Source organism: Oncorhynchus masou, chromosome 5 (assembly GCF_036934945.1).
Source record: "Oncorhynchus masou masou isolate Uvic2021 chromosome 5, UVic_Omas_1.1, whole genome shotgun sequence".
Classification (NCBI taxonomy): Eukaryota; Metazoa; Chordata; class Actinopteri; order Salmoniformes; family Salmonidae; genus Oncorhynchus; species Oncorhynchus masou.
This window is the reverse complement of record NC_088216.1, coordinates 50236795-50345927: the sequence shown is the minus strand read 5'-3', so window position 1 is coordinate 50345927 and position 109133 is coordinate 50236795. Positions and strand designations below refer to the sequence as shown.

The window sequence follows — 109133 nt, the reverse complement described above, 5'->3', positions numbered from 1 at the left end:
TTTTTTTACATGAAATGCGGTAGGCATTATTTGGGTGGAATGCTGTTTTTTAAGTCCCATTATGGTAGTGACTGCCCATCACTTATTAACCAGCAGTTACTCACATTACTTTAATAAAATATTGCAGTTGTTGTGCATATTACATTTGTTTTATTTGATAACTATTTCATTCAAGTCATCATCTCATCTCTTCAGAGCTACTGCCTATGCTGTTTTACAAAATCACTATTTTAGTAGTTCTTAAAATCACTATTTTAGTAGTTCTTCAAAGTAAAGAAGGCATACTCGTCTATGAAAAGCCAACTGACATATACTCCTGAGGTACTGACCTGTTGTCCCCTCTACAACCACTGTGATTATTATTGGACCATTATTTGATCATCTATGAACGTTTGAACATCTTGAAGAACAATCTGGCCTTAATAGCCATGTACTCTTAATAGCCATGTCAGTCTGTTATAGCCTGTGTTCTCCTGTGTGAATTTAAGTATGATCTCTCTTATTCCTCTGTTTCTTTCTTTCTTTCATCTCTCTCTCTCTCTCTGAGGACCAGAGCCTTAGGACCATGCCTCAGGACTACCTGGCTTGATGACTCCTTGCTGTCCCCAGTCCACCTGGCCGTGCTGCTGCTCCAGTTTCAACTGTTCTGCTTGTGGCTATGGAACCCTGACCTGTTCACCAGACGTGCTACCTCTCCCAGGCCTGCTGTTTTCAACTCTCTAGAGACAGCAGGAGCGGTAGAGATACTCTGAATGATCGGCTATGAAAAGCCAACTGACATTTACACCTGAGATACTGACGTGTTGCACCCTCGACAACCACTGTGATTATTATTATTATTTGACCCTGCAGGTCATCTATGAACATTTGAACATCTTGGCCATGTTCTGTTATAATCTTCACCCTTCAAAGCCAGAAGAGGACTGGCCACCCCTCATAGCCTGGTTCCTCTAGGTTTCTTCCTAGAGAGGGAGTTCTTCCTAGCCACCGTGCTTCTACACCTGCATTGCTTGCTGTTTGGGGTTTTAGGCTGGGTTTCTGTACAGCACTTTGTGACATCAGCTGATGTAAGAAGGGCTTTATAAATACATTTGATTTATTGATCATACTTTTATGACTGCTTTGATGACTCCACTCTTGATCGTGCATGCTTCTGTCTCGTATGTAGCAGGCTTAAAAGAAACACGGACCGGACAAGTAGGCACGCAATGAATTATGGTCATTTTAGTTAATTATCATGTTTTTTGCGCTAAACTATGCAGAACATTAGCCTGTTGGAAACTAGACCTCCCTACTACTTCACACAGTTTGAGCATGATCTGATTTATTTATAGAGAAACTGCAACCCAATGTGAGCATTGAGAAGAACTATAAAACAAAAAAAACGAATGGAATCCAAATAATTGAACCAAAGTCGGTAATTTTTACATTTTTAGTTCTAGATAACATTTTATTTGTAGAAATTCGCAAAAAATGCAGTTCTTTAGTATTTTACAGATAGAAAGATGAAAGAAGTATTTTTCCACAATCTGCTCTGGTCCTGGAGTGTCTTAATAAAATGAAACAAAAATATTTAGGCTGACTTCATCCAGTATCCAGAAAAATGTATTTGCATGGTATGCAAATATGCCCATATATAATTAGGTATTTCCTAATTTGCATATATTCATAAAATATTTCATAAAAAGTGTAATACAATTCAGACTTCTGTGAAAGCAGCTGCAAACCCAAACAGTTCAATCAAGGACACTTCAAGACTTCTTAAAATAATACTTTATTAACATCTCAAAAAAGTATAAATGGTTGTAATGGAGAAACACAAATATTATATTTAGTTTGTTGTTGTTGCACAAGCCTGGAGTAGATTCCTGAGAAGAAGTGAGTATGGGTCAGTATAGGTCATAGGGGTCAGGGTTCAGAGTGTAATGGGACTAGTGTGTGTAAACATATTCTGACCTCTAATACCTCAACCCCACTGTCAACCCTCCTCTCCTTCTATTCTGCCGGCGGCTCGCCCACACTAGTCTTGTCTCAGATCTGTTTGTAATGTCTTGTCAAATCTTATATCACCATTGTCATGCCAAACATATAGAGGAATGGCCATATAGGAGGTGGTTATATACAACATAAACAGATCTGTCACCAGGCTACCACTAAACATACACCACAACCAGGCCACTGTCACAAGAATACACAGGAAGAGTACAAAGCAGAGGACAAACAAACATCTCCAAACATTCATAAACCCGATGGAATTCCCAAATAAAATGTGGGAAAAGGGATACAATCTCCCATCTGCATTTGATATGAAATGGCAGGGACAGATGATTCACATGAAATTGATGAGATGCTGGGGACTTTCCCATCACTATGACATGGTGACATTGAGGCTTGGCGCCACTTGCAGGGAGGGAGCAGGACTACATGTGAAACTTTGTCCGTATCAAATATCAAACCTGAACCAAGGTGGGGTTCTAGCGCTACATAGCTGTTTACGTTGGATAAGTATGGTTCCACAGGATGTAACCTACACAGAACAGGATGTAAACTACACAGAACAGGAAGTAACCGACACAGAACAGGATGTAAACTACACAGAACAGGAAGTAACCGACACAGAACAGGAAGTAACCGACACAGAACAGGATGTAACCGACACAGAACAGGATGTAAACTACACAGAACAGGAAGTAACCGACACAGAACAGGATGTTTTTTAAATTATTTTTTAAATTGAACCTTTATTTAACTAGGCAAGTCAGTTAAGAACAAATTCTTATTTACAATGACGGCCTACACCGGCCAAACTCGAACGACGATGGGCCAATTGTGCGCCGCCTACAATGCATTCAGAAAGTATTCACACCCGTTGACTTTTTCCGCATTGTGTTGTGTTACAGCCTGAATTTAAAATGGATTACATTTAGATTGTTGGTCACTAGCCTACACACAATACCTCATAATGAATTATGTTCATTGAAAAGCTGACAACACTGTAGTTACTCAACAACACTAACCTAATTGACAAAGTGAAAAGAAGGAAGACTGTAGAAAATACAAATACTCCAAAACATGCATCCTCTTTGCAACAAGGCACTAAAGTAATACTGCAAAATGTAGGAATGCAATTCACTTTTTGTCCTGAATACATCGTGTTATGTTTGGGTCAAATCCAATACAACACATTACTGAGTAACACCATATTTTCAAACACAGTGGTAGCTGCATCATGTTATGGGTACGCTTGTAATCATTAAGGACTGGGGAGTTTTCAGTATTAAAAATAAACGGAATGGAGCTAAGCACAAACAAAATCTTATAGGAAAACATGGTTCAGTCTGCTTTCCACCGGACACTGGGAGATTCAGTTAGCTTTCGCAAGACAATAACATAAAACACAAGGCCATCTCTACACTGCTGTGCCACCAGAGATTCTGGCTTGGAGCCCAGGCTCTGTCGCAGCTGGCCCATGGAGCAGCGCACAATTGGCCCAGTGTTGTCTGGGTTAGGGAGGGTTTGGCCGGCAGGGATATCCTTGTCTCATCGTGCAATAGCGACACCTGTGGCGGGCTGGGTGCAGTGCACGCTGACCAAGTCGCCAGGTGTATGGTGTTTCCTCCAACACATTGGTGCGGCTGGCTCCCGGGTTGATGTGCATTGTGTCAAGAAGCAGTGCGGCTTGGTTGGGTTGTGTTTCAAAGGATGCATGGCTCTCGACCTTCGCCTCTCCTGAGTCTGTACGGGAATTGCAGCGATGAGACAAGACAGTAACTACTACCAATTGGATACCACGAAAAAAAGGGGTAAAAAAAATAAACAATAATTTTGAAATATATATTTATACACACTACCGTTCGAAAGTTTGTGGTCACCTAGAAATGTCCTTGCTTTTGAAAGAAAAGCATTTTATTTTGTCCATTTAAAATAACATCAAATTGATCAGAAATACATTGTAGACATTGTTAATGTTGTAAAGTTATGCAAGTATCTCAAAACTCAGTTTGCAGCACACACAAAACAAATATTAGGCTTGTCTCTGCTGCTATTTCCAAGAAGTTTGATCTAGCAAGCTAACGGTAGCCACTTAGCAAGTTAGCAAAACCCAGCTGGAGATAATTTCTTTGTCACATCTTCGATAGTTAATAGTTATAACTTAACATAATAGTTATAACTTAATAGTTATAAGATATATAGATGGTAAACATTAGTAGTGAATTTCATATAAGTGTAAATTGATCACCTCACTTAAGTTGCGCTGTAGGAGTGACTCGCCTCACGGAAGCTCCCATTTAGCGCATTGTGCTTCTTTGTAAACCAACACACGTTACTGGATCAAACCGCTGTGTTGGGAAACTAGTACTGGTAAGCTTCATATTTAAAAAGCTTCATAATTAAAAACGATCTAATGGGCAAAATGATGAACGCGATATGCGCTATCTATTACCTAGTGCACAAGTTGACGCTGGTATTTATTTAAAAAGTACTACTATTCAAAGCCCAAAAAACGTCACTTATCAAAATGCTAACATAATGCTAACAAGTACTAAGGACTCCTCATGGAGAATACTAACTAAATGCTAACGAGCACATTGCGAACTTGTATAGTTTCTGATTTATCTCTACGAGTAAATAAAAAAATTCTGCTCACAGTCTGCTGCACACAGAAAACGATTATTAACCAGCAAGGCTCTTGATCCAGAAGGAGATTCTCTGCTGTTACCAAGAAAATGCTAGAATTTTTAAGAAGCTAACCACTTAGCTAGATAGTTAACTAGCTACTAAATTAGCACACCAAATGCACAACAGCAGACCATTTAGCACATCTTAGACAGTTCACTTAACAGCTATAAGATATCTACTGTAGCTGGCAAACATTTAGTTGTGAATTCCATACAGTAATTAGATCACATGGCACATGCTGCACTCACAGGGCTCCAGTCATTGTGACATGTGACTGGGGACTACCGTAAACTGCATATTCATGTGACAGAAGAAATTAAGAATGCAATGTTTTGGGGCGGCAGGTAGCCTAGTGGTTAGAGCGTTGCGCCAGTAACCGAAGGGTTGCTGGATCGAGTCCTTGAGATGACAAGGTAAAAATATGTCGTTCTGCCCCTGAACAAGGCAATTATCCCAATGTTTCCCGGTAGGCCGTCAATGTAAATAAGAATTTGTTCTTAATTTTTTAATTTCACCTTTATTTAACCAGGTAGGACAGTTGAGAACAAGTTCTCATTTACAACTGCAACCTGGCCAAGATAAAGCAAAGCAGTGTGACACAAACAACAACACAGAGTTACACATGGAATAAACAAACATACTGTAACGACCCTAGGTTTATAAGCGCGGATATCGACTCTGCCGCTCGAGCATGCTTTTGTGGCACAGTCGATAGTGCGCCGGACCTCGGGCTTGAAGGTCGAGGGTTTGAGACCTGCTCCCTGCTTTCAAAGAGCGCGTCCTTGCGCTAGCTTGCGACTCTACGTCTTACAGGAACGCGCTCGACCTTCTAGTCCGAGGTCCTACGCGCTACCGACTGTGCCACAAAAGCATGCTCGAGCGGCAATACAGTCAATAACACAATACAGTCAATAACACAATAGAAAAAAGTCCATATAAAGTGTGTGCAAATGAAGTAAGATAAGGGAGGTAAGGCAATAAATAGGCCATAGTGGCGAAATAATTACAATTTAGCAATTAAACAATGGAGTGATAGATGTGCAGAAGATCAATGTGCAAGTAGATACTGGGGTGCACAGGAGCAACAAACAAAAAAACGTATGGGGATGAGGTAGTTGGATGGGCTATTTACAGATGGGCTATGTACAGGTGCAGTGATATGTGAGCTGATCTGACAGCTGGTGCTTAAAGTTAGTGATGGAGTTATGAGTCTCCAGCTTCAGTGATTTTTGCAATTCGTTCCAGTCATTGGAAGCAGGGAACTGGAAGGAAAGGCAGTCAAAGGAGGAATTGGCTTTGGGGGTGACCAGTGAGATATACCTGCTGGGACGAATGCTACGGGTGGATGCTGCTATGGTGACCAGTGATGGTGACCAATTTTGTAATTGACCGCCGAAGTCAAGGATCGGTAGAATAGTCAGTTTTACGAGGGTATGTTTGGCAGCATGAGTGAAGGATGCTTTGTTGCGAAATAGGAAGCCGATTCTAGATTTAATTTTGGATTGGATTTGCCTAGTTGACTTGCCTAGTTAAATAAAGATTCAATTATTTTTATTTTTATTCAACAAGGTGACTGCAGGTATTTACTTAAAAAGTAGCTACAAATATTCACATTTATTAAAAAACATCAAAGTTTTAACGGTATTGAAGGTATTGAAAAAACATCCCGTGGCTTTTTCCAAATACCCCAGTATACGGTATTTACGGTACACTACCCAAGCCTAACTCCCATCACAGCTTGTTGTTCCGAGGCCAGACTTTCTATTTAAAAGCTAAAATTCCAGTCTCCAATTAGTCTTATAGTAGTGAATAACTCACACTCCCTAGTCCCGACGACTCTCAGATCTAATGGTAATATTAATGCAATGTCATAAGAAAATAATGCATCAAGAAGTTTGAAGTTTACTGCTGCCTGCCAGACCTGTTTTAATAAGATCCTTATCAATTAATTACATAAACAATTTCTAACAAGGCAGATGAGGAAGGGGAGTGGTGGTGATGGAGCTGGTGGAGGAGGAAGGGAAGTGGTGGGGGAGGAGGAGGAGGAAGAAGAGAAAAATAGGAAGAGGAGGAGCAAACAATGAGGCGAGGCCCCTGGAGCCAAACACCCCTGGGACCTGGGACAGTGTAGTAGGGAGGACATAGAGGGCAGACACTGTGAAAGGGTGAAAAATACTGCAGCTTTAGAAGGGGTAGAGAATGTGATATACAGTATAGGTACCTCTTCTCCAAACTACAATCCACAGAAGATTGAAAAGTAGTAGCTGGCTGTGTGCTACTAATAATGTTCTGAGCTTTGTCCCCAAGTGCTGGGATCTATCCTCAAATATAAAATTGACTTTCTAGAGAGAGGAATGTTGTAGATGGCAACAAAATATGACATCTTGTGGTTCTTCTGAAACAGGAAACATAGAATTCTCAATATCTTCGCTTTGCGTGAAACATCTACTGATTCTTGTGCTTTCAAAACAGGCTATCAAAACAGCTCACGAGAATGGGACCACAATTCAATAAGACACATCAGAGGTTTGGTATTGACTAAGCAATCTGTAAATACATATGCATTTTGATTCAATTAAAATATCAATAATGACACCTCCCTCACTGGCATTCACATGGTTATGTCTGCCATGTGTTGTCTAAACAAGGTTGCCAAATCGATCCCCTCCCAATCCCCCTAGGAATGTTTCATACAGAGAAAAAATACAATGTATCAGTTCATTATCATTTAAAGTGGCATGGGTATCTTGATCTGAGGATGGCTCTGTAAAAATTAATTTGCCTGAAATTAATTTAAGATATAAATGTAATCAATTTAAGATATAGGGTTATTTTTCTGCACCATGCTTTCAGAAGTGTATAATTTATTTGCAAAGCAGCGTGTCCCCGATGGAGGTATTTGAGTTGACAGTTGATTGAAAAATCAGAATCCCATGGCATGGCCATGCACCACCAGAACCTCATGACTGAGAAGTCATCGGGCGCAGCCAATCGTATTAGTGATTCCTAACCATACCTGGGCTCAAATGCTTAAAAAAAGATATATATATTTTGAGCATTTACATGAGTCTGTCTAGGGTTTATAGCAGGAACCATGTTACCGATATTTTCCTCCGAATCACACTCCCGTTCCTCGGGATACATTTCTGCAAGAAACAGGTCAATTATGATATGTGTACTGTAGCTAAAAAATTAATACTAAGTGTATATTGTGTAGTAAGCTGTTAGTAGCCCACGTGCCTCACCCTAATAATTGTCTATTTTCACCTCTTAATTTCATCTACTGTCCTGACTTGGTTGTGCACATGTATAACTGTTTATTGAGAAATGTAATCATCGATTTTTTTGTAAAAGCTTTCATTGTCTGCTTATGTGTCCCCTTTATTTATCTTACGGTTCTGACTTGGTGTACAAGGAGATCACTAAGAACGGCCCATGTTCTGAATTCTGTCGCTGTATATTTCCAAAGTGCTGAACAAATAGTTATATGGCCTAGCTTGCTCATTAATGTCTCCATCGAAATTACGCATTGCCTCTTTTCTGCCTGCCGTTCCCTTATGCTATACGTAGTTTGTACATCTCAATTGTCAGTAGAAACCACATTTGTTCAAGCAAGTCAGCCATATCGTCTATGTTTTTTTAAAGGCAGTAAATGAGGCTGAATGAAGTGTTTTGTTGCCAGACAAGGTTCAGCTGTTTGCCAGGTGTAGCAGTGGTAAGGTGTTGGGACTGCTGTTGGGACTCTATGTAGGCCCTAACAGTCTGTGGGCACCATTTGTCATCATTATAGTGAAATTAATGTATTGTTTGGTGTTGTGTAGTGGCTTTGCTGACATGCATCCCACCTTTTTTTCCCACCAAGATTTACATGATAAAATCACCATTGATATTGTTTATGCTGATACAGAAAGCTACACGTGACCTTGAAATGCAATTAGTAGGCCTACAGTAACACAACTTTTGAGCTACCAGTAGGGTAGACTTACCTAATTTTATTAATTCAAAACATGTTGGTTGTGTAGCAGAGCTTCCCTGAAAGTAATGCCACCGAGACAGAATTGAACATCTGCAAGTGCAGAATAAAATGTAGCCTTCAGGCAGTTTGACTAGTGGATTGATCCGACATGCAAGGGAAGTGCAGAGGGAGCTTTAGCAGCAAAACATCCAAGAACAGGGGTTCTTAAACTTTTTCAGCCTAGGACTCAAGCTTAGGAAAACATGCAACTATATGTAAATATTGGTACATTTCATTGCCCTTATGCCTAAAAAAATGCAATACAAACAAATAACAACGAAATACCCATATGTCTTTTCATGTTTATTTTTCCCCATTAAAAACACTCTTACATACCTGTCTAGGTTGGAACTGTTGCGGATAAATTAGAATAAATAATTTTATTCGGAACTGGAATAAACGGAGATGTAAAACAGAACACACACAGGTTTTTTGATCGTGCAAACCTAAGTAACAGTACAGATTTAAAAAAATGTCAGGCTTACTGTACATCTTACTGTATGAATTATTGTTGATAGAAAGTCTCGGTTGGAACTGCTGCTGTTAAAATGTATATTCTTTATTCTGAACTGGAATAAACTGATTGATCACGTCACACAGATGTAGACCAGAAAACATACACACAGACACACAGTTCTAATGAGAGGTGTGTGGCTGGTTGAAGTTTTCAACAAGCATCTATATTCTGGGCTCAGTTTTTGACAGTGCAACAGTGAGGTCATGCTCAGCAAATCAAATCAAAGTTTATTTGTCACGTGCGCCGAATACAACAGGTGTAAACCTTACAGTGACCTTACAGGCTCGAACCAATGGTGCCAAAAAAAGGTATGTGTGTGTGTCGGTAAGTAAAGAAATAAAACAACAGTAGAAAGACATTTGAAAAAGAGTAGCAAGGCTATATACAGACACCTGTTAGTCAGGCTTATTGAGGTAGTATGTACATGTCGGTATCGTTAAAGTGACTGTGCATATATGATGAACAGAGTAGCAGAACCGTAAAAAGAGGGGTTGGCGGGTGGTGGGACACAATGCAGATAGTAAATAGTCCAGGTAACCAATGGTTACCTGTTCAGGAGTCTTATGGCTTGGGGGTAAAAACTGTTGAGAAGCCTTTTTGTCCTAGACTTGGCACTACGGTACCGCTTGCCATGCGGTAGTAGAGAGAACAGTCTATGACTGGGGTGGCTGGGGTCTTTGACAATTTTTAGGGCCTTCCTCTGACACCGCCTGGTCTAGAGGTCCTGGATGGCAGTCAGCTTTGTCCCAGTGATGTACTGGGCCGTACACACTACCCTCTGAAGTGCCTTGCGGTCGGAGGCCGAGCAATTGCCGTACCAGGCAGTGATGCAACCTGTCAGGTTGCTCTCGATGTTGCAGCTGTAGAACCTTTTGAGGATCTCAGGACCCATGCCAAATCTTTTTATTTTCCTGAGGGGGAATAGGCTTTGTCGTGCCCTCTTCACGACTGTCTTGGTGTGTTAGGACCAATCTAGTTTGTTGTTGATGTGGACACTAAGGAATTTGAAGCTCGAAACCTGCTCCACTACAGCCCCATCGATGAGAATGGGGACATGCTCGGGGGTCCTTTTGCTGTAGTCCACAATCACCTCCTTAGACTTGGTTATATTGAGGGATAGGCCTACCACTGTTGTGTCGTCAGCAAACTTAATGGTGGTGCTGGAGTCGTGCCTGGCCATGCAGTCGTGGGTGAACAGGGAGTACAGGAGGGGACAGAGCACGCACCCCTGGGGAGCTCCAATGTGGAGGATCAGCGTGGCAGATGTGTTGCTACCTACCCTCACCACCTGGGGCGGCCTGTCAGGAAGTCCAGGATCCAGTTGCAGAGGGAGGTGTTTAGTCCCAGGATCCCAAGCTTGGTGATGAGCTTTGAGGGTACCATGGTGTTGAACGCTGAGCTGTAGTCAATGAACAGCATTCTCACATAGGTGTTCCTTTTGTCCAGGTGGGAAAGGGCATTGTGGAGTGCATTAGAGATTGCATCATCTGTGGATCTGTTTGGGCTGTATGCAAATTGGAGTGGGTCTAGGGTTTCTGGGATAATGGTGTTGATGTGAGCCATTACCAGCCTTTCAAAGCACTTCATGGCTACAGACATGAGTGCTACGGGTCTGTAGTCATTTAGGCAGGTTACCTTTGTGTTCTTGGGCACAGGGACTATGGTGGTCTGCTTGAAGCATGTTGGTATTACAGACTCAATAAGGGACATGTTGAAAATGTCAGTGAAGACACCTGCCAGCTGGGCAGCTCGCGGCTGTGCTTCTCTTTGTAGTCTGTAATAGTTTGCAAACCCTGCCACATCCGACGAGCGTCCGAGCCGGTGTAGTATGATTCAATCTTAGCCCTGTATTGACGCTTTGCCTGTTTCATGGCAGGGCATAGCGGAATTTCTTGTAAGCTTCCGGGTCCCGCACCTTGAAAGCAGCAGCTCTACCCTTAAGCTCAGTGAGAATGTTGCCTGTAATCCATGTCTTCTGGTTGGGGTATGTACATACAGTCACTGTGGGGACGACGTCCTCGATGCACTTATTGATAAGCCAGTGACTGATGTGGTGTATTACTCAATGTCATCGGAAGTGATAGCAAAGCAGTCCTGTAGTTTAGCATCTGCTTCATCTAACCATGTTTTTATAGACCGAGTCACTGGTGCTTCCTGCTTTCATTTTTGCCTGTAAGCAGGAATCAGGAGGATTGTGGTCGGATTTACCAAATGGAGGGTGAGGGAGAGCTTTGTACGCGTCTCTGTGTGTGGAGTACAGGTGATCTAGAATTTGTTTTCCTCTGGTTGCACATTTAACATGTTGATAGAGATTTGGTAGAACTGATTTAAGTTTCCCTGCATTAAAGTCTCCGGCCACTAGGAGCGCCGCTTCTGGGTGAGTGGTTTCCTGTTTGCTTATTTCCTCATACAGCTGATTAAGTGTGGTCTTTGTGCCAGCATCTGTCTGTGGTGGTAAATAAACAGCTACGAAAAGTATAGCTGAGAACTCTCTAGGCAAGTAGTGTGGCCTGCAGTTTATCACAATATACTCAACTTCAGGCGAGATTTCATGTACCTGCTGTTGTTTACAAATATGCACATACACCCCCCCCCCGTTGGCGAGTAATATTGATGGTAACGGCAGCTTTCCTAGTTGTCTTCTGCAGGTCCGGACGAGGCATCCGGCTCTTCATCCCCTGCGTCGCTTCCTTTTGCGAAAAATTGGGATGTCTGCCCTGTGGGTTGTTTGGAGAATATCGTGTGAGTCCTGCTTGCTGCTGTTGTTGTTGTTGTTGAAGAAATCTTTGTCTAATCTGAGGTGAGTGATCGCTGTCCTGATATCCAGAAGCTCTTTTCTACTGTAAGATACGGTTGCAGAAACATTATGTACAAAATAATTTACAAATATCGCGGGAAAAAAACACATAATAGCACAATTGGTTAGGAGACAGTAAAACGGCGGCCATCTCCTCCGGCGCCACCTTGAACAGCATTGACACTGTTTCTGTATTTGAGAACCCTGACTTGCATAAGTATGCTTTCTCAGTCAGGCAGGATATCGCTTCCTGCTGCAGATGAGCAACCCAGAACTGTGTGAGTGTTTGTCCCAAAAAGCATCTTGCTTCAATCAGAGGTCAATCAGTGACATTGACCTCATCCCATCAGTAGATGATGCCTGGCTATTCTTTAAAAGTGCCTTCCTCACCATCTTAAATAAGCATGCCCCATTCAAAAAATGTAGAACTAGGAATAGATATAGTCCTTGCTTCACTCCAGACCTGTCTGCCCTTTCCAACACAAAAACATCCGGTGGCGTTCTGCATTAGCATCGAATAGCCCCCGTGATATGCAACTTTTCAGGGAAGTAAGGAACAAATATACACAACCAGTTAGGAAAGCTAAGGATAGCTTTTTCAAACAGAAATGTGCATACTGTAGTACTAACTCAAAAAGTTCTGGGACACTGTCCATGGAGAATAAGAGCACCTCCTCCCAGCTGCCCACTGCTCTGAGGCTAGGAAACACTGTCACTACCAATAAATCCACTATAACTGATAATTATAATAAATTAATAATTAATTAAGTATTTCTCTACAGCTGGTCATGCTCTCCACCTGGCTATCCCTACCCCAGCAACCCACCAAAGCCCACACAATTTCTCCATTACCCAAATTCAGATAGCTGATGTTCTGAAAGAGCTGCAAAATCTGGACCCTACAAACATCCGGGCTAGACAATCTGGACCCTCTCTTTCTAAAATGATCTGCCGAAATTGTTGCAACCCCTATTACTAGCCTGTTCAACCTCTCTTTCGAATTGTCTGAGACTCCCAAAGATTAGAAAGCTGCCGCGGTCATCCCCTCTTCAAAAGACCCAAACTGCTACAAACCTATATCTATCCTACCCTGTCTTTCTAAGGTCTTCGAAAGCCAAGTTAACAAACAGATTACCGACCATTTCGAATCCCACCGTACCTTCTCCGCTATGCAATCTGGTTTCAGAGCTGGTCATGGGTGCACCTTAGCCACGCTCAAGGTCCTAAACGACATCATAACCCCCATCGATAAGAGACATTACTGTGCAGCCGTATTCATCGACCTGGCCAAGGCTTTCTACTCTGTCAATCATCACATTCTTTATTGGCAGACTTGACGGCCTTGGTTTCTCAAATGATTGCCTCACCTGGTTTACCAACTACTTCTCTGATAGAGTTCAGTGTGTCAAATCGGAGGGCCTGTTGTCCGGACCTCTGGCAGTCTCTATGGCGGTGCCACAAGGTTCAATCCTCGAGCCGACTCTCTTCTCTGTATACATCAATGACGTCGCTCTTGCTGCTGGTGATTCTCTGATCCAACTCTACGCAGACGACACCATTCTGTATACCTCTGGCCCTTCTTTGGACACTGTGTTAACTAACCTCCAGATGAGCTTCAATGCCATACAACTCTCCTTCCGTGGCCTCCAACTGCTCTTAAACGCCAGTAAAACTAAATGCATGCTCTTCAACCGATCACTGCCCGCAACTGCTCGCCCGTCCAGCATCACTACTCTGGACGGCTCTGACTTAGAATACTTGGACAACTACAAATACCTAGGTGTCTCGTTAGACTGTAAACTCTCCTTCCAGACTCACATTAAGCTTCTCCAATCCAAAATTAAATCTAGAATTGGCTTCCTATATCGCAACAAAGTATCCTTCACTCATGCTGCCAAACATACCCTCGGAAAACTGACCATCCTACAGATCCTCGACTTCGGTGACTCTACTCAACAAACTGGATGCAGTTTATCACAGTGCCATCCGTTTTGCCACCAAAGCCCCATACACTACCCACCACTGCGACATGTACGCTCTCGTTGGTTGGCCCTCGCATCATACTCGTCGCCAAACCCACTGGCTCCAGGTCATCTACAAGACCCTGCTAGGTAAAGCCCCACCTTATCTCAGCTCACTGGTCACCATAGCAGCACCCACCCGTAGCACGCGCTCCAGCAGGTATATCTCACTGGTCACCCCCAATGCCAATTCCTCCTTTGGTCGTCTTTCCTTTCAGTTCTCTGCTGCCAATGACTTTAACGAACTGCAAAAATCTCTGAAGCTGGAGACTCATATCTCCCTCAATAGCTTTAAGCACCAGCTGTCAGAGCAGCTCACAGATCACTGCACCTGTACATAGCCCATCTTTAAACAGCCCATCTATCTACTTACCTCATCCCCATACAGTATTTATTTATTTATCTTGCTCCTTTGCACCCCAGTATCTCTACTTGCACATTCATCTTCTGCACATCTACCATTCCAGTGTTTAATTGCTATATTGTAATTACTTTGCCACCATGGCCTATTTATTGCCTTAACTCCCTTATCTTACCTCATTTGCACTCACTGTATATAGACTTTTTGTTTTCTTTTGTTCTACTGTATTATTGACTATGTTTTGTTTATTCCATGTGTAACTCTGTGTTGTTGTGTGTGTCGAATTGCTATGCTTTATCTTGGCCAGGTTGCAGTTGCAAATGAGAACTTGTTCTCAACTAGCCTACCTGGTTAAATAAAGGTTAAATAAAAAAATGGACATGAAAAATGGAGCGGCGATGGTTAGAAAGCCGGTGACCTCCGAACGCCTCCCGAACAAGGAGGAGCCGATTTCAGCGGAATTCGTGACAGTGGGAATAACAAGTCAGCAGTGTTGCCAACTAATTTTCAGGGTAAGTTGCTAGGGGCAGGTTGATTTGTTGCTAAAAGTTGCTAAATGACGTTGTGATGTCATTGCGTGATAATGTTAAACTGCGTCATTACGTAGAATACACAATAACGTTACACAAATTGGCTGGCCATCTCGGCAAAAGATATGATTTGACATTTGTTCAGGTACAGACTCACACTCTTTTCTGTACTTCTGGCTGTACAATTTTGATTGAGACATGTTGATTGATGTTGTAAGTTCTGTTCAAGATCAAACATTCGTGACCAACTATATTCATTGGGTTTGGCTCGTCGAACTTGTACTACTGCCGCTGCAGTCAGCCAACAATGATGCGCAATTCACTGAAATTGCTGCTGGCCTGCTGCTGCCTGTGCACGAGCTGAGCGCCTGCTGCTGACATCACTCACAACTTACTTTTGCAGCCAGGCACGTGTGTTGTGACTGAGTGTGTGACAGAGAAAATCGTTTTTGTGTCATTTAGAGGGTAAATGTGTGCATTTTAGCATTTGATTCACTTTTCAAAAGTAGCTAAATTTGTTGCTAGGTGCTGTTTGAAAAAAAAGTTGCCAGGGTAGTCTGAAAAGTTGCTAAATCTAGCAACAAAATTGCTAAGTTGGCATCACTGCAAGTCAGTGGCTTGAACCATAGCGCTGCAGTTTGTGGGTTGTGGAAGGATCTTCGAGAAAACTGCAGAAAAAAAGATCTGGTAAACCGCGAAGCACACGGGCATCTCCCTCTACCTATGGAATGCCGTTTGGGTCTTAAAGCACGTGGTCAAAAGGAGATCTTTTTAATGCTACGTGTGTAAAGTAAACAGGTGCAGGCGCTAAATTAATGTGTGCATACGTTAAATTAATGTCTTCACGTGCTAAATTAAGCGCGTGCAAATGTGCAAAATAAACGGCTGCAAGCGGTCCTGCAAACGTCAACTTAATGCCTACAGCTGCTAAATATACACCTACACACGCTAATTTAACGTGTTCCTTAATATTCAAATTTTACTAGCCAATTTCCCTAGCTCCTCCTTTCAACCAGGTTTCAGTAATCAGTGTACTCCACCTATACTACTTCCTGTGGCTTCCCCTCCACCAATCCCTGGGGCTTATCGTCCACCTTCACCACACTCTTCTGTTGATGTTGGTGATGACAAAGAGTAAGTCATCCCTGTAAATAATTCAATGTCTTGTTATTACAGATGAATTGTGGGAAGTATCTGAGCTTTGTTATTCTGAATGTCTCTTTTAGTGTTGACCTCCAAACACTACTGAAGTTAATGAGATGCCAACCAAATTAATGTGATGAGGGAAAACGTTTCTGATTGTGCAATGAGAGGCTTTAAGAGAGCCCGCTTTAATCCGGAGGCAAAAATAGACATGGTTTTTAGGGATGCTGATGGAAAAGGGGCAGCTGATAAGGGTGGTCCCTCAAGAGAATTTCTCCGGCTGCTAATGAGTGACATCCTTCCTGTGGCCTCCCCTCCTGTAACGACGGGTGAGTGATGGGTGTGGAGTTAGACACAGAGAGCAGAAAGTGAACAGGAAAAAACACTTTAATGTCCTCTTTCAAAGTAACAGGTCCAAACTTAGGTGAAGCCCTAAACACAGGTGCAAACAAACCCAAAACCACTGTTACAAAAACCCGGACAGCGAAAACCCAAAAGACAACGATACACCACTAACGTAACAATAACAATAAGCCCGCACAAACACCAGCGAGCTAAATGAACTTAAATAACACCCATCCCAAAACCCCAACAAGGAACAGGTGAAAACAATTAGACAAAAACAAACGAAAAGGAAAAAGGGATCGGTGGCAGCTAGTAGACCGGCGACGACGACCGCCACCAGAACAGGAAGGGGAGCCACCTTCGGTGGTATTTGTGACAGTACACCCCCTCCCCCCCCGATGCGCGGCTCCCGCAGCGCGCTGACACCGGCCTCGGGGACGACCCGCAGGGCGTTCCGGATGGAGGCGATGGAACTCCCTTAGCATAGTGGGATCCAATATATCTCCCACCAGGACTCAGCACCTCTCCTCCGGACCGTACCCCTCCCAGTCCACGAGGTACTGCAGGCCCCTCACCTGGCGTCTCGAGTCCAGAATGGCCCGTATCGTGTACGCCGGGGACCCCTCGATGTCCAGAGGGGGCGGAGGGACCTCCGGAACCTCACTTTCCTGCATGGGACCAGCTACCACCGGCCTGAGGAGAGACACATGAAACGAGGGGTTAACACGATAATACGAAGGGAGTAACAATCAATAACAAACCTCGTTTATTCTCCTCAGGACATTAAATGGCACCACACACTGCGGACCCAGCTTCTGGCAGGGCAGGCGGAGGGGCAGGTTTCGGGTCGAGAGCCAGACCCTGTCCCCCGGTGCAAACACGGGAGCCTCACTGCGGTGACGGTCAGCGCTCCACTTCTGCCGTCCACTCGCCTGACGCAATGACTCCTGGACGGCTCTCCAGGTCTCCTTAGAGCGCTGCACCCACTCCTCCACCGCAGGAGCCTCGGTCTGGCTCTGATGCCATGGTGCCAGAACCGGCTGGTACCCTGTTAAGGGAATTTTTATCAATGATGACTAATTATGTATACATTTCAATCAGGATGTACTAATCAGCATACTATTATGTTACTGTATATGTACTAATCAGAATACTATTATGTTACTGTATATGTATGATTTTTCTTTCTTGATCCCAGTACTGAATATAATGTGTGTGAATTTGGTCAAGAGTTAGAACAATGACTGTCTGTTCCTTGGTACAAATGAATGAATGATATCTTCAGACTGGCTAGAATGCTTATCTACACGAGAAAACCTTGGCTCGTAAATTATATTAAATTGGTAGGGAGACGGATGTGGGAAGGCTTGAGATGCAGCCTTTGTACTGGAACGGAGATGGCACGGGTTGGTGTTGAAACTAATGACGTCAATTTTCAGTTTATAACCTGTGGTAAACTGTATCATATTCAGTACTCTCGTGAATAAACTCTGCTGTTTGACTTTAAGACTGGGCTCTGTCCATTATTATAGAATAAGGGTCTTACAAATCCTTATGAATTGACAGAGTGTTTAATTTTAATTGAGTATTAAAACATAGAGCAATTTAATTCCTTTAACATACCCCAACACACACTCAAACGATGACATGTTGGTAGAGGAGTGGCTTCGTGAGTTCTGGGCCATTTCAGCCCAGGGGATGTATCTCGCCCACTCCCCTACCTTCCACACTCGGGACGTAAACTGGGGACCCCGATCAGAAACGATATCCTCGGGCACCCCGTAGTGCTGGAAGACATGGGTGAACAATGCTTCCGCAGTCTGCAGGGCCGTAGGGAGACCGGGCAACGGGATAAGACGGCAGGACTTCGAGAACCGATCCACAACGACCAGGATCGTCGTGTTCCCCTGAGACAGGGGAAGATCTGTAAGAAAATATACCGATAGATGTGGCCTTCAACCTGTGCCAGAACTAAGAAAAAATAGCAGAATATGAGAGATCTTGAGAAAGAGAGATCTTGGAGAAAGTAAGTGACTTTATACTGTGCTGAATGTTATGTTACTGTTAATTATTTTGCACTAAGTTTGAAAAAAATTAAATTGGGTTGTAGTTCATGAGAACTTTTCCACATGGATTTGGTTTATTTTTGTTGGCAGTCAATCTTTAAAGGTAGTGATAATCAGTTTATTGTTTTGCTAATTTGTCCCAAAACACAGTTCAGTAAACAATCTAAGACCAGTAAAAACAAACTGTTGACAAGGCACAGGAAGTGGTCATGTTGGGTCCAGTGTGATACATTCGTACATTGGAAAGGGATGCCCTGGTGGAGTCAGCCACAAAGTTCTGCTTAGAAAGCAGGATACTGGATGCTCTTGAGTAGTGAGTTTCCATATATCTAAGGAATCTCAAGTTTAGTTAAATTCTTCAGGGCAAATGCATATACTTGTTTTACTTTATAGATTCAAAGAGGGTCTGGAGTGTCTAGGTCTCCTGCCTTACATGAGTAGACACTTCAGAGGTTTTCATCTACGCTGAGAAACCTCTCTTTGCCAAAGACATAGCTTCTCTCCAAAGCAGAGCGCTCCCCACCTGGTACCAATCAAAGAGCAATAGAGAGCAGAGTCATATGTTGCTGGAGGGACTGACTTCTGGACGTGGAAGGTTAGATGCAAAACCATGATCATTGAAGTAACACGGCCCACATCAGTAAAACATCACCTAATCACAAACACAACTGTGGGACAGCATTTTGTAGCCTTATTCTTCCATGGGCCCCCTAAAAATGTAATAGATACATTAAATCCCAAACTACTTTCACTTAAGAGTATTGTGTTCTCCAACAAGTGTTACTTATGGACTTTAATGCCCCCCCCCTTTCCTTTTTTCAGAGGGGAACACATAATCATGGAGGTTTTAATTTTCACTTCGAGGGCTTCAGCATTCCTAGGCTGGGATTGGCAGTGGAACCACAACTACAGTTCTCTGAAACCGGATGGCAAGCGGTACCGGAGCACCAAGTCTAGGTCCAAGAGGCTTCTAAACAGATTCTACCCACAAGCCATAAGACTACTGAACATCTAATCAAATGGCTACCCAGACTATTTTCTGCGTCTCTATCTATGCATTGTCACTTTAATACTTTAATATCTCTACCTACATGTATATAGTAACTCGACTAACCAGTGCCCCCGCACATTCCCTGTATATAGGCTTGTTATTGTTATTTTACTGATGCTCTTTAATTATTTACTTTTGTAACTGCATTGCTGGTTAGGGCTTGTAAGTAAACATTTCACTGTAAGATCTACACCTGTTGTATTTGTCATATGTGACAAATACAATTTGATTTAAATATTTCATTTAAGGAGAATTATCCAAAACATTTATTACATGACCACCTAGTAAGTTAGGAATACTGCAGTCAATGTTTATTGATGTGTCCCAAAATAATTGATATTATGAACGTTTCTGACAGGATTGTCCATCAGCAACAAAAAAAGTTGCGCAGTGAAAGTTTTCAAAAACATTACAACCAACCAGAATCAATTGGACACAGTAATACATAATGCAGCTTTAATATTTAAATAAATGTATGATGCAAAGTAGTTAAGTCATGTATGTCAAGGGAATATGTTACAATATGTGCAATGTTACCATATGTTACCATAAATCAAATCAAATCAAATTTATTTATATGGCCCTTCGTACATCAGCTGATATCTTAAAGTGCTGTACAGAAACCCAGCCTAAAACCCCAAACAGCAAGCAATGCAGGTGTAGAAGCACTGTGGTTAGGAAAAACTCTTGACAGTAAATATGGACATTTAATTTACATGTGTTATGGCAATAAGACACTGCAGTTGGTACACAGGTCATGGTACAGCAAGTTTGAGGGTAGTGAAGAACCACAAGTGGGACTTGTGTGAGTGACGTTACTGAGGGCAGAAAAGGATATCAGGGTGCTTGAAGCTGCTGATCATCTCCATGCCAATGTACAGTAGATGGGAGAATGGTCAAGTATCACCATCTACTTTGTTTGGCTTATGTTGAGACTTGTACTATCACAATTGTTAGGTCCCACAGCTCCTTCATGTACTCATGTGTACCATGGTAGTGTCGGGTCCATTCTGTGGATACACATTCTTATAATGTAAAAAATCTTATGATGGCGTTGAAAGCAGAGCTATAAAAGAAAATGCACTCTGACGTATGTAAAAATGTATAATTGACATTTGTTGGGACAATAGGCAAATAATATTGCTGCTACTATGACCGAAAAGAGCATCTGGATAAGAAAGGCACGTACTCACCAAGTACAGAGGCACGTACTCACAAGTTCTTTTCTATAAGTAGTCTGACGCAAGGGGTATACTTTTTCTCCGAGATCAGGCCCAGATTCCTGTTATTTGCGTGAAGAAAATACGGAGGTACAGGGGGAAGAGATCGGGGTGCATTGTGAGAATTAGTCGGCAAGCGGGTAACCCGACTCTACCATCCGTTCTATTGGCCAACATGCAATCCCTGGAGAATAAACTGGATGAGCTCCGTTCAAGACTATCCTACCAACAGGACATTAAAAGCTGCATTATCTTATGTTTCACAGAGTCGTGGCTGAACGACAACATGGATAATATACAATTGGCTGGGTTTCCGTGCATCAGTAAGAGAACAGCTACGTCCGGCAAGACGAGGTGGTGTGTCTATTTGTCAATAACAGCTGGTGTGCAATGTCTAATAATTATGGAAGTCTTGAGGTAGAGAACCTCATGATAGGTTGTACAGTAGACCACACTATCTATTTTTCGTAGCCATCTATTTACCAACGCAAACCGATGCTGTAAAATGCCATAAGCAAACATAAGCAAACAAGAAATTGCTCATTCAGAAGCGTCGCTCCTAGTGGCCGGGGACTTAAATGCAGGCAAACTTCAATCTGTTTTACCTCATTTCCACCAGCATGTCACATGTGCAACCAGAGGAGAAAAGAAACTCTAGACTACCTTTACTCTACACACAGAGACACAGACAAAGTTCTCCCTCGCCCTCCATTTGGCAAATCTTACCATAATTATATCCTCCCGATTCCTGCTTACAAGCAAAAACTAAAGCAGGAAGTACCAGTGACATGCTCAATACAGAAGTGGTCAGATTACGAGGATGCTACGCTATAGGACTGTTTTGCTAGCACAGACTGGAATATGTTCTGGTATTCATCCATTGGCATTGAGGAGTATAACACCTCGGCCAACGGCTTCATCAGTAAGTGCATCGACGACATCATTCCCACAGTGACCATACCTACATATCCCAACCTGAGCTAAAGGCTAGAGCTGCCGCTTTCAAGGAGCTGGACACTAATCCGGACGCTTATAAGAAATCCCACTATGCCCTCAGACGAACCATAAAAAAGGCAAAGCTTCAATACAGGACTAAGATCAATCCTACAACACCGGCTCTGACTCCCGTCGGATGTGGCAGAACTTGCAAACTATTACGGACTAGAAAGGGAAACCCAGCTGCGAGCTGCCCAGTGATGCAAGGCTACCAGACGGACTAAATGCCTTTTATGCTCACTTTGAGGAAAGCGACACTGAAGCATGGATGAGAGCACCACAGCTGTTTCGGATGACAGTGTGATCACGCTCTCCGTAGCCGATGTAACCATTTAAACAGGTCAACATTCACAAGGCCATGGGGCCAGACGGATTACCAGGATGTGTACTCAGAGTACGCACTGACCAACTGGACATTTTCAATCTCTCCCTGACCAAATCTGTAAAAACCTACTTGTTTCAAGCAGATAGTCCCTGTGCCAAAGAAAGCGAAGGTAACCTGCCTAAATGACTACTGTCTCGTAGCACTCACGTCGGTAGCCATGAAGTGTTTTGAAAGGCTGGTCATGGCTCACATCAACACCATCATCCCGGAAACCCTAGACCCAGTCCAATTCGCATGCCGCCTCAACAGATCCACAGATGACACAATCTCTATTGCATTCCACACTGCCCTTTCCCACCTGGACAAAAGGAACACCTATGTAAGAATGCTGTTAATCGACTACACCTCAGCGCTCAACACCATAGAGCCCACAAAGCTCATCACTAAGCTAAGGACCCTAGGACTAAACACCTCCCGCTGCAACTGGATCCTGGACTTCCTGATGGGCCACCCCCAGGTGGTAAGGGTAGGCAACAACACATCTGCCTTGCTGATCCTTAACAAGGGGGCCCCTCAGGACTGCATGCTTAGTCCCCTCCTGTACTCCCTGTTCAACCATGACTGCGTGGCCAAGCACGACTCCAACACCATCATTAAGCTTGCTGACGACACAATGGGGGTAGACCTGATCACGGACAATGTGGTGCCAGGACAAAAACCTCTCCCTCAATGTGAGCAAGACAAAATAGATTATTGTGGACTACAGAAAAAGGAGGGCTGAACACACAGTCACTTTACTCCTACCTACATGTACAAATTACCTCAACTAACCTGTACCCCCCGCACATTGACTCGGTACCGGTACCCCCTTAATATAACCTAATTTTTGTTATTTTGTGTTACTTTTTATCTTTTACTTTAGTATATTTACTAAATATTTTCTTTATTGTATTTCTTGAACTGCATTGTTGGTTAAGGGCTTGTAGCATTTCACGGTAAGGTCTACACTTGTTGCATGTGACAAATGCAATTTGATTTGATGTGAAAAAGGATGAGGCCACTGTTCTTGGGGACCTTCAATGCTGCAGAAATGTTCAGACATTTTTTGGTAGACTTCCCCAGATCTGTGCCTCGACACAATCCAGGCTTGGAGCTCTACGGAAAATTCCTTCGACCTCATGGCTTGGTTTTTGCTCTGACATGCACTGGTAACTGAGGGACCTTACATACATGAGGGGAACATTTTGACATTTGCCGCATGGTTGATGAGAAACTCCATATTGCAAATGTACGGTCCCTTACTAGACGTCTGCAAATGTTTCTAAAATTGGGCCAGATCTTAAAACATTCATTACCTTAGACGAGCTTTTCTGTTGGCACTCCTATATGTCCCATAAACATCACAATTGGGTCTTTTTCCCGATTAAATCCATCATTGTATACCCAAAATGTAATTTCATGAAGGCTGGTCTGATCCAGGAAAATTCCCATTTACAAGACGCAACGTCACTTTTTAAATTACAAAAGTTGCCTATAAACTTTTACAAATCACTTCAAACTACTTTTCTAAACCAACTTTAGGTATTAATAAACGTTAATAATCTATCAAATTGATCACGGGGCGATCTGCATTCGATAGCAAGTCTTAATCATCCTCCATGTTTACACTTTCATAACATCCTGCAGTGCGGCTCAAGACAGGACTTGCCTATACGTCATCTAACCAAGGATAAAGGACGAATAAAATGCCAGTACAGGCGCCATCGTGTGGAAGCTGTAGGCATTGTAATGGGATCCTCTTTTTTTCTGTCACCTTAAACAATGCATTGACTGGTGGATAAATATTTTGGTGTTTTTGGTGAACAGTTTTCCCTGGGATTTTTACTCCTAAACACGTTCTGTTATAGCCACAGACACGATTTAACCAGTTTTAGAGACGTCTGAGTGTTTTCTATACACACATACTTATCATATGCATATACTATATTCCTGGCATGAGTAGCAGGACGTTGAAATGTTGCGCAATGTTTTACAAAAAGCTGTGAAAATTCGCATCATCCTTAGGAGGTTTAAAGACACACAGAGCCTGCAATGGCATTACCATATTCTCAAGGCCATGCAGAGTTCAACGAGATGCCCTGCTAGACCGTAGCTCGCTCGGTCTAAGCGCAGCGACCATGAGAAAAAGTAGGCCCAAAATGAAGCCTGGCCCTAAATTTAAATTGCTTATGGGTACAGAGAGAGAACCATTAGGGTTAGAAGCACAATTCGACCTCAGGTACGTTCCTGAGGTCCTCCCGATCTGTGCAAGCCTAACCTTGACCGTGTAGCATTAACCTTTAACAGTTAAAAGGTGTTAACATCAAACAGTTTTCACTGACTTCTCTCCCCATAGAAATACATTGCCTGCTCCCCTATATTCAATCTGAAGCCTATGTGGGTTATGAATGTCTTATGAACCTGTCTTCGATGACAATCCATCAGGCCACTATGAGGTCTACCTGTGTTGAGTCTAAGCTTCCTGGAGCAACCGGAAGTGGTTAATTTCACCCAAAAGGAATTTTGATGTACATAACCCTCATGAACTGTAAATCAGTCATTTCTCCCAACAAACAGAAATAAGGCCCAAAATGAAGCCTGGACCTAAATTTCAAGTGCTTTTGGGAGACGGAGAGAACCGTTAAGATTAGAAGCACAATTTGACTTCAGGAACATTCCCGAGGTCCTCCCAATCTGTGCAAGCCTAACCTTGACCATGTGGCCTTAACCCTTAACAGTGAAAACAGTTTTTTTTTCATCTCACAGTTTACAATGACTTCTCTCCCCATAGGAATGCCTTCTCCCCTAAATTCAACCTGAAGCCTATGTGGGTTATGAATGTCTTATGAACCTGTCTTTGATGACAATCCATCAAGCCACTATGAGGTCTACCTGTGTCGATTCTAAGCTTCCTGAAGCAACCGGAAGTGGTTAAAATCACCCTAAAAGTGTTTTGCCATACCCAACCTGCAGTTTGATAGAAATAGTGAAACCCTTTTTAAAATCAGTCAGTTCTTAACGTATAGACTTAAAACTCAGGATTCTGTAAAAGCCTACTACAATGAGGATATGTTTACTTTTAGCTTCCTGTGCCAACCGGCAGTGCCATAATTGGGGTAAAAGGGTCTGTTTCGAAGGGTTAAAAAAGTCAGATCTTCCCAAAACGTCATGTGTGATTAAACAACCCTCATGAACTGTAAATCAGTCATTCATCCCATCAGATTTCCAAGAAAAACTCACACTTACATAGCAAGAATGGAATGACACAGTGTGGGGCTTAGAGACACAGAGCCTGCAATATTTACCTTTCTTCGAACTATCAAAGAACTGTTAGACCTAGAGCTCTGAAACTTTAGAAACCTGTATTAGAGCTCAAGTCGATAGTGCACGGTGAGTTATGTGGCTCTAGAAGGTTCTCAGACCGAGAAACAGCCTTGTACATTTGCAATAACTTAAATGCATTTTGACATCACGAAAATGACGACATTTAGAAATGTCCCAGTGTCGCAAGACTAGGTGCATTGAAACTGCCTTTGCCCATAGAGACGGACCCTAATGTTTCTGTCCGATAGCTCATTCAAGGACCCCATAGCAACGCCCGGAAATTGTGGATTTTCAACACCAATTAAGGTCGCTACTCGGGCTCCAAATGACCTATCGAGCCGAAACTTGGGATTCGGGGTCGCCTCAGCTAGGCCTACAAATAATGTCAGAACTGGACCAGCAGCTAGAACGTAACTACGTGTTTTATGTTTTTATTAGAAGGCGCTGTCGTTCTTCCCCTGAACAAGGCAACTAACCCACTGTTCCCCGGTAGGCCGTCATTGTAAATAAGAATTTGTTCTTAACTGACTTGCCTAGTTACATTTTTCTTTTAAACTTTCCGAATGCACTGTAGGCTGTGTGCCATTTTTTAAATGTATGTAGTTCTGTCCTTGAGCTTTTGTTGTCTTTTAACGTTATGTATTATGTTTTGTGTGGACCCCCAGGACCCAAATAAATACTAAATGTACTGATAGGTGGATGCACTTTGCATTCTGTCAACTTTGAGAAAAACAACTTAGTTGTGCCTGTTGTTCACACACGTATCAGCCTTCTCATTGGCTCAAATGTTTCCACCTGATCTCACCTGCCTTCCATCGTTGAAGGCATGTATTTCTATTGTATTGCAGTCAGTAGAATATTTTGTCAATACACCAGATAATCTTTGCCCACACTAAAGTGGAAGTGTTGTTTCTATCTTCACCACTAAGTGGCACAACAAACCAAATTACGAATCTGACTCTGCTGTATTGTAAAACATGTGTATTTGCAACTTTTCACCACCAAGGGTCAGTGTGGTATAATTTCAACAAAAGAGTACCAAAAGACCATTTCAGATACAGATTTCTCATTTATTTTCTTGTTCTGTTAATGCCTGTGCAAGGTTAAGAGTTACAAAATCTACTTACTATATAATGATTATATATATCCTGTGTCTATCATACCATGTTATTCATACATACAGGTAGTTTTCAACTTTATGCATATTATTTTCCATTTGAAATGTATCTATAACACTTTTAACATGTGTTTTGCTGATTAATGATCCCTCATATAATACATACAGGAACACATACCACCAAGCAAGCAAGTCCATCTATATACTGTACAAGTCCAAAGTAGGCCTACAAGAAAAACAGTGGTAAGTGTGCAATCTACTTCACCAAGTAAGAGATCCGGTCCACATGTAACAGCACAACTAACCTTGTTACATACACTGATGCTCTTTTGTCTTCATACACATAACTGTATCAATATACTCTACATACAGTATGCAGGATCAACCAGTTCAGGCTCACAGAGAATGACCAAATCAAATCAGTGCATTATTCTCTTTAGTAGACTGGGTCTGGTCATGACAAGGTGTTTGCTCTTTTCTTGAGGTACCACCGCTAATCTCAAACTGGAGAGAGAGAGACAGAACGGTGAGAGAAAAAGAAGGAGAAAGAAAGAGAGCGAGGGAGAAATGGAGAAAGAAAGATAGGAATACTTATTACAATCTCCAGAGTAATAAATGCTAGTCTCAGACTCCCAGCTCACAAACACCAAGCTTCCATTTGAGAGGGTTTGTGGCGGCAGGGTAGCCTAGTGGTTTGAGCGTTGGACGAGTAACCAAAAGGTTGCAAGTTCAAACCCCCAAGCTGACAAGGTACAAATCTGTCATTCTGCCCCTGAACAGGCAGTTAATCCACTGTTCTGAGGCTGTCATTGAAAAAAAAATTGTTATTAACTGACTTGCCTAGTAAAATAAAGGTAAAATTAAAAATAAAAAAATCTGAAAAACAATCCACAGTTATCTCTCTATGGCTAGAACAGTAAACAAAGAGTTATCCAGTGCATCCCTTTGAACAGGTTTGTTCTGTGGCAGTTATGTGCCACGTGGGGAGAGTAGAAACATCATTTTTAATGATTATCAAAGTAGGGTTCATGTTTCATAATCTCCACCGACAAGCACACAGTCAATACTGGTGGATGTTCAGCTGTCAATAAATCAATTAAAATCAGCCCTCATCCTACATGTTGAATCCAACCTCCTACTAGTTAGTGGTCGATATTGTTCCCACAGAGACAAGGCCTCAATGTGTTTCTTTTGTCACAGCCAGCGGAAATGAAGAAGACGCTGCCGGTTTGGAGAAAAGTTAAGTCTCCGACCGTACATTTATTTTTTATTTTTTACAGATATCCACACATGATACAATCAGTATGGACGAACAAGGAGTTACAGAATATAGATATGCCTTCAGTAGCAGGATTTTCAGAAACACGAACCCCCCTAAAACATTTAGCCAGTTATTTTCCAGCCTCCTCATTTTAGCCTTCATGGACAGCCATGTGTGGATGCACAGTGTCCTATATTGGGCTATGCTGCAGCCTGCTCAGTCAGTTCCATACTACAGTTCCTGGGCTCTGTCTGGGACTGCTGCAGCCTGCTCAGCCAGGCTACATGTTACCCTGTTTGTCTGAGGATGAAGAGGAAGTGGAGGGGGACGGGGATGGTGCCTTGGGGAACACCCTGTCTGTGGGGGTGATAGAGGCTGGACTACCCATGCCTGAGGAACTGGAACTACTGGACCTGTGCTGCCCCTGTCCATGGCCCGGGTGGATGGGGGCAGGCCGGAGTGGTCTGATCGGCGGTGGCCTCAGGGGGGCGATGGGCCTCCGTGCAGTCGGTTTGAAGGTGCTCATGGTCTCGGAGGACGAGGAACAGCTGCTACGGCGTAGGGCAGCGTCAGGGTCCCGGATGGCCATGGTGTTAGTGTGGAGGGGGCTGCCGGGGGGCTCAGAGGGTGGTCTGGACCCGGAGGAGGAGGGTTGCTGCTGCTTCAGGGGCTCCAAGGTGTCCAGGACCACATCGGGAGCGTGCTTGGCCACGTTCTGACGCTCCAGCTCACGTAGCTCATGCAGGGCGGTGTTCATGGTCTTTTCTATGTCCTGTAACACACACAGTTTCACTAAATACTGATATTAATCCTGTGTCTTATATCCTGCAACATCTTGGCTGTCCATCGTAGTCAATGATGACGATACTCTCCTACACAATGTATTAGACACCATTAAAAAAAAATACAAAAAAGAACGTCCCATTCAGACATCTGCTGACGTATTGTTAATTATCAAACAAAACACTGACGTAACAACTCTTCAGAATAAAAACTAAACGGTTTTCTTATTGAAAGCAGGGATAAATGGACAAATGAACACCTCACAAACGGTTCCAATATTCTCTCTCTAATGAAGCACACAAAGGGAGCCATATTTAAATGTGGAGATAGCAGCAGCTAACAGACTGAACCGTAATTAGGAAATGAGAAACACGGGTCAAAGAATGAGCCTCTCTCTCAGATATCCTTCCCGCTGCTGCCTTTGACTTTGTTCTTCTGTGTCCTCCTTAGGATCCATAGAATGTACAGGACACATTCTGAGAATACATCTCTCTCTCTGTCTGCCTGTCTCACTCTCCCTAAGAGTCTGTATGCCTCTCTGTCTCTGGACCACAGACAGGAATATCCTCATTAGCTTTCCACTGAATAACTCTAAACCTGGCTGCCTTGGCAGGAAATAGGTCATATGAAAAGAACAGCCGCTATGTATTATGAATAATAAAGGGCTGTTTGGTCTTGCCTGACTTCATCCACTGAATCAGTTGCTTTTAGCTAGCCCCCGTTATATTTGTTAAATTGTCAAGTCTTTATTGCAGTGATTAGAGTCTTACTGCTGCATACCCTGAAAAAGGCCCTTTAGCCAAAACGTTGGTTAAATAAATCCACAAGCAAGGAGCAACATTCTTTCTTCAATAGGTTAGTTTATCATCCGTCAGTCAGCACCTCACCTTTTGGCTGTTGCGAGTTCTTTATTGCTTTACTTTATAGACTCTCACCTCTGCCAGGGCCTCAGCCTCCAGTGATTTGTGGTCACCAAGGCTACCATGGCGGGTGGAGCCGGTGGATGGTCTGAGGACGGAGCCATCGGGGAAGCACTTCCTGTCTGGGTGGTTGATACTTCCAGCGCTGCCAAACGTGCTGAGATGGTGCTTCTCTGGACTGTCCATGCGGCCCCTGCTGACGGATATCTTGTGAGGGCTGCAGGGGCGAGGTATAACCCTAGGGGGCATGTCCATACCTCTGGTGGGGCTGTGGGTGTCGGCTGTGCTCCTGCGGTGAGGGATAGCAGCACCATCTGAACGAACCCTCACCCTGTTGAGCCACAACACACAGAGCAGACAGACTGCTATGATGCTGTCCTGACAACGATAGGACTAGACAGAGTTTAGGCATGGTGCAGATATAAAATATAGTTAATTCAATAAAACTACACTAAATGAACCATTATTATATAGACTCCTCATTGAGGGAAAACATTTAATCCTGCATGTGTCAAGAAAACCTCTATTAAATCTGCATTTCTTCAGATTCTGTGAACGGTGAGCATGAATCAACCAAGTCAAATTTAATGTGTAGCTACCTTCCCAAAGCAGCTCCATAGCGGTGATCAGGGGTATGCTGTGTGTGTTCGCAGGGGGAGCTGCGGTCATGGTCTTGGTTCCTGGATGAGGTCCTGTCTCTGTCCTCCTGGTGGGGTCCACTACTGGCTTCACTCTCAGGCTTCCCACTCAGACTGTCTGAGAATGCATCATCCCTGAGGTAAAGGAGAGACAGAGAGGAGGACACATGGTTTATTCAAATGATCAGGACTTTGCTGGACACCCTTACACCAAAGACTAGCCTCAACTAACATCGCAACAAACACAATAAAAAGGTCCTTCAGAATAATAATCTAACTCATAATGAAATGTCAATGTCATCTGCTGCCAGATAACTTCAAGGCATCATTAACAAGCACAACACCCATTCCCTGGTTACCCTGGGCCCCCTTGTGACGTGAATCGATAGGCCTGAGGATCAGCTGGAGATGAGTGGGCATGCATCTCAAATGGCACCCTATTCTTTTTATAGTGCACTACTTTTGACCAAGGCTTGGAACAGAAGTAGTGCACTAAAAAGGCAATAGGTTGCGATTTGGGATACATCCTGTTTCTTCTCCCTAATTAGGGTGTAATTATGCCGTCTCACAGTGATGGATGGTGATTGGCTGTCGGGCAGAGTTCTGGAAGGATAAATGACCAGTTATAGAGTGACCTTAACGTTCCATCTTTGTCATGAGTAGGTGTTGCCTCCGGAGAATGAGGAGAGGCTCTTATACTTATTATAATTACAAAAAAATGTTTTAAGTGAGAGGTAGGCATTGGTCTGAAGCCGTAAAAAAGAAAATTCACGAGCACCACAATGCCTACTCCACCCATGCTCTACCAAGGTTTTCCAGCAGATATTTTTGACATGTTACAGTATGGTCTATTCTACTTCAAACAATGTGTCTGCAGGTTGCATAGGATTCAAACCTTCTCAAACAGCCTAAATCATATTCTACGAGGAGGTGCTCGCACAATAAATGTGATTTGTACTACATGCAAGTTAACGAATTGGATTCTTCACACACCACACACTAATCCCATTCCACTAGCTTTTTAAACTTTTTAAATTATTTGAAAACAAGCTTTTCTTTTATACTTAAAAGACCATCATGCCAGATTGAGCGAGCTGTTAAGTCTTGTAGTAATGTAGTGCCTGCCTGTATTTCCTTAAAACCTTTTTATTTAGTAATACATGTCGTTGAGAAAAAAAATATTTCGTATAATCTTTTTGGGGGTCAGTAGGTGCCCAACATAACACCAGGTGGTGGTGTGTTGGACAAGGTCACTCATACCTAGAGGTCTATAGAGCCTGTCCGCCTGATTTCTGATAACCGTTATCTTATCTGTGTAATATTGATCTTGTTTTGCAAACATGGTGGTTTTCTCAATTGCTGTGCTGATCAATGGGCAGTTTATTACCTCTGTCAAATTCTCAGTCTCGCAAAGTCTCTCAAAGCACTTCATTATGACAGAGGTGAGTTCTACGGGGCGATAGTCATTTAGTTCAGTTACCTTCGCTTTTTTGGGTACAGGAACAATGGTGGCACTCTTGAAGCATGTGGGGACAGCAGACTGGGATAGGGAGAGATTGAATATGTTCGTAAACACACCAGCCATCTGATCAGCGAATGCTCTGAGGATGTGGCTAGGGATGCCGTCTGGCCCGGCAGCCTTGCGAGGGTTAACACGTTTAAATATCTTACTCAAATCAGCCACGGAGAAGGAGAGCCGCGTCAACGGCACTATGTTATCCTCAAAGCGAGCAAAGAACGTGTTAGCTTATCCAGAAGCAAAACGGTGTCTGCGACGTGGCTGGTTTTCCTTTTGTCTGTAGACCCTGCCACATACGTCTCGTGTCTGAGCCGTTGAATTGCGACTCTACTTTGTTCTCTAGACTGACGTTTTGCCTGTTTGGTTGCCTTGCAGAGGGAATGACTACTCTGTTTGTATTCTGCCATATTCCTAGTCACCTTGCCATGTTTAAATGTGGTTGTTCATGCTTGCAGTTTTGCGCAATTGCTGCCATCTATCCAAGGTTTCTGTTTAGGGTAGGTTTTGACAGTCACAGTGGGCACAACATCTCCTATACACTCCTTGATAAAATCAGTTACCGTTTTGGTGTATTTGTCAATATTATTCTCGGAAGCTACCCGGAACATATCCCAGTCTGCATGATCAAAACAATCTTGAAGCGTGGATTCCGATTGGTCGGACCAGCGTTGAATAGTTCTTAGCACGGGTACTTCCCGTTTGAGTTTCTGCTTCTAGAAAGGGAGGAGCAAAATGGAGTCGTGGTCAGATTTGCCAAAAGGAGGGCAAGGGAGTGCTTTGTATGCATCCCGGAAGTTGGAGTAACAGTGCTCTAGTGTTTTAGCAGCGTGAGCACTACAGTCGATATGCTAATAGAATTTAGGCAGCCTTTTCTTCAAATTTGCTTTGTTAAAATCAATAAAATGCAGCCTCAGGATATATGGTTTCCAGTTTGCATAAAGTCCAGTGATGTTCTTTGAGGGGCAGTCGTGGTATCGGCTTGAGGGGGGATATACAAGGCTGTGACTATAATCGAAGAGAATTCTCTTGAGAGATAATACGGTCGGCATTTGATCGTGAGGTATTCTAGGTCGGGTGAACAAAAGGACTTGAGTTCCTGTATGTTATCACAATTACACCATGAGTCATTCATCTTGAAACATACACCCCCGCCCTTCTTCTTCCCGGAGAGATGTTTATTCCTGTTGGCGCAATGAACTGAGAATCCAGATGGCTGGACCAACTCAGACAGTATATCCCGACTCCGACAGTAACAGACTAATGCCCTTTGGGCACAGTTCATCTGTTAACTGTTATTGACCAAATACAGCTGGTGGATGGGACAGTGCACATGGACTCACATAACTTGGAGGACCACAGTGTCCTGGTGCAGAGTCTGTCTCTGGTCGACTCAGAATTACAATATATGTTTTTATCCTAAACAAAAGCGTGTAGCATTTGAGTAGTTGGTAGCATTCAAGCACTTAAATAGAAATGTGACACATGAAGTGCTCATTCTGTACTTACATGTCCTGCACCACGATGTACTGATGTGGGATGAGTCCATCCACTCCGTTGTGTCGTCCCTCCCACCAGTCATCAGAGGCTCTAAGGTACAACAGCAGGGATGCCCCCTTCTTAAAGGAAAGCTCTCTGGGAGTACGCCCCACGTAGTCGAACTTAGCAATGGCCTCGATTTGCTCCAGCTCGTCATCACTGGTGGGAGGTCCTGTACCATTGTCCACTTCATCAATGGCACCTGGCTCACTATGGGGACTGTCACTGAATGGTGCGGGAGAGAGATAGAGAAAAAAATGCATACATTGATTAATAGATGTGGATAATGATAAAGAACGACACAGTGTTGTGCTTTGGGCTAAACTACAACAACAAGACGGTCAAGTCTTTTGAAATGCAGAACTGGATCCAGTGACCTTAACGTCCTTTTCTCCATTGGTTATTCTCCATCCAATCAGAACCAAGGCGCATAATAATATGACATCACTAACCAGTACTCCTCTCCTCCAGCCATGCACTTCTCATAGACTGGTCCGTCCAGCTCACGGTGACTCGGGAAGATGACCTCGTTGTGGATGATGATGGTCTTGATGACCTCATTAACGTGCGTCTGGCAGGCCACAGGATCATGGTCATCAGGTATGGGCATCAGAGTCGGGCCGAAGCAGGTAGCCAGGTTATAGGGATCCATCATGTTCTCATCACTGTATTGGGATAGACTGTAGAGAAACAATGGGGATTTAACAAATAAAACAATTATCCATAATACAGTATGGGTATATTTATTGGGTTTGTTCATAAACACGTGTTTTTATAATGACAACACTTTGACTGAACATTTTTTCTTTTTTATACGGTTTATCTTAATTTTTCTTCATTTAATGAGGAGGACTGCCCTCCTCTTTCTCCCTGAATGAGCCACCTCTGAACACCATCTTTCCTATTGGATTTCTCCATAAAACATATAACATTATTATGGTGATCAAATCACATGTTATTTGTCACATGCACCGAATACAACAGGTTACACCTTACAGTAAAATGCTTACTTACAAGCCCTTAACCAACAATGTAGTTTCAAGAAAATACCCCCCCAAAATGTAAGAGATAAAAATAGCAAATAATTAAAGAGCAGCAGTAAAATAACAATAGTGGGGCTATATACAGGGGGTACAGGTACAGAGTCAATGTGTGGGTGCACCGGTGTCGAGGTAATACATACATGTAGGTAGAGTTTTTAAAGTGACTATGCATAGATAATAGCAGCAGCGTAGAGGAGAGGGGGGGGGCAATGCAAATAGTCTGGGAAGCCATTTGAGTAGATTTTCAGGAGTCTTATGGCTTGGAGTAGAAGCTGTTTAGAAGCCTCTTGGACCTAGACTTGGCACTCCGGTACCACTTGCCGTGCGGTAAGAGGCAGGAAGCTTGACCCCGTGATGTACTGGGCCATACGCACTACCCTCCGTAGTGCCTAGCAGTTGGAGGCTGAGCTGTTGCCATACCAGGCAGTGATGCAACCTGTCCGGATGCTCTCGATGGTGCAGCTGCAAAACCATTTGAGGATCTGAGGACCAATGACAAATCTTTTCAGTCTCCTGAGAGGCCCCAGTGTTGAGGATCAGCGTGGAGGATGTGTTGTTACCTACCCTTACCACCTGGGGGGTGGCCCCGTCAGGAAGTTCAGGATCCAGTTGCGGATGGAGGTGTTTAGTCCCAGGGTCCTTAGCTTAGTGATGTGCTTTGTGGGCACTATGGTGTTGAGCGCTGAGCTGTAGTCAATGAATAGCATTCTCACATCGGTGCTCCTTTTGTCCAGGTGTGAAAGGGCAGTGTGGAGTGCAATGATTTAGATGCATATTGTAAAGTGGCATCATCTTTGTAAGTCGATTTAAATGACTTAAATGTAATGTAATGGTGCTCCTTTTGTCCAGGTGTGAAAGGGCAGTGTGGAGTGCAATAGAGATTGCATCATCTGTGGATTTATTGGGGCGGTATGCAAATTGGAGTGGGTCTAGGGTTTCTGGGACAATGGTGTTGATCTGAGCATTGACCAGCCTTTCAAGCGTTGGACTAGTAACCGGGTTTGCGAGTTCAAACCCCCGAGCTGACAAGGTACAAATCTGTCGTTCTGCCCCTGAACAGGCAGTTAACCCACTGTTCCCAGGCCGTCATTGAAAATAAGAATTTGTTCTTAACTGACTTGCCTGGTTAAATAAAGGTAAAATAAAAATAAAATAAAAAAAACTTCATGGCTACAGACGCGAGTGCTACAGGTCAGTAGTAATTTAGGCAGGTTACCTTCATGTTCTTGGGCACAGGGACTATGGTGGTCTGCTTGAAACATGTTGGTATTACAGACTTGGACAGGGAGAGGTTGAAAATGTCAGTGAAGACACTTGCCAGTTGGTCAGCGCATGCTCGGAGTACACTTCCTGGTAATCCGTCTGGCCCTGCAGCCTTGTGAATGCCACATCGACTGCGGAGAACGTGATCACACAGTCGTCTGGAACCGCTGATGCTCTCATGCATGTTTCAGTGTTACTTGTCTCGAAGCGAGCATAGAAGTAATTTCGCTCGACTGGTAGGCTTGTGTCACATCAGGCGAGCAAATCCTCGAGACTTCCTTAGATATCGTGCACCAGTTGTTATTTACAAATATACATAGGCCGCCGCCCTGTGTCTTACCAGAGGCTGCTGTTCTATCCTGCCGATAGTGTATAACCCGCCAGCTGTATGTTATTAATGTTGTCATTCAGCCACGACTCGTGAAACATAAGATATTACAGTTTTTAATGTTCCGTTGGTTGGAAATAGATGTTTTCAGTTTGTCCCATTCATTTTTCAGCAATTGAATGTTGGCTAACAGTACGGATGGCAAAGGCAGATTAGCCACTCGTCGCCTGATCCTCACAAGGCATCCCGATCTCTTTCTGCAAAATCTCTGTCTCTTTTTCCAGGATGAGGGCCTGTTCGAGTGTTTGGAGTATATCCTTCTCGTCTGACTCATTAAAGAAAAATGATGCGTCCAATTTGAGAAGCGTAATCGCTGTTCTAATGTCTAGAAGCTCTTTTCGGTCATAAGAGAAGGTAGCAGCAACATTATGTAGAAAATAAGTTACAAACAAAGTGAAAAAACGAACAAAATAGCACGGTTGGTTAAGAGCCAATAAAACGGCAGCCATCCTCTCCTGGCTCCATCACAGTTGTAACTTACTGGTTGATATATAGACTTAGCAACTGATATATGGACTTACTGGTTGAGGAATGCAAACAGGTATCTCATGACGATGATGACGGGGCGAGAAAGAGTTACAACGATCTGCTGAAGGTGATGAGCTCTCTCTGCACCAGAGTCTAGTTCTGAGAAAGACAGGGAGAGGGGCATATATACTTTACTATAGTAAACATATTTACTATATCAATCCAAACAATTATTAATAATACATTTTTTTTTTTTTATCAAAATCCCGCATCCACCCCAGTGGAGTACACTAGTCCAGTCCTTACTGATGGTTGCTACGAGGTCATTGTACATCAGCAGTAGAATGGTAATACTTACTGATGGTAGACATGAGGTCGAGGAAGCGTTCTTTGGGGAATAGTGGGGTCTCCAACCCCCTGAAGTACAGCTTCAGAACCCCTGCCACCGCCATGATGTCATGGTCACTCTGATCATCCACCAATGGGTCCTCACCTAAAGGCATCACACAAGCTGTCAGCCATCCAGTCACACCACTGTAAGCTTGCTGGATATTCAACTGTGACTTTTTTTCATCTATATAACATGTAATACAATATAACACCTCATTAACTAGTCTTAGGAAAATGTCTCGGCTTTCTCTATAGATAGATATTAGATAGTCCACGACACACATTAGCAAGCCAACAAAAAGAACAAAGATACATTTGTATATTTGTCAGTACAGTATTTTCACCCAACTAGCATTTCTGTTCAGAATGTGGTAGCTACCGCTGCTATACATCTAAACTAGCTTTTCATGTCCGTTACAGTGTCATGCATGACATATGTGCTGTCTATGTATCCATCTGCACTTTACGGTCCTAGAGGGAGGGGCTGTGGCATTCCGAGGCAGACTAAACGCAATAAAAAAACGATCAAGCAGGATATGGGGCATCGCTCGGACTGACCTCTCTCAAATGAATTTTTTATATCGTTGACTTCGACCTGTGAGCCGGGAATCCTGAATATGCCCTGCTGCTGAAGGCCTGTTGGAGCAGAGAAACCCAAGTCAGCACTTAGATGGAAACAAATCTGGCAACACAGACACATACAGAGACACAAAGACAGAGACACACACCTAAACGGAAACATTTATATTCACCAAAAAAGTGTAATATGTCCATAGCACAAACAACCATTAGTAACATAATCTCAGTCTGTCCACTACATGCTAGTTTCCATATTCAAAATTCCAATATGAGAAACTACATCACATAGATCCAAAATGGAGCATGTACTGTAGTATATTCAAATCTATGGACTACATACAGTATCTATCAATTCATTACTGTGTTCCTCTTACCATATAGATTGATGTAGCGAACACAGCTCTCAACCACCACTGGTATGGCCTGCCCTGAGTCCTAACAGAGAGGCATACAGGGGTGTAGAGAGAGGTAAGGTGACTCTCCACAGGTTACGAGTGTGAACACAGCACATTAATTATCTGACTGTGCACAGACAATGACTAATATACAATGAGCATACAAAACATTAAGAACACCTTCCTTGTATTGAGTTAGAACCCCCCCATTTTGCCGTCGGGACAGCGGTAGGGGTGTGTTGTGTCAAGTTGGCTGGATACGGGAAACTGTTGAGCATGAAAAACCCAGCAGCGATGCAGTTCTTGACACAAACCTGTGCGCCTAGCATGTACTACCATACCCTATTCAAAGGGACTTACATTTTTTGTCTTGCCCATTCACCCTCAAATATCACGCATACACAATCCATGTCTCAATTGTCTCAAGGCTTAAAAATCCTTCTTCAACCTTCCTCCTCCGCTTCATCTAGACTGATCGAAGTGGATTTAACAAGTGACATCAATAAGGGATCATAGCCGTTACCTGGATTCACCTGGTCAGTCTGTAATGGAAAGAGCAGGTGTTCTTAATGTTTTGTACACTCCGTGTGTAATCATGACAAATATAAGTACATCAACTGAATAAAAATCGATAGTCTATCATATAATATGACTATGTGTTCTATTTAATTATGTGTAAAATGAGTTCATTAACTGCATGAACAATTACCAGGGATAAGTACATTATCATATAACCATTACATAAGGTAATTTACATAATTTAAATATTAGCTGAAAGACTTTCAACTGACTGAACATTCATATATGGTCTGCAGAGGCAATAGGAGATTGTGGTGTTCTTCCCCCCGTTTCCTCACAAGGTTACCACTATAGTCATATACATACTATATATTTATTAAGTGCCTAGTGAAAGTCTACACACCCCTTACAGTCTTCAAATTTTGCTGCCTTAAATTTCAGGCAATTAAATTAGATGTTATTTTCTACAGCTCTACACAACCTACTCCACATTTTCTAAGTGAAAGAAAATTCTACAACATTTTCCTAATTAATAAAACCTCTCCTTTTTAGATTTAATTTTAAGGCAGAAAAATGTGAAGACTGTACAAGTTGTGTGTGTAGACTTTCACGAGTGACTGAAAATCATTCATTGGTTATCAGATGACAAAGGACAGAGTTACCAGGCAGGCAGAGAGATGTTGGTTAGTTAGTTTACACATTAATCCCAAACCCATTTACCCCTAGCCTGATTCTTAGATCTGTTGATGCCGTCTTGCCAACTCAAATCGGCATTGGCAGACAGCACAAACAGATCTGAGACCAGGCTACTCATGAACGTCAGAATACCTGGCTGCGGGCGCGGGCATTCCGTCTTCCCCTGGAGCAGGCAGAAAACAGTGGCAGCAGCAGGATGAACAGAACAGAGAGGAAGAGAGGCAAGAAGAACCACAACAAGGTTAGAGAAGCACAGGGGGAAAGTGCATCCAGAGAGAGGTCAGAGTTCAAGCCTGAGAGAAAAGCCTGAGTGCTGTGGAGCTGGGGCGTGGTAGAAGACGGGGGAGACCCAAGCTTGGGGAGGCCATGTGGGATGAGGGTGGGTGGCTATGGTGGAGAATAGGGGGGTTGTAGGACGCTGGGACTGTGGCTCAGTTTTTACAACAAGGTTGACTGGGGAAATTCGATTGATTATGAGGAGACGCTAGGAGGCAAGGCCATTGAACCATGACAGTCTGACACAAACAGCCCCACGGGCCTCCACTACTGTGGCGTACACACTCTTTCTGTCAGTGTGCTAGTGTTGGATCCTGGCTTACACAGAGGATATATGACCTTGTGTGTTTATTTTCATAGCCTGACATGCTTAGTGCTGGGTCAAATGGCCCGTCGCCAAAATGTGTTTAACATCTAGAGGCCAGGGTTCAAGTGCTAAAACATGGGCAAGAACGTCAAAACCAAACCTTATATGACCAGAGTGTCTACGTTCCGTACTTAAACAACCTCAAAAGCCAAGATTTGTAGAATTGAGTACTCTTCTCCAGACCAGAGAGACAAACACTACCTTTCCCAACTGTCAAGCCAATGGACTGTCCAGTCTGAGGGGTCTCGGCATTGAGTCAATTTATTTAGACAGCGGTTGTGCCCAGCACAGGGCTCTGAAGGAAGGGCAAGTCAGTGAGCTGAGCTGAAGTGAGACAGAAAAGCAGTCAAAGACAGGACAGGGAAGTAGAACCCCCAGAACTGTTAGTAAAGACAGCTTACACACAGAGACCACATGGGGGCCAAATAAGGGGCAGTCAGTACCTTGATGAAGGCCTCCATATTGCCATTAAAGAGTTTATGATTAAAAATGGAGCGAGGTCTAGGCTTCCGCATTCTCCCGGGTTTAGGGGGAAGAGTGGGGGGCCTGATGGTGAAGGAGGTTAAGGAGAGGGGGGGGGGGGCAGATACACAAACTACAATAAAACAATAAGGACTGAAACATGTAATTTACACTGTATAGTCAGTGGGACAATGTGCCATATATATAGAGCCACTATATGCACTGAGTGTACAAAACATTAGGAACATTTTCCTAATATCGAGATGGACCCCCCTTTGCCCTCAGAACAGCCTCAAATCGTCGGGGAAAGGACTCTACAATGTGTCGAAAGCATTCCACAGGGATACTGGCCCATGGTGAATCCAATGCTTCCCATTCTTGATGGAAAACTGTTGAGTGTGAAAAACCCAGCAACGTTACAGTTTTTCACACACTCAAACCGGTGCGCCTGGCACCTACTACTATACCCTGTTCAAAGACACTTAAATATTTTGTCTTGCCCTTTCACCCTCTGATTGGTACATATACAGTACATAATCCATGTCTCAATTGTCTCTTTAACCTGTCTCCTTCCCTTCATCTACACTGATTGAAGTGGATTTAACAGTTGGAATCAATAAGAGATCATAGCTTTCACCTGGTCAGTCAATGTAATGGAAAGAGCAGATGTTCCTAATGGTTTGTATACATGCATACATACATAGCTCTGGATAGCTTTGCATGTCCTATTCTTTCTCCTCTTGTTGCAGTAAAAAACATTATGTTAACACACAAGTGCAGTCACAGAGGACGTATGCTTACACTATCATCCCAACTGTTTCAGCTAAACCGTCAATAACCAGACTAATGACTCTGGGCCACTAGTCAAACAAATCAGTTCATAAAAACATGATTACAGTCAAAGCACATGATTAATGTGAGAATGACATAGAATGACATTTAAATAGTGTAATCGGCATGGGAGCTGAGAGGAGATATCAAATCTTAATGTGTCTTAACTCTGGACTGCTGCGCTACTGTTCATTCTTCTCAACTCACTGATGTAAGACTAAGTCATGTCTGCGCTTAATATACAGCAGTGCTCTGTTTACCAGATGCCTGTGCGATATTGTAGTGTTTAACAAGGCTCCGTATGACCACCGTAGTGACTGATGGGTGACAGATGGTCTTACAGCCAGCTCATCTACCCATGACTGCTTCATTGTACACTCGAGTTTGCGCAGAAGTTGATTAATTAAATCACCAGACAAACATCCCCTCTCCCTATTTGGAAATCCCACCCCTGACTTATCAGAGAGCCTCGGGACCAAACTGCTTTTCATTTTAACATGACGTCATCTCTGCCACTTCCAGGAACACAGGAAGTGTTTGACACGCTTTTCTTCCTCCTCTTTTGAACCTCTTTTCTTACCTTGTTGTTCCATATTCAGCCCTTTCTCCTAAAAGAAAGGAATGGATAAAGGGAGAGCAGAAGAGAGGGAGCAGGAGAGAGAGAGAAAATGAGTGTGTGTCTGCACGGGCATTCGTGCATACGTCTCTGAGAGAAAGAAAAAACAACGTATTAATGGCAAGGTACAGTGCATTTGGAGCCAGACCTGGTTGTCTACAGAGCTGGCAGATTGGGCAGAGGGATGAGAAAACGGGCACCTATTCAGACGGGCTCAACAGTGCGGGCGCCATGACCGCCTCTCTGACTCACATACGGCCATTCAGTGGTCGCCCTAGAAACCATAGAGAGAGAGACGGAGGGGGCGGACCCTGCCAGCTCAGAGAAGAATGTCAATGGAAGCTAGCGTATCCAGGGGCAACGGGGAGGAGAGAAGTGGAAGTGTGAGGAAGGCAGCGTTTTTTTTTTTGGGGGGGGGGGGGGGGGGGGGCGTACAATATTGAAGTGACTGTGCAGTAGTAATATAAAATGATGTCAGGGGTAAGCAACTAGATTTAGCCAGGGTCCGATTTGTCGTAGCAAATGGCAAATGGTCGGGGGGCTGGAAAATAACTAATAATTTGTACACCGCAAATTGACCACAACTAAGCCCAAAAATAGTTTTATATTTCAAATTAACAAATTCATACCTTGATTACATTGACATAATCACATCTCCTTATTTATTTCTAGGAATACTTGGATACTTGGGAACAGATTTCCCTAAATCAATCATTTTTTGCTGAATTACTGAATCACTTACAGTCCGGTTTTGTTCATCTAGTTATCCCAGGAAACAGGGGGTTTGCAACAAGGTTAAGTAACAAGAATACAAGATGACATGATATCCCATAGCATGATAACACTCTGTGATCGGGGACTCGTATTGTTGATTTCAGGGCTCATGTGTAATAAAGCAGCTTCCAGCAACAAGCACGCTGTCGGTCTTCTGTCTGTCTATTTGACCAAACACGACTAAATCCTGGAAATACTGGAACCAGCGGTTTGGCTGCTTATGGGGTATCATATGAGCTTCTTGTAAAATTGTATTTTAAAAAGCATTGGACATGGGTGATTCCTCACGAAACAGTATTTAAAAAAAATAACGTTTTAACGAAATTGAATTCATAGAATGGTCTTTCTGAGAAAGGATTGTTGACATACACATATCAAATATATCTTAAAGCATAATTGAGAAATAATTCATTGAAATTGGAACATTTGTGACATTTTGACTTCAGCCAAGCCTCCTATAAAGTGGAAGTGACAGCGTTTTAGCGACATTAAATCTTATAAAGCGAGTACTTACATATGGTCATTTTCACGTTTTCATATATTCATAGAATGTTTGGGAATTAAATAAGAGTAAGGCGTTTGTGAAAGTTCTATAGCAATAAACCGTGTGAAAGCGGCCATGCGTATGGACAATTAATAGAGACACTACAGGAAATAAAAGCCGGTGCGCCATAGCCAATCAGAGCTACAGTAGGCATATATGCAAATAAGCGATTTGTCGCATGGGCCTGCCATCATTCATTTTGAACTGGACTGTGTTTACAGGCAGTAGCAACAGTGGGACTTTAGATCAATAGAAAGCATTCTCCCAAAGCCACAAAATACACCTGAATGGATTTCTGAAAATATGTAAATACCACAGGAGTCCTCTTACATTTGGGAACGTTACAGTCCTATTGATCAAACAACCATGAAAAGGTAGGCTATCATATATGCACATCAAAAACAACAAGAACAACAACTAATGCTCGCCAGATCGAGATGAGCTAAATTCGGGGGAACAGTAGATAAACCATGTCAAACTTTTTCAGCTTGGGGAATAGCAAACGATGGGGAATAGCAGCCTGCTCGCCCTTCTGCAGCTTACCCGCCAATGCATGCTTGTCCCAACACACGTTTTGACAACTGGATGGGAACTTTAATCCCTGCCCGCCCATTTGATCGATGACAAAAACATTTGATTGAAAACTAAGGAGATATGCTAACTGTGGTTAACAGTTCAAGTTCAGCATAGCTAGCAAGCAAAGTGACTCACATTTCTTGCTAACTAACCAAATGACACCTGCATCCATGGCCGGCGTTAAGTGAGAGCCCTCAGGGACCTAGCCCGCCCTACCGTACCTCCGTTCCCGTCCCAAAAAAATATAGAAATATTGCTAATTTATTTGACCAAGATGCGCGCCGTCATAAAAGACGCCTCAATCTCAGATCAAGAATCCGATCGAGCGAAACAGCGTCCCTCTGTCGCCTTATGTGTAGACCGTGTATCTGATGCTGTATGGACAAAAGGGAGCATGACATGTCATACTTTTCTGGCCAGACAGCATCAGATACATGGGATACATATAGTGAGACAGGGGGGTGCTGTTTCACTCACTAGTTTCAGCAGAGAGGAAGAGGCTAAGAGGACTCACTCTCGCAAAAATCTGTCCTGACTTTTATGGGCATAATATGTAGACCAAAGCTTGTCGCCTGCATTCCCGCCTTTGGGACAGTGACTCGCATTGTTAGGGGGAGACATGAGCATCTTATTATATAGAATTTAAAACAAGTTCAGCCCCTGGTTCAACTGTGATCTTGCAGAGTTACTCCACCTCAAGAATTGCATTTGGCAAAAGGCTCGGCACATGCATACTCAGGCTGACTGGCTATCGTTCAGGCAAATGAGTAATAAGTGCACTCAGGCTGTCAGGAAGGCCAAAATTAGTTACTTTAAGAAGCAGTTCTCTCTGTGGCTCTAACCCCAAGAGGTTCTGCAATATGGTTAAAGACCTGGAGAATAAACCCTCCTCCTCACAGCTGCGCATGTCCCTTAATGTTGATGATGTGGTTGTTACTGGCACGTGGCTGAGCTCTAATCACCACTTCATTAAGTCAGGATTCCTATTTGACTCAGCCATGCCTCCTTGCCCGTCCAATAATTCCTCATCTCCCACCCCTTCTAATGTGACCATCCCTGAAGCTTCTCGCTCTTTTTCCCCTGCCCCGTTGCCAAGTTTCTCCCTGCAGACAGTCACTGAGTCCGAGGTGCTAAAGGAGCACCTTAAACTTGACCCCAAAAAAAGAATCTGGGTCAGATGGTTTAGACCCTTTCTTCTTTAAAGTTGCTTCCCCTATCATTGCCAAGCCTCTCTCTCCTTTCTGGGGATGTTCCAATTGCTTGGAAGCCAGCCACAGTTCATCCTTTATTTAAAAAGGGGAGATCAAGCTGATCCTAACTGTTATAGGCCTATTTCTATTTTGCCCTGTTAACCTGTTGAGTGTAGAGGGCAGTATTTTGATGTTTGGATGAAAAACGTACCCAAATGAAACTGCCAATTTCTCAGGCCCAGAATCTATAACATGCATATAATTGTCAGATTAGAATAGAAATCTCTAAAGTTTCCAAAACTGTCAAAATATTGTCTGTGAGTATAACAGAACTGATATTGCAGGTAAAAACATGAGGAAAATCCAACCAGGAAGTGGCTTCTATTTTGAAAGCTCCATGTTCCATTGCAAGCCTTCCCTCCATTTAAAGGGGTATCCACCAGATTCCTTTTCCTATGGCTTACACATGGTGTGAACAGTCTTTGAACATAGTTTCAGGCTTTATTTTGAAAAATTAGCGAGAAAGATCACATCGTGTCAGGGGATGGCTGGGTGCCAGTAGCGTTTTGCATGCGCAACAGAGTGGAGCAGCCATTTTCTTTCTCTCTGCTATTGAAGAAGCTACTGTCCAGCTGAAATATTATCGATTATAAAAAATGTTTGACATGTTTCCACAAACTTTATGGATACTATTTGGAATTTTTGTCTGCACCGTAATGAACGCTCGAGCCTGTGGATTTCTGAACATAACGCGCCAACCAAATGGAGGTATTTTGGATATAAAAATAATCTTTATGGAACAAAAGGAACATTTATTGTGTAACTGGGAGTCTCGTGAGTGCAAACAACTGAAGTAATTTCATTTGAATTTGGCTCTCTGCAATTCAGCGGATGTTGACGAAAATGATCCCGCTAACGGGATGGGTGCATCAAGAAGTTAATCAAAAGTGTTGGAAAAACTTGTCAATAATCAATTGACTGGCTTTCTTGATGTCTATAGTATTCTCTTGGGTATGCAATCTGGTTTCCGCTCAGGTTATGAATGTGTCACTGCAGCCTTAATAGGTCCTCAATGATTTCACCATTGCTTTTGATTCTAAGCAATATTGTGCTGCTATTTTTATTGACTTAGCCAAAGCTTATGATACGGTAGAACATTCCATTCTTGTGGGCCGGCTAAGGAGTATTGGTGTCTCTGAGGGGACTTTGGCCTGGTTTGCTAATTAACGTCAGAAAATCTGCCGTCTCAGCCACCTCCCGTCACCAAGGGAGTACTCCAAGGCTTGATCCCTCTTCTCAATTTACATTAACATAGCTCAGGCAGTAGGTAGCTCACTCATCCATTTATATGCAGATGATACAGTCTTATACTCAAGCTGGCCCCTCCCCGGATATTGTGTTAACTTCTGTAGGGTAGGGGGCAGCATTTGGAATTTTGGATGAAAAGCATGCCCAAATTAAACTGCCTTCTACTCAGGCCAGGAATCTATAATATGCATATAATTGTCAGATTAGAATAGAAAACTCTAAAGTTTCCAAAATTGTTAAAATAATGTCTGAGTATAACAGAACTGATTTGGCTGGCGAAAAGATGAGAAAAATCCATTCAGGAAGTAGGATATATTTTTTTGTAGTTTTCTATTCAATGCCATTACAGTATCCATTGACTTTGGACTCAAATTGCAGTTCCTATAACTTCCACTAGATGTCAACATTGTTTAGAAATTGTTTCAGGCTTGTATTCTGAAAAATGAGGGAGTAAGAGCAGTGCCTTTCTTGTTTACCTTTTATATCGACGACGTTATTGTCCGGTTGAAATATTATCGATTATTTAGGCTAAAAACAAACTGAGGATTGAATATAAACATTGTTTGACATGTTTCTATAAACTTTAGATGCAATTTGGATTTTTTGTCTGCCTGTTGTGACTGCGTTTGAGCCTGTGGATTACTGAAGAAAACACAAACAAAATGGAGGTTTTCGGATATAAAGAGACTATCTGCCCCTGAACAGGCAGTTAACCCACTGTTCCCAGGCCGTCATTGAAAATAAGAATTTGTTCTTAACTGACTTGCCTGGTTAAATAAAGGTAAAATAAAAATAAAAAAATCGAACAAAAGGAAAATTTATTGAATAAATGAATGTCTTCTGAGTGAAAACATATGAAGATCATCAAAGGTAAGTGATTAATTTTATCTCTATTTCTGACTTGTGTAACTTCTACTTGGCTGGTTACTGTTTGTAATGATTTGTCTGCTGGGCAACGTTCTCAAATAATTGTAAGTTATGCTTTCGTCGTAAAGCATTTTTTAAATCTGACACCGTGGTTGGATTCACAAGAAGTTCATCTTTAAACCAATGTAAAAAAGTTGTATCTTTTCTGAATTTTTATGAGTATTTCTCTATTTGAATGTGGCGCTCTGCAATCTCACTGGATATTGGCTAGGTGGGACGCTAGCGTCCCACATACCCTAGAGGTTAAATGCTCTGCAACAAAGCTTTCTTAATGTCCAACAAGCTTTCTCTACCCTTAACCTGTTGATGCTCTGGGGGCGCTATTTCATTTTTGGATGAAAAACGTTCCCGTTTTAAACAAGATATTTTGTCACAAAAAGATGCTCGACTATGCATATAATTGATAGCTTTCGAAAGAAAACACTGACGTGTCCAGAACTACCAAGATATTTTCTGTGCGTGCCCTAGAACGTGAGCTTCAGGCAAAACCAAGATGAGACGGCATCCAGGAAATGAGCAGGATTTTTGAGGCTCTGTTTTCCATTGTCTCCTTATATGGCTGTGAATGCGAGAGGAATGAGCCAACCCTTTCTGTCGTTTCCCCAAGGTGTCTGCAGCATTGTGACGTATTTGTAGGCAGATCATTGGAAGATTGATCATAAGAGACCACATTTACCAGGTGTCCGCCCGGTGTCCTGCGCCGAAATTGGTGCGCAAAAGACAGCTGCCAGTATTTTTCCATGGGATACAGAGAGTAAAGCAAGCTTCCACGAACTGCATATCAATGAAGAGATATGTGAAAAAACACCTTGAGGATTGATTCCAAACAACGTTTGCCATGTTTCGGTCGATATTATGTAGTTAATCCGGAAAAAGTTTTACGTTGTAGGTGACTGAATTTTCAGTTCGTTTCGGTAGCCAGACGCAATGTAGAAAACGGAACGATTTCTCCTACACAGACGCTTTCAGGAAAAACTGCGCATTTGGTATGTAACTGAGAGTCTCCTCACTGAAAACATCAGAAGCTCTTCAAAGGTAAATGATTTTATTTATTTGGTTATCTGGTTTTTGTGAAAATGTTGCGTGCTAAATGCTACTCAAAATGCTATGCTAGCTTTGCATACTCTTACACAAATTAGTCAATTTCTATGGTTCAAAAGCATATTTTGAAAATCTGAGATGACAGTGTTGTTAAGAAAAGGCTAAGCTTGAGAGCAGACGCATTATTTTCATTTTATTTGCGATTTTCAGAAATCGTTAACGTTGCGTTATGCTAATGAGCCTGAGGCTTTAGTCACGATCCCGGATCCGGGATGGGGAGTTCCAAGAGGTTAACCTTGTTCTGAACACCTCCAAAACAAAGGTCATGTGGTTTGGTAAGAAGAATGCCCCTCTCCCCACAGGTGTGATTGCTACCTATGAGGGTTTAGAGCTTAAGGTAGTCACCTCATTACAAGAATTTGGGTGTATGGCTAGACGGTACACTGTCCTTTTCTCAGCACATATCAAAGCTGCAGGCTGAAGTTAAATCTAGACTTTGTTTCCTGTATCGTAATCGCTCCTCTTTCACCCCAGCTGCCAAACTAACCCTGATTCAGATGACCATCCTACCCACGCTAGATTATGGAGACATAATTTATAGATCGGCAGGTAAGGGTGCTCTCGAGCGACTAGATGTTCTTTACCATTCGGCCATCAGATGTGCCACTAATGCTCCTAAAAGGACACATTACTGCACTCTATACTCCTCTGTAAACTGGTCATCTCTGTATACCCATCGCAAGACCCACTGGTCGATGCTTATTATAAAACCCTCTTAGGCCTCACTCCCCCTATCTGAGATATCTACTGCAGCCCTCATCCTCTACATACAACACTCGTTCTGCCATTCACATTCCGTTAAAAGTCCCCAAAGCACACACATCTCTGGGTCGCTCCTCTTTTCAGTTCGCTGCAGCAAGTGACTGCAAAAAACACTCAAACTGGACAGTTTTATCTCAATCTCTTCATTCAAAGACTCATGGACACTCTTACTGACTGTTGTGGCTGCTTTGTGTGATGTATTGTTGTCTCTAACTTCTTGCCCTTTGTGCTGTTGTCTATGTCTAATAATGTTTGTACCATGTTTTGTGCTGCTACCATGTTGTGTTGCTACCAAGTTGTGTTGTTGCCTTGCTATGTTGTCATCTTAGGTCTCTCTTTATGTAGTGTTGTGAGTGTTTTTTCCTATATTTATATTCTATTTATTTTTTCATCCCAGTCCCCCGCAGGAGGCCTTTTGCCTTTTGGTAGGCCGTTATTGTAAATAAGAATTTGTTCTTAACTGACTTACCAAGTTAAATTAAGGTTAAATAAAATATAAAAAATAAATGTATTACAGTCATCTACTGTTCTCACTCTCGGAGTGGAAATGTTGTTTGCATTGTTCACGACCTGTTACACTTGTGAGAAACAGGTTTTGGATTATTTTAGAACCATAATTTAGGAGTGTTCATGCCTGAACACACCAACCTGCTGAGTTGATACAATGTTGACTTGAGCTATCGCTAGTGAAGTGCAAGACAGATATAAAGGGATACAGACAGGCGGAGTATATATATTCATGTGATTGAAAGAACCTGAATTTATCAGGATATTTTCTACTGTTTTTATTTGCTCGGCTTTAGGTCTATGTATTTTACTTAGTTGGCAATGGAAGTTATAGGCCTACTACTGCATTGGTCTATAGCAGTGGTCGTCAACCTTTTCTGAGTAAGTAAAGATCACTGAGTCAAAATGCAAGCCGAGATCTAACGCTCAGATTTTTTTTTAAACATGACTTAAAACACATAAGCCTATGCAACATTGACCAATTAAAAACAGTTGTGTAGCAATAAGGTTTGTACAGTAGGCTATAGGCCCAATACATTATCACTGCATATTAGCTATGCTTGAATTGCCGTACAAATGTTCTTCTCGGACCATTTTGAAATTATACTTAATTTTTATTTTCTGGTTCATGATCACACTCGTAAAGGATCATTTGTTGTATTACTTGTGGAGGCACAGTTAAGTGAGCATAATAATGTGCTTCTTTTTACTGGACTGAATCTGATGGTCAGTCTGAGAGGGAGGGAGCAGCGGTGAGGCTGCCTCTCACCCGACTCACCGTCCCCGCCCTCCTCTCCCTCCTCTCACCGTCCCCCGACCTCCCCTCCCTCCTCTCACCCGACTCACCGTCCCCCTTCCCTCCTCTCACCCGGCTCACCGTCCACCGCCCTCCTCTCTCCCGACTCACTGTCCCCCTTCCCTCCTCCTCTCACTGTCCCCCGCCCTCCTTCGCTCCTCTCCCTCCTCTCCCCCGACTCACCGCCCCCCTTCCCTCCTCTCCCTCCTCTCACCCGACTCACCTTCCCCCGCCCTCCCTCCTCTCACCCGACTCACCGTCCCCCTTCCCTCCCTCTCACCCTACTCACCGTCCCCCGCCCTCCTTCCCTCCTCCCAATTTTTCAGTTTTTAATTTGTTAAAAAAGTTTGAAATATCCAATAAATGTCGTTCCACTTCATGAGTGTGTCCCACTTGTTGTTGATTCTTCACAAAAAAATACAGTTTTATATCTTTATGTTTGAAGCCTGAAATGTGGCAAAAGGTCGCAAAGTTCAAGGGGGCCGAATACTTTCGCAAGGCACTGTATATGTTTATTAAAGTAGTCAAAAGTTTAGTATTTGGTCCAATATTTCCAGCATGCAATGACTACATCAAGCTTGTGACTCTACACACCTTTCGGGGGCATTTGCAGTTTGTTGGGGTTGTGTTTCAGATTATGTTGTGACCAATAGAACTAAATGGTAAATAACATATTGTGCATTTTGGAGTGACTTTAATTGTAAATAGGAATATATGTTTCTGAGCACTTCTAAATTACTGTGGATACTACCATGATTATGGATAATCCTGACTGAATCGTTTATATTGATGAGTGAGAAAGTTAGAGGGATAAATATCATAACCCCCCCTCCTAATAAAATGAAAACCTCTCATGTTATTGGTAATGGTGAAAAGTTAGCATGTCACTCATAATTTAACCATTCAATTCATTATCATATAATTCAACTTGTCCAAATACTTATGACACCTTCAAATGGGGGAACAAGATACATAAAATGCTTTCATTTCTAAACAGTAAAAGGTGACATTCTGTACTGTTGCCTCATATTAAACATTTGATCTCAAATCCAAAATGCTGGAGTATAGACCAAAATGTAAAGTTTTAGCTCACTGTCCAAATAAATACTTAAGGGAGTCTATACAATATGCTTTTCTTACTGGTAGCTGATTGCAGTTAAGTTTATTTAAGAAAACAACAATGTTTGCACCATAAGAAGACTGGCAAGCTGCTGCTGGCGCTTTAAAGGGGTGGTGAAGGCCCAGTGAATGGCATTGTGATCCAGAAGTGGCACAACAGCATTGTAACATGAGAGTTGTTCTCACCTTCTCCTAGCGTCTGCTTCAGTAGATCATGCTTGGCCTGTAGTTTAACTATGAGGTTGCTGCCATTCAGGTACTCTTTAAATTTCTATACAGGCAGAGAGAGACAGAGAATGCAAAGAGAGAGAGAGAGAGAGAAAATACTTTTACAATGTGTAATATGACATTTAGGGGACACTTTTATCCAAAGCAATTTATAGTAAGTAGTACAGTAAGTGAATTCATGTTTAATATGTAATCCTTGCAGGAAATGAACCCGCGACCTCGGAAATCCTAGCTAATGCCACACTCTTACAAACAGAGCCACACAGGACCACACTTGCAACTGTAGGCTACAGTCAGTACTGCATTACAGAAAAGGTTAATTTCATAATTAATTTGCATGACTTGTATCAGCAAAGCCTGATGATAATACCAGTCAAATGAATTCACAACCAGATGGTTGCCTGTCTGAATTCCACAGGGCATAATGCTGCATAATGAGGAACACTGGAGAAAGCCACTAAACTTGAGGAGCATAAGTACTTTAATATAATTCATTAATAAAGATGAAAAAAACATTTCTAATGCACTGTAAGTTGTGTTAATACAATAATAATGTATGACACTATTATACTTTTTGTAAAGTGACTTACAGTACACTTATGTGATCCCTGTGGGAATTGAACCCATGATGACAATGTTCTGGGGCCGAGCTGGGCTGAGCTCCCTGCCATCCAGGACCTCTATACTAGACGGTGTCAGAGGAAGACGTACATTTTTTTATAAGAATTCTGCCTTCAAAGCCATAGACTGTTCACTTTGCTACTGCACAGCAAGGTACCGATGCACCGAGTCTGGAACCAACAGGACCCTGAACAGCTTCTACCACCAAGCCATAAGACTGCTAAACAAGACTTCTAAATAGCTAATCAAAATGGCTACCTGCTGCTACTGGCCATTTACCCTTTTTGGACTAAACCTCCTGCACTTGCTCTATGCACACACTGGACTCTACCCATATACTTACATCAATACAATTACAAATGCAAGTCTCTTGGGGTATGTCTCTATAAGCTTGGCACATCTAGCCACTGGGATTTTTTTCCCATTCTTCAAGGCAAAACTGCTCCAGCACCTTCAAGTTGGATGAGTTCCACTGGTGTACAGCAAACTAAGTCATACCACAGATTCTGAATTGGATTGAGGTCTGGGCTTTGACTAGGCCATTCCAAGACATTTAAAATGTTTCCCCATGAACCACCCGAGTGTTGCTTTATCAGTATGCTTAGGGTCATTGTCCTGCTGGAAGGTGAACCTCCGTCCTAGTCTCAAATATCTGGAAGACAAACAGGTTTCCCTCAAGAGTTTCCCTGTATTTAGCGCCATCCATCATTGCTTCAATTCTGACCAGTTTCCCAGTCCCTGCCGATGAAAAACATCCCCACAGTATGGGATGGTGTTCTCGGGTGATGCAAGGTGTTGGGTTTGCGCCAGACATAGGGTTTTCCTTGATGGCCAAAAAGCTCAATTTTAGTCTTATCTGACCAGAGTACTTTCTTCCATATGTTTGGGGAGTCTCCCACATGCCTTTTGGCGAACACCAAAAGTGTTTGCTTGCTTTTTTCTGGTCACTCTTCCGTAAAGCCCAGCTCTGTGGAGTATACGGCTTAAAGTGGTCCTATGGACAGATACTCCAATCTCCGCTGTGGAGCTTTGCAGCTCCTTCAGGGTTATCTATGGTCTCTTTGTTGCCTCTCTGATTAATTTCCTCCTTGCCTGGTCCGTGAGTTCTGGTGGGCGGCCCACTCTTGGCAGGTTTGTGGTGGTGCCATATTCTTTCCATGTTTTAATAATGGATTTAATGGTGCTCCGTGGGACATTCAAAGTTTATGATAGTTTTTTTTATAACCCAACCCTGATCTGTACCTCTCCACAACTTTGTCCCTGACCTGTTTGGAGAGCTCCTTGGTCTTCATAGTGCCGCTTTGTGGTGTTGCAGACCCTGGGGCCTTTAAGAGCAGATATATATATATATATATATATAGATCATGTGACAGATCATGTGACAAACAGATTGCACACAGATGGACTTTATATAACTAATTATGTGCCTTCGGAAGGTAATTGGTTGCATCAGATCTTATTTCGGGGCAAAGGGGGTGAATGCATATGCATCGCAAAGGGGGTGAATGCATATGCATAGCAAAGGGGGTGAATGCATATGCATAGCAAAGGGGGTGAATGCATATGCATAGCAAAGGGGGTGAATGCATATGCATAGCAAAGGGGGTGAATACATATGCATAGCAAAGGGGGTAAATACATATGCATAGCAAAGGGGGTAAATACATATGCATAGCAAAGGGGGTAAATACATATGCATAGCAAAGGGGGTAAATACATATGCATAGCAAAGGGGGTAAATACATATGCGCGCACCTCATTTCCGTTTTAATTGTTTTTGAATTTCTTGAAACAAGTTCTTTAATTCATTTCACTTTACCAATTTGGACTATTTTGTGTATGTCCATTACATGAATTCCAAATAAAAATCTATTGAAATTACAGGTTGTAATGCAACAAAATACAAAAAATGCCAAGGGGGATGAAAACTTTTGCAAGGTACTGTACCAGGAAGCATTCATACAAATGAGAAGAAAAAATGCTTTGTAAGCGTAGTTAGTTGTCAAAGCCAATCGCAGTGAAGTCTTAAGTCAAGTGACTTATCAGAGCCACTCACAGTGAAGTAGAAGCCCTCCGTCTCCTGCTGGTTGGCTCGTCTCTTAGCAACGTTGACCTTGCTCATGTAGGAGTCGGACGAGGCAGACTTGACCGACTCAGTGGACTGGCTGTGCTGGAAAGCCTCAGACACATCAAAGTCCTCGACCGTCAGCATGTCCTGCAGCGTCTGCATGGTGGCATCCAGGGTCTTTCTTACCTAAGAAATACATAAAGGGAAGAGTCATTATCAAACTGTGTCACAACATCAATATTTCACAGTGTTTTCCTTGCGCACAATGAAACTTCAATTGTAATTGTATAATGCTCTTAAATCTGTATGGGACTGTATCAACAGTGGACTAATGAAACAAATACCAAAAGATAGTTTGAGTCGATTTTTCCTTTAAGAGCTAAATGTAAAATTAAAGAACAAAATGTCCCACATCTACACTAGTATGACTTCTGCAGACACCATCTTGATCACAGTACTACATCCTACAACCGCTTGCATAATATATAATGTAAAGTTCAGTCAGCCCGGTAGGGGACATGTTTTCTGGTGTGAGTGTGTGACCATGTGAAGATAATTAGGAAGATAACTGGTGTTCTGTCTGTGTGAGAGGGAGAGGAACTGAGCAGAGGGAGCACCTCCATATTCATAGGAGATAAGCTGAACGCATAGCACAAATATGGTGACCTTTACACACATCTGTCTGAATCACTGCAGCAGCGTGAAGCCAGCAGGCAGGCAGACAGGCTCTGTAGCTGGAGGCCTGGATGTAGTGCTAGCTGCTCGGGCCTGGCTGCCTGCCTGGTTTGGTGGGCGACGGGGAAAGAGATGGAAGATGAGAGTCAACCCTTCGTCAGTTTAGAAGATGTATTGTGCATGAACGCTGCTGTGACGGTCCTCATAAAGTAGGGGCTCCCCTGCCCGCTTGTTAGATGAGAGGCGATCCCAGGGGCTACACTTTGCTTGTGAGAGAGAGTGTGCGTGAATGCATTATTGTGTGTGTGAATGTTTGTGAGAGAGAGGGACTGTGTGTGTATATGTGTGTGTACGCGCACGCTTCATTATAGTGTGAGTAGGAGAACGCCTCCAGCCGACATGAACATGGTCAACAGTACAGTAATGCAGTCAGTGTGTGGTTCACCAGAGCTGCTGAGGTCATCTGTTGGCCCTGAGTGGATATAAGCCTGTCTGTTTGAGTATTCATGAAGTGAATCTAAACATGAGTCACAATGTTTGCCTATAGGCCTCTGCCTAGATGGATTTCTGAAGAGACAAGAGAAGACTGACAGTATATCAGTTTTAACATACTGAATGTTTCCATATCCTGTATGCATGTTTTTCCCTAAAATGTTCAGCAGGGCACAACTTGTGTAACACACAATAGTATAGGTATTGGATGAAGCTCAATGTTAAATTCAAATCTCCCTACTATCATATCTAAGCCAATATGATACCAATCTAGATGAAAAGTTACACAACACACTACTCGCCTTTCATCATGAGCCGTCCGGCCGTTACCGGACTTTTTAACAGGGTTATTAGCAATTGAGTTGTAAGAGTATTTTCTGTGCCGACCTAGTCTAGACATCGGATTAAAACGAGACTATAGTGTCCATAAAGTGACCATTGGACTTCATTTTTGGGGGGATTGACTAAGTTTGTGGGTTTAAACATTTAAACATTTATCGTTCTCGCGTGCTCATTTCTGTCTATTAAGAATCAACGATGTGGTACCTTTTTGTAACATTCTCTGACATGTACAATAAGGACAATACTCATGACATTCCTATCTACAATGTTCACCTACTGAACATGGCCCAGGTGGTAAGTTTACTGACTCTGACCATGTGACTATGTTAGGGTTGGAGCTCACCTCCTCGTTCTCTATCTTGAGCGTCCCCAGGCGGGACTGGAGCTGGTGGTGACGCATCAGGAGCTCCGTCTGCACCGGCTGCTGGGCACTCACCTGACACACCTGGTGAAGATTGATTAGATTAGATGGATGGATACTGTAGATAGAGATCAGGGTTTCCGTTAAGAACATGTGGCGCCGGACAAGGTGATTTAAAGATTTAAATTGACTGGCCATTTGAGAAATGTACAGGATCCATATGCATTGGGTTCGTAACCCATTAGGGCGTCTACCCCCATTGCTCAGAATGACAGAAATAACATTTACATTGTTGGGTTCTGAGAATAGGAAATATACTTTTTCATATCACACAGAGAGAGAGAGACAGAGAGAGAGGGTAATATGTAACGTTTACATTATGTCAGGATATGTTATTGTTAGCCATCAGGGATCCTATGGGAGTGAAACTCTGGGAGGAGAAGAGAGTCTGGTGCCAGTCACCATGACAGCCTTGCGTTGGTGAGGAGTGAGCACTTTGGGGTAGAGGCCAGGTCAGATGAAGTGAGGAAGAACAGATATCACCAAGGTTCTGTCTAGCAACAGAGATGCATTGGTTGTTCAGATGGGTAGGAGGAGACACAGCATAGGAGAAAGAGTTAAATAATAGTGCTTGGGTGAATATGTTTTCATCGATTCAGCTGTTCGTTCCTTTGGGAAGAATGAACTTGGGTTTAAGCTTTCACAGTGTCCGTTGAGTTATTACTCTAATAATCAGATCCTAACAACATTATGGTAATTCATTTTAACAGAACATGCAACTCCTGCAATAAAGCAGCCAATAAAACGTCATTTTCAATCATTTGCGGGATTCTAAACAGTGAACCTGGTGCCAGCGGTATATGACAGAGATGAAAATCTACTTAGAAAGACTAGGACGGGTTGCTAATATGACTAGGATTGTACCTTTGGCTTCTGGACAACAAAAGAAAGTTGATATGAAAACCAATAGAACAGAAGAGAAATGGCATATGAGGAAGTCTTTCGTAGGCAGCGCAGGTGGCAAAAAGCCTAGTTGATTATTGAGTTGCAGCTATCAGCGGAAAAGCATCTAAGATATGTGTGAAGAAATGTTGAGACAAGGGACGAAAATAAGACTACAGGCGCGTCTCTCTCCAGAACGCACTCAACTGTCTCCCACCAATTATTTTGAACATTCATTGTTTCATTTGCCCTTTGATTGTTCATTATGATCTATTCCCATACTGTACGTCACCAGTAAATGTACCGTTAATGCCCGTCATTTGGTTACATTCATTTCTGTTAATTCATTGTATTACTAATTAGGCCTACAGTCATTTACCATTCTCATTCTTGGGGTGGAAATGCGTTTTGCAGAGTTCACAACCTGCTACACTTGTGAGAAACACGTTTAGGTTTATTTCATAACTATAATTTATGAGTTTAGCCATTTTTTTCATTGTCTTTTGTTTGGAGTGCTCCATGTGAGCAATGAGCATGGGTCTGGTTTCTCTGTCGTGTTCATGTTGAGGGAGCAAGCACAGAAGTAGCCTACCTGGCCTGCTGCGCACATATGTAAGAAAGTGCCTATTTGGGGATGTTTTCAGCTTGTCTTAACTCACCATATCTACCACTAATAAGCTGAGCTTTTCAGTCATTATTTCTTCACCCCACACAGTAAGTCAATGAAGTCCTGTTTTTTTATTTGCAATGATAGCCTAATAGTTCCTATTTGAAAATGATTTCCAGCAATCTCCTCCTCAATAATAACCAAGCCTCGGTGTGAAAGAGCAAAATACCATGATCTGACGATGCCATATATCCAGTGGAAAGGTCATAAAATACCTTTCCCTTGCACAAAAACAGCTGTCTGACCCAAGCTCACTGGCATGGGGAACCTTGAAGGCCTGGAATAGGCTAGTTGATACAAAATTTCAAAGAGACAGCTTCAGGCCAGACCCAGTTCATTGATTTGATACAATGTTGCACTTGAAACCTCAAGTCAAGACAGACAAAGGGAGGCAGAGAGGCTGAGTAGAGAGAAAATATGCTTGAAAAAAACAAACAGAATTTTCAGCAGTATATTTTCGACCCTGGCATTGCTGTTACAATCACCCCTCCAATCACGCACCCTCCGCCTCCCTCACCTCGTCGCCCATGTGTGGCTGGTAGTCGAAGCGTGTTGGCGGGCAGAAGATCTGACTGTGCATGTCCATGACCCTGTGTTTGTCCCCTCTGACATCCATGGCATCCACGGCCCCCTCCAGCTGGTCCAGCCCCTCGTGGCGGGACGTCTCCAGGCTGTACTCTGCAGACAGGTAGGTCCTCAGGGTCCGCGCCAGGCTGGCATGGTAGCCCATGTCACAGCACTGGGGGGAGGCATGGACAACACAACACAGTCATTACCATAGAAATAACTAACCCTTTCCCTGGGTCACAGACAGGGAAAATACACAGTCATTATGACAGCAATAACCATAAACCTCACCCAGGTTGGGATGAGTAGGAAAAGTACCCAGTCATAAAAGTCACGTTCATGATCATTGTTTTTTTTTCCATCTAGAACCTGACTTTCGTTCCTCAAATGTCTACTAAATATGTATACCAAATACAGTCATTACCATAGAATTAGAACTACTACAATGGAAATGTCTGTTCTAGTAATTATATTTCTATGGTTACCACCATTGGGAAGCACATAATGTTAGTTCCCAAACCAATGGGGAGAGATACTGTGTCACAAGACGCTATTATGCTTCCATCTATCAAACTATCTTACTGTATCAATTATTCATTAAATCCATTGCAATCAATAAAATGTTAACTTCAAACAAAATAGGAGATACTGTGTCAGATGCTCCTCTGCTTCAATCAAACTATTGTATCTATTATTCATTGCAATCAATAGAACGCTAACTTTGAATAAAATACCCTGTATTACAAGATGCTACTGGGCTTTTGTGTACCAAATGGATTCTACCATTCTCATGTTGTTGTAATCAGCATGTCCTGTACCACCCACTCACATCTATCATGTCAGAGACATCGTGGATGTAATATTTGGCCACCAGAGCATTGGTCGCGGCCAGGTTCAACAAATAGTCGTTCCGGGCTTTAGTGCACTTCAGCTTGTTTTCAGAGTATTTGGCTTGTCTCTGGGGAGAGAGGGAGAAGAAGAGAGAGTGAGACGGGTGGGGGGGGGGGGGGGGGTAGTAAGAGAGGGAGACAGAGACAAAAATCAGTAAACCATAGATGATCTCTCTCTAAAAGGATTCTTATACCAAGGGTGTAAAACATTTTGTTCCATCTATGGAAGTCTAATCTGATCAAAATCATTTACATGCGACATATGAAACAAGAGGTCCAGTCTCACCACGGCAACAAAACCAGTTAATGTTTCTGGTCATTAGTATATACTGTACATTAACTGATGAAATGTCAGAGGCTAATGCATCCAAGTCCTCAGAGCTTTTACAGACAATTGGGAGAACACACACACACACACACACTCAGCCCAAGCCACACCTTCTCCTTCATCTTCTCCATCTTCTTGACGGAGCTGCGTCGCTGTGGGCGGTCGTCGTGGCGCATGAGGCTGGTGCTGACCTCATTGGCCTTGCCAATCTGCTTCTCTTCCTGTTTCTCCGCCTCCTTCAGCTTGCTCTCGGCGCTGACGCTCTCGGCGTGGTACATGTGGTAGGTCTTCATCACCTACCCAGGGACAGGAGGACGACAAGGGTTAGAGCGGTGTGTCAATGTGAACATTAAAACAGGACATCGTACAGCACATTAAAAATCAACTACATGTACACAAAGTTCACGTCAAGGCTCGTGGTCTGGACGTTGACATTGGTCACGAGACTAACTCAACGGAGTAACGAGGCAACACACTAACACATCACGATAAGCGTGTAACAGACGACGTGAACGGGAGATTGGTTTGACGTGCATATCTAAAGTTATGATTCGGCATACTAATCCGCGTGTCCTGTCAACGGAATGAGAACACAGAGAGGCAGCTACTGTCAAATCTGTTAAGGATTTGTGACCAGGTGCTAAAATTAGGTTACTTCTGTTTCTCTCCCCTCACACACTACAAACTCACCCTCTCTCTTACACGTCTCCTAGCAACTCTGACTGAGGTAATCGATGGTGAGGAGAGCGCAAGTGAAACCAGCAGGAAGATTGTCGTAGCCAAGGTTACAGAGATCTTTTTCTCAAGCCGAGGGTCAGAGAACCTTTCCTCGTTCCTCTGGCTGCTGCTGGGTGTGAAACAAGAGAGGAGCCTTTGGTTCTGACTTGAAGTCAGATCAAGCTGGGGACGTGTTGAAGCCGAGCTGGCGCTCAATTGTGCATTACGCATCAACACTGTACATAAAACAGGGTATGTACAAGTACTAGCTATTAACTATGTCCCCGACTGCGTGCAGGTGAACGTATAATGAGACGTACACATCAATGAAAAATCTATGAATATTTGCATCATTCTGTTGTATGTCATGCAGAATCATTCCTCATGCGGCCATTTAGTGCATTTAAATCCCAGGCATTTTCAATTTGTTGCATGCTTGCTGCTGCACAGTGTGGTCGTGTTATTTTACCAATGCTCACTGGCCTGCCTACAACACTTAAATAATCTGAGGGATGTGAATGGACAGACACTGCATGTGTCGACACGAGTCAATCACAGTCATTCTATATCCATTTCAACCAAAACAAACGAACAGGATCAACATTCTAATACAATTGATATAATACCAGCCTCTGTAATGTGGCTGCTGGTTTAGCTGTCTGGCTGGTGGACAATGTCATTCTCTACATATTGATTGTAATCCAGGACTCTGGCTAAACAGCCGATAGAGTCCATACTGTCTGTGTTACAAAGCAATGCCCTGGCATGTCAGAAATAGGCATCACATTTCACAAATGAGTGCCTTCCTGTCACAAACACACATTCACGCATGCACAAGCACACACATCAAATCACACAATGTCAGGAAGACAAAAGGAGCTGATCGTGGACTACCCCAAAGCCATAAGACTGTTGAACAATTAATGAAACACCTACCTACATGTACATTGTACTTCAAATCAATCAATCACCTAACCAAACCTACATATTACCTAAATCCATCACCCCAACTACTTCGTACCCCAGTACACGACTCGGTACTGGTACTCCTTGTATAGAACTTATATATAGCCTCGCTATTGTTATTTTATTGTGTTACTATTTTCTTTTAATCCATTTGTAATGTTCTTACTTTTTAACTGCATTGTTGGGAAAGGGCTCGTGAGGAAGTACTTCATACTCTTCATGTACACATTCAATTTACAGACAGAAGAGAAGGATGCCAATTAACTTTAACAACAGATCTGTGTAGCATGGGCTGAATATGTAAATATGTGACGACGCACCTTGGCAGCGAGCAGACCTCCACTGCAGTGGAAACTGCTGAGTCGGCTTGGAGCAGAGCCAATGGCAAGTACAGTTTCTCCTTCAACTACAACTTCTCTCACAGCGGGAGGAAAAATGCAAATTCTTAATGTCCTCCAGGGCAGAAAGAAATGACCTGTGCAGCTAGGCTGTGCTGCTGGAGTGCTGATAAAGCTATTCTGCTCTGGGCAGATCCTGGGCAACCCAGAGACAACAGAGCAGAGAGTCAGAGGGTCTGAGGTGGGTCTAGCGGAATGGCGTAAGCTTCACGAGGCTAACTAACAAACATGGGGAGTGGATGGAAGGAGACACTTTACAGTACAAAGATATTGGGGAAGAGAAAAGGAAGGAGAGAGAAAAAAAGAGCAAGGCCGAGAGCGTGAGAAAGAAAGAGGGGAAAGAGAGAGAGAAAGAAAGAGGGGCGAGAGAGAGAGAGAGAGATAGAAAGAAAGAAAGAGGGGCGAGAGAGGCAAGAGAGAAATCGAAAGAAAGAGGGACGAGCGAGAGAGTGACATGTTTACTCACAGTGTAGAGCTCATTCGTGACTTTTACCAACTCCTCGTGCATCTGCACCCCGATGTCTTTGCTCTGAAAAGAAGCAGAGGAAGCATGCAAATCAATCTCACAGGTGACAGGAAGAACATGTTTACCATTAACAGACCTGGTTGTTTCCCTGAGGCATGAATACATCGCTTTCCCCGGGATTATGTGTCTGTATGGAAGAGACGCGTTTCCCTTTAATGTGTTTGTATGGAGAAGATGACTGAACACCACGACATGTTTCTCTCTATTTATGAAAAAGGCTGTGTACAGGCAGGCAGCTAATAGACGAGGAAGTATGGAAGACAGAGTGGTTTAAATAATCCTGTAAGAGTAGGAACGGTATTCCTCTTCAGTAATACACTACAGAGTGTGTTACAGGTTAAAAGAGCAGTCTTTAGGCGTCAGTGGTGGTAGGTTGTCACGGCCATGGGTTGTTATGCCCAGCCTAATGAATTCCACTTTCCTCAGAGATTGGTGCTATGGCAGCAACACTACATTTACGCATATAAGAACAACTTAAACAGTATTCATTAACATTATTTCTTAGTTTAGTATATTCATGTTGCACAATATTTGCTTCTACATTGAACCCAGATGGTATGTCGTATGGAATGCATAGATCGGGGATCAGCCCATGACGATTTTTTTTTCTTGAGCGGATGATCGGCGGGCCGGAACATAATTACAAATCATTTGTAGACTGAAAATTGACCTCAAAAAGCCCAAAACAGATATAACAGATGACTAAAATAACCATTTCAAACCATGCTAACATTGGTCTCTTAGTGTGGGAATACCTGAGGACAGATTTGCAAAATTAAAATGTTTTTACAGTCACGGCCATGTGACTGCCCTTAGATGGTTGGTTGCACTTAGGTGCAACCATGACAAAAAAATAAATTTGCTCAGAAAATTTGAGGGGCCAAATAATACCACCTGTGGAACAAATCCATCAGTTGGGGAACCCTGGCATAGATGGTGCTACTGCACCATCTACTCAACAGCAGTGGGAGAGATATCATTTTTCAACAGGCAATTACTCAGCCACCTCTCTCTGAGCTGCCCACCAGGCAGCAACCACTCAGCCCACCAGGCAGCAACAACTCAGCCCACCAGGCAGCAACAACTCAGCCCACCAGGCAGCAACAACTCAGCCCACCAGGCAGCAACAACTCAGCCCACCAGGCAGCCCACCACCAGGCAGCAACAACTCAGCCCACCAGGCAGCAACAACTCAGCCCACCAGGCAGCAACAACTCAGCCCACCAGCAACAACTCAGCCCACCAGGCAGCAACAACTCAGCCCACCAGGCAGCAACAACTCAGCCCACCAGGCAGCAACAACTCAGCCCACCAGGCAGCAACAACTCAGCCCACCAGGCAGCAACAACTCAGCCCACCAGGCAGCAACAACTCAGCCCACCAGGCAGCAACAACTCAGCCCACCAGGCAGCAACAACTCAGCCCACCAGGCAGCAACAACTCAGCCCACCAGGCAGCAACAACTCAGCCCACCAGGCAGGAACAACTCAGCCCACCAGGCAGCAACAACTCAGCCCACCAGGCAGCAACAACTCAGCCCACCAGGCAGCAACAACTCAGCCCACCAGGCAGCAACAACTCAGCCCACCAGGCAGCAACAACTCAGCCCACCAGGCAGCAACAACTCAGCCCACCAGGCAGGAACAACTCAGCCCACCAGGCAGGAACAACTCAGCCCACCAGGCAAGAGTAACCCAGCCTCATCATGGCTCCCTCTGACAGCATATCCATTCCCAGAGGACATAAATCATGTGAGACCTCAGCCGGTTGCTGTGGATCGATACTGATCTGTGCTTCCCCCAGCCAGACCGTTCCATCATACTGTAGTCCCTGAACCATGGCCACTCTGCTCTAACTCTCTCTCTGAGACATGCTTTATAGCTCTGATGGGTCCTAGGCTATAGCTAATGTGTATACTTATGTGAAGATTAACAGGGACATTTCATGCAGCAATGTATCCTTCAGTCATTTAATGACATGAAAATTGCAGGATAGAAGCTGAGATTATAATTGTAGTTTGTTTACCAGATGTAGTTTCTTTACCACTTTAGAAAGACAAAGATGTTGTGAAGAACAGGAAACGCTGGAGGAGGGAGCAGGTGACACAGAGAAAGGGAAGGAAAGACATTTGAAGGTGGGGAACACATCTCTCAGCTGTAGGTCTGCCATCCAGAGGTAGACAGGGTTGGTACTAGCCCAGCCTGACAGCACATACTGTAGGTTAATATCCCAGGCGTGTGTGTGTAATCACCCTTATGTGCTTCGACTTTATCTTTCCCTCCTTCAAATTCCTTTCCCTGTATCACCTGCGTCCTCCTCCAGCTTCTGTGTGCATGTGCTTGTGGTGTGTGTGTGTGTGTGGGGGAGGGGGGGTCCTGACCTTTTTGAAAAGTCTGATGACATCCTCTCCGACGTGTGCCAGGCGGAAGATGACGTTGTTGTTGTAGAGGTCGCTGAGGGTAGCATGATCTCTGCTCTCTCTCCTTGTCTGGTTCAGGACCAAGTACCAACAGTTCACTGTCGACAGCAGGTTCTGGTCCTTCCTGGAAATAACAGGGGGGGGGGATATTATTGCTTGTCCCCACCATCATTTAGCTATTGGATTCTACCAGTGTAGTTTAGCAGATACTAGTGTGGAAATTAACAGCAGAGAAGGTGAGGTGTTGTTAAATGAAAGCCTGTAGGTGAGATGAAGCTTTGATGTGGAGATGAGATATACGTTTATCACATTCTCTTCATTTCCTGTAGAGGAGCAAAAGGAAGTAGCACACAGTGAAAGAAGGAAACTAAGTCTCACCACCACAGTCAGATAGGCATCTTGGGCTGAGCATGCTGACTGAAGTAACATTGTGTGAGGGGGGGGGGGGGGGGTTATCTTTTATATTATGACATTTTGCTAAGCATGCACCGCTCTGCATATAACTTCAACACAGGGTCAGATAGACGTCTTCAGCTGAGCATGCTGACTGAAGTAACATTGTGTGAGGGGGGGGGTTACCTTTTATATTATGACATTTTGCTAAGCATGCACCGCTCTGCATATCACAATCAAAAGCCTATTTGATAAGGAACCTCTAGTCTTTTCTACAACCCATCAATAACCACAGGTTGAGTAACGAACAAGTGACTAAGGAGGAGTCTGCAAGACGACAGCAAGCTAACCAGTCATATAGCACTACATCGCTCAGAATAAACTGCATGACATTGCTTCAAGTGAACGGTTCTCCCGTTTCTTTAATGCGATGTAATTGTTATAATGAAACGAGTGTACAGTTCGAGGTTCCTCTCCTTAATTATTACTGACACATCATAATGCATATCAGAGTCTTCCACAGGAGCAGAGTCTTGACCTCAGTCAGCCTCTCCAAGTCAGGGTCAATTACAATTGAAGGCAGTCAATTCAAGAAGGGATTTGAATTAAAAATAATAACAAATAATAATAAATATATATAATAATTTTTTTAAATTGCATTTACTTTTCAGTGTATAGAGAAGTGATTGCAAAACTTGTTTTTGTATTATTGTATGAGAATTTACTTCCTGAATTGACTGCCTTCCATTTCAAATTGACTCAAACCCTGCTCAAAATCTTTACCACTCTAGGGGCACCTGACTCCAGTCTCTCCAACCATACAAGTGAAAAGATGTCAAAACAGACCATAAAAAGAATAAGGAAAGAAGTTCCTGGCGTGGATAGTTAAAAAAGAGACTAGCTTTAATATGTTGCTCCGTGTAGCCTTGGCTACTCCACAGCCCACACCTCTGGGGCTCTCGTCAGGTCCTTCCTTTTCATCCAGCATCCTTTGAATAGAAAGTCCCCATAGCTTCCCTATCTGTGGTGGAGGATGTGAATGATTGATCCTGGACATACAGTCGGCTGTCAGGAACTCAGTTGGGGCCCGAACTAGCAAGTAGCTCTGCACTGAATCAAAGTAAACTATCTTGGCTAAGAAGTTCTTATAGGAGGTTATATACTCTAAGAGCTGTCTCTGAGCTGTCCATTGCAGATAACAGGCCACTACCAGCAGGGGACCAACACTGCAGTGATCTGCACTGCACGGAACTGGAGATGGTATAATGACCCTTTTCCCCATGCATGCATTCTTCTCGAGCAACTTGGAAAACTTTTTTCTGTTTGTCCATGCACCTCTTCTTTCATTGAGTTTGACACTGAAATGAAAACCTGAAAATATCAAAAGATCAAAACTGATAAAAAGGGAAGGAGACCTCTGAAGGTTTGAGGAAATAAAGAGAGAGCGCGCTCTGGAGCGAGGGCGGGAGAAGAGGGAGGCATGGATGGAATTATTAAACATGGAGATTCTTGCAGCCAAGTGAGTGCAGCACTCGGTGAGTTCTGAATCACACCTTTGAAAGACAGAAATAATGATTGCCATTTAATGTGAGGAGGGTGCAACTGGGACAATGGGGTGTCGAGAGAGGATAATAGAGAAGGATAAGAAAATTGAGAAGGAGAGGAGAATAGAGAAATGGGGGAGAATGATCCATGTATTCTCTGATAGTCTACACGGTATCTCATCCATATAGATTCCACTAAAACCATAGAGGAAGCTACTCAAAAAGCCAAGGAGAATGTCAAGCAAGGGGCTGCATAGTCAGGTCAAGTGCAAGAGTAAATAAGGACATGTCTGTCTCTGTGTGTGTGTGTGTCTCTCTCTCTCTCTCCACACACATACACACATACACACATTGCTCCAAAAAAAAGGGAACACTAAAATAACACATCCTAGATCTGAATGAATTAAATATTCCTAGTAAAAAAAAAATATTTTTTTACATAGTTGAATGTGCTGACAACAAAATCACACAAAAATGATCAATGGAAATCAAATTTATCAACCCATGGAGGTCTGGATTTGGAGTCACACTACAGGCTGATCCAACTTTGATGTAATGTCCTTAAAACAAGTCAAAATGAGGCTTAGTAGTGTGTGTGGCCTCCACGTGCAGGTCTGGGGAACGGACGGGCCAGTCCTTAGCATCAATGCCTTCCTCTTGCAGGAACTGCTGACACACTCCAGCCACATGAGGTCTAGCATTGTCTTGCATTAGGAGGAACCCAGGGCCAACCGCACCAGCATATGGTCTCACAAGGGGTCTGAGGATCTCATCTCGGTACCTAATGGCAGTCAGGCTACCTCTGGCGAGCACATGGAGGGCTGTGCGGCCCCCCAAAGAAATGCCACCATGACTGACCCACCGCCAAACCGGTCATGCTGGAGGATGTTGCAGGCAGCAGAACGTTCTCCAAGGCGTCTCCAGACTGTCACATCTGTCACATGTGCTCAGTGTGAACCTGCTTTCCTCTGTGAAGAGCACATGGCGCCAGTGGCGAATTTGCCAATCTTGGTGTTCTCTGGCAAATGCCAAACGTCCTGCACGGTGTTGGGTTGTAAGCACAACCCCCACCTGTGGACGTCGGGCCCTCATACCACCCTCATGGAGTCTGTTTCTGACCGTTTGAGCAGACACATGCACATTTGTGGCCTGCTGGAGGTCATTTTGCAGGGCTCTGATGCTGGGTTGTTGCCTTCCTACGGCCTCCTCCATGTCTCCTGATGTACTGGCCTGTTTCCTGGTAGCGTTTCCATGCTCTGGACACTATGCTGACAGACACAGCAAACCTTCTTGCCACAGCTCGCATTGATGTGCCATCCTGGATGAGCTGTTAATCAGTGTTGCTTCCTAAGTGGACAGTTTGATTTCACAGAAGTGTGATTGACTTGGAGCTATTGTGTTGTTTGTGTTCCCTTTATTATATATATATATATATATATATATATGGCTTATGGTAGAGAAATTAACATTATCTGGCAACAGCTCTGGTGGACATTCCTGCAGTCAACATGCCAATTGCGCGCGCTCTGGTTGAGAAATACACCTTCCTTGCATATGGCAAATTTCTGGGACCTTTAATATCAACTCATGAAACATGGGACCAACACTTTACACGTTGCGTTTATATTTTTGTCAAGTATATATAATTTCTGTTTATCATACAGTCCTACGATAAGACAATAGCACAATTACAGGGTTACCAGACAGACCGTACACACAACACAACAATACTCACTTAAAGTGCTGATGTTCCCTGGAGGAGCGTATCTTGCCGGAGAAGCGCTCGGCCAGTTTGTCCAGGCCTCGGGAGTACTCCAACTGCAGCTCGGCCTTGCGGCGGAAGAATTCCTGTAGGTCCTGCAGAAGCTGTAGCCGGGACTCCGACTGCTGCTCAAGACATCGGAACTGCTCCACCAACTGGTTACGGATCTCTGCCAATTAGAAAGGAGGAAAGCACACCTTCAAAAGAGAGGCAGTGTGAAAAAGGTAAACGTGTCTTGAGGTCGTAAGGGTGGGCATGCAGGAGGCAAAGGTACATACAAGAGAACAAACAAAAACGAATTTCTGCAAATAAATGTTTAAAGTGTGTGTGCCGTGCACGTGTTGGATCTTGCTGTCCTCTGCCTATGGAGAGTGCTCTATGCTTCCTGCTGGGGTGTCACTGTCTATAATGTGTTATGCTGGGCTCTCCATGCTTGCTGTTGAATACTGTAGCTAAGGTGCTGGCCTGCTCAGGCCAGGGTTGTGAGCCAGAAGCCAGCACAGCGAGATAGAGAGCAGACTATATCAGCATCCCCCCCTCACACTGTGTCAGCCCATATAGATCACAAGCCTCATTACATTAAATCATCTTTTAGAGACTCAAGTCACAGTAAGCCACTGTGGCACTGGTGTGGCTCTGCTGATGTGAGGGCTTTGGAGATACAGGCGTTCAGTAGCTACACATAGTAGTACAAAACTATCGATGATTACTATGCAAAGCTGTGTTAATATTCCTATTGGTAACCTCTTCAAATATTATAGTGTATAGTATAGGCTTGGGCGGTACACCAAATACACCGTATACCGGGGTATTTGGAAATACCGTTGAAACTATTTATTTATTTGAAGTTTTTCAATAAATGTATATTTTTTTAGCTGCTTAAATAAATACCTGCAGTCAACTTGTGCAATACTTTAGGAGATAAAGCAGATGATGTTCTTCATTTCACCCGTCACATTATTTTACATTATGAAGCTTACCGCAGTTCCCCAGAACAGTTGATCCAGTCATGTGTTTGTTTGCAAGTAGCACAACAGCAGAAACGGGAGCAGCTGAGTACAGCTGTGTATTGACAGGGGTCGCGTTTTATATTGAAAGTCAGTGTTTTTTTGCTTCAATAGAGTAAATCGGGGATGTGCAACTATAGTTTTCCTTCACAGAAAATACATTAGTGCAACACATTCGGGAGAATTTTTTTATTTTATTTACATCAGAAGACAACAGAAGCGCAATGCTATTTGGCTGGCAGCCACACAAGTAAATGAGTTTACTTTGAAAAAGCAAGATCTTTTTTTGTAAAAACAATGCATGGCCATTATATTTCTAACATTGAAATAATAATACATTTCCTAAAGTTTTGCTTAAAGTTAATATTGCATTTTACAGGAGAAAAGTAGGCTGGCTACACAGAGAAAAGTAACTACACATCAATTAGAGCGTTGTCTGCCCATAGAATGACGGTTCGTGAATTCTCATCTGAGTGGAAAAGTGCAACTGAAGCACAAAATGTGTCTGATGAAAGGCAGAAATTACAATAAGAAGCATTTTACATCTGTGTTAACAAAAGGCAGCAAGATATCACTTACGCATTTGACATTTCTTTTCCTGTGTGAAAAACGCAGAATTGTGTTAACCAAGTAAGAAGCTGAATTAATAAAGTGACGGGGCATCATATTGTGTTAGCTTTCTGCCGTGTTTGAGAAGTCAAAGCCCTTCGTATGAGTTAGTGGCAGCTGTACAAATATCTTCATTTAATAGTATTTTTTCTCCTCTGCGTTCTCAGACAGTTCTCATTCTCTTCTCTGAGCAGAGCAGGTAGGCCTGTTGCCCTGGCGAATCCAGACTCCACACAGACACAGCGTGTACACATGCTGCTCCAGAGCCAGTACTGTTCTTCCTTCTAACAAGCATGCGTCAAAACTTTGTTAATTTGCATAATGTCGCTTGTTCATTTTCGCTTGTCCAAACTCACCAAAAATTACATTCCGTAGCTCCTACCTATATATGTATAACTTTATGAGCTGGATTGCCTGTCTATGCAATTCGTTAATTTTCTTTGGCATTCATTAGCTTACTTAGCTAGCAGCCTCCATGGAAATTTGCTATTACTTGTGCTAACCTTGTTAGCATTCTGGTAACAGATGACCAATGGGCATTTATTGGAACCCCTTGTGTACAAAGCCGGTAATACTGTATATCCCGGGATGAAAGAAGGACGGTATGACGATATGAAAAGTGCCCAACCCTAGTTTGATATGCTGCTTAAAGATACACTTAAATCAATGGCAATGTGAGACTGCAAAGGGTTCTACATTGCGTGTTATTTCAGGTTAAATTTAGCCATACGCCATTAACTCATTATTCCACTCAAGAGGTATTTTGATTATAATTGAAGAATGCTGACCAAAAATGACTGGCATTTTCCCTCATTCTTTGACTTCGAAAACGAGCATAGTTTCAAAACCGCCGAAAGCTTGTAATTCAAAGAATGTGTGCCATTTTAAAATGACAAACTTGCAGAACAATGTGTCGATCTCAGAAGGCTGCCCTGACCTACATCCTATTCTCCATCCTGTCTGCCTAAATCAGCCAGACATGCATCTCGCGTCTAAAGGCTCCTACTGCAGCTATGAACACACACACACACACACACGGACATTCACTCACACGCATGCAGACAGAGAGAAACACATGCAGCTCTGTAAAATCCAATGACTCACTTACAGCGCAGTTAGTAGCACAATACAAATATCCAAATAATAATGTAAAAAAACAACAGTATTCGAGATTTTAGATTCTGTAGATGAACAGATGGTCCACAGCATTTCCATAATGTGGTGATGAACTGATCTTTTCTCTTGATTCCCTTAACAGAACCAGTCCAAGTGATTAAGCAATATGGAGATCATGATTGAACCCCTCCAAGTCTCCAGCTTGGCAGCCTTTACCCATCATGCACTACCCAGCAAACAGACAGGAAGTCTTTAGAAAACGCATCAATGAACCAGATTATACTGCCCCTTGCATATAAAAGGCACTTTTGTTTACTTCTCAATGGGGTTTTTGTATTGATGAATAAAGCAGCACAAAAATAGCAAGTGTGTGTGTGTGTGTTAGTAAAAGTGTGTGCCTTCTATTTCTTGGCCGGCTTGCTGGAAATGTATCCCTTGTGGTCTCCATGGCTGCCTGGATAAGGAACCCTGGATGCATCTCCACTAGCCTGGCCCAGAGTTCCACTTCTGTGTTCCACTTCTGTGTTCCGTTCCCTCCCAGCAGCCCTTCTGTTTATTAGCATAATGGGTTGGAACAAGGGCAACTTTTGAGGTTACGTCTCAAATGGCACCCTATTCCCTATGTAGTGCGCTGGTCAAAAGTAGTGCACCACATAGGGAATAGGGTGCCATTTGGACCACAATCAGAGTCTCTCAATAAACAATTAATAGCCTTGGCTAAGGTGTATGTAAACTGTATGTAAGGAGGGTCAGTGGGGAAAAAAATGACGGTCCTGCTGCCAGCCAGCCTCGCTACCCCATGTGTAAAAATAGAGCATCAAACAACATGATTTCCTCTTATTATGTAAACGTAATACTTCCCGCATCCAACTATCAGTTTATGGGTAATTTATAATAAATGAACATCTAAGTGGAAAATCAAATAATGGAGGGTATTCAATGGGTGCATTCCAAACCAGTGGGAGTGGAACATTTTTGGAATCTCAGATTGTTCTGGCAATTCTCATATTGGATCTGCATTGGGAGGAAGGATGTTCAATATGCTTTTTACATTTGTATCACATTTTAGGCCCCTTTTAGACCTATACATGTTTCCTGTAAGACCTTATGAACAGGTACAGACAACATCTTGGTGTTATTATAATCTTTATAGCGTTCTCTCAAATATGTATGTTCTCTCAAGTATGTCTATATTATAAAATACACATTACACACGTTTATTCAACATTACAAATATTAATCTCTCAAAACTACCCTGTTAGATTTTTTCTTTATTTTTGGCATATTGTTTATTAAAAATATACTCTTCAAACACGTCAAATTTCCAGAGGGGGCTCTGTACTTTTAACACTGAAAACCAATCACAGCCCTCCTTTAGAATTGCATATTCAGCATATCACCAGCAGAGGGAGTTCCCTTTGAATCCATTTTCAAATCAAAGTTTGTCACACACAGAATACAACAGTGAAAAATAACAGTAGCGAGGCTATGTACAGTAGCGAGGCCACATACAGGCACCGGTTAGTCGGGCTGATTGAGGTAGTATGTACATGTAGACATGGTTAAAGTGACTATGCATATATGATAAACAGAGTAGCAGTAGCTTAAAAGAGGTTGATGGGTGGTAAGTGGCGGGACACAATGCAGATAGCCTGGTTAGCCAGGGGAACTGGTTAGCCGGGTCAATTGAGGTAGAATGTTCACGAATGTATAGTTAAAGTGACTATGCATATACAGTTTAAGTCGGAAGTTTACATACACCTTAGCCAAACACATTTAAACTCAGTTTTTCACAATTCCTGACATTTAATCCTCGTAAAGATTCCCTGTCTTAGGTCAGTTAGGATCACCAATATATTAAGAAATTGAAATGTCAGAATAATAGTAGAGAGAATGATTTATTTCAGCTTTAATTTCTTTCATCACATTCCTAGTGGGTCAGAAGTTTACATACCCTCAATTGGTATTTGGAAGCATTGCCTTTAAATGGTTTAACTTGGATCAAACGTTTTGGGTAGCCTTCCACAAGCTGCCCACAATAAATTGGGTGAATTTTGGCCCTTTCCTCATAACAGAGCTGGTGTAACTGAGTCAGGTTTGTAGGTCCCCTTGCTCGCACACGGTAATTCAGTTCTGCCCACAAATTCTCATTGTCCATTTGGAAGACCCATTTGCGACCAAGCTTTAACTTCCTGACTGATGTCTTGAGATGTTGCTTCAAAATACCTACATTTTCCTGCCACATGATGCCATCTAGTTTGTGAAGTGCACCACTCCCTCCTGCAGCAAAGCACCCCCACAACATGATGCTGCCATCCCAACCGTGAAGCATGGGGGTGGTGTTCTTCGGCTTGCAGGCCTCCCCCTTTTTCCTCCAAACATAACAATGGTTGTTATGGCTAAACAGTTCAATTTTTGATTAATCAGACCAGAGGTAATTTCTCCAAAATGTATGATCTTTGTCCCCATGTGCAGTTGCAAACCATAGTCTGGCTTTTTTATGGCGGTTTGGAGCAGTGGCTTCTTCCTTGCCGAGCGGCCTTTCAGGTTATGCCGATATAGGACTTGTTTTACTGTGGAAATAAATACTTGTGTACCTGTTTCCTCCAGAATCTTCACAAGGTCCTTTGCTGTTGTTGTGGGATTGATTTGCACTTTTCGCACCAAAGTACGTTCATCACTACGAGACAGGGCGTCTGGCTGCGTGGTCCCATGGTGTTTATACTTGCATACTATTGTTCGTACAGATGAACGTGGTACCTTCAGGCATTTGGAAATTGCTCCCAAGGATGAACCAACTTCTGGAGGTCTACAATTTTTTTCTGAGGTCATGGCTGACTTCTTTTGATTTTCCCATTATGTCAAGCAAAGAGGCACTGAGTTTGAAGGTAGGCCTTGAAATACATCCACAGGTACACCTCCAATTGACTCAAATGATGTCAATTAGCCTATTAGACGCTTCTAAAGCCATTACATCATTTTCAGGAATTTTCCAAGCTGTTTAAAAAGCACAGTCAACTTAGTGTATGTAAACTTCTGACCCACTGGAATTGTGATACAGTGAATTATAAGTGAAATAATCTGTCTAAACAATTGTTGGAAAAATTACTTGTGTCATGCACAAAGTGGATGTCCTAACCAACTTGCCAAAACTGTAGTTTGTTAACAAGAAATGGAGCCGATATTTAAGTTTTGGGAAAACCATAATTTACCATAATTCCGTTACCAAAGTTTGCATCTGCACTGTTCTACTAAAATAGTTTTTGTAAAAAATGTCAGTGGAAATGTTAAAAGTAGTCCTTGTACATAGAGTTGTATGGTTTGTTAAACTTTGAAATGTTTTTTTTGTTTGGCATACAATTTAAAAAGTGTAAAAAGAGAGTAAAAGCGTAATTCTGTTATCATGGAAATGCCCAAGAAGCATTTCAAACATCCTTCCTCTCAATGAGGTATCTATGTAATAATTGCGAGAACAATCTGAGATAACAAAAATATTTTCCGCTCCCGTTGGCATGGGATCGACCACATAGTGCAACACTTTTGACCAAGGCGCATATAGGTAGGGTGCCATTTAGAATTCACTCTATGAGAGGATCAAAATGACTGTTTAATATTATAATGTGATCAGTGTGATCAAGATAATAGCCTCATGATGTTTGCCTTCTCTTCCTAGAGCCCTAGCTCTAGTTATTTATGGATCAGTAAAGGCTATGGAAGGATGGTACTCTGTGCAGTTTGTGCACGGTTCTCTGGATGCTGCAGGCCTCTACAGAGTTACAGGACGGCCCTTGAAACCCATACAGAATCGATGCACAGGTTGCACCTCCGGAAGTTGTTATAATTACTGTTTAAGTCTATGGAATGGTGTGAGAACCATGAGCCTCCTTGGTTTTGTATTGAAGTCAATGTACCCAGAGAAGGATGGAAACCAGCTGTCCTCCAGCTACACCATGGTGCTACCCTACAGAATGCTGTTGAGGCTACTGTAGACCTTCATTGCAAAAGTGTGTTTTAATCAATTATTTGGTGGCATGAATATATTTAGTATACTTTTGTCTAAAAAGGATAACTTTATTGTTGAACTATTTTTATGAAATTCACTGAGGATGGACCTCCCCTTTGTTCTCTGAGGAGCCTCCACTGATCTACAACTATGCTCTAAAAGCTGCAGTCTTGTAGGAAAGGTGAATAAATAGCTATATTTTGGTAACATTGACTTTACTTCAAGCCTGCAGGTATAATGTATTATAATGTGTTGTACAAATTACTTGTCATAAGCATGTATGGCTCGATGTTTCCATCTTAGAATTAAACATGTGCTCTGTTTAGTTTAGTCAAGTCAGGCATTACTGTAGATTAGAGTTTTTTTTATTTTAAATTGGTAGCTAATGTATTTTGCCAAAATGACTCAGATGTTCCAGAGCCCATAGCACAGTCAATTAACTCATCTGCTGTTGAATGCTGGGCCAGGTGTTTGTTATCCTCAATAAAAGCTCAGTGGCTACAGCTCTGGACCCAACTATGAATTACCCCCAGAAACCGGTTTGAAACCACAGCGAAATATGAAAAACAAAAAAGAAAGCCTCAGAGGGGTATACCAAAAAGCAGGATTATGGAGTTAGCCAGCTCACTTTTCTAAAATATTCTGACAAAACATTTTATTTTGTAGAAAGATAAGCTTGAAATGGGCATGGTCTAATTGATTTAACAAAAGGAAAGACATTGAATATCGTTTTCAAACATCATTTTGAGCTATAGTTTGAGCTAGACTATTTGTTACATTGTTTTTTTTTTCCATTTGGTTCGGTTGGTTTCACATTGTCAAATGTCAAACGAACCAAAATTCCTAAACAAAAACCACGTGTCCATGCAAGTTATTTGTTTATTGGACAATAACAGTAAGGATAAGTCCATTTCTTATTATCATGAAGCTTGTGTGTCCAATGTTCATATGTGACTGACTGGCTCGATTCAGTCTTATGCAGCAAAATTTTAAATTGTGTTTTTATTTTTTATTTTTTACATTGGATGAAAATAGACTCAGAGCTAGAAAATCGTATATCAGTTGAGGAACAACGGGAAAGTAAAAAAGTTTCTTTACTTCTAATTTCGTGGGATCCAATTGGTAGTAGTTACAGTCTTGTCTCATCGCTGCAACTCCCGTACAGACTCGGGAGAGGCGACGGTCGAGAGCCATGCATCCTCCAAAACACAACCCAACCAAGCTGCACTGCTTCTTGACACAATGCACATCCAACCCGGAAGCCAGCCGCACCAATGTGTCGGAGGAAACACCGTACACCTGGCAACCTGGTCAGCGTGTGCTGCGCCCGGGCCCACCACAGGAGTCGCTAGTGCGCGATGAGACAAAGATATCCTGCCGGCCAAACCCTCCCCAACCCGGACGACGCTGGGCCAATTGTGCTCCGCCACATGGGCCTCCCGGTAGCGGCCGGCTGCGACAGAGCCTGGGCTCGAACCCAGAATCTCTGCGCCACCCGGGAGGCCCTGCTTTGAAAGTTGATCAACTTTTGAGAAAATGGCCCCTGAATGTTTTGGTGCACCTACTGGAGAGCTCTTATTTGTCTACACACATTCAGAATCATTCACACCCTCTTTAAGGATTCCATCTATCTCTTTAAGGATTCAAGTGAAGCCATGTGCTAAACAGAGTGAGTACGGTAGAGTACTAAACAACCAAAGATTTCAAGACTAAACACTGGTTATACTACGTCTATCGACATGTCTGTAAAACTTGTCGCAATGAGATCATGAACATTCTATTGTTGTCCAACATCAAACGTGTCTTTGTGAAAAACTATAAAACACAAAAACACAGCAGCCTGGTGGTCCAAAATAGCATAACTTATGTATTTTAACACTAACAAACCCATCCGTTTTAAAAAATTCAATCTAGCAAACTGGGCAACTTTCTAAACAATGTTTTGGTTAGATTCTAGCTTATTAGCTAGCTAACATTAAGTTAGCTGGCTAGCCAGTTCAAATAATGACCATGTCATATAGCTGACAATGTCTTAACTTTAGCTCATTTGTATTCATTATTACAAGAAAATAAACTCTCAACAAGATCCTTATTTACAAGTTAATGGCGAGCTAATTACAGAAAACAGTTGATGGTTGTGAGTGTGACAAAATAAAAGCAGGGCATTCTACTGGAGAAATGTAGAACTTAGACACTGTCTTGTTGGGCTAAAGTTATATCCCAATTTGACTTTAGTGCAGGTCATGTTGTTCTTCACATTACAGTCTCTGGTAAACACACACTATATAAAATAAAATCAAAGTGCATTTGTCACATGCACAGGATAGAGAAGGTGTAAACGGTACAGTGAAATGGTTACTGGCATAGTATTTTGTTTAGACATGTAGCTAGCGAAACAATGAACCATAATCCAAACTCATAACGTTACTACCCTGCATGAATCTGCAGGTAGCTAAAGCTAACCAACTAGGTTCAATGTTAGTTAGCTAGTTAACTTTAGGCTATAATACTAGCAGTGCAAATGGCTCTAAGATACTAATAATATTACTACACAGCCAGCTAACTTTAGCTAGCTAGCAGTATGCTTTAACTTGCAATGAAAAACGACTAACAAAATTAGAAACTTATAACATCTGAAAATGTTGTTGGCTATATTCTCTTACCCGTCCGTATACATGGATGAGTGCTTCTCCCTCTGTCACAGATACCATGGTTGCTCTTAGTTTGAAGATGTAATCCGGAGACAGCCATCTGCATATCCATCTGCATATTTGTAAAAGGCTGAATTTACTCCATCTCCTTAGAAATCATACTCTGCTTCCACCGGGCATTCCACTGATTTCAAAACTCAGTTCTCCAGAAAGTCAAGAGCATTAGCAACACTTCATATCATGCCCTCCATATCACGCAGTTCATGATATCATTAAAAAAGCCACGTTAGAAAGCATGACCTACACATACTGAGCAGCTTATGTTATAGACAGAAGCATGCTGAATGGCAGACCAATCCAAACTCATCTCTTGGCATGTCCAGCCCATCAATTATCACAGTCAATCATGGCTAGTGGGAAGGTTCCTACCTTTTTCCAAGGCTAAACCAACTAGGCTCGTAATTTAACACTTTAATTTGTATTTACAGATAATATACAAGTTTTTTTAAATTAAGGCACATGAATGTTCACATGTTCCAGAAGGCATTTCTGCCTCCAAAAAAAATGCATTTTGATTCAAAAAAATGTTTACGTTGAAATGCCTCGCCTGTTAAGTAGTGACGCTAAGTATGTCTAGTTTCCTGAAAGGAGTCACATATTACCTTCGCTTTGGTCTTCCAACATGTTTGAGGAAACTGCGCAATAGCCTATGACTGCGATTTGACTAGGCTGTATTCAGTAGCCTATATCCCTGGTATAGTCCCCATCTCCCCTAATCTGCATAGGATGCACTCATAAATTCACATTTTAGTTATCAGTTGCCACCTTCATCCGCCATTCCAGACATTTGGGAGATGGGACTCCTGTATCTGCTTAGTCAGCCTTTGAGGACGTGTGGCTTTGTAATTGGATTTGTCCGTCTCCTAGACTGGCTGCCTGCCAGGGTTTGAGAGCCCAGTCTACCCTAAATTTTCACATAACCTTGGTTGGGGGCCCTAACCGGGTGCTGTCAACCGGAGCCAGCTGAGCCTGAGACTCGCATGGGGCGTCACTGAGGGAGCATGCAAGGCAGAGCAACACTACCCGCTAAATGTGCTGCTAGTCACAGAATGTTTCAGAGCTCTCAAGTTATGATTTCATCAAATGTTCACAGTCAAACAACCAATAATAAATGTGCAACTCTGGTTATGTTCCTGTGTTTGGTCCAGACTGCATTCTCACTGGCAGCGAACAGCACCATGAAAAGAATTTAAGTCGGACAGAGACCACGCTTTTTGAGAGAACCACAGTGATTTGTTTAGTGCAGATAGAGCAAACCGAACTAAGGGGTAAATGCACCAGAGTTCCGAAAAGAAATGCAACAAACCATTTTAGTGTGAAATTCCCTTTTGTTTAGCTTTTTTTAATGAAGCATAAAATCAATAGTTATTTCTGGTTGCTTATCAAAGTTAGCTGGCTAACTCACTGATCCTGCTTTGTGCTAAGTTCATGGATATGTACAGTTGTTGTTTCACATCGCACAGACGCACGCAGTTGGGATTTGTGTGGATATAGTTACATGTATTCTTTTACGCAATGCAGGTGCTACCGCAGCAGGGGTGCTATGGTGTAGATATACAGCTACAGGAAAATGTCCTAACATATACCGAGGCATTTTCCCAATTAGGAGGTCATTTCTATCACAATGGCCATAACCAGTGTCTCTATAAATATATCTATTACTGTAATAGCAGACACCTATTCCGTCAGTTCAGTGTTTTATTCCCCTCTGTAACACTGTCCATTAGGTAGGTAGCAGATACATTTAGAGCGGGGACTGTTAATAATAATAATAATAATAATAATAATAATAATATTATTATTATTATTATTATTATAATGCACCTCTCCCTCCCCTCTCGCGGGATGTTCCCTGATTCTGGACAGGGGGGGGGTTCTGGGCTTGTCTCTCTCTCTGCTGTTTTCCACGCGTGGCTGGTCACATGCCACCTTACACAGGCGCACACTCCGACATCAGTTGGCACAAAGCAAGGCAGTTTCCTGTGAACGCTCGTCTCGGGTGAGCCGTAATTGCTATGGCATGCCTTTACACACCCTTTGGTTGAATTCACAAATGCATCTCTATGTCTCGCTGTAATCCTCCAATGTCTCTCACTCTGTGGAAACAAATGGCTTTAATGAGGGCATCAGCATCCAGCCAGTGACAGGGGCAGAGACGGACAGCGATAGAGGTCGACAGGAGGAAAGGGTGGCGACAGACAGACTGGGCTCAGCTATGATGGCCATAACAATCACCTCACATCGATTTCCTATGTCTAGATGTGTCTCGACACACAATTCTGCCTTAATCTGTAGCTGATTTTTGCAATAAGCGCTGTTGTTATTACCATAGAAGACAAACGCAGAAGTGCAGAAGGGGAGAGAGAAAAGGGAGAGGGGTGAAAGGATATCACACAGGGTGGGTGGAACATGGGGTGAGGGGGTTGGGGCATTATTACTAGCCTGGTCCAAGATCTCTATGTGCAGTCTTGCCAACTTCTATGGTAATTGTCATGCCAAACACCACAGGTGTTTACAAGACAGACAAAAAAAACAGATCTAGGAATCAGGCTACATTATTGCTTACACTCATGATCGCATGACAGTGAAAGGTCAAAGCATTTTTTCTTCATGATGAATACTGATTAGCAGAGGGGCGTCAACCAACCCAGAAAGTCAAGGAATGCAGATCTACTGCAATAAATGTATTTTACGGTGGAGACAGAGAGGAGGAACACAAGCTACACACACACACCTTCTCATGCTTCTTCTCCTAGACTGATCAGATGAAATTAAACTGCAATAATGTCTTCCTCTGTGACTACTGTAAATAATAGGCTAGCATACCTTCACTTACTAACACATTCCGTACCATACTTCAATGCCACACAGGGACGGACTAGACATCTGGCATTTCAGACAAATGCCAGATGGGCTGGTCCATTTTAAGGCCTGTGGGTCTGTCTAACTTGTTTGTTTTTTTTGCACACAATTATCACTATCTGGCTAATTGTTTATGCATCAAATTAGATCAAACCAAATGAAGCATTTAAGCATAAGACCTAAATGGACGGACTCCAAATGAGTCCAATGACAGAGGGAGGGAAAATGGTCCATGATCCAGGTCAATCAAACCTCATTCAGTGGGTTTTACTTTCCAGTTGAGAAGGAATGGGGGGTAGAAGGGGTAGATGAGGGTGAACAGCAGTGCCTTGCTGCAGTGCATCTAGAGGTTTGTTCAATGGCCTGTGACTGAGTTGTAGTCGAGCTGATCCACTGAGATTCTTTCAAACGCATGGAAATGTTAAAAGATTGAAGTGGAACCCAGCTGCAAACACATCAGAAACTGTTTTCTCAAGTCTGGCTAGTATAGCCAGCTACTATTGGACATGAATATGAAAACAGGCTGAGTAATTCAATAAACATTCGTGCACAGTGTCAACCATACATACGCTCATACAAAGACATCAGTAGCTATGCACAGAACAAAGAACTGTGGTCTATTCCAGTCTGACCTCTTTACCTGCTGGATAAATCACACTGTATTGTACTATACTGTATATTAGGGCTCCCGAGTGGCACAGCAGTCTAAGGAACTGCATCTCAGTGCAAGAGGTGTCACTACGGTCCCTGGTTTGAATCCTAGGCTGTATCACATCCGGCTGTGATTTGGAGTCCCGTAGAGCGGCGCACAATTGGCCCAGCGTCGTCAGGGTAGGCCATCATTGTAAATAAGAATTTGACTTGCCTAGTTAAATAAAAGGTTAATAAAAATATCCATCTGGAAATAAAAAATGATTGGTAATATTATTCTAATAAATTTACTGGAATAAACTCGCCAAGATGCTTCAAGGACTAAAGACATTTTAACACGTCTTGATCATTTCATGAGTAAATTTGATTGTCTGTGTAAAGGAAACTTCTGAACTCTTCTTCATTAACATTTTTCACACATGACACTATTAATGGAGGTTAGTGTCGGTTAATTCTGACAAATACCAATAGTTGACACATGCTTCATAGGAAGTGACTAGGTTAATGAGCGGTTGGACAACATACCACACACACCACAGCCAGTGTCATGACAAGGTAAATAATGAGGTCATCGGTCACGACCTGTCAACGCAGTTATTATAGGTTTAACAGCATTGACTCTTCGTCATGGTTACGGAAAGTTGGTTGGTCCTTCAACACTCTGTTCAAGTAGTGGTGCATGACTCCAGGATCTTTGGTGCACGACTCTTGCTCGACGACCAAAACACGCTGGAATGGATACGTACACACCACCTCATTATTGCAGTCTCCTACTAGGAAGACTACATTTGCGTTTTAGAGGACTAACATGAGCATGATGCTGCCCATTTCCTCATCGACTTAGCCTACAGAAGGCCTAATTTTGTTTGAATATAGAAGGTGATCTTGTAGGAACTAGACTTTTTCAGTGATATTTCCGCTGTGCGCAGCCTTGACAGATCCCATGGGATGATGCTGCACACTCACAGTCATGTCAAAATGATAATAATAGGCCATACACTGACAACTCGAGCTTGGCTGCCAAACGTATAGGTGTCCCCATTAATATTTAAAATTGATGAAGTGTGATCATAATTTTAGCGATCCATGGTAGACGTCCCTCCTAATAACAATGCCCCCATCCTGCTGATTTGAGCTGCTGAACTGCATTTGCATTTAACATGCGTTTATGGATGACAAAGGGAACTTTGCCATTTCCAAAAAGTTCATTGATAGCCCGTACTTTAGTGAACTTGTACGAAACATTGCAAGCCAAGAAATTGAGAGATACAGCATTGCAATAGCCTATACATATTTTGATTACCAATGCACGGTTCTGACTGCCTGCCTGGGAGCCGACATGCCTACCGATGCCTGGCTGTGCCCCCCCCCCCTCGCTAGCTCTCTCTTTGCTGTAAAAGTTGCGAGAGTTAGTATTCTCAGAAGTAGCCAACGGCAACTAGCTTTCTCAATTGCAAAAATACTGATGCTTGACACCCAGAAATGGGGGTCGACAGGCAAGGATTCGAGGAATCGATTATTTTGGAGTCGACTCCCCACCACAATTTTTTATTTTTTATGTTAAATAAAGGTTAACTAGACACGTCGGTTAAGAACAAATTCTTATTTACAATGACGGTCCACCTCGGCCCTCCCTAACCCGGACGACGCCGGGCCAATTGTGCGCCGCCCTGTGGTATGTTCAAGTCAAATTCTCCCAAGTAAGTAGCCTCGTTCCAGATCTGTCTCTCCAACTCATATGGTCAATGTTGGAGCCGTGACACTGACCGAAGGAGTTGGCAAGACGGCACAAACAGATCTGAGACCAGGCAACCAAGAAAGAATCTATGTCCAGAAATCTGCTGCAGGTCTGGAAATAGACAGCAATAAAGGGCTGCTGGCTGACTGCACCACAGTAAATGTTGTTTAGTCAGCTACCTACTCAGCACTATTAGACCCCGATGCCAGAGTATAGCCCTTATAACTCCCAACTGAACTGATCCCAGACAGCCTTGCAAATGAGCTTAAGCTGTCAGCTTAAAAGCTTTTCCTGAAACTGAGACGTCCTCTCAGCTGTGATGGCCCTATCGCAGTCAACACACGCACTGCCGTGAACACACGCGCACACCCGCACGTACACAGACATGTATGAACGCAGGCATCGACACACATGCATGCACGTGCACACACACAAAGAGCCAACCAAGACTTCCGCAGACGACAGCAACATGCCGCAGCGTGTAGCTCCATTTCTCATTAAAAAGCAGTGAGAGCAGCTTCGTTTCTTCATGATGCACTATGGTCATAGCCTGCTCCAGGGGGGATGAAAGGGTTTCAGCGTTTGCTCTTTGCTGCAAGCACAGTCTAAAATTAGTTAAAATATTTCAATCCAAGTAGGATAATACATGTGTCTGGCATCTGCTTGACACATCATCGTACCCTTGAGTTGTGAGCAAAGATCACTGCATTTCTTACTTCAGTACAAGGTAGTGTACACTACAAGGTAGTGTACTGACAAAAAGTGTGGGGGATGTTGTTTGTTAGGAACATGTCTAACAGAGGGGCCCCATTGTGGCATGTATCAGACTATTTAGTTGTGGAATCCATCAGCCACTTGTCTTGAGAGCTATATTGCCTGCCTTTTCTGTTTCTTCTACAAACAGGTTGGCGGGTAGAGGATTGTACATGTGGTCCGGTGCAGCTTGGTTGGTAAGAGAATGGCTATAGCAATACCAAGGTTGTAAGTTCATTTGTTGCAGAAATATCTGCCAAATAAATCGGTATCTGCATTTTTTGGTCCTCCAATAATCAGTATTGGCGATGAAAAATCATAAAATCGGTCGAACTCTAATACACACTTACTAGTTCTCTCTCAATCTCGTCCATGGGTTTTGGTGGTCCCATCTTCTACAGTCACAGGTTACGTCCCAAATGACACCCTAAAGTAGTGCATTATGCAGGGAATAGGGTGCCATTTGGGATGCATTCACATACTGTATTTAGCATCAGCAGAGAGACACTAAAACCATTTCATGGTTCCATAATTCATGCTGACAACATACATTATTTATGGCGTTTCTGAACTGTTTGCTGGGAGAGAGAGAGAGATTCCCCAGTCAGACCCTCTATGGTTCCAGGACTAACACATTTTTATTTATGAGTGTCTGAAAATTAAAGATGATGTAAAATGAACTTACTCCGGGGCCAAACATTATACAACGTTATTGATTAAAAAGGACATCCCTGGTTCTTTCACTGTCTCCTCATGACATCTCGCCGAAAGCTCTCTTCTCATCGCTTCGAGGCAAGTAACACTGAAACATGCATGAGAGCTTCAGCTGTTCCGGACGACTGTGTGAACACTCTCCCCGCAGCCGATGTGAGTAAGAACTTTAAACAGGTCAACATTCACAAGACCGCAGGACCCAATGGATTACCAGGACGTGTACTCTGAGCATGCTCTGACCAACTGGCAAGTGTCTTCACTGACATTTTCAACCTCTCCCTGTCCAAGTCTGTAATACCACCATAGTCCCTGTGCCCAAGAACACTAAGCTAACCTGCCTACATTACTACCGATACATAGCACTCACATAGCCATGAAGTGCTTTGGAAGGCTCACATCAACATCTTAACCAGAAACCCTAAACCCACTCCAATTTGCATACCACCCAAACAGATCCACAGATGATGCAATCTCTACTGCACTCCACACAGCCCTTTCCCACCTGGACAAAAGGAACACCTACATGAGAATGCTATTCATTAACTACAGCTCTGCGGTCAACACCATAGTGTTCTCAAAGTGCGTCACTAAGCTAAGGACCCTGGGACTAAACACCTCCCTCTGCAACTGGATCCTGGACTTCCTGACGGGCCGCCCCCAGGTGGTGAGGGTAGGTAACAACACAGCCGCCACGCTGATCCTCAACACTGGAGCCCCTCAGGGGTGCGTGCTCAGTCCCCTCCTGTACTTCCTGTTCACTCATGACTGCACGGCCAGTCACGACACCAACACCATCATCAAGTTTGCCAATGACACAACAGTGGTAGGCCTGATTACCAACAACAAGACAGCCTTTAGGGAGGAGGTCAGAAACCTGGCCGTGTGGTGAAAGGACAACCATCTCTCCCTCAATGTGAACAAGACAAAGGAGATGATTGTGGACTACAAGAAAAGGAGGACCGAGCACGCCCCCATTCTAATCGACGGGGCTGTAGTCGAGCAGGTTGAGCGCATCAAGTTCCTTGGTGTCCACATCACCAACAAACTAGCATGGTCCAAACACACTAAAACAGTCGTGAAGAGGGCGTATTGCCACTCAGGAGACTGAAAAGATTTGGCATGGGTCCTCAGATCCTCAAAAATTTCCACAGTTGCACCATCGAGAGCATCCTGACTAGTTGCATCACTGCCTGGTATGGCAATTGCTCGGCCTCCGACCATAAGGCACTACAGGGGGTAGTGCGTACGGCCCAGTACATCACTGGGGTCAAGCTTCCTGCCATCTAGGACCTCTATACCAGGCGGTGTCAGAGCAAGGCCCTAAAAATGGTCAAAGACTCCAGACACCCTAGTCATGGACTGTTCTCTATGCTACCACACAGCATGGGGTACCGGAGCACCAAGTCTAGGTCCAAAAGGCTTCTTAACAGCTCCTATCCCCAAGCCATAAGACTCTATAACAGCTAATCAACTGGCTACCCAGACCCCTCTTTTACGCTGCTGCTACTCTCTATTATTATCTATGCATACTCACCTTAATAACTCTACCTCCATGTACATATTACCTCGACTAACCGGTGCCCCCACACATTGACTCTGTACCCACTGCATATAGCCTCGCTATTGTTATTTTACTGCTGCTGTCTATTTGTTACTTTTAATTCTCCATTTTTTACTTAACACTTATTTTTCTTAAAACTGCATTGCTGGTTAAGGTCTTGTAAGTAAGCATTTTACTGTAAGGTCTACTACACCTGTATTCAGCGCATGTGACAAGTAGCATTTGAAAAGATGGACATTGAGTCGTTCCATATGACTTCAATCACTTTCTGACTCTACCCCTTTTGATTTGAACAAACTTTCCATATATGTTTGCCCATGGTAGAAGTGGTCAGAAAGTGACTTTTTGGACCTAAAATGCCAAAATATTCAGGAGAGAGGTGCTCAATATTGACCCATGTTGCATACCTTACCCCTTCATGAGACATCTGTCTTCATCACTGGAAAATATAAACAGTTACGCTTTCAAATTATTTATAACTTACAAACTGGGTCGTCAAATGAGAAAAACACAATTGTATTTTTTGTTTGTTTAAAGTCAATTATCTAAAAATCTAAACTCAGATATTTTTCATGATCAAATATGTTGTAGAAAAAAAACATATTTTACAAAATCTGAGGTGTTTGTCTTGTGCCCACCATCGATTGAGACACAGCATACTCTTGAATACAGGGTGGGTATCATGTTTTTGCTGATAAATGTACTAACATGTGAATACAATTAAAAATGTCTACTTTCAAATGGTACCACAAAGATGGTTGGGGGTCCACACATCACAGAATGTTGACTTAAAGCTGCAATATGTAACTTCCATGGAAATGTGAGTTATAGATTTGTCCGTCTCATTGAAAGCAAGTCTGAGAAGCAGTAGATCTATTCTATTTCCACAAATGTTATGCTTCCCGTTTATTAAAATGTTGTTTTTGCATCTTTTACTTTCGGTTTTGTACACCAGCTTCAAACAATTGAAAATACAATATTTTGAGTTATGGAAAAGATATTTCACAGCCGTTTAGATGGTACAATGATTCTCTTCACCAGAGGTATTGAACTCTTACCCTATGCGGTCCAGAGCCTGCTGGTTTTCTGTTCTACCTGATTATTAATTGCACACACCTGATGTCTCAGGTCTAAATCAGTCCTTGATTACAGGGAAACAATGAAAAAAATGCAATGGAACCGGCTTTGAGGTCCAGAGAAAAATGTTTGAAGGCTCTACACTGTGCTTGCTTGTTTTGTCACATATACTGACTATTTGAACTTCAGCAACCAGAAAATGGAGGGATTTCTGCACATTGCATCTTTAAGTTGGAAAACCCATTGTTATAAATTAAACTGTCAATCCTCCATAAGTTATTGAAATCCGAGCAATCTATACTGAACAAATGTATAAAAAGCAACATACAACAATTTCAAAGATTTTACTGAATTACAGTTCATATAAGGAAATCAGTCAATTGAAATAAATAAATGAGGTCCTAATCTATGGATTTCACATGACTGTTGATACAGATATGCATCTGTTGGTCACAGATACTGTAGTTTTTTGGTCAGTATCTGCTGTGACCACCATTTGCCTCATACAGTGCAACACATCTCCTTCGCATAGAGTTGATCTGGTTGTTGATTGTGGCCTGTGGATTGTTGCCCCAATCCTCTTCAATGGCTGTGCAAAAGTTGTTGGATATTGGCGGGAACTGGAACACGCTGTCATACATGTTGATCCAGAGCATCCCAAACGTGCTCAATGGGTGACATGTTTGGAGTATGCAGGCGATGGAAGAACTGGGACATTTTCAGCTTCCAGGAATTGTGTACAGATCCTTGTGACATGGGCCCGTGTATTATTATGCTGAAACATGAGCTGATGGCAGCGGATGAATGGCATGATGATGGGCCCCAGGATCTTGTCACGGTATCGCTGTGCATTCAAACTGCGACCGATAAAATACAATTGGTTTGTTGTCCATAGCTTATGCCTGCCAATACAATAACCCCACCGCCACCATGGGGCACTCTGTTCACAACATTGACGTCAACAAACCGCTTGCCCATACGACCCTATAAACGTGGTCTGTGGTTGTGAGGCTGGTTGGACATACTGCCAAATTATCTAAAACCCATGTTGGAGGCAGCTTATGGTAGAGAAATTAACATCCAATTCTCTGGCAAAAGCTCGGGTGGACATTCCTGCAGTCAGCATGCCAATTGCATGCTCCTTCAAAAATTAAGACATCTATGGCATTGTGCTGTGTGACAAAACTGCACATTTGAGTGGCCTTTTATTGTCCCCAGCACAAGGTGCACCTGTGTAATGATCGTTCTGTTTAATCAGCTTCTTGATATACCACACCTGTCAGGTGGATGGATTATCTTGGTAAATGAGAAATGCTCACTAACAGGGGTGTAAACAAATGTGTGCACAAAATGAGAGAAATAAGCTTTTTATGCTTATGGAAAATTTCAGGGATCTTTTATATCAGCTCATGAAACTAACATTTTACATGTTGTGTTTATATTTTTGTACAGTTTAGGTAATACAATAGACATTCGCATTCAATTGGACATTTGACAGTGGATGGACCAGTGGCCATGTTTCTGATAGTAATTGGGAATTAAATGTTCAATTGAATTTATATTTAAAGGGTGTACCAGCTAAAACGCAGTTGTCTGAAGAGAGAGGTCTATTCTATGAATTATATTTATATAATTGAAATGACACCCACCCTGTATTCTAGAGCATGCTGTGTCTCAATCGATGACAGGCACAACACAAACCTTTAAGATAATTGACGTTAATAATGGTAAAAAAAAATGAACAAATTTTTTTCCACTAAAAAATCCCAAGATATGAGAATATTTTGATAACCCTGTTAATAAACTTTAAATAAAGAGCATCTCTATCTCCTGAATGTTTTGGCATTCAGGTCCAAAAAGTCACTTTCTGATCATTTCGACCTTGGGCCAACAGGTATGGAAGGTTTTGATTAAATCAAAAGGGGTGCAGTCAGAAAGTGATTGAAATCATATGGAACAACCCCATTATTAGAGGAATTATCCTACTGAAATTACCCTAACGTGAAAAGGTGGTGATGCATCATCATGATGATCCACTGCAATGGTCAGAGGGCATGACCTTTAGTCTCTGAAACACTAATGCGGTCTTCATAACCAAGTGGGAAGGTGATATTTACCACATACAACTCGTAAAAATCAACTTGAACACCCCTCCAACTCGTAATTACTGGTGGGAAACTCATCTGTCATCCGAGCTTCTTCTCCTCCCACATGCTGACCTCTGACATCACCTTCTTCGGAAATGACCTCGATTGCAGCGTTTTTGGCAGTTAAATGTAAAACATTAGTTATAAAAAGCAATCTACTAATATGGTTTTTGAACACCTTAATGTGTTTATAAACATCACAGCTGTACTTTTAGTTTATGGTTGACGGGGCTAGTTGACAATTGGCGTTTCTCAACGAGTTCAAAGCACTTGAATGCATCCAACTGGTATTTACGACGTCACAGCTGGTAATTACCACCGTCCAGCTTGGTTATGAACGCAGCAATCACATCCGCTCCTATCGACCTGGTCTGATTGGTCAAAATACCAGTTAGTGAAAAATATATCAGAATTTGGCTGCCTATCTCAATGTATTAAATTATCTACAATGAAGACAACCTGGCCTTGCTTGAGAGACGAGCTATCTGAATGAGCGGTGCTGCTGTCCTTAACCTCTCTCACACACGTTATAATATTTCCCTTGTTAAGGATACATTCACAATAACTTTCGTCACATATTGTTTAACATGTTAATGCTGCATAATGTGGTGTTATGCATTTTCACTATTCTGTCGGAATGTCTGAAGTATCCATACATCAGTAGACCTACTCACGTAAAGTGCATTGTGCGGAGATTTTACCCAAATTATGTTGAATAAGAGTTATCTGTTGGAAATGTATGTTTATTTGGCTACTGGGACCTCCTGACCATATATTCACAAAAAACGGCCCAAAATATTCGCATAAGAAATGCCTCTGTTCAAGATAAACTAAAAACATGCTGTTGGTGCCATTAATGTAATTCACTCTCGAATTACAAGTTATGCAAGTGTCTACTCCACCGTTGGGTCGTTCGCGAAATGGTGAATCACATAAAGAGCCGTTCATTTGGCTCCCTGATTTGCATACTGTTACTGTTTTTTGTGTTGTTTAAAAACGATTATCTGCAAATAAATCTAAATCATTCTCTGAATATGGTGATTCCTCGCAGCAGAAACAATAAATAGTAGCGAGAGCACGTCATTCTGGTCCACGTTCATTTTTGCAGTGCATAGAAAATTCGTACTTCCCCTTTTTTGCAGGCAATATAATACTTTGGCCAGGTAAAAAAGTATTTGAACATGCATATCACGATCTGACAACATCGTAGCCTACTTTAGGGGTTTTAAATGAGAGCTTTGCAGTTTTTCATGGCTCTATGTCGATTTTCAAACATTTTGAATGAAGACCATCAAAACACAAGCAATTAGATTAGGAAATACCAACCTTTCACTTGAGTCTCGTAATCCCCAATAATCTCCTTGTCCTTCTTGACTCTCGTATGAGATGACATGATTCTTTAGGAATAGATGACGGAAACCTATACACCTCGCCTCGCGACACCACAAAGTATCCTAGCCTACAAATCTCTTCGGCAAAGACCGTCAAATGCGTGAAGCAGGGAGGGCTACATGCGTTTCAGAGATTTCCAGGGTCTCAAAATGCACTTGAGGTTGTACAGCGATCAAGGCGACGTTGAACTGGTTAAAAGGTGCCAAACAGATCTGGACAACTCCCCTCTTTCCTCAACATAACATTTTTGAATGTCCCAAGAACAACACAATATGAAGAATCCAAATATATTACATTTGGTAAATGATATGTTTCAATATAAACACTGCCTTGCAGTGGGGTGCATGAGCAAGAATCGCATCGTGCAATTTTCCATACGCCTTTCCAGCCACCCTTTTTCTAGCGAGGTCTCTGTCTGCTGCAGCAAGAGTTGGATGCAAAAGTGATCTCAGACTCCTCCCACACACCCCTCCCCTCCCCTCACCCACACTCCCACACTTACGCACATGCAAAGGATCATTACAGTACAGTGGTTATGCACGTGGTGACAAAGCAATTTAAGAGTGTTGCTGATATATGGTGACAGATTTGAAAATGATGAGATTGAAAGAGGCACATCATCGTTAGCACAGACACTGGTGACCTGGAAATTATGGCGTAAAATACCTACATTTGCAGGCTGCTTTATAGACACCAATGCAGCCCTCTGAATACAACCCTCATAACAGAAGAGAGGGCTATACTGTTGTAGGCCAATTATAATATCAACATTGTTTAAATGTTGGATAATATTTGTATGTTTCATAATTCAACAGCCTTGGCAGTCATAACTTAACAAACATTGTCAATGACACAGAATTAATGTTATTATTATTGCTATGACTAAACGGAAAGATTAAAGGTTTTTCTTGTCTCTCTGCTGGAAGGTATTATTCAGCAAGCCAAGCATGAGCCTTCATTGTGGCTGAATGACTCACATTTCTTCGTGGCCTTCATTCTAAAGGCAGAGTTTGGAGATGAGATTTACCAGTAAAGCAAGATTACTTTGCACTTTCCCAATTCTGTGTCATGAGTTGTTCTTTTTTTGACCATTGCTGATTGTCAAATCCTCGTGCACAGGATCATATGTGGATATATGTGTACAGACATGTTTAACATATTTTGTATTGTCTGAAGGTTTGTGTCTACTGATAATATGTGGAGTTTGCTAGAATTGCATTCCTGCATGGTATAATATTTAACTCCGGGTAAAGGTATTCACGGTAGGTGGCAGGTAGCCTAGCGGTTAGAGCGGCGGGTCAGTAACTGAAAGGTTGCTGGTTAGAATCACCAAGCTGCCAAGGCTCTGTCAATGTGCCCTTAAGCAAAGCTTAAGCAAGGCACTTAACCCTAATTGCTCCTGTAAGTCGCTCTGGATAAGAGTGTCTGCTAAATGACAATATATATATATATTTTTTTTTTAAGTCTTATTTTTAATGTCGTCCAAAATAAACAGTAATGCACTGAAGGGTTTCACAGCAAAGGAAAGGATCGAAATCAGAATGCTACGTTGACAGTGGCACTGTATACTGTATGAACTCGTATGGTTCCAGAGTGGTATTTCTAGAAGTGAATTCTTTCAGACACTTGGAAACAGATATTAGCCTGTGGCAGCCATCAACAGGACTTTGAACTTAGCCAAGATGCAAGATGTATCACCATGCATTTGCAAATACCATTTTTGTGACTCTTGAAGGAGAATCTTCTCTTTTCCAAACCGGGGGAACCCCCAAACTCTTCTAACTCAACTCTGATCCCAAAGGCATTGCAGCGAAGGAGCCTGGGAAACGATAGCATCATCGCTGTTCTTGAGGCCCAACAAGGCTCCATTGTCCATTTCTCATTCAGTGGCTGCATCCAAATGTAAACCTATTCCGTATTTTGTGCACTACAGTACCTTTAACCAAGACCCATAGGACTCTGGTCAAACATAGTGCACTATTGGGATTAGGGTGCTATTTGGGACGCATTCTGAGTAATTCATTCATTCATGGGCCTCTTTGGGAGAAATGCTGGTCAACCTCTACTGTAATAAGTGTTTTAAGACCAGTGATGTAAAGTACTTAAGTAAAAATACTTTAATTTACTACTTACGTTGTTTTTTGGGGGATATCTATACTTTTCTTTACTATTTGTATTTTTAGCAACTTTTAGTTTTACTTCCCTACATTCCAAAAGAAAAGAATGTACTTTTTACTCTATACATTTTCCCTGACACCCAAAAGTGGCTTTTTAACCAATTCAAACATCCCTGGTCATCCCTACTGCCTTAGATCTGGCAGAATCACTCACAATAAATGCTTTGTTTGTAAATTATATCTCAGTGCTAGAGTGTGCCCCTGGCTATCCGTCAATTAAAAAGTATGAAAACAATTGGGCCGTCTGGTTTGCTTAATATAAGAAAGTTGAAATGATTTATACTTTTATTTTTACTTTTGATACTTAAGTATATATTAGCAATTCCACTTACTTTTGATAATTAAGTATATTTAAAACAAAATACTTTTAGACTTTTACTCAAGTAGTATTTTACTGGTTGACTTCCACTTTCACTCGAGTCATTTTCTATTAAGGTATCTTTACTTTTAGATTAGGTATGACTCTCCACCAATGAGCTTTTTTGGAAATTCAAATTATTATTATTATTATTATTATTATTTTACATTTAACCTTTATTTAACTAGGCAAGTCAGTTAAGAACAAATTCTTATTTACCATGACTGCCTACACCGGCCAAACCCAGACGATCATGGGCCAGTTGTGTGCCTCTCTATGGGACTCCCAATTGCGCCATGTTGTGATACAGCCTGGATTTAGGGAACAATGGAAAGGGAGAGGGGGGTACCTAGTCTGTTGTCCAACTGAATGTATTCAACTGAAAAGTGTCTTCCACATGTAACCCAACAACCCCTCTGGATCAGAGAGGTGCGGGGGGCTGCCAACATCCACATCTTCAGTGGATTAACTGCCTTGCTCAGGAGCAGACAACAGCAAGGACAGATTAAGCAAGAATTTGACAGCTTGTAATTTTTTCAATTACAGCCAGGCTCGGGTAATATGACAACCTTTAACCCCTGAGGTGGGCCATTCGAGACACCCAGGCTTTTAATGACTGACCCTGAACTGACCCCTGGGACAGTAACACTGATAGATTAGACAAACGGAAACACTGCCAGATGTAGATCACTTTAGGTTGAAAAACTATGACAAAGACACAAGACTGTAATTTGTCTCCTCTCCTTTCAGTATGGGGTGGAATCTGTCACGTTTACATTAACGTTACTATAGCACTGATTTGATGCTGATCTATCCACGGTATTATTGAGATTGAAGTCAATAACTTTTCAATCAAGATTTTGTAGTGATAACTTTATTACTTGGATTTCCTCGTAGGAAATATTAAGCATAGGACACAATCAAAACAATTCTAAAACAGCAGATTGCCGAACATTTGCTGGGCGTATACATTTTCCTAGGTGTGTAGTAACCTCCTCTTGCTGTGCTACGTTCAGAGTTGAATACAGTGTGCACAATGCACATTATACCAAACACAGTACATTGACCAGCAACGGTTCACTGCAGACACAGACACATGTTCTGCTCTTATGAGCCCACCCCTTTCCATGACTGCACATAACCGCATTAAGTGACAGTAGTATTCTTCTTCACTGACAGTGTTATCTCGGGAACCTCCACAGGGCCTCTTAGCAAAGTGTAATACTATGTCTCAGTGGCAACCGGCCTCAAAGTCAACTCGGTTACATTTTAAATAGCTCTCCCTATTGTATTAGTGCTTCATTGACTCGACTGTTTGAAGATGTTCCAAAAATAAGTTCTAAAAATATAACATTTTATAATCCCAGTGTACTTTTTGCAATGTCAACGTTTGCTGTGATTGCTCCAAAGAACAAAGGAATTGGGTGTTGTCTTGTGGGAATAGTAGACTCTATTATATCACCATATTATCACATGTCTAAGTCCTTGCCTTGCTATAGGTTTAGGCTATCTATGAATCCCTTACTTCCCTCTACATACAGTAGTCTTTATCATACACAAGTTTTTCATCAGCGTATGTAATTGATTTCCTGATATTGATTTGGGGAAATTATTGATGTGGATAAAAAGCAAGACATTTCCCAGTGCCCTACTGTATGTCAGTGCTGTACGTGCTTACATAGCCAGCCATTATCAGTCAGCCCTCTGCTGAGGGGAGAATACACTCACAGAATATGCTTTATGTGGAAACTTCTGCATGACAAATGCGCACAGCACACAGGCCAGTGGCAGAACATACCACAGTACACACCACAGTACACTCAGCCGAAAACAGAACCTCAGCCAAGGAGTCTAAAGAGGATATCTCCCACTCTATGTAAATAATGTTGCTTTTCACATATTCAAACTCATCTATATGTGTGTTTGAGTTGAGAAGACGTGTCCATGTTTATGCTGCTGAGTAGTTAGCAGGATTAGGCCTTTATGTAAACAGATATCAATTTTCAAACTTGCAAGTGTATTAGGGAAGTGAAACTACAGATGTAGCATCTTAATTTGGCCACTATTTTGTTTCTTGGTATGTTCCTGCATTGCAGGAAATGCAAACGTATATTGTATTGAAGGTTTAAAAAGGCTTCTAACGATTGTCATTTACACTTTAAAATGGCAGGCTTGATTTGTCCTTAAGAAAAATGTATTAACTCCTACAAAAAAAATGTCCATTAATTATTTCACATTTTATGTTGCTGCAGGATCATTTTTCTGCTGTAGCAAACTGCCTCAAATTAAGATTCTACACCTGTAGGTACGTTTCTATGGTGAATAGCTGTGGTGGTAAAAATTTCAGGGGAAATTCATTATTGTGTCATTTGAACAGTGCTTGTTCCATTTTTGTGTGGGATGTCAGTTTAATCAACATGTATGTGACAAAAAAAAACGCCTGTGGTTGGTGTGGTGTTCAATGGCAGCGAAATGAACATCCATTTGTCAAACAGACAGGAAATAACTGTCAGGAAATAACTCTGTTCTCAAGACAGTGGAAATCCTTGCTGCAAAGATTTATTGCTGAAAATGAGTGTGGGGGAAAAAAAGGTAAACAGCCGAGTAGAAAGGGAGGCGTGTCTTTACAAGAACTATACAACAGTAAGAAGAGTCCATTTACTTAGGTTCTCTCATTCTAATGGAATGTTCTTACTCTGGTGACCGAGTGATACTATGTACTATATGTAACCTATTCAACAGAATAAGTCAACAGAGGAGAGATGCTTCAGATTGGGTAGTTTCATTATCAGGAACAAGTGCAATAGAAAGACCAAAGATCTATAATTATAGGACTAACTGGGATTTCATAAAGATAATGATTGAGAAACACTCATAGAGGACTTTGAATTCCCTTTGTTCACACACTAATGTGTGGAGATGCTTAATTCAAGGTACTTTTCTGTGAGGAATAACTGCAGAGAAGGACCAACGCCGCCTTGAAAAATATTAAAATAGACAAACAAAATAATTATTGACAAACTCGTTGTGAGATTTTAATTTCAGTTCCCTTTTTGTTATGCAGAAAACTTGTTGGCAGAGCTCCCAGTGTCTGTTCTGTGACAGATAGAATCTAAGATGACACACACCTGTCACAATCCCCACCCATCTCCAACCCACACCTCAGCTCTACTGTAGGGCAGCCACTTGGCAATAAAGCCCACAGCTCCAGAGGAACTCATTTCACTGTCAAGCTCTCTCTTTAACGGGTAAAATGTTATGGACTATATTTTTACTGCTCAATGGTTTGCTCGCTCTCGTCATTCTTTACTCTTCCCGCTCAAGGTAAATGTTCTTCATATTTCTGTTTGATTTGGATTGTTAAACAAGACATTGTAAATCAAGGACGTTATTTGAGTTTAAAAAGGATAGCCTGCAACATTTCAAGGATGAAGTCAATGTCGTTTGCTATAATTTAGTTTCTCTCTCTGATATTGAACATTTTGGTGAAAAAATTAACCAACGTCTCACATATTGTTTACTTAATCATTTACAAAGAAATGTACTTTCTATACAGAAATCAATTAATGAAAAAAATGTCAGGGTAAAAAATGCCTTACTGAACATACAGCATCGCTGAACGTGCAGGCTAGACCATTAACCTGGATTATCCAATTCTTCATGTAACCTTTCCCTAGACCATTCAAACCATTCAAACGCAGACCATTTCTTATACGGTACACATTGATTATGCCCTACTTCCTATTTCTACAGTGTATTACTAGCCTACGTTATGTCTGTATACATCAGCTCACACAGTTGACTGCTTTAGGGCATGTCCTTATGCCAACTGTAGAGCTACAACCAGTTGGTTTAGTTTGGGAGATGAAGTGATTTAACTCCTTTTATTGAACCGTGTTAATCTTGGTTGACAACTGTCTGTCTGTCTGTCTGTCTGTCTGTCTGTCTGTCTGTTTCTACCAGACAAAAAAATGAACCACCATTAGACAAAGGCTTCATTCCGTGGCTGGGTCATGCCCTGGAGTTTGGAAAAGATGCTGCAAAGTTTCTAACACGGATGAAACAAAAACATGGTGACATTTTTACGGTAGGAGTTCTCTATGCGTTTTTTTTGTACAAGCCAGTTTGCTAAAGCAGAAAAATATCCCTGCAGCAACAGGGAATGTAAGTTATGTGGAATTATAATTCATGGACATTTCTGTAGGGGTTGATAGATTTTTCCAAAGGGAAACAAACACAAGTCCAAAATGTCAAAGTGGAAATTACGAGCCGTTTTAAACCTCAAATACACTACAAGTTAAAACAATTCTGCATCGCAAGAAAGTTTGTCTGCAACAGGGTGATCAAATTAATATCAATCAATCAAATGTATTTATAAAGCCCTTCTTACATCAGCTGATGTCACAAAGCGCTGGACCCAGCCGAAAACCCCAAACAGCAAGCAATGCAGGTGTTGAAGCATGGTGGCTCGGAAAAACTCCCTAGAAAGGCCAGAACCTAGGAAGAAACCTATAGAGGAACCAGGCTATGAGGGGTGGCCAGTCCTCTTCTGGCTGTGCAGGGTGGAGATTATAACAGATTGGCCTGTTATAACAGATTATAACAGGCCAAGATGTTCAAACGTTCATAGATGGCCAGCAGGGTCAAATAATAATAATGACAGTGGTTGTCAAGGGTGCAACAGGTCAGCACCTCAGGAGTAAATGTCAGTTGGCTTTTCATAGCCAATCATTCAGAGTATCTCTACCGCTCCTGCTGTCTCTATAGAGTTAACAGCAGGTCTGGGACAGGTAGCACGTCTGGTGAAAAGGTCAGGGTTCCATAGCTACAGGCAGAACAGTTGATAATGGAGCAGCAGGTGTCCCCAGGTGGACTGGGGACAGCAAGGAGTCATCAGGCCAGGTAGTCCTGAGGCATGGTCCTAGGACTCAGGTCCTCCGATAGAGAGAGAGAGAGAAAGAAAGAAATAGAGAAAAAGAGAAAGAGAGAATTAGAGAGAGCATACTTAAATACACACAGGACACTGGATAAGACAGGAGAAATACTCCAAATATAACAGACTGACCCTAGCCCCCCGACACATAAACTACTGCAGCATAAATACTGGAGGCTGAGACAGGAGGGGTCGGGAGACACTGTGGCCCCGTCCGACGATACCCCCGGACAGGGCCAAACAGGCAGGATATAACCCCACCCACTTTACCAAAGCACAGCCCCCACACCACTAGAGGGATATCTTCAACCACCAACTTACCATCCTGAGACAAGGCAGAGTACAGCCCACAAAGATCTCCGACACGGCACAACCCAAGGGGGGCGCCAACCCGGACAGGAAGATCACGTTAGTGACTCAACCCACTCAAGTGACGCACCCCTCCTAGGGACGGCATGGAAGAGCACCAGTAAGCCAGTGACTCAGCCCCTGTAATAGGGTTAGAGTCAGAGAATCCCAGTGGAGAGAGGGGAAACGGCCAGGCAGGGACAGCAAGGGCGGTTCGTTGCTCCAGGCTTTTCCGTCACCTTCACACTCCTGGGCCAGACTGCACTCAATCATAGGACCTACTGTAGAGATGAGTCTTCAATAAAGACTTAAAGGTTGAGACCGAGTCCTCGTCTCTCACATGGATAGGCAGACCATTCCATAAAAATGGAGCTCTATAGGAGAAAGCCCTGCCTCCAGCAGTTTGCTTAGATATTCTAGGGACAGTACGGAGGCCTGCGTCTTGTGACCGTAGCGTACGTGTAGGTATGTATGGTAGGACCAAATCGGAAAATAGGTAGGAGCAAGCCCATGTAATGCTTTGTAGGTTAGCAGTAAAACCTTGAAATCAGCCCTTGCCTTAACAGGAAGCTAGTATAGAGAGGCTAGCACTGGAGTAATATGATCAATTTCTTTGGTTCTAAGTCAAGATTCTAGCAGCCGATACTATACTGTATCTGTACCTGAGTACCTTATCAATCTTCAACACATTCTTTATGTCTTTGTGACTGAGATATTAAGGGTTGCTGTGAACCTGGATAGGTTATTTTTCAAAAGCTTATTTCGTCTTTGTAGAGTGGTGCTATGTGCATCTCCTACTCACTACTCATTTAGCTTTCTCAAACAATCTCAAACACTTGTAATGTGTAATGTGACTACGACAGACATGTACAGACATGGCTGTGGCATTACCGTTTCAAATAATGTCTCCCAGGTGCGTGTTTGTGGTCGTTACATCACTGTGCTGCTGGATCCTAACTCCTATGACGCGGTCCTCGATGACAAAGTCTCTCTGGACTTCAGTCGCTACGCCCAGGTCCTGATGCAAAGGATCTTCAGCCTGAGACTACCCAATCACAACCCAGACACAGAGAGGGCCTGGATGGAACAGTAGGTGTTCTAGACCTGTATCCACATGACCTCATGCCTGACCTCACACACATCCACACCTGACCTCACACACATCCACACCTGTACACACACACCATCTTAATCCAATTCCGCTGGATCTACCTGTCCTTGTCAAGGACCATACCGTTTCTATTCTATTCTTTTCTATTACTGTAAATGGTATTGCGATGAGACATAATTTTCCACCAGAATAGATTACTTGTAAATTCATTTAATTCCCTGAGGTAACATGTTGTAGCAATAATTCGACCTCTCCATAAAATCCCTGTCCAGGCACTTCCAGGGCCCTAGCCTGGCCAGATTAAGCAGCACCATGCACCTCCACCTCCAGACACTGCTACGGGATGAGGAGAGGAGCTGTAGCCCAGCAGACTGGAGGCAGGATGGCCTCTTCAGCCTCTGTTACAGCTTGCTCTTCGGGTAAGAGCCAGAACCCAGAAACAAATTCTGTCTGGACTGGCCAGCTACTGTTCGTGTGTTTAACAGTCATCCTGCTCTTCAGGTTACATCAGACATTTCTCTGGGTCACTGGCCCGGGGGTTGATTTAGGCTCAAATGAAAATGAAAATTGCATAACTCTTACTCTAGACGTACTCTTACTCTAGAGTTAATGCTTCTTTCTGTCCTCGTAGGGCTGGGTATCTCACACTGTTCGGTGCAGAGAACAGCAACGATGTCACCGCACTCGCTACTGTCTACAAAGAGTTCCGCACGTTTGATGGTCTCCTCGCAAAACTGGCACGTTCAACCCTCAAGCAAGGTACATATACACGTATATACACGCATCTAATGCACGTGGTCGAACGTCACTTATATCAATACAGAATGGATCTATTCATACAATACGTTTCTGTCTCTCTGTACCTGTTTCTCTGTGTTCATGTGCGTGTCTCTGTGTGTGCCTGTGTCTCGGTGTACCTGTCACTCTGGTGCTATCTAGAACCTATAAGGATTCTTCGGCTGTCCCCATAGGATAACCCTTTGAATAACCTTTATGGTTCCAGATAGAACCTGTTTAGTTCCAGGTAGAAGCTTTTTGGGGTCCATGTAAAACCCTTTCCACAGAGGGTTCTACATGGAACCCTAAAGAGTTCTACCCGGAACCGGAACTGGAATCAAAAAGGGTTCTCCTATGGGGACAGCTGAAGAACCCTTTTGAACCCTTTTTTCTAAGAGTGTACCTGTCTCTCTCTGGGTGATCTTTCCTCTCAAACCTGTCTCTCTTTCTATGTTGCTAGAGGAGAAGAGGACAGCAAGCCTGTCCCAGGAGAGACTGTGGGAGCTGCTGTCCCCAGCGTGGCTGAGCAGAGGAAAGGGGTCAGAGAGCAGCTCCTGGCAGCAGAGTTACCTCAGCCATCTACAGACGGAAGGAGTGGACACGGAGATGCAGAGACGAGCCATGCTGCTTCAGCTCTGGGCCACCCAGGTAAGTGGGAAAGTCAAGAACACACCCTCACATGCACAGATGCAAGAGCATGTAAGAGCATGCACACACACACGCACACACACACACACACACACACACAAAAAAAAACACATGCAAGCACAGGCATACAAGCACGCACACACATGCACATGCACACACACACACACACACACACACACACACAAAAAAAAACACATGCAAGCACAGGCATACAAGCACGCACACACATGCACATGCACACACACACACACACACACACACACACACACACACACACACACACACACACACACACACACACACACACACACACACACACACACACACACACACACACACACACACACACACACACACACAGTGTTCTACCACACCTGGATGTCACTCTCATACCTTCTCTTCCTGTGTCCTCTTTAAGACCTGTGGCCCTGGCATGAATAAGTCCACAGGATTCTTCTCTCCCAGTGACTCATGACTTCCTTGTTGACACAGTTGACTCGTTATGTCATTATGTGAGAAGTAATGATTGTTAGGAATGTGACATCAGTTTCTATGAATGTGTTTTCATGTCACCTGGGCTTGTTTGGAGTTCTGTGTAAACTGATGTGGGACAATGGGTCCACACATTCCAGAACATTATTGAAAAAAGAAGAGTTGGCAGGTCGCCCAAACCAACCTGTCTAATTTCAGAATTAGATCAAATGTTAGGCCTACAGTACACAAATTGTAGGAGGATTTAGAAGGAAGTGGTATGCTATCAAATACATGAAACACATGGTTTCCATGTGTTTGATGCCATTCCATTTCTCCGGTTTTGCCATTATTATGAGCCGTCCTCCCCTAAGCAGCATCCACTGATTAAGATGTATCATCTGTAATAGACATCAATGAATATTGATGTCAAAATCCAATATAGATCACAGCAATGAAGCATTATCTAACTCTATATTTATGAGCTCCAGAGGCAGTTTAATAGCAGGCTCCTTGTGGCTTCCTGTCTCAAACCAATCCCAACAAATTGTTGTGAATGAGCTGCTGTTGCACTGTGTGGCCAGATGGGGGAGCTAGTGTAATGTCTGTCTGTCTGGTACCTGCCTTCACCACCAGCCTCGGAAAACAATAGAGCCACAGGTGTCATCTGTACCAGGCCTTCTCTGCTCCCTCTGGGACTTTGGCTGCTACTTTCAGCCTGGAGCATTGGAGGCCTAGTCGGCCCACTCAGACCAGGGGAGCAGGGAGAGAGTCCTTCGCCAAGATGGAGCCTCTCCCTCTGGGGACCTTGGCTCATCTGCCAGGCTCATCTGCCAGGCTAGGATAGGAGAGTGCAGCTAGTCCCTTAGCATCACTGTTCTCTGCGTATTAATGTCTTTTCTGGAACAGAGACTCACTGTTCCAGTCACAGACAATCAGACAGAGCCAATCACCACTGAAACGTATTAGAACTGAGGCTGAGTATAAGGAAGTGCCATGGAGAATATCTTCTGGTTGTTGTCTCTGTCACCACCAGTCGTACAGAGGTACTGTGGGCTTCCTCAGTAACAACACAATACTGAGTGAATCAGAGATGTCACTGAAATCAAACATGCCAAATGTAGTTTTTCCATCGCAGATGTTTAGTTCCATGCTCTCTGCATACAACAGACACAATCGCTAGATATTGCAAGAAAGTTATGAGAGCTTTATGTTTCTGGCTCTGTGTGTGTTGTTGTTGGGGATTGGAGTGGAGGCAGTTCCACAGTCCAGTGAATCTCTGAAACAGCCTGTCAGTGAGGCTCCAGTCCAATGTCAATATGCCTATGATGGACCCCAGGGAGCCTGTGTCACATTCAGCCCATCACACACCTGACTGCGGCTCTGCTTTCAACACAACTACACCAGTACACAGTGTACACACTCAGAGGAGTGGAGGAGGAGGTAAAGTTCCTTACCGTGTACACGTCTAATAGTGAATTCAATGGCAATTCAAAGTGTCTCAATCTGATTTTTTTTAAACACTATACATTGTCGGTAAGAACGTGCAGCATTTGAAATGGCTATTTCTACTGCAACACTTCGACTGTAACCCAGCAAACTGGGACCACAAGAGATGAAGCCTCACACAGTTTGTGTAGCCTAGTGTCTGTCGTAACGGATCTGTGACGGGACAGGCCAGGGAGTCAACCAGAGATCCATTGGACCTGGTCTTCATCTTGCATTAGCCCTGGTTGTCAGTCGATCGGTGAAGACCTGGCCTGCAAGGGGGTGAGGAGAGAAGCTCCCTGAGCCCACTGCAATTATTGGCTGACAGGTTCAGACAGACGTCTCTCAGCCCTGTCTACACAGCCCTGACAGCTCTGATGGCTCCTCACTGCTCCTCAGATCACTACAGTACAGTACAGCAGTATCACGATGCAGGGTGGGATACAAAAAAAGAGAGAGAAAATAAAAGTAAAGTGAGACTGAAAGAAAGAGAGATTTAGATGTGTCTAAACCCGCTTCCATTTTCCCCTGGGGGCTTCTGCAGCGTGTTCACACAGCGTGCTCTATAACTGCAAGGTATCTACCTCATCATGCTCGGTAATGCGTTCACTGTCTTTGACGGACTGAGAGTGAGCATTGTATACTCTGTAACTGCCAAACTGTGAGTCGATGTTGTGTTGTTCCATTCCAGGGTAACGCTGGGCCTGCTGCTTTCTGGCTTCTGAGTTTCCTGCTCACGCACCCCGAGGCCATGAGAGCTGTGAGGAAGGAGATCAGAGGCCTGCGTCTACAGGAGGACGGCTCTCTACAGCGACACCCTCTGGACACACTGGAGCACCACAGCACACCTGTGTTCAGTAAGCGCTCAAACAACCTCCTCTATTATTCACTCACACTCTCTTCCACCTCGGGGCTCTCAAGGCTCTGCCTGTCCAGCCAAAGACATGCAGTGAAATATTGAACCAAAGCTCATCTGAACTGTGTGGATCAACAGAGTGAAAAAATGAAAGAATCAGAGAGCCGAATGAGTAAAGATTGATAAATATTGTTTTGTTTTTTTAGCTGTGGTTGATTAAGGTTAACGTTTGCTTGCCACAGGGTGATATTAGAACATATTCTTGTGATCCATAGCATTCCAGAAGGACATACCTATAGTTTTATGATTGTGTAGTCTGGTGGCAGATCAGTTTGTGCTGTATAACGCCTACGGTTGTTCAAATCAAATCAAATGTTATTTGGCACATGCGCCGAATACAACAGGTGTAGACTTGACAGTGAAATGCTTACTTATAAGCCCTTAACCAACAATGCAGTTTTAACAACAACAAAAAAACATCAAAAAACAAATCAAAATATCAAATAATTATAGAGCAGCAGTAAAATAACAACAGCGGAGCTATATACAGGGGGTACCGATACAGAGTCAATGTTGAGGCTATAAACAGGGGGTACCGGTACAGAGTCAATGTGGAGGCTATATACAGGGGGTACCGGTACAGAGTCAATGTGGAGGCTATATACAGGGGGTACCGGTACAGAGTCAATGTGGAGGCTAAATACAGGGGGTACCGGTACAGAGTCAATGTGGAAGCTATATACAGGGGGTACCGGTACAGAGTCAATGTGGAGGCTATACACAGGGGGTACCGGTACAGAGTCAATGTGGAGGCTATATACAGGGGGTACCGGTACAGAGTCAATGTGGAGGTTATATACAGGGGGTACCGGTACAGAGTCAATGTGGAGGCTATATACAGGGGATACCGGTACAGAGTCAATGTGCAGGTTATATACAGGGGGTACCGGTATAGAGTCAATGTGGAGGCTATATACAGGGGGTACCGGTACAGAGTCAATGTGGAGGCTATATACAGGGGGTACCGGTACAGAGTCAATGTGGAGGCTATATACAGGGGGTACCGGTACAGAGTCAATGTGGAGGCTAAATACAGGGGGTACCAGTACAGAGTCAATGTGGAAGCTATATACAGGGGGTACCGGTACAGAGTCAATGTGGAGGCTATAGACTGGGGGTACCGGTACAGAGTCAATGTGGAGGCTATATACAGGGGGTACCGGTACAGAGTCAATGTGGAGGTTATATACAGGGGGTACCGGTACAGAGTCAATGTGGAGGCTATATACAGGGGATACCGGTACAGAGTCAATGTGCAGGTTATATACAGGGGTACCGGTATAGAGTCAATGTGGAGGCTATATACAGGGGGTACCAGTACAGAGTCAATGTGGAGGCTATATACAGGGGGTACCGGTACAGAGTCAATGTGGAGGCTATATACAGGGGGTACCGGTACAGAGTCAATGTGGAGGCTATATACAGGGGGTACCGGTATAGAATCAATGTGGAGGCTATATACAGGGGGTACCGGTACAGAGTCAATGTGGAGGTTATATACAGGGGGTACCTTTACAGAGTCAATGTGGAGGCTATATACAAGGGGTACCGGTACAGAGTCAATGCGGAGGCTATATACAGGGGGTACCGGTACAGAGTCAATGTGGAGGCTATATACAGGGGGTACCGGTACAGAGTCAATGTGGAGGCTATATACAGGGGGTACCGGTACAGAGTCAATGTGGAGGCTATATACAAGGGGTAGCGGTACAGAGTCACTGTGGAGGCTATATACAGGGGGTACCGGTACAGAGTCAATGTGGAGGCTATATACAGGGGGTACCAGTACAGAGTCAATGTGGAGGCTATATACAGGGGGTACCAGTACAGAGTCAATGTGGAGGTTATATACAGGGGGGGCCGGTACAGAGTCAATGTAGAGGCAATATACAGGGGGTACCGGTACAGAGTCAATATGGAGGCTATATACAGGGGGTACCAGTACAGAGTCAATGTGGAGGCTACATACAGGGGGTACCGGTACAGAGTCAATGTGGAGGCTATATACAGGGGGTACCAGTACAGAGTCAATGTGGAGGCTATATACAGGGGGTACAGGTACAGAGTCAATGTGGAGGCTATATACAGGGGGTACCGGTACAGAGTCAATGTGGAGGTTATATACAGGGGGTCCCGTTACAGTGTCAATGTTGAGGCTAGATACAGGGGGTACAGGTACAGAGTCAATGTGGAGGCTATATACAGGGGGTACCGGTACAGAGTCAATGTGCAGGGGCACCGGTTAGTTGAGGTAATATGTACATGTAGGTATGTATATGTAGGTATGTATATGTACATGTAGGTACATGTAGGTACATGTAGGTAGAATTATTAAGGTGACTATGCATAGATAATAACAGAGAGTAGCTGCAGCGTAAAAGAGGGTACTGAAAATAGTCTGGGTAGCCATTTGATTAGATGTTCAGGAGTCTTATGGCTTGGGGTTAGAAGCCGTTTAGAAGCCTCATGGACCTAGACTTGGCGTTCCGTTACAACTTGCCGTGCTGTAGCAGAGAGAACAGTCTATGAGTAGGGTGGTTAGAGTCTTTGACAAATCTTAGGGCTTTGCTCTGACACCACCTGGTATAGAGGTCCTGGATGGCAGGAAGCTTGGCCTCGGTAATGTACTGGGCCGTACGCACTACCCTCTGTAGGCCAAGCAGTTGCCATACCAGGCAGTGAAGCAACCCGTCAGGATGCTCTCGATGGTGTAGCTGAGGATCTGAACCTTTTGAGGATCTGAGGACCCATGCCAAATCTTTTCAGTCTCCTGAGTGGGAATAGGTTTTGTCATGCCCTCTTTACGACTGTTTAGGTGTGCTTGGGCCATTTTAGTTTGTTGGTGATGTGGATGCCAAGGAACTTGAAGCTCTCAATCTGCTCCACTACAGCCCTGTCGATTCGAATGGGGGCGTGCTCGGCCCTCCTTTTCCTGTAGTCCACAAAAATCTTCTTTGTCTTGATCACGTTGAGGGAAAGGTTGTTGGCTTGCACCACCCAGCCAGGTCTCTAATCTCCTCCCTATAGGCTTTCTCGTCGTTGTCGGTGATCAGGCCTACCTCTGTTGTGTCATCGGCAAACTTAATGATGGTGTTGGAGTCGTGCCTGGCCGTGCAGTCATTAGTGAACAGGGATTACAGCATAGGACTGAGCAGGAACCCTGAGGGGCCCCCGTGTTGTGGATCAGCATGGTGGATGTGTTGTTACCTACCCTCACCACCTGTGGGCGGCCCGTCAGCAAGTCCAGAATCCAGTTGCAGAGGGAGGTGTTTAGTCCAAGGGTCCTTAGCTTAGTGATGAGCTTTGAGGGCTGTATGGTGTTGAACGCTGTGCAATGAATAGCATTCTCACATAGGTTTTCCTTTTGTCCAGGTGTGAAAGGGCAGTGTGGAGTGCAATAGAGATTGTGTCATCTGTGGATTGGTTGGGGCGGTATGCAAATTTGAGTGGGTCTAGGTTTTCTGGGATAATGGTGTTGATCTCAGCATTGACCATCCTTTCAAAGCACTTCATGGCTACAGATGTGAGTGCTACGGGTCGGTAGTTGTTTAGGCAGGTTACCTTAGCGTTCTTGGGCACAGGGACTATGGTGGTCTGCTTGGTATTACAGACTCAGACAGGGAGAGGTTGAAAATGTCAGTGAAGACAATTGCCAGTTGGTCAGCGTATGCTCAGAGTACATGTCCCGGTAATCCGTCTGAACCTACGACCTTGTGAATGTTGACCAGCTGTCAACCGTTGGAGTTGGCTTTACAACACAAACAGATCTGGCACAAGGGTAGTGATTATGATTATTGAAGGTGAATGATTATTCACAGGATTATTCACATGCACCCGGCAGCCACCCCTCTGACATCATACTTATTGTCCCTCCAATCACAGACAGTGTTCTGAGTGAGACCCTGCGTCTGACCGCTGCTGCCCTCATCACCAGAGAGGTGGTCCAGGACAAGACCCTTTGTCTGGCCAGTGGACAGGCATACCACCTCAGACAGGGGGACAGGGTGTGTATGTTCCCCTTCCTCAGCCCTCAGATGGACCCCCAGATACACCACGATCCACAGGTAATACAACTGTTACCTGACAAAGACCCAGTTGATGTTGAAATATTGTCTGAATAAATGGAACACCTGCCAGTGTACAGATTTCTTTTAGTTTTAGATTACTGTTCAGTCTAATCCAGCACCTGAGACAAAGGCTTTTACGAATGTGTGCCTACAAGCCATAGACTGTTCTCTCTTGCAGGAAGTCTGACACCAACAGGCTCCTGAACAGCTTCTATCCCGAGCCATAAGACTGATAATTAGCTAACAAAATGGCCACACAGAATCTGAATTGACCGTTGTAATTTTATTTTTGCACTGTCTCTTTGCACACTCACAGGAACATACACACTCACGCACACTGACACCCCAACACAAACATAACATGCACACACACGCATGCACGCACACACTCACATACATTCATCATTTAGGATGCTGCTGCTGTTTATTATACATCCTGTTGCCGAGTCACCTTACCCCTATACCTTTCTACCTCTTATCACTCCAGTATCCCTGCACATCGTCAATATGGTACTGGAACTAACGCTGTAACTGACCCTGTTTATAGCTTACTTTCTTTCTCCTGTTATTCTTATTTCTTATTTTTATTTTTTTGTGTGATTTTGTTCTACCTTGCTATTTTTAGTACTACACTAATAACCACGTTTCCATCCAAAGTTTTCATGCGAGCAAACGCAAAATCAAGACGGCTGTAATGGAAACAGGAAGTTACGGTACCATTTTAAAAAGGCCAACAGGTATAGAGGTCCTGGATGGCAGGAAGCCATTTGTTATGTTACAGCCTTATTCAGAAATGGATTCAATAGTTCTTCACTCATCAATCTACACAAAATATCCCATAATGACAAAGGAAAATCCATTTTTGCAAAAAAAAAAAACAGGAATATTACATTTACATAAGTATTCCGACAGTTTACTCAGTACTTTGTTGAAACACCTTTGGCAGCGATTATAGCCTTGAGTCTTCTTGTGTAATGTGCTACAAGCTTGGCACACCTGTATTTGGGAAGTTTCTCCCATTCTTCTCTGCAGATCCTCTCAAGTTCTGTCAGGTTGGAGGGGAGCGTCGCTGCACAGCTATTTTCAGGCCTCTCTAGAGATGTTCATTTCCGGGCTCTGGCTGGGCCATTCAAAGACATTTAGAGACTTGTCCCAAAGCCTCTCCTGCGTTGTCTTGGCTGTGTACTTAGGGTCATTGTCCTGTTGGAAGGTGAACCTTCACCCCAGTCTGAGGTCCTCAAGGATCTCTCTGTACTTTTCTCTATTCATCTTTCCGTCTATCCTGACTAGTCTCCCAGACTCTGCCACTGAAAAACATCCCCACAGCATGATGCTGTCACCACCATGCTTCACTGTGGGGATGGTGCCAGGTTTCCTCCAGACGTTACGCTTGGCATTCAGGCCAAAGAGTTCAATCTTGGTTTCATCTGACCAGAGAATCTTGTCCTCTAGGTGCCTTTTGGCAAACTCCAAGGGTGTTGTCATGTGCCT

At 43.0% G+C, this 109133-nt stretch overlaps 2 protein-coding genes across 7 annotated transcripts in view; one reads left to right on the top strand and one right to left on the bottom strand.

Moving 5' to 3' along the window:
• Nucleotides 1-26446: 26446 nt before the first annotated feature.
• Nucleotides 26447-90770, bottom strand: LOC135539765 (SLIT-ROBO Rho GTPase-activating protein 3-like). Of its 5 annotated transcripts, XM_064965870.1 has the most exons (23): nucleotides 90283-90365; nucleotides 77406-77505; nucleotides 67981-68176; nucleotides 64270-64432; nucleotides 61830-61892; nucleotides 59393-59578; nucleotides 58894-59022; nucleotides 58015-58236; nucleotides 55871-55972; nucleotides 54007-54204; nucleotides 51288-51372; nucleotides 41462-41489; nucleotides 40032-40134; nucleotides 37710-37770; nucleotides 37315-37392; nucleotides 36725-36859; nucleotides 36420-36525; nucleotides 33657-33884; nucleotides 33175-33429; nucleotides 30111-30284; nucleotides 29527-29842; nucleotides 28222-28580; nucleotides 26447-27051 (listed from the first exon to the last, which is right to left on the bottom strand). In XM_064965870.1, the coding sequence occupies exons 2-23, from the start codon at nucleotides 77503-77505 to the stop codon at nucleotides 26967-26969; spliced, it is 3372 nt and encodes a 1123-aa protein (XP_064821942.1). In that variant the 5' UTR covers nucleotides 90283-90365; the 3' UTR covers nucleotides 26447-26966. The 5 variants fall into 5 exon arrangements, with proteins under 5 accessions (XP_064821942.1, XP_064821940.1, XP_064821943.1 ...); XM_064965868.1 differs by having other exon boundaries at nucleotides 26958-28580; XM_064965871.1 differs by lacking the exon at nucleotides 40032-40134 and adding an exon at nucleotides 39078-39108 and having other exon boundaries at nucleotides 26958-28580.
• Nucleotides 90771-95948: 5178 nt separating this feature from the next.
• The window catches only part of ptgis (prostaglandin I2 (prostacyclin) synthase), a 22503-nt gene continuing 9318 nt past the window's right edge, over nucleotides 95949-109133 (top strand). Inside the window, exons 1-8 of one of the 2 annotated variants that reach the window (XM_064965866.1) lie at nucleotides 95949-96207; nucleotides 96847-96970; nucleotides 99078-99253; nucleotides 99548-99694; nucleotides 99907-100034; nucleotides 100513-100700; nucleotides 103351-103516; nucleotides 107458-107639. In XM_064965866.1, coding sequence (XP_064821938.1) covers nucleotides 96137-96207; nucleotides 96847-96970; nucleotides 99078-99253; nucleotides 99548-99694; nucleotides 99907-100034; nucleotides 100513-100700; nucleotides 103351-103516; nucleotides 107458-107639 — 1182 coding nt within the window. In that variant the 5' untranslated portion in view covers nucleotides 95949-96136. The remainder of the gene's footprint in view (nucleotides 96208-96846; nucleotides 96971-99077; nucleotides 99254-99547; nucleotides 99695-99906; nucleotides 100035-100512; nucleotides 100701-103350; nucleotides 103517-107457; nucleotides 107640-109133) is intronic. The other variant, XM_064965867.1, reaches the window with a different exon arrangement.

Coding starts and splice junctions, on each gene's coding strand:
- LOC135539765 (XM_064965868.1), bottom strand. CDS start 77,505: ATGGATATGCAGATGGCTGTCTCCGGATTACATCTTCAAACTAAGAGC. Junction 33,885..36,419: donor CTGTTTGCATTCCTCAACCA/GTAAGTCCATAT, acceptor GTTTCTCTACAG/TCTATCCCAATACAGTGATG. Junction 33,430..33,656: donor GCTGGAGGAGAGGAGTACTG/GTTAGTGATGTC, acceptor CGCACCATTCAG/TGACAGTCCCCATAGTGAGC.